Source organism: Trachypithecus francoisi, unplaced genomic scaffold, assembly GCF_009764315.1.
Source record: "Trachypithecus francoisi isolate TF-2019V2 unplaced genomic scaffold, Tfra_2.0 Contig01579, whole genome shotgun sequence".
NCBI classification, from domain to species: Eukaryota; Metazoa; Chordata; class Mammalia; order Primates; family Cercopithecidae; genus Trachypithecus; species Trachypithecus francoisi.
Window position 1 is genome coordinate 7,128,765 of NW_022681442.1, and position 144,179 is coordinate 7,272,943.

A 144,179-nucleotide genomic window follows, 5' to 3' on the forward strand; every position below is an offset into this window, starting at 1 on the left:
CTGCCAGAAGGTGACGCCAGCCCAGAGGTAAGTGTGACTGAGGGAAGTGTGGGAGGTGGCGTGTTTGCAGCCTCCTCGGACCCCAGAGCCCTGACAGTGAAATCATCTCCCCCATTCATCCAAGGTGGGGAAGGCTGCCTGTCACCGGCAGCGGAGACACATCACAGCCTGAGGCTGGGCAAAGGCTGCGGAGCTCTGAGTGCGCATGCCTCCACTCTCAGGCGTGGGTGGGTCCAGAGCAGCCCATCAGGTTGCGGAGCTCTGAGTGCGCATGCCTCCACTATCAGGCGTGGGTGGGTCCAGAGCAGCCCATCAGGTTGCGGAGCTCTGAGTGCGCATGCCTCCACTCTCAGGCGTGGGTGGGTCCAGAGCAGCCCATCAGATCAGGTTCAGGGGAGGGCTGGGTAGCGCCTGCCCAAAGGGGGCTCATGCACACGTGGGTGGAAGCTGGAGGGCCGCAAACCTCCGGAGTGGAACTCATCCAGGGAAAGCGTTAGCATTAATAATATTAAGAAAAACAGCAGCCGCTGAAATCTCTTAAGGAGGCTAGTTCTGTGCCAGCTGCTGTTCTAAAGCCTTTGCAGGTATTAACTTGTTTAATCTTCACAACAGCCTACGGGACAGGGGCTACTATATCCTCAAGTGCAGAGACTGAGGCCCAGAGAGGTTAAGAAACGTGCCCAAGGTGATCAGCTAGCAACAAATAGAGCTGGGATCAAGTCCAGGGGTCTGAGCCGGTCAGACCTGGGTCCCTCCTGGTAAGTAACCCCCATGCTGTCCTGCCTCTCCAAAGGATACTGAGCGAAGGCTTCCCCTTTTTGGCAGAGGAGACGCTCCCTCTGCTGCTCCCACAGTGAACCCAGGTTCCGGGTTGTCCTTTCCTGTCTCTTTGGTTGACTGACGGCTTGATTCCTGGCTGGGCGGAGCTGCACCCTCTTGGGACTGGTTGTTTTCCACTTGTTTGACCTCGAGAGAAGGCCCTCAATACACCACATGCCATTTGGATCTCTAGTTTGTATCAGAAAGCTCAACTCAGACTGGCTTCAGCAAAACATGATATTTTATTGGCACCTGAAACTCAACTATCATGAATGATTTGCTCCAGGGTTCAAATAATGTAACTATTTGAGCCCTTGAGACTTTTTTTGAGACTTGGCTCCTTTCTCTTCTTTTCTTGGCTCTGTTTCCTTGGTATTGGCATGTTTTCATCCAGACGCTCTCCTCATGGACACAGAATGGCTGCCAAAGTTCCTGGTGCTACATTGTTTTCCATTTGTGTCCAGCGGGAAAGGCTGAGTGTCTTTGAATTGCTTTCTTTTGGAAGGGGCCTTGTTGATTTTGATTGGCTTGGGTCCCCATTCCAAAACCAATCACTGAAGCCTGGTAAAATGGAAAATGCTGATTGGCTTAGAAAATGAGATCCGCCTCTGGAGCTAGGCGAGCCGGTCATTTCCTTGAAATGTGAAATGGCGAATGGAGAAGAGAACGCATTCGACACAGAGGAACGCTGGTCCTTCTGGGGGAAGAGCAGACCACGGATTCTGGGGAGGCAGCCAGTAGGTGAGGCCGTGCCCTGTCCTGGCTGCCATCGGACATGTTTCTCCCTGATTACTGAAGTAACACATGTTCATGATGGAAAATTGGAAAATGCAGGGAAAGACAAAGAATAAATTGCAAACCATTCCTTATTCCACAGTTCAGCGATAACTACCACTAGCATTTGTGCCTGTCCTTATGTTTCTGCTGTATTTCTTTGTATTTCTCTACATATATTTTGTTTTTTTTTTTTAATTTATTTTGACTTTCATGGGTACATAGTAGGTGTATATATCTACGGGGTGCGTGAGATGTTTTGATACAGTATTTTATGCATAATAATCACATTATGGAGAATGGGGTATCCATCTCTTCAAGCATTTATCCTTCGTGTCATAAACAATCCAATTACACTCTTTTAGTTATTTTAAAATGTTCAATTAAGTTATTGACTATAGTCACCCTGTTGTGCTATCAAATAGTAGGTCTTATTCATTCACTCATTTTTTTTTTTTTTTATTTGAGATGGAGTCTCCTTCTGTTGCCCAGGCTGGAGTGCAGTGGCACAATCTCGGCTCACTGCAGCCTCCACCTCCCTGGTTCAAGTGATTCTCATACCTCAGCCTCCCGAGTACCTGGGATTGTAGGTGCCCACTACCACACCCAGCTAATTTTTGTATTTTCAGTAAAGATGGGGTTTTACCATGTTGGTCAGGCTGGTCTTGAACTGCTGACCTCAGGCAATCCAACCACCTTGGCTTCCCAAAGTGCTGGGATTACAGACGTGAGCCACCGCACCTGGCCTCATTCTTTCTATTTGTTTGTACTCATTAAGTGTCCCCATCTCCCTGCCCCCAACCCCCACTATCCTTCCCAGCCTCTGGAAACCATCCTTCTACTTTCTATGTCCGTGAATTCAATTGTTTTGATTTTTAGATCCCACAAATAAGTGAGAATGCGCAACGTTTGTCTTTCTGTGCCTGGCTTATTTATGTACCTATGTTGAAAATAAAGCTTGGATCTAACTATTTTTTTAAATTTGCTTTTCACTTTAAAAATAGAAGTGGAAGACTTTATCGTTGTCATTAAATATTCTCCCAATCATTAAGTTTAGGACTGTATCATATTCTGTCTTATTAATGGGTCACCATAGGCCAATCATTTTAATTTTCTTGGAGAAAAAGCAAGTTTTGGTTGCATCAGTTCATTCATTCATTCAGCCTGTGTTTATTGAACACTCCCAGCATGCGCAGTGCTGGCTGCTACCCTGGGTCCTGCCTTCCCCGTGCCTGGCCGGAGGAGGACGGGGTCCTGGGTTCTGAAGGCCAGCCTCCGCAGCCTGTGGAGAATGTTGCAACACCATCTGTAGCCTTTTGAATTCCACTCCAGTCATTGCCGATAACGAGAGCGATAAGCCTCATTCTTCTATGTGTTTTTAGAAAATTATAAAACATCACCATAAAAAAATTAAGAAGCACTGTGATGATTCAACCACCAGCAGAGTTTACACTTCCGACTCTCATCCCACAGCTGCCTCCCCCGAGGAAATCAAATGTGCTTCTCATTAGCGGAGATTTGAAGAGAAAGCTGAGCTCTGGGCTTTTTGAGATAAGGGAAAAGAGGGAGATGAGGCTGTTCAATGTGCGGAATGAGTGGGTGGTCGGGTCTGTGGGAAGCAGGAGGCCTGTGAGGGGAGGGGATGGGGCGATAGGAAGCATAAAACGTGGTCCACCCTCTGACTACCTTCGCGTCAGTCCCAGGGACTCAATAAGCCAGTTTCTGGTCATCGTATTAACTTCATGGAATGGTTGAAAATGTCCCAGTTCTAGAGAACTTGCCATTTCCCCCAGCTCTGCCTAGAAGCATCTGGGACCTGGGCTCTGGTCAGTGACCTGGGTTTGAATCCCAGCTTCACCTGTCCTTGATGGGGAACGTGGGGTGTGTCTGAGCCTCAGTGGCTGCAGCTGAGATATGGGAATAATATCACCTACCCTAAAGGACCATAGAGAGACTCAAACGACACGGAGGTCCCTCCATCCTGTCTCCTCTATCATGGACCACTTTTTTGAATGAGTCCTTCCTTTGCCAACCTCTCAGTCTTTGCCCTCTAGGTTTGGTTTCCTCACTCCTAAAAGCAGACCCTGAGACCAGCATTGGAGGGAGGGGTGTGTATTTGAGAGGTGATTCTGGAAGCACCTGGCGTGGAGAGGTGAGCCTGGGAAATGTGACTATCAGGGCAGCTGACCCCTCTTCCCCGGGGGTCTCGGGAAGCAGAAGCCTGGGGCATCCCACCGGAGGGGTGAGGTTGCTGGGGGCTTTCACCGCTACCTGCTCAGCTCGCAGGTTGAGTGCCTCCCCCAGGGCTGTATTTCCCAGTACTCTGGGCCTGCAGATGTCCTTGGCGCCCTGCCTTGCCTGGGAATTCCCTTGATGGGCGCAGGGCTGGTTCAAATCCTTGCTCATTTAGTGAGCACAGCTAAGGAAGAAGCTGGGACAAAGGCAGGGACCCAGGAGGGAGATGGGAGGCCACTCACGGGATGGCGGCCTGCGCTCTCGGTAAGTGGCAAGATTAGATTTCCTTCTACCATCCTCAGCACTTCTTCGAGAATGTGCTTGTCTCAGCCGTGCTCAGAGGAAAAACGATTTTCTTTTCCTTCCTGGGGCTGGGAGTGTTGGTGGCGTGTGTGAGAGCTGAGCGGGGCAGTGCTGGCCTGGATCTCCGGGCCATGGAACCTGCGAGGGCTTGAGACCACAGCTGTCCTGCGGTAGGGAGTGGGGGGGACTCCTGCTGAGAGGACACTGGTGATGCTGAGTCTCACCCAGGGTGGGCTGTGGCTTCCTCTGCTGCCCCAGCCTGTGCCTTAGTGGTCTCTGGCTGCAGCATGGAGCTTTAGAGTGGGCATATGCTTTGGAGCCAGGAGAAACTATCCCCTGTGGTCTGGAGTGTTGGGAAGACCTCCTTCCTGCACCCCTTGGCCAGTACTCTCTGCACCAATGGGGCTCAGGCTCAGAGGACTTCCCATGGGGGCCAAGGGACAGGTGGCCATGCCTGGACTCTTAAGGGTGGGATCTCTAGCAGCTGCCTGACCCGAGGAGGAGCCAGATGAAAGGAGGACAGCAAGGGGCCGGGGGAGGGAGCTGAGGGTAGGGGAACACGCTGAGGACACCTTCCCTGGACTGTGACTGCCCTGGAGATGGGTTCCTGGCACACGAGGCAGCCTTGTGAGAGAAGAAGGAGGTCTGCAGGGCTGGATGTTCCCAGGAACCTCCCCATGGGGAGTCAGGGGAAGCCCTGAGGAATCAGGTCCTTGCCCAGAACAGGCACCCCAGGCCTTGGGCCAACAGGGCCAGTGATTGTGGTCTTCTCTCAGGTCCGGGGACCCTTCTCCACCCGCTTGTGCTTACCCAAGGGTTATCTTGGCTGTGCAGTTGCTTTGTTTTTTTTTTTTTTTAGATGGAGTCTCGCACTGTTACAAGGACTGGAGTACAGTGGCATGATCTCGGTTCACTGCAACCTCCACCTCCTGGGTTCAAGCGATTCTCCTGCCTCAGCCTCCCAAGTACCTGGGATTACAGGGGCCTGCCATCATGCCCAGCTAATTTTTTGTATTTTTAGTAGACACAGGGTTTCACCATGTTGGCCACGCTGGTCTTGAACTCCTGGCCTCATGATTCTCCTGCCTTGGCCTCCCAAAGTGCTGGGATTACAGGCATGAACCACCGCACCTGGCCCTTCAATTGCATTTTAATAATCTCTTGATCTCTCTGATTTAGTTGGGGAGGACACCCTGGGCTCTCGACAATGATGCTAATATTTATTTATTTATTATTTATTTATTTTTGAGACGGAGTCTCGCTCTGTGGCCCAGGCTGGAGTGCAGTGGCCGGATCTCAGCTCACTGCAAGCTCCACCTTCCGGGTGTACGCCATTGTCCTGCCTCAGCCTCTCGAGTAGCTGGGACTACAGGCGCCCGCCACCTCGCCCGGCTAGTATTTTTTTGTATTTTTTTAGTAGAGACGGGGTTTCACGGTGTTAGACAGGATGGTCTCGGTCTCCTGACCTCGTGATCCGCCCATCTCGGCCTCCCAAAGTGCTGGGATTACAGGCTTGAGCCACCGCGCCCGGCGATAAAGCTAATATTAAGAAGACTGAAATAATTAACACATAATGATGATGATAAGTCTCTTATTATATGGCCTTTAACTGCAGAATTCTTTCTCATGAATTCTCATTTAATCTTCATAAAACTCCAGGCAGCTGGTATTTTTCTCCATTTTTTTTTTTTTTTTTGAGATGGGGTTTTGTTCTGTCGCCCAGGCTGGAATGCAGTGGTGCGATCTAGGCTCACTGCAACCTCTGCCCTGTGGATTCAAGCGATTCTTCTGCCTCAGCCTCCCAGGTAGCTGGGATTATAGGCACCTACCACCATGCCTGGCTAATTTTTGTGTTTTTAGTAGAGATGAGGTTTCACTACGTTGGCCAGGCTGGTCGCAAACCCCTGACCTCAGGTGATCCACCTGCCTCGGCCTCCCAAAGTGCTGGGATTACAGGCTTGAACCATTGTGCCTTGCCTTTGTCTCCATTTTTATATTGCAGAAACTGAGGCTCAGAGAGGTTGAGTAACTCGCTCAAGGTCACACAGCATGAAGATGGCATAACTGGTGCTGTCTCATTGGCATGTTGGTGCCCCGCCTTGGGGGGTGTGTGTGTGTGTGCATGTATCTATGTGAGCATGTGTGTGTGATCACTGCAGCTCCCTGCTGCAGTCCATCCTGGGTCCTGAAGATCAACAGGGGTCTCTTTCAGCTGGGTCCCCATGTTCCCTGGACACTTGTCGGTTAGAGAGGCATGAGGCAAGAGAGGGGCACTTCCAGAGGAGGGCACCAAGAACCCACTGTCTGGCCTGGCAGTTTGCCTGGGCAGGGCCTGCCAAAGGACACCTTCAGCCACAAGAAGGAAATGAATGTGTCTGTCCAGAAAATGTGAGCAGATGGGTGTCCAAGAGTGCACTGATTACTTTGCATGAAGCAAATCTCTTCCCTTTGCTGAGTCTCTATTTGCTCATTTGTAAAACGGACACCCATATCTGGCAGGGAGGTTGTAAGGATTCACTGGGGTAACAAATACGACTGTACAGTTGACCCATAAACAACACAGGGGTTAGGGGCGCTGACCTCCCACATAGTCCACAATCCATGTATAACTTTTAAGTTCCCCCAGGTTTAACTACTCATAGCCTACTCTTGACCAGTAGCCTTACTGATAACATAAGCAGTCAATGAACACATATTTTGTATGTTACATGTATTATATACTTTATTCATACAATAAAGTAGAGAAAAGAAAATTATTAAGAAAATCGTAAGAAAGAGAAAATACATTTACTATTGATTAAGTGGAAGTGGCTCATCATAAAGGTCTTCATTCTCATAGTCTTCTCCTTAAGTAGGCTGAGGAGGAGGAGGAAGAAGAGGGGTTGGTCTTATTGTCTTGGGGTGGCTGAGGCAGAAGAAGTGGAGGAGGTAGAGGGGAGGCGCACTCATTGTAACTTCTATTGAAAACAAATTTGTGTATAAGAAGGGGTGACTGAGTTGGCCCAGGGAGAGGGCAGGCTCAGAAGAGGGTTCGGGACAGACCTTGAGGAATCCCAACATTGAATGGATGGAACCGACCAGGGAACCTGCAGGGGAGGCTAGGGAGGGAGAAGGGAGTTGGAGGAGGAGACATGGGAGGGAGCAGAGCCCTGGGGGCCTAGGAAGAACAATTTCCAGAAGTCAGGGTGGGGCGTGGGGGCGTTTTACTAACTGGAACCCAGGCTACTTTTTAAAAAATTTACTTTTAAGTTCTGGGATACATGTGCAGAATGTGCAGGTTTGTTACATAGGTATACATATGCCATGGTGGTTTGCTGCACCTGTCAACCCATCATCCAGGTTTTAAGCCCCACATGCATTAGGTACTTGTCCTAACGCTCTCCCTCCCCTTGCCCCCCACCCCGCGACAGGCCCTGGTGTGTGATGTGGAACTCAGGTGATTTTGACCCCTGTCCAGAGGTCCTTAGGACTCACTGGTGATCTCTAATTTCGTCTCTAGGGCTCTGCAGTGACCCAGAACCTTTGCGTTTCTGCCCAGGCTGGAGAGGCACAAAGATCCTCACCTCTGGCTGGGTGCGGCGGCTCACGCCTGTAATGCCAGCACTTTGGGAGGCCAAAGTGGGTGGATCACTTGAGGTCAGGACTTTGAGACCAGCCTGGCCAACACGGCAAAATCCCGTCTCTACTACAAAAATTAGCCGGGTGTGGTGGCACGTGCCTCTGATTCCAGCTACTGGGGAGGCTGATGCTGGAAAATTGCTTGAACTGGGAGGCAGAGGTTTCAGTGAGCCAAGATCGCACCACTGCACTCCAGCCTGGACGACAGATCGAGACTGTGTCTCAGAAAAAAAAAAAAAAGATTGTTGTCACCTCCTTGGCTCGAAGCTGCGGTGGGGAGGTCTCCCCTTCCCTCCAGCCCTGCATTGTCCCGAGGCAGGCAGGACTCCTGAGGCATCAGGAAGGACAGGGCCATCTGACATATTTGTCTCACATGCATGCTCCACCTGCAGGGCACCCCATGCTGGCTTTCTAGGAATTTTGCAGGAACAAAGTCAGGAGGAAGGTAGAAAAGTGGCCGTCCTCAGAGCCCAGAGTCAGGCTAGGCTGGGGGCTGGGTGAGGCTGTGTCCTATTTTGAGGCCAGTAACATCAGAGGAGAAGGAGCTGGGGGGAAGGAGCTGTTGGGGTGCAGGCCTGTGCCACAGGCCAGCTAACAGCCATTCTAGCACCGTGCTGGCCACAGGCTGACAAGCCCAGGAACACGGGGTCAGCTGTAAACCGGGCCTGGTTTCTTTTCTTGCTGAGGCTGGTGGTTTCTGCACGGGGGTTCCCTGTCATTACCTGGGGTCTCCGTCCTGCCCTGGAGCTTTGAAGTTAAGGGACATCCGACCAAGGCCTGGTTACATGTGTCTGCTGTGGTGTCCCCTGTGGCTCCTGGTGCTGCCCGAGGCTGTGTGTGTGTGTGTGTGTGTGCCTACATGAGACAGAGAGAGACAGAGGAGAACCAGCCTGGCTGTGCAAGCGGGGAGCTGGTCCCCTTCAGAAGCAGGACAGGGGAGAGCTTACGAGTTTGTTCCAGGTCACTCTGCTAAGCCACAAGCCTGGTTGGTGGCCAGCTCTCCTCCACTTCTCAGGGGCACACTGATACGAATGTGCAGTGTGTCCCTGCCAGAGACCAGAAAGCCCTGCATGGCCAGTGGGGACCAAGGCAGAGAGTGTTTGCCTTTCCCTCCAAAGACAAAGAGATTTCCCAGGGCAGGTTGCCAAGGTGCGGGAAGCCTTCCCATTGCAGGGCGATTCTGCAGCTATTTTCATGTGATCTTCGTTTATCATCCCCACTTTACAGATGAGGGAAGTGAGGCAGAGAGTGGCTTAACCTTACCTTGGATCAAGCTTGAACTTGAGGGTGTGGGAGGCCTGTCTACTCAGGATGGATTTGGCCCCATCCCGAGCCAGACGGCCATGTTGTGTGGCGGGAAGCACACAGTATCCAAGTTTCTCTCCAATCCAATCAATGACCCAATCTCAGGAGCACTCTTTGGGAGCCACTGGACCTCGTCCTCAGATTCCAGAGTTCTGGGTCTGCTCCAAGCTGCCCAGGCAATGATGAGATCACGAGCAGGCAGGGCCACTCCCAAGCTGGGAGCATCCTCGGAGGGAGATTGGGCCTGGGCACCACCTGGGTACCGACTGGGCACCGCCTAGGTACCGCCTGGGTAGCTGGATGCTGTTTCACCACTTCCAGCTGTAGGATCTTGGGTGAGTCACTTCATTGCTGTGTGCCTTGGTTTCCCTATCTGTAAAGTATGATATCGTACCTCCCTCATAGACTTGCAGGGAGAAAGACATTACCTGCAAAGGGCTGGGGGTGTCTGGGGGAGGTAGGAACTCACTGAATCTGAGCTGTTAGCCCACCTTGAGCCTTGGCACTGCGGTTCTGCTGTTGGAATGGCTTTGGTGCTGCTCTCAATCAGGCGGCCCTGGAATGTATAGCATCTTTTCAGAGTGGCCCTCCCCAACCCCCCCTCCATCTCAAGCAGAGCCTCCTCTGTGATTTCCTTGCTCAGCACACTCTTTCCACTTCCTTCTGTGCGCTTATCAGAGCTAGTAACTGTTTTGTCTGTTAGTTTACCTGCATTTTGTCTATAAATTCTGGAGGGCAGGGGTCTCGTTGGTCTCTTTCACAGCGAAGTACCAGGAGTCTATCCAAAATGAACCTTTGTTGAGTGAATGAGTCTGGGGAGGCCTTGCCCTGGGCCTGGGTTAGCAACCTGCCTGGATGCTATGATAAAAGCTGCCATTAGGGGCTGGGCGTGGTGGCTTACCCGTGTAACCCCAGCTTCTTCAGGTCTCGGGGGCTGAAGGACATTTTGAAGGACATGGTGCTCACTCCCAGCCTGGGACCTGCCTGGGGTTCCTCAGGCGGAGAGGGTTTGGGGCTTGTGCAAAGGAGTTGGCTTTGAAGACCTGGGGAGCGAAGGCCAGCTTTGTCCCGTGCACACTGCTGCCAGTAACTGTCATGCACGTGTAGAGGGGCGTGAGGACTCAGCGGTGCCAGCTCTGCTCTTCCCAACAGCTGCCCTGGGCAGATGGCTCTTCCTTTTCAGGCCTCTGTTTCCTCCGTGGTACAAGCCAAGTAGTGCGTGACATGCCCTGTGCACTCCACAGGGATCCAAGCCTGTTGGAAAAGGGCGTCCAGGCAGAGGCAGCGAGGGAGAGCGCACAGGCCTGGGCGTGGGAGGGTGTGAGTTTCCACACCGCCACTGCCAGACACCAGCTGGAGATCCTGAGCGCCTTATCGGATGCCTTCAGCCTCAGCTTTCTTAGGTTTACATCAGCTGCTGTCTTGTGGGCTCGTGTGGATAAAGGAAATAATGGGCTTGGCCCGCAGTAGGTGCCCACCCATGACCCTTGAGTCTTAGTTTTCTCTTGCACACAGGGGTTGGAGCTGGAGACAGGGAGAGAGAGGAGACCAGGAGGCAGAGAGAAGGGCCAGCCAAGGGGCGATGGTGCCTGGACGCTGCTCTGGGTGCGGGCATGGCCTGCTCCTGCGGTTTGGAGTGTTGTCCTTTCTGCTGTTTCTCTGTCACAAGGGTGTTTTCAGAACAGGTACCTGTGCAACTGTCAGCACCTTTTCCTAGGTTAAGGGCAGCCAAAGAAAGCAGGGTTTGGCCAGGCACAGTGGCTCACTCCTGTATTCCCAGTACTTTGGGGGTCCGAGGTGGGAGGATCACCTGAGCCTGGGACATGGAGACTGCAGTGAACGATGCTTGTGCCACTGCACTCCAGCCTGGGTGGCAGAGCGAGATCCTGTCTCCAAAAACAAAAACAGGGTTGGCTGGACGTGGTGGCTCATGCCTGTAATCCCAGCACTTTGGGAGGCCGAGGCAGGTGGATCACTTGAGGCCAGGAGTTGGAGACCAGTGTGGCCAACATGGTAAAACCCCATTCCTACTAAAAATACAAAATTAGCTGGGCATGGTGGCTCATGCTTGTAATCTCAGTTTCTCGGGAGGCTGAGGCAGGAGAATCATTTGAACCTGTGAAGCAAAGGTTGCAGCGAACCGAGATTGTGCCACTGCACTCCAGCCTGGGTGACAGGGAGACTATCTCAACAAAACGATACAAAACAAACCAGGGTTTACCCATGTTTGTGGGCAATATACTGAGGCCTGAGTGTGCTGGAGGGAGAGTGGGAAGGAGGGAAGGCCAGTCAGAGTGGCAGGGACCCAAGAGGTGGCCACTGCACATCACCAGTGCCCTAATGTGACAGTACCATTCTCTCCCAGGTGTTTCTGGTATAACAGGAAAGAACCTTCCCATGGGGCTCAAGAGCAAGAATTATATATATATATATACACACATATATAAAATTTTTTTCAAGACGGAGTCTTGCTCTATTGCCCAGGCTGGAATGTAGTGGCAGGATCTCAGCTCACTGCAACCTCTGCCACCATGCCCAGCTAATTTTTTTTTTTTTTTTTTTTTGAGATGGAGCCTTGCTCTGTCACCCAGGCTGGAGTGCAGTGGGATGATCTTGGCTCACTGCAACCTCCACCTCCCGGGTTCAAGCGATTCTCCTGCCTCAGCCTCCCGAGTAGCTGGGATTACAGACGTCCACCGCTGCACCTGGGTAAGTTTTGTATTTTTAGTAGAGATGGGGTTTCACCATGTTGGCCAGGCTGGTCTCCAACTCATGACCTCAGGTGATTCAACTTTGTTGGCCTCCCAAAGTGCAGGGATTACAGGTGTGAGCCACCACGCCCAGCTATATATATTATATACATTTAAATCTAGCAAAGAAGTTAAATGAAATTTGGCTGTGAGCCCAGTTGGTGACAGGTTTGGCTCAGTCATTGTGGGAACCCTTCCCCCACTGCATTGGGCCCCCTAAGAGACCTGGGCCATATGTGATCCTGGAAACAGAGTGAGGCTCTGTCACTTTGACTGCCCTGTGGGGTATGCCAGTGCATGTGGGGTCCTGGGCTGGCCACTGGTCTGTGCTCCAGAGACTGAGGGGATTGCCCTCTTGGGGCCTCTCCACAGACCTCCTGCTTGGCTGAAGAGCCCCTGTGCCCTTCAGTATCCAACCTCCACAGGCCCTGTGAGGCTGGGCCCTGGGCATGAGGCCCACTGGGTTCCAGGCACACATTCACTCCTCACCCAGGTACTGTGCAGTCTCTTCCCCATCTCAGGTGAGCAGGATAATGTGCCTCCCTGACCCCACCACCCAAGAAGCCTCATCCTAATTCCCTGAACCTGTGAATATCTTACCTTGTATTGCAAAGGGGAATTAAGAATGCTAATTAGTTGCCTTAAGAGAGGGAGATTATCCTGCGTTATTGCAACAGTGACAGAAATCTGACCTAAGTGACTCTATCTTGCATCTAACCTCACAAGCTAACTGTCCTTGTTCATTTCTGCACTGAGCCAAGCTAACTACAGGAGGAATTTCGTCTACAGTTTAAAGCAAGGATAATCATAATCCCTTCCCAAAACGAATCCCAGCAGGATGAGGAGGGTGTACACACAGGTCACAATGTTGTGTTGAAGATTTATACAAGCACTGTGACCTGACCAAGGACAAAGAAATTTTGCAAACTCTTTGGACCCCTGCTGATGTCCAGATGTGTGTGGTCACTAGTTACCTCCTGACCTCAACCCTCTGCTGGTTCCCCTTTCCTATTATAAAAGGAAGCTTGGGATTCCTGCCTTCTGAGATGGTTCTTTAGGACAAGAGGTCCTAACCCCAGGGCCACAGACTGGTCCTGGTAGGTGGGCCTGTAGGAACAGGGATGCACAGTAGGAGGTAAGCGGCAGGTGAGTGAGAAAAGCTTCATCTGTATTTACAGTCGCTCTCCATCACTCGCATGACCGCCTGAGCTCCGCCTCCCATCAGATCTGTGGTGGCGTTAGACTCTCATAGGAGCATGAGCCCTATTGTGAACGGCGCATGCCAGGGGTCTAGGCTGCTTGCTCCTTATGAGACTCTAATGCCTGATGATCTCCCACTGTCTCCCATCACCCCAGATGGGACCATCTAGCTGCACATTATGGTGAATTGTATAATCATTTATTATATATTACAATGTGATAATAATTGAAATAAAATGCACAATAAATACAATGTGCTTGCATCATTAGACCCTGTCCACGGAAAAATTGTCTTCCACAAACTAACCTCTGGTACCTAAAAGGTTGGGTACTGCTGCTTTAGGACACGAATCTGCCATCTTCTCAGTTTGCTGTTCTCTGAAAGTCTCTTTCCTTGCTTCACCTCCTTGTCTCTTGACTTACTGGGTGTTGTGCAGCCGGCAGAATGAGTTTCGACTCGGTTACATTATCTGGTTATCTGGGTGGGCTCAATGTCATCACAAGGGTCCTCGGGGTAGAAGTGGAGGCAGGGGAGGGGACAGGGATGCACTGTGAGAAGAACCTCACTCAACGTTACTGGCTGTGAAGCTGGAGGAAGGGTCAGGAACACCGAGGCCTTGAAAAGTTGGAGGCGGGTAAATGGGTGCTCCTCTCGGGCCACCTGGAGGAACACAGCCCTGCTGGCCCCTCGATCTTGGCCCAGTGAGATGGTGTTGGTCTTCTGACCTATGGAACTGGAATGTAATGAATGTGTGTTGTTCCAAGCCAGTACGTTTGTGGAAATTTGTGACAACAGCACTAGGAGAATGAACACAGCCTCCATAGGTCATCCACCTCCTTCCCAGGTCTCCTAACAAAGCCTGGATTCAGGGCCTGAAGCACTAACAGTGGCTTCTGGGCCAGGAAACCCGGACTCGGGAGCAGAAAGGCCAGCTTCCTTCCAGAGGGGTAAATTCCCTTTCCTGATTTGCTGAGGGAACCACAGCTACTGTGGGCTCGGCTTGCTGCAAGGGCTTTGCTGCTGGAGAGGGGTGAGTCCCTCATGCTCCATCCAAACCAGCGAAGGGCTTCGCCTCCCCCAGGAGCCAGACGGGGTGAAGGGACAGCTGCCTGGAGGTAGCTCCTGGACTTTCATGTTCCCAGTTCAGAAATATCTCTGATGAATGAATTTGCATTTTGTTTATCCCCAAATGACTGAGACAAACACAATTTTAGAAGCAAAACACTTGGCTGTATGAAACATGTTGGGGGTGGAGCTTTGTGGTTCCACCATCTCTGAGCTGGGCGTGGGTCTGGGGGTCCGAAAGAGGCCCAGCCCTGTATGTTGGTCTGCTGATATCGACAGCAGGGCCCTCGGGGTGGGGACCAGGGAGCTGTGCAAGACCTGGTGGCTTTGGGAGGGAGTCAGTGTAGCTCTGGCATGGCCCTGGGGCCAGTGTTCACGCAGGGACTCAATGCTGACCAAGTGTGGGGCCGTGGGAAGTCACAGGATTTATCGGAGCCCTAGTTTCTCACCTGGAAAATGGGGCTAAACTAGACCAACCCTCCCTAATAAGGTGTTGGGGGAAGAAAATGAAATATTTCACCAAAGACCTTGGAAGAGTGCCTGATAGTGAATCTAGAAAACCGTCGTGTGGGTCCTCCTGATCTCAGGTGAGGAAACAGGTTCCGAGACAGAATGAGGTGGTGCCTGTGGTCAGGTTTGCATCTCTAGTGGGCGTTCCCAATGGATGGCAGTGTGGCAAGTGACCGAAAGTGAGGCGGGAGGGGCTGAGGGGAGGGATGAGCTTCTGGACTGCAGGTCAGAAAGAGGCAGACATCAAGGCCAGGGGGCTACTGCAAGAGAAGAGATGACTGGCACACTTGCTGCGTGAGGCATCGTGCTCGGCCCACGGTGAAGACTCCACGAATGTGTGTTGTTACGATGATGCTGTGTGTCTCTGTGGATCTCCCTCAACAGCCTGACCACCCCTGGACAAGGTCATTTGCAGTCACCTGGTGGGTGGGCAGGCACTGGGGAACAAGCTGAAGTGGACCCTGTAAATGAGCTTATGTCTGTCGACTATAAAGTCCTGGCTTTTGGAGCCCAGGACCAGTCCCTTCTCTGGGGCATTTGCCTTCGTGAAATCAGTCTCTTCTGCTGGTCGCAGGTGAGTGACGCCTGGGCTGAGTGGCCTGAAGCAGGGCAGCCAGGGGAGTTGATGCCCTAGACAGTGGGTGATGCTGGCCATCTGCCTGAGGCCATCTGCTTCTGCTGGTGGCTGGTCATGAGGGAAGTGGCCCTGGGTCGAGGGGACTGGTGGCCTTGTTGGCTGTAGGTCTGAGAGGAAGTGACCTCTGGGAGCAAAGGTCCGTGAGCATGGACACATTTGTCCAATTGGGAGGCGTCCGCAGGCCACCTGCTCCTGGACTGGACAGGCCACGCATCCAGAGATTGAGGCCAAAAGTCGATCCACACAAAGTCCTGGGCACAGCGAAGGGAGTCACACAAAGCTTTCAAACTGACAGCCCTCGGGGATCTGCAGCCAGTGTAGACAGCCCCACCCTGAGGGGCTGGAGATCTCTGTCTCTGCCAGCAGCAGAGCTTCAGGTAGGTCACTGGACATGAGTGGCTTTTCCTGAAAATATTTTCTCAGTGGCTATCAGCAGGACCTGGAAAATTCTTGAGAAGAATAAATGGTGACGTGGGGTGTGGTGACAGGGCGACAGGGTGAGTGACATGTGTGTGAGGTGATGACATTGACTCAATGACAGGGAGACGGGGATGGTGTGACATGATGTGACATGGTGGCACTGTGATGTGATGACAGAGTGATGATGCGACACTGTGACTGCAATACAGTGACAGGGCAATGTGGACACAGTGACAAGGTGGCACTGTGGTGTGCTGATGCTGTCGTGGTTAGGCTGTGACATGGTGACTCAGTGGCACTGTGAAGGGTGATGCGGTGAAATGGCTGTGACTTCCCTGAGTCAGCCCACATGGTCTGGGGGGGCCTGTGGGTCGGAGCCAGAAGAAACCCTCCTGCTAGCCATTCTGGTATTGTGGGTGGCTCCTATCAGTCCCCAACGTGGCCAAGAAACACTCATCCTGGGGTGCCCCGGTGTCCTCGCCCTCTGGCCTCTCTCTTCCTCTGCCCCCATGTCCTAACTCTCTGCACTACCCCTTGGGCTGCCCAGGGCCTAGGGGCAGTAGGAGGGCAGTACTTGGGCTAGGAGGCTGACCTGTCTCTCAAAGGTGTCGTAGCACAACGTGGATGCATTACTTTCACCAACGTCCGGAGACCCCAGCTCTCTGGGGTGATTGGGGCTGGGTGGGGGGTGTGCAGTGGAAAATGAGGATGTGAGGGCAGCCTTTGTGCAGCCCAGGGGTGTGGCCCCATTGCCTCCACAGTGTAGCCTCTGCTCCGAGCTCCTGTCTTGGGAGTCCAGGCTTTGCAGCTGGTGAGCATTTTAGCTTTCATATTGCCCTCAGTGCAGGGTGAGCTCGTTGTCTTCCTGGGGCCGCACCCTGGGGATTTCTGATTACCCTGAGGGGATGCTGCACCACTGAATGGGCTTCACAATAGTCCCCGCCTCTTAGAGTTCTCAGGAAATGAAGCAAGATAAAGAGCATGGAGCGTCTAGTGTGACGGATGTGCTGATTGAGGGCAGCTGCTCTGGAAGGGGCCCTGGCCCCAGCTTGCAGGAATACGCTTTAACTACTGTGATCTGCAGGCAGCTCACAGCCATGGAGGCCTGGCTTAGGAGCGGTGCTGGCACTGAGATTTGGTTGCCTCTGTCTCTGGTGCGTGCCCCGCAAGGGAAGAGGACACTCCTCCTGCTGGACTCCAGCTCGATGCTAAGGCACTGAATGCACATCACATAGTATTAACTAAATTAATTCAGCGGCTGGTGCAGGAGGTCAGTGACTCCTGCCTGGCCCCCCATCTCCAATGTTGACGGCAACACTAGCTAGCATGCCAGGGGCTCTAACCACTGCCCTGCACCTTGCAGAGTTTCACACTCAGGATGGAATCCAATCCTTGAGGCAGGGCTGCTGACGCCTTCTATCATTCATATTATTATCTGCAGTTGACAGCGGAGGACATTGAGGTTCAGACTTTGAGTGACTTGCTAAGGTCTCCTGGCACCTGCTCCTGGCCTCCTCTCTGTGTTGCCTTTTCAGAAGGGCTTGTCACCTGGACACACATAGCCCCTTCCTTGGACTTTGCTGCCTAGAAGTGCCTTTCTGGGTCTTGGAGCCCCCAGACAGCAGGTGGGGGCTTCCCTTCCTGCTTCTCTGGGTCTGTCCCAGGCCACTTGGCTACAGTTGCCTTGGCAAAGAGCTGGACCATCTGTGCCGGGAAAGGAGGTAGAGATACTGGTGTCACTCTGGGGTGGTCTCAGACCACACTCAGCAAAGTAATGCTGAGCAGGGAGATTGTGGTTACTCTGGGGCCTGCATGGATGCATTCACAAGGGTTTTGAGCAGCCTGGTGCCCCATGATACAGTCACAGGGCAGTGTCAGGGTCAGTGCTCTAGGCTCACTGCTGTGGTCTCAGCCTCCACCAGGCTGGCGTGGCTCAAGAACGGGATGCTCAGCTGTGGCCTGCAGCTGGCTTCTTGCTGGAGGCCTGTCAGCCCCAGAGGGTGTTTGCAAGAGCGTGCCTAGAGAAACACAAATGTTTTGAAAGTAAACAAGTTGACGCAGCAAGCACACTGGGTCACATCATGGGAAAATGGCAAGTCATGGCACAAAAATGTCTGTGTATGGAAACTGTACAGGGTCAGGGTGAGATTAAACACAGCTTTACAGAGCCAGCCTCAACCCCAAGCTCCTGTGAAAATCTGTCAGCCATGTGGTCACCGTGGAGCGAAGATTCATGATGGGGAAATGGGACAGGACCTTCGAAGAGGGTGCGTTTCATGCAGCACCCACTCTCCAGGGTGGAAACTGCCTCAGATCCCAACGGTGGAGCCAAAACAGAAGCTCCTTAGTGTCTGGACTCAGACCTGCGGTCATACCTCAATTGAGCCATTGGGCAAGTGACTTCCCATCTCCGAGCCTCAGTTTTCTAGTCCGAAAAAGGGGTGACAGTTGTGCCATATCGGGTATAATTGGCCCAAACCTAGAAGTGAAGTTGCATGTGAATTGTGTTCACGGTGCTGGCCCCGAGGTCCCTGCATGGTGGCTGTCACTGTCACTGTTTACATCAGTTGTGAGATTGCTGCCACCTGGCACCAGGTGTGTATGTCAGGGGGACCCTGGGGCCCATTATTCCACTGAGAGGCTGCTGACAAGCCTTGTGCTGGCAAGCATTGGGGTACCCGGGGTGTCTGTAACACCTGATAGCATCTGAGGCGGGGTTGGTGGACCCTCAGGGACAGGAAGGGGCTGGCCAACTCTCCTCTCCTTCCTGCAGCAGCCTGCCTGGCTTGTGGTGTGAGTGCTCAAGAACTACGGGCTGGAGAGATGCATATCTGAGGTGGTGGAGGCACAGCAAGCCCGTATGTGTGGATCGAGCCTTCCCATGCCCCACCTAGTGCTGTGGGCGATCCTAGCTCCCCATCTCTTATCCAGCTCCAGCCCACTTGGGGCAGCTCTGTGGTGGGAAGCTGTTGGCTCACAGCCGTGCTAGCTCCCCACTTTCTGCTCACCTTGCATGGCTGGGGAGCATCAGGGAGCTCCCTGGTCCCATTTAATGAGGAAGGGGTGTATAAGCCCCACCTGAGTTAAAAATGAGTCAGGATGGGGTGGGCATGGTGGCTTGCATCTATAATCGCAGCACTTTGGGAGGCTGATGCAGGTGAATTACTTGAGGTCAGGAGTTTGAGACCAGCCTGGCCAACATGGTGAAACCTTGTCTCTACTCAAAGTACAAAAATTAGCTGGGCATGGTGGCGCATACCTGTAATTCCAGGTACTCAGGAGGCTGAGGCAGGAGAATCACTTGAACCCGGGAGGCAGAGGTTGCAGTGAGCCAAGATCATGCCACTGCACTCCAGCCTGGGCAACAGAGAAAGACTCCATCTCAAAAAAAAAAAGGCAGGCCAGCCTCAGTGGATGGAAGAACTCAACTATGGCTGGCAGCCCAGTGTGTGAAGGAGAGGTGCCATGGCTTCTGCACAGGGGTGGCACACTCACAGTGACTGCTACAGACTGGATTGTGCCCTCCCCCCAACTCATACAGCAAAGTCCTAACCCCCAGTGTAATGGTATTTGGAGATGGGGCCTTTGGGAGGTAATTAGGTTTAGACAAGGTCATGAAGGTGGGGCCTTCATGGTGGAAGAGCTTGCTCTTTCTCTCTCTCTGCCACGTGAGGACACAGCAAGAAGGCGGCCACCTGCAAGCCAGGAAGAGGGTCACACTAGACAGCAACCCTGCTGACACCTGGACCTTGGACTTCCAAGCTTCAGAATCGTGAGAAAATAAATGTCTATTATTTAAGCCCCACTCTATGGCATTTTGTTATAGCAGCCTGAGCTGAGTGAGACACAGACCCTCCAATAATAAAAGGGAAGGACTTCTGCTCGGGTGCCAAAAGTGTGCAGAGCCGCTCTGCCCAGGACCTGTGTCATCCTTTTTCCATCTCTTCTACACATGCTGGTTCCCTCTACCAGACTCTGGGCTGTGCTGTCTGCAGGGTGAGTGCTGGGTGCTGCCAGGTATCCGATTGGTTTGTGAGGGGCTGTATTAGTCCATTCTCATAGTGTTATAAAGAACTACCCAAGGCTGTGTAATTTATGAAGAAAAGAGGTTTAATTGACTCATAGTTCCTCGGGCTGTACAGGAAGCATGGCTGGGAGGCCTCAGGAAACTTACAACCCTTGCAGAAGGTGAAGGGGAAACAAGTATGTCTTTACCATGGCAACAGGAGAGAGAGAGAGAGAGCCAAGGGGAAAAGTGCTACACACTTTCAAACAACCAAATCTCATGAGAACTCACTCACTATCGTGAGAACAGCAAGGGGGACATCTGCCCCCATGATTCAATCACCTCTCACCAGGCTCCTCCTCCAACACATGGGGATTACAATTCGACATGATTACAAATCCAAACCATATCAGGGGCTCTTGGTGACCCTGCCCCTTGAGCAGGGAGTCCCCCGTCAGGGCTAAGCAGGGCAGAAACCATGGTGAGGGGTGAACTGTCCCAACACCATTACTGAAAGGATTAGCCTGTATCCATTAACTTGCTTTTGCACCTTTGCCAAAACTCTATTGGCCATATTTGTATGGGTCTATGTCTAGGTGCTCTATTATGTTCCATTGATCTATGTATCCATCCCTCCACAATACCACACTGTCTTGATTAAAGCAGTTTTTATTTTTATTTTTTTGAGACAGAGTCTTGCTCTGTCACCCAGGATGGAGTGCAGTGGTATGACCTCAGCTCACTGCAACCTCCATCTCCCGGGTTCAAGTGATTCTCCTGCCTCAGCCTCCTGAGTAGCTGGGATTACAAGTGCCCACCACCATGTCTGGCTAATTTTTTGTATTTTTAGTAGAGACAGGGTTTCGCTATGTTAGCCAGACTGGTCTCAAACTCCTGACCTCAGGTGATCCACCTGCCTCGGCCTCCCAACGTGCCGAGATTGCAGTCGTGAACCACTGTGCTTGGCTGATTAATGTAGTTTTTAGTAAGTTCAAAAATCAGGTAATGTGATTTTCCCAACTTTATTTTCCTTTTCAAAATTGCTTTGGGTATTCTAGTTTCTTTACCTTTCTATTAAAATTTTAGAATCTGCTTGCTTATATATATATGAAGATCCTTGGCCTGGCACGGTGGCTCACACCTGTAACCTCAGCAATTTGGGAGGCTGAGGCAGGCGGATCAAAAGGTCAGGAGTTTGAGACCATCCTGGCTAACATGGTGAAACCTCATCTCTATTAAAAATACAAAAAATTAGCCAGGCATGGTGGCACGTGCCTGTAGTCCCAGCTACTTGGGAGGCTGAGGCAGGAGAACCTCTTGAATCCAGGAGGCAGAGGGAGGCTGAGGCAGGAGAACCGCTTGAATCCAGGAGGCAGAGGTTGCAGTGAACCAAGATCGCACCCCTGCACTCCAGCTTGGGCGACAGAGTGAGACTCTGCCTCACAAAAAAGAAAAAGAAGATAAAGATCCTTGTAGGATTTTTGATTAGAATTGTGTTAAATCTACAGGTCTGAGAATTGACTTCTTACTTTTGTGAGTCTTCCCATTCATGACCATGGTATACCTCTTGATTTATAGGGAGGTACCAGCTCTCTTGGTAATTAATAGAGTGAGAACTTACTTATTGCCACTCCCGTGTACCCCCCATTCCCACAGGGATGTCATTAATCTGTTCATGAGGGATCTGCCCCCATGACCCAGACACCTCCCATTAGGCCTCACTTCTAACATTGAGGATCAAATTTCAACAGGAGGTTGGCTTCTTAGATTTGTTCCATCAGCTTTTGTAGTTTCCAGCATGCAGATTCTCTACATATTTTATTTCATTTATGCTTAGTATTTTTTTTTTGAGATTTAGTAAAATGTATTTGTTTTTTGAATTTTGGTTTATAATTGTTCAATACTGGTATACACATGCATATGTGATTGATTTTTGTGTTGATCTTTTCTCTTTCAACCTTGCTAAAATCACTAGTTTTATTAGTCTTCATTTTTAGATTACTTGGGATTTTCTATGTAGATAATTATGTCATCTGTAAATGGGCAGTTTCATTTCTTCCTTTCCAATATGTATGCCTTTTAATTATTTTTCTTTCCTTATTGCACTGGCTAGGACTTCCTGTATGATGTTGGATAGGAGTGGTGAGAGTGGACATCTTTGTCTTGCTATTTATTTGGGGGGAAGCATTGATGATTAAGTAGGATGTTAGGAATAGTTTTTTTGTATTTGCCTTTCATTGAGTTAAGGAGTTTCCTTCTATTTCTAGTTTGCTAAGAGTTTTTTATTAAGACATCATAAATGGATTTGAATTTTGGCAAATGCTTTTCCTGCACTAATATATATTGTATGAATTTGCTAGGGCTGCCATAACAAAGTACCACAGATTAGATGACTTAAACAACAGAAACTTATTTTCTCACAATCCTGAAGCCTAGAAGTCTGAGATCAAGTTCAACAGGGCTGTTTCCTCTGAAGCCTGGCCCCTCAGTTTGCTGATGGCCATGCTCTCCCTCTATCTCCATGTGGTCTTTCCTCTTTGTGTATCTGTGTTTCTTATGGTCTGAGTTTGCGTCCTCCAAAAGTTCTGTGTTGAAATCCTAACCTCCAAAGTGATGATGTTAGGAGGTTTGGTCTTTGGAGCCCTCATGAATGGGATTAGTGTTCTTATAAGAAGAGGCAAAGGCTGGTTGTGGTGGCTCATGTCTGTAATCCCAGCACTTTGGGAGGCCGAGGTGGGAGGATGTCTTGAGCTGAGGAGTTTGAGACTAGCCTGGGCAGCATAGCAAGACCCCGTCTCTAAAAAAAAAAAAAAATTAGCTGGTGTTGTGGTGCATGCCTGTGGTACCAGCTACTTGGAAGGCTGAAGTGGGAGGATGGCTTCAGCCTGACAGGTCGAGGATCCAGTCAGCTATGATCATACCACTGCCTTCCAGCCTGGGCGACAGAGTGAAACCCTGTTTCTGAAAAAAAAAAAAAAAAAGAAAAAAGAAAAAAAAAGAGGCCAAAGCTAGCTTGTCCTGTTTCTACCATATGAGGTTACAGGGAGAGGTCAGCTGTCTGTAGCCTGGAACAGGGCCTTCACCAGAACCCAACCGTGCTGGCATCCTGATCTCTGACTTCCAGCCTTCAGAACTGAGCTATGAACCTTTATCATTTAGGCTACCCAGTCTATGGTTATTTGTTATAGTGGCCTGAACTAAGACAGTCCAAATTTCTTCTTCCTTTTGATATGGTTTGGCTGTGTCCCCACCCAAATCTCATTTTGAATTGTAGTCCCCATAATCCCCACTTGTGGTGAGAGGGATCCAGTGGGAGGTAATTGAATCATAGGGGTGGTTTGCCCCATTCTATTCTCATGATAGTAAGTTCTCATGAGATATGATAGTTTTATAAGGAGTTTTCCCCTTCACTCGGCTATCGTTCTTCTCTCTCCTGCCGCCATGTGAAGAAGGACGTGTTTGCTTCCCGTTCTGCCATCGTTGTGAATTTCCTGAGGCCTCCCCAGCCATGCTGAACTGTGAGTCAATTAAACTTCTTTCCTTTATAAAGTAGCCAGTCTTGGGTATGTCTTTATTAGCAGCATGAGAATGGATAAGTATACTTTCCAGTAGGACACCAGTCATATTAGAGTAGGGCCCACCCTAATGATGTCATTTAACTTACTTACCTCTTTAAAGACCCTGTCTCCTAACACATTCATATCTTGAGGTGCTGGGGGTTGAGACTTAAACATCAGATTTTTGGGGGGTAAATAATTCAGCCCCATAATAGAAATGATCATGTAATTTTTCTTGTTTAAACCATTAATATGGTGGATTGCACTGATTTGTTTCCAAATATTGAAGCAGGCTTGCATTCCCAGGATAAATTGCACTTTTACTTATGACATATAATTCTTTTTATATATTGCTAGATTTGATGTGATGATATTTTCTTGAGGACTTTTGCATCTCTCTTTACGAGGGATTTTGGTTTGTAGTTTTCTTTTCTTGTATTGTCTGGTTTTGATTGCATAGTAATGCTGGCAACGTAAGATGAGATGGGAAATGTTCTCTCTGCTTTTATGTCCTGGAAGCGATTGTGTAGAATTGGGGTTATTTTTTAAATGCTTTGTAGAACTCACCAGTGAAACCCTTTATGCTTGGAAATTTCTTTTTTGGAAGGTTTTTAAAAAATTATACATTCAATTTCTTAAATCGTTATAGGACTATTCAGATTACAATTTCATCTCGGATGAGTTTTAGTAGTTCCTTTTCTTAGGAATTGCTACATTTCATCATTGTCAATTTTATGTCCATAGAGTTGTTCAGAGCATTCTTTTATATTATCCTTTCAATGCCTGCAGCGTTCGCAATGATATCCCTTGTTTCATTCCTGATATGGGTAATTTGTGTCTTTTCTCTTTTTTAATTTATCAGTCTTGCTAGAGGTTTATCAATTTTATTGATCATTTCAAAGAACAACTTTCGGTTTCACTGAGTTTTCTTTCTTGCTTTCATGCTTACAGTTTTACTGATTTCTGCTATCTCTTATGATTTTTGCCTTCTGCTTGCGTTGAGTTTGTCATTTTTTTCTACTTCATAAAATGGAGGTTTAAGTTATTGATTTGATACCTTTCTAATAAATGATTTAATGTCTCTTTCTGCTCCATCTTCCATTATTTGTGGGTCTGTTCCATCATATGATATTTCTTTTGATCTAGGAGCACATTTTCCTGCTTCTTTGTATATGTAATAATTTTTTTGTTGGATAAAGGACTTTGCAATTTCATACTGAGTGCTGGATTCTGGTGTATTTTTTTAACCTTTAACTGCCCTTTTTCGGAAGGGCAGTTAAGTTACTTGTTAAGTTAAATTTGATTCTTTGGGGTTTGTTTTTAGGATTTGTAGGTGGGTATCAAATGTCCTTTATCCTAAGGCTAATTCAGCCTCTGCTTTGAAGGCATGGTGCTTCTGCATTCTCTTCCAAATGCACTCTGCAGATCTAGCTCCCTGCAGACAGAGTCCAGAGACTCTGTGTGCTGAATAAGTCTCAGCACTCTGTTTGCAGTGAGCATGATCAATTCCTGGTCCTCTGTGAGCTTTTGAAATTTGTTCATCTCACAGTTCTCCAGTAATGGCCCTTTCCCTGGAAGCTGTTCTTGTTGGCCTTGTGTATCACTCTATTCATGCCTAGATTGGTATTCAGCCCAAGACTCAAGGGGACCCCTATTCAAATTCCTACTTTGTTTCTCTCTAATGCCCCCTTCTTTTGAGTACCCTCCCCATGAATCCCAGTTACTCTGGCTTTCCTGAACACCAATCTCTGTCTCTTCTACTCCATGAGATTGTAGGTCTCTGGGTTCTTCTTGCACCACAGACCAGAAATGATCTCTAAGCATAAAGCCTGAGTAACAGTGAGGTTTGCCTTATTCACTTCCCCTTTTCTCAGGGATCGTAGTCCTATGATGCCTGTTTTCCAAAGTCTGAAAAGTTTCCTATGTTTTGTCCAGTTTCTAGGTCAAACTGGTGGGATGGGAATTCCAGACACTCTTACTTCCTCATGGTTAGCTTGAAAAATATCTTTATTTTGTCTTTATCATTGAATAATGCCTTAGTTATGCATACTATGCTAGTGAAAACATATTTGCCCTCAGTACTTTAAAAATGTTGTTCCACTGGCTTCTTATTTCTGTTGTTGTCATTGAGGAGTTTATTGTCCGTCTAATTATAGGTAATCTGTCTTTTTCTCTAAATGCTTTTAAGACATCTTCTTGGCTTGGATGTGGCTTTCTTTGACTTTTTCCTTCTAAAGATTTGTTACATTTCCTGAATATATGTATTCTTGTCTCAAATAAGTTCTGGAAAAATCTTTTTTTCTAATATGGCCTTTCTTTCATTTTCTCTATTCTCTTTGTCTTCTAGGACTCTAATAAAAAGTTTGTTCAACTTTTCTTCGTATTCTTAACCTTTCTTTCTTTGCTGTATTCTGGGTACTTTCTTTATGTCTATCTTCCAGGTCACTAATTACTTCTTCAGCTCAGTCTAATATCACACACACACACACACACACACACACCCCTCTATATTTTATTTGTTCTTTTCCAAATTCAAATCCTCCTTGTATCTTTTAAGAGTGTCTTATTCCTCATGTTTCTAATTTTATCTTTTATTTATTTGAATATCTTAAACATCCTTATTTTGCACATGGTATTCATTCTTCTGGGTGTCATTTCTCTTGTTCTTGCCTGTTGTGTTTTTGCGTGTGTGTTGTAATTTTAGATTGTGAGCTCATGTTGGTGTGGGATGAGGTGTTGTGTGTACTCAAGGTATTTGTATTTTCTTCTTCCAGTTCCCCCAAGTGTTACTGTCTAGATGTCACGTTATAATTGTTTCTTGGCTTGCGGTTTCCTGCAATGTACATATAATAGAAATTTAAATCCCAAACCCATTTGAAGGTATGCTTGCTCCCTCCTTTACCACTTCAATTTTAGGCCAAGAGACAAGCTTCTTGTCATCTCTCTTTGATAATGGGCAGGCTCTTTTTCCAATCCACTACTTCACTAAAGATATGGACTTTTGAGGGTCCTGGCCATACGTGGAGGCTTAGGGGGACCTCAGTGTAAGACCAAAGCCTCATGTCTATCCCTATATGGTTCTTCAGACTTCAGCTCCTTGATGAATAAGACTCACAATGTCCCTAAGGTAGTTGTGGCATCATTGCCATCATTCTGGTTTTTATATACCCATTTATATTTGACTGTTAATTTATTGTGAGCTCATTCAGGTAGGGATGCTCTTTTATTTTAATTAGCATTTCTATGTATTTTATAAAGAAGATGTATTAGTTTCTTGGGGCTGCCATAACAAATTGCCACAAACTGGGTTGCTTAAAACAATAGGAATTCATTCTCTCCCAATTCTAGAGGCTGTAAGTCTGAAATCAAGATGTTTTTAGGGCTCTGCTCTCTTTGAAGGCTCTAGGAGAGCATCCTTCCCTACTTCTTCCTAGTTTCTGGCAGTTTCTGACCATCTTTGACATTTTTTGGTTTGTAGATGCCTCATTCCAGTCTCTACCTCCATTTTCATATGACCTTCTCTTGGGTGTGTCTGTGCTGGAATCTTTTTTTCCTTTTGAAGACACCAGTCGTTGAATTTAGGGCCCACCCTAATTTAGTATGGTCTTATCTTAACTTGATTATATCCGAAAATACCTTATTTCCAAATAAGGTCACATTTGTAACTTCCAGGTGGATAAGAATTTTGGAGGGACACGATTCTGCGTGCACAGAAGGTTTTCAAGCTGCCTAGCCTGCCACAATTTTAGAAGTTCAAATCGTATGTGGGAAACTGGGACTAGCAGGCAGCTGGATATGTAGGAAGATCCTGGGCTGGAAGGCACAGGTTGGGCTCTGGTGAGAAGGGAGGCAGCATGGCTGTTCCCTGAAGCTCAGGGAGGGTGGCTTGCCAACCTTAGGGCAGAGATGGTGGCTACCTTCCATCAGCACAGTGGGGGCCTCAGTTGCTGGCAGGCTTCTGGAAAAACCCAGGGTCTGGGGAGCAAAGTTCCAAACCAAAGACAGGACTAGGCTTTGTGGGTGGGGTTGGATGGGAGAGGGAATTTGGAGCACAGAACATTCTAGAGAACAGAAGACGTAGAGTGCAAAGTGCAACTAGTTGTCTTTGGTTCTTGAGGAAGAGCACAAACACAGAGCTCTCTCGAGAGATGAAAGGGATGAGGTTTGAAAGCGTTGGTATGTTCATCATTTTCCTTGGACTTCCTTTGGCTCATTTCACTTTCCTTGGTGGTGCATATGGGGCAGGCGCTGTTCACTAGCATGTAGACATCACAGGTGCCTGGGGCTTTCCTTTGAGTCCTGACAGAGATGGGCTTTTCTCTTTCCCTGGTCGCTTTCCAGACACGTGGAGAGCTGGCCTTTCAAGGGTTAGGCAAACAGAAGGGAGTCCTTGGGAGGGCAGAGCAGAGACAAGACTTGTGACATCCCAGAGTTAAGGGCAGTCGGTTTGAGCAGGGCCAGGTGATACTCCTCCCTGAGACTGGACCTGGACAGGACCCCATCTTCCATCCTTCAGGACCCTAACTTACTTTTTAGTGCTTCTCCCATTCCGATCATATGGATGGGGCAAACTCAGTGCGACTGTAAGTTTGACTAGGACCAGGGATGGGGAAGAAGAATGGATTGTAGGGGGATGGCAGAGGTGTTAGAGAAGGATGGGATGATGGTGGGGAAGAGGAAGAGAGAGGAGTCTCTTCTGCCCATTCAAGATAAGCTCACCTGGCCCAGTGGGAAAATGAAAGGACTTCAACCTCTGGACTTAGTGTGTGTTCAGTGGTCTAATAGGAAGATTTTGGGGGCACAGTCTCTCTTGCTTAGCAAAGGGTCCTGCACTCACTCCCCAGCATAATAGCAGGGGTTCTTTGTGCCCAACTGTAAGCCCAGCTCCGCAAGGTACTGGAACATGAGATAAGTGTGACTTCATTCTCGTCCTCAAGGAGCTCAGATATGCAACACTGTGTCAGACCCTAATTTTACAAGCTCTCAGCATGACTGGTTTTTGGAACATTTCTGTGGTTGGCTGAATTCCCCCTCTCTTAGCCCCCTAAGGGATACCTCAAACATGGGAGGGAACTGGCACTTCTATTGCCCCATCTCATTAATAAGTTTAATTAACCCAAGGCAACATTTACCAATGTTATTTCCAGATTGGGAGCATGAAGTGAAGCATGCTGGCAAGTTTCAGCCTCATGAGACTCCTCCAGCTTGCTCTCAACAGCCAAAAATGGATAAAACCTATACCCTTGGGTTTTGCAACTGGTGACACACACCTGTCCATTGTTGCTCACATGGGCTCACTGATTTGCAGGAGACAATGCTGCTTAAATGTATCCTTTCAGGGTTGTCACTGTGCCCTTCTGCAGAAGCATTCGCACCTCTCTGCTGTGACCCTCCATGTTGCAAGCAGGGGCCCGGATGCAGACCTGCACCAGTGTTCCCAGCTGAAATCCCAGGCAGAGGCAGTGTCCTGCCTTCCTGTGACTAAAGTGAGTCACTGTGGGGACAGACAGGCCTGTTTAGCAAGGCTCTGCCTGTGTTTCTCCTGGCCACTCAGCCCAGCTCCGTGTGCAAGGAAGGATGGAAACAGTGCCCATGGCAACCCCTGAATGTTGGCTACTGCTCCATCTCACATTGAACCATTTCCAATAGACTTTTAGCAGACTCAACCTAGCAGTTTTGGAAACTCATCTGTGAATTCCATCTGGGCAAAGTCATGGAGTCCACCAAGGGAACTTGGGTCTGTAGAGATGCCTTTGCCAGTAGACCTGGGCCACTCTCTTTGGCTGTGGGGAGGCAGAAAAGTGATGGACTGTACCCATGACTGGTAAACAAAGCCTTACATGGGCAGAGGGGAGAGGTCAATGTCAAATGCGTGATGTGGGCCAGGGAAGGGCTATCCCACTGCTCCCTGAGAGGCGAGTCCGGCTGTGAGTGATGAGAAAGGAAGAACTACACTGGGGCCAACCAAGGCCATGCAGGCTGCAGACCACCCCCTGCCCAGCTCAGAGACTCCCTGGTCTCCCTGCCTTCTCTAAGCCTCGTCTGAGAAGAGACTGAGCTCCCACCCTATGAGTTGTGTTTGGGATTTAGACCAACATGAGAAAGGGCCCAGAGCTGGAAAGTAAATCAGCATGAACAGTGAAAGGCTGGCTCAGTTAACAATTCATTTAAGTACCAGAAAACCCAGCTCAAACTGGTTTAAGCAATAAGTGTTTGAGTGAATGAAGAAATAAATAAAGAAGGCATATATTGACTTATGTCACTGGAACATCCAGGAATTGATGGATTCATTGTCGTCAGGGCTTGATTTCTCTTTTTCACCTCTTTTCTCCTGCACGTTGGCTTCTTTCTCAGGCTCTGTTTGTTGGCAAAGTGGCTGCCAGCAGCTCCAGGCTCGAAAGCATCCCTGGTTCAAGTACAGCAGAAAGGAGAGAAGGCCTCTGGGTAGAATTTTCTCAAACACACACAGGGTTACCATCAGATTCAGCATCCCACAAACAGGTACGTGTGCAAGAGAACTGAAGACATAGATCCACACAAAAACTTGTACACAATATTCACAGCAGTAGAATTCGTAACAGCCAAAAAGTAGAAACAACTCAGACATCTATTAACTGACGAATGAATAAGCAAAATGTGGTCGCTGCATAGAACGTACTGTTATTATTTGTCAAGAAAAAGGAATGAAATACCTCTCTACAGAGATCCCATGGTAAGGGTAAGGAAAGAAGAAATAATTTTATTGTATTTATTTTATTTTTAAAATGATTATTTTTTGAGACAGGGTCTCGCTCTGTTACCCAGGCTGGAGTGCAGTGGCGTGATCTTGGCTCAGTGCAGGCTCGACCTCCTGGGCTCAAGTGATCCTCCCACCTCAGCCTCCCAGGTACCTGGGCCTACAGGTGTGTGCCACCATGCCTGGTTAATTTTTTGTAGAAATGGACTTTTGCCACACTGCCCAGGCTGGTCTTGAACTCCTGAGCTCAAATGATCGGCCCACCTTGGCCTTCCAAAGTGATGGGATTACAGGTATGAGCCACTGCACCCAGCTGGGAAGAAGGAATTTGTAAACAAATAATCTTGTCCTGGGAGCAGTGGGCATGTATCCCATCTGGATGGCCCACTCTTCCCTCCCTGATAAGCAGAGATCTAGGGTCTGAGATGGGGCAGAAGTTCTGAAGGCAGAGACTGGCCTGGGAGTGGAGGTCTGTGGAGTATAGAATGGGGAGGAGACCATGACCAGAGAGGCAGGATCCAAGAGTCAAACTGAAATCCAAAAAGGTGAAGACAGCCCAGTGGTCACTGACCTGTTGAGCTGAGCAGAGGTAAACCTGGTGCCCCAATATCAGATGAGTCAGAGATGCCAGGCCTAGGTGGAAAGGTCAAAGTCAGAGGTTGGGGTCAGAGCTGAGTCGTCCAGTGCCACTGGCTGAGTGGGGGTGAAGGGGATGCAGATAGGACACCAGATGTGGGGTCTCCCTGGAAGATCTTAACTCATTCCTTAGGAGGCAAGGAACAGAGGGACAATACCCCATGGGAAGTGCTGGATGAGTAAATGGAGTCAAGGCAAAGGAGAAGCTCACTGTGGTCAGGACGATCAGGAGATGGTTGAGGAGGAAGAAGACTGAAGCAGCCCCTGGAAGGATATGTAGACATTCACTCTTGGAAAGGTGGTGGGAGGCCTTCCTGGCCAGGAAAACAGCTTGAAGAAGGTGGAGTGTTGGGAGGGCACCGGAAGGGGAATGGGTGGAAGTCTTCACACCAGATGGAGGGAGCATAGATGTCTTCACACCCAAAGAGGAGACCGTAGACGTCTTCACACCAGACAGGGAGAGTGTAGAAGTCTTCCCACTGGAAAAGGAAAGCATGAATGTTTTCACACCCAAAGGGAGAGCGTGGAGGTCTTCATACCAGACAGGGAACATGTGGGAGTCTTCACACCAGACAGAGAGAGCGTGGAGGTTTTCACACCCAAGGTAGAGAGCGTGGAGGTTTCCACACCCAAAGCAGAGACTGTGGAGGTCTTCACACTAGATGGGCAGAGTGTGGAAGTATTTTCACTGGGATTTAGTGTGCAGTGAGAAGCAGTGTAGCCTGATGAGGGAACTGTGGATCCTAGGATCTGAGAAATGGGGCCCAAGTTTGAGTGAGCTGATTTCTGAGACAGCATCCAGGCTGGAGGGGCTGGCCTGAGATGTAGCTGGTGGGTGGGACATGGAAGCCGAGTTCACATCATCACTCTCCATACAGGTGGAGCTAGGATCTTGAGGTGGGGTCTAGGGTCCTCTTGGAGGGGGACATGGTGGTGGGAAGCCACGTGTGCCCAGTGGGGTGAATGTGGAAAGTGGTCAGCTCTTCCTGTACCCCTGGGAGCAGCGGGACCTGTCTGCCTGGGCTGCCAGGCATGCAGCCAGCTCCTACTGCAGGAGGGCCTGGCCTGAGTAGCGGCCAGCCAGTTGTGGGAGGCTCCAGTTCTGGGGCTGGGCTCTGTTCGGCACTGGCCTGGAAGGTTTGGAAGCTCAAGAGCCAGCCTGAGGGGGGTCCCTCCCACTAGCCAGGGAAACTGGGGGGCAGGACAGAGCTTTTGGGCAACACAGGTCCTTGGGAAGGACTAATGGACCCACTGTCCATTCATTCACTCATTTAGTTTATTCTTTTAATCTTTTCTTACCTGAATTTTTGGATTCAGGCAGCAGATATTTATGAGGTGCTGTGTCAGGGTCTGTGGCAAGCAGAGGTCCCTGTCTCTTCCTGCGGTAGCCACAGCCTGGAGAGGGAGACAGACAAGCCAGCAGGCTCTTCCCTCCCAGAGTGACGGGAGCAGTGTGGGGTATTCAGAGAGAGAGGGAAGGGCACCTATCCCTGAGTGGGCATAGTCAGAGAGGGCCGCCTGGAGGAAGTGACACCCAGGCTGAGACTTGAAAGGCCAGTGAGAAGTGAGAAACGTGAAGTGGGTTGTGGGGAAGTCTGAAGTGCAGGGCACAGGCTCGAAGCCAGGAGAGGGTAGTCCAGGGCCTGGGGGAGCGAGGAGCCCAGCGCTGTGCTGTGCTGCAGGGCCCTGGCCTGGGAGCAGGTTGAATTTTCATCCCTTCTCTCCCCATGGTCATGGCTATTGCTAATTCCTCCATTGGTGCTGATGGCCTCAGGCTTGGGGGTGGCTCTGGGGTGGGGTCTGGGGTGTCAATTCTGACTCCTGATGGGGCTAACTCTGGGACTGAAAGCCCTGTTGTGTCCTGGGGACCACTGGGGCCAGAGCATCTGCAGCCCCTGGACAGATCCCAGCTCTGAGGAACCTGAAAAAACATGGCATGCCTAGAAGGATGAGCGTGGCTGGGACTTACATTTGAGAACCCGAAGATGACAAATATTGCTGTCTGATTCCAGGATGGTGGAGGGAGGAGGCCAGGGTGGGAGGATCTGAGCTGGGTGCACAAGTGGGTGCGTGCTGGGGAGGTGACCTCCTCCGTGGGTGGGCCACACCTGCCAGCAGCTGCGGGTGCCGATGAAGGCCGATGAGGTCTATTTCCCTGAGACTTAACTTGCCTCACTCTCCTGAGCACCCTGGTGCAGATGAAAGAGGACGAAGCGTCACAATCTCACTGGCTGAGGATCAAACACAGTGCAGATGTGGTGTGGCGAGCACCAGCTGTGGGCAGGGACCTTCTCTGTGTACAACCCCAAGCATGGAAGCATGCTCAGCTGTGCCAGAAACTGACCAACTGACCACAAATCAATACATCAATGTGATCAGCTGCCTCCTGCCAGGGAGGTAAGAATGTTCCATGAGAGCAGGTCCTCTTCCAAGCAGGAAGGAGCAGTTTTTCCATTTTCAGCCTCCTTGGCATCCCTGAGGCTTATGGCCTGCTGTGTACCTGGTGGAGGGGAAACGGTCTCTCTGGACCACCCATAGCATTTAGGGAGCCTCTGGCAGGAAAGGCCAGGACTTGATGCTGGCTCTGCACATGCACCGCTGAGCTTTATACTGGGTCAGTTTTGAAAGTCCTGCTCCCCATTGACCATGCAGCCCCATGCCTCTTCCACCATGGAGGCGGACAGAGGGGCCCCAGGGAATCTCCAGGGCCAGGCATGTGGCTGGCTGTTGGCAATGTGGGCTCAGATTTGCTTTTTTTTTTTTTTTTGCCATGGAGTGTCTGAGAGTTTTTCAGTGGGCTTAGCTGCTGCACAAGCCTGAAGAGGGAGGCTTTGAAAGAGGGGGTGGGAAGCTTGTGTCTGCAGGCTTGGCTCTGGAAGATGATGCATGAGGAGGGGGACCCTGGGCCTGTACATCTTGGACAGGGTCAACTGCAGAAGGTGGGCACTCAGTTGGCAGGCAGGGATAGTCTGGGTGGAGAAGACAAACCGATCCGGTTCCAGGCTCTGCAGGGTTTTTACTGAGAACTATTAGACGCATTTCCTTTAAGAGGGTGCAGGCGGAGCTGGCAGCATCTGGTGGATACCACAGGGCTTTGCAGGCGAGAGGTCAGACCAGGGAGGCCACAGGGTCCAGGAGGGGCCCCTGGTTCCCTCAAATTTGTTAGAGCCCAAGCCTGGGATGTCAGAGGGACGTCTTGGTGACATGCTGGGGAGCTGGATGCAGTCTCGTGAGAGTGTAGATTTGGGGTGCATTCCAGCCCTGCTGTGTAACTGGGCAAGTGGCCCAGACCCCTTGAGATTGGACTTCCCTGTTGTGGGATTATGTAAAGTTCCTAACAGTACTTCTGCTCCTGAGTACCTGCTGCGTGCCAGGCCCCTTGCATCTCTCATAGGATCGTGTCACATCTTGGAGGTGGGCATGGCCTCATTTCATGGAGGAGTTTGATGAGGCTTTGGGAAGGTCGTTAACTTGCCCACACCTGGAGACCTAGAACTGCACCTGGTCTGTCTGGCTTCAAGTCTGGGCTCTTTTCCCACCCTGTGTGGCTTTAACATGTGGGACTGTGTGTAGCTTTGTGCTGGGCACATAGTGGGTGCTCAGTGAACATTAGTAAGGTCCCTTCCTCTCCTTTCCTCCTCAGAGCCTCTTTTTCCTCCACCCTGTGGCTATGCTCAGCTCCATACACATTTATTGGGGGCCTTATAGGTGCAGGCAGCTGAGCCCAGGAAAAGACCTGTGCCTCACTTCTGCAGGGCAGAGGCTGCAGGGAAGGGGCTCCCCACCCCACAGCCCTGCTTTCCACCCCCAGGGTGTGGCCGTGTGGCGAGTTCTTGTAAACAGAATGTGAGTGGAAGGGTGACGTCATTAAATGACATCATCAGAGGTGACTTCATTAAAAACTGGGTGTGCCATCCCCACAGAGAGGATTCCAAGGGCAAGGGGAGGGTGGGGCTATAGGATGGATGGAGCCTGGATCCTAAATGAGCCCAGGGAAGGCTGCCTGGCCAGGAGCATCGACACTGGATGTGACCTGAGACCTCAGCTGTTACTGTGTTAAGTCACTGAGACAGCAGCTAGCATCACCTTAACTAACCAGGGGGTCCACAGAGATGGTGACAGAAGACCGCCTTTCCCTCTGGGAGTTCACCAGTGTAGGAGGAGATAAGGCAAACATAAGACAGCTGTAACTAAAAGTGCATGTCGGAAAAGGACATGGGGGAGCTGGAGGCGGGAGAGTTCTCGTGGGGGATCAGGGAAGAATTCAACACAAGTGGCCAGGAAGAGGCCATTTCAAAGCTGCTACAGGAGAGGAAGGGAGCCCCATCTGAGAGCTAAGCCCAGGTGATATGTCTGAGGACCCCAGGGAGTAGTGGGGCCAGTTGGTGCAAGACTGAAGAGGATGGGCTTGATTTTGTAGGCAGTGGGAGCCATAGAAGGTTAACAAGAGAGAGCATGCCAGAGACCCTGTGCTTTAGGCAAGTCTTTCTATTTGCTGTTCAGTGGCTGTCTGGAGCAGGAGATTTGGGCATGGGAGACCAGCAGGGTGCGGGAGGAGAGGAGCTCTGAGAGAGTGGACTCTCAGGACCTGGAGACAGAAGAGGGGCAGTGAATGAGGGCAGGCAGCCATGTGAAAGGTCTCTCTCCTCTCCTCCAGGCTGTGTCCCTGGTGTGGGGGTGGCACCCTTTGTAGAGATAGGGAACCAAGGGAAGGAACAGCAGGATGCTGAGGGGGACTGTGCCGGAGCCTGTTGACCCCAAGGTGGATGAATGCCCCTTCCTGTGGTCTGAGGCCAGGTCTTGGGAACCAGCCTCAGGGTTCTGCCCTTCTCTTTGGTGTGGTCTGGAGCTTGTTACTGCCAGGGGCAGGTGCCTCAGGGTGCATTAGGTAGTCGAGGGTCCCCAGAATGCCTGCGCAGCCCAGCCCATCCCTCCTGCCTCACAGGTGCCCCGTGCATACTTTCTGGAGTGGATGATGGTTTGGAGAGGGAGTCGCTCTGCAGAGCCTGAACATGCAGGACCGCGAGGTAGAGAAAAGTGATGCCGCAAGCACAAACATACCAAGAACTCATCATTTTTGTGTTGCCTTAAAAAATCTATAGACTTTGCTTTTTGCATTTATGAGAAATCTGCCTTGCAAACAGATTTCAAAAATAATCCCTCTTGCATATCTGTGTTGTGCTCACCATCTTCAGGGATAGGGTGTGGATGTGTGTGCATGGCCTGCGGGTCTAAGCCTGGGATAGAACAGGACAGGACAGGCTTAGGTCATGTCAGGAGGGACGGGGTAAGGCTTGGAGAGCTCTGCGGTTGGCTGTGAGAAGCAGTGAGTCATGGGGCCGCCGCACCGGCCATGGTTGGGGGCTGGAGGGGATGCTGTGCATGGTCAAAGCCTGAAGTCAACCTGCTGATGTCAACCTGGAAGTGTCCGCCGAGTCCATTCCATCCTCTGCTTTCCTGGACTCATGGCCCAGCTTAGGCCCCAGCAGCTCTTGCCTGGCTATGGAAATCTCTGAACTGGTCACCTGTGTCCAGTATCTTCCACCACACTGTCCCCAGGCAGATGGTCCTGAAAACCCATCTGCACCCCTGGCCACCACACCGATGATGCTTAAAAACTTCCCTCCATCCCTTAATGTCTACAGGATGAATTTTAATATTCTGGAAAGGTGGCACCCTGCATCCTTCGGGCCTCACCTTATTCACAGAGCTTAGAACCTTTGCAGTATCCCAGGCCTGTGTGCTGCTGCCTGTGTTCCGATGTGCTACTCTTTCTGCAACAGATATCTTCACTTCTCTCCCATCTCTTTGTCTGGGTGGGGGTAAACCAGCAAGGCCCAACAGTAACTAGAATAGCAGTCCTCAGAGGAGATGGGCATCTTTGCACTCGAATGACATGATGGCGTGCCACCGGGTGGAGTTGGTGGGCGCATGCATGCATGTGCATTGTGTGATGGGTGCACCTTGCGTGCACAGCCTGGCTCCGGGGAAGGTCCCGTGGCAGAAACAGCTTATACCAGAGCCTTGCTTTGGGCTGCAGCCCCTGCAAAGTGTGCCATTTTTCCTTGGCTGTCCTGACTGTGCCTGCTGCTGGACATCTAATCACATCAGCCAACACCCCAAGCAGGAGACTCAAGAATTACTGCACATCCACAAGCACAGCCCCATGGACCTGCGGGTGTAGGAATTGGAGCAGTTATAATTTGCATAGGCCGACCCTCAGACGAGCAGGGAGCTGGAGATTTCTTGGTAAGCAGCTGCACTGGTCTTTTGTAGCATAACAATGGGGTTCAGAGAGCAAGCATCTGAGTAGGCCTTGGCTGGGGAGTTTTTGCAGCTGGTTCTGTCTTTGCCAGCCACCGTCACTCAGCAGGCACACAGGAGACCTCAGCTGGCCTCCCATGGCCTGTTTACAGCCAACCTGTGGCTCTTCCCGCCAGGCACATGGCTGTGTCTCATTCTCACCCCAGCACTAAGCTGCTTTTATCCCCTATGGCAGATGGGGACCTTAGGGGCTGAGCAAGAGGCCTCACAGGGATTGATGGCAAAGCTGGAATTAAACTTGGGCATCTCTGACTTCCAAACACTGTTCTCTTCTGCTATACTTGCTGTCCTGGAGGAGTCAGAGAAGAATGGGCTTCACCCCCAGCCCCTTGCCTATCTCTTTTACCCTCAGCCCCAGCCACTCCTCTCAGACCTTCTCTTCTAGGTACAGTAAGCTTAAGTCCAAAGAGGTGACCAGCTGACAGTGTCCAGCAATGCGTGCTCTGTGGTCATTATGTCCATCATGTGGGCAGCCAGCATTTGCTGGAGGCACAGTCCATGCCAGAATGTGGTTGTCAATAAAAATGCCTTAGACTCTTCCCCAGGCCCACTCCTCCTTGCCATGTGCTTTGGGAGCCCTCTCATTCTGACCCTGGACTTGGCCCTGTGGCTTGCTTTGGCCAATGGCATGTGAGCAAATATGTTGTGAGTTAGAGGCCTGAGAATGCTTTTGCACAGTGGGACTGGCCCTTTGCTGCTGCTCCTGGAACTCTGCTCCTATGCGAAGATGCCCTGCAAACCTCCTGGGTGATGAGAGACCCGTGACCCAGTTGCATCTGTTGCCCAGTTGCCAGCTTGCCAACTGCCAGGCACGTGAGCAAGGCCATTCTGGATCAACCAGCCACCAGCACACCCACCAGTGGACCACAGATGCAAAAGGGAGCCGAGAGGAGATCCGCTGAGTCAGCCCTAAGCACTGTCCAGCTGACTCACAGAATGGAGAGCTAAATAAATGCATGTTGTTTTACTGGGTATATACCCAAAGGATTATAAATCATTCTACTATAAAGACAGATGCACACATATGTTTATTGTGGCATTATTCACAATAGCAAAGACTTGGAACCAACCCAAATGCCCATCAATGATGGACTGGATAAAGAAAATGTGGCACATATACACCATGGAATACTATGCAGCCATGAAAAAGGATGAGTTTACATCATTTACAGGGAAATAGATGAAGCTGGAAACCATCATTCTTAGCAAACTAACACAAGAACAGAAAACGAAACACTGCATGTTCTCACTCATAAGTGGGAGCTGAACAATGAGAACACATGGTCATAGGGAGGGGAACATCACACACCAGGGCCTGTTGTGGGGTGGGGGGCTAGGAGGGGGATAGCATTAGGAGAAATACCTAATGTAGATGATGGGTTGATGGGTGCAGCAAACCACCACGTCATGTGTATACCTATGTAACAAACCTGCACGTTCTACACATGTATCCCAGAACTTAAAGTATAATTTTTTAAAAATTCAAAAAAAATGCATGTGGTTGTAAGCCACTAAATTCTGATGTGGCTTGTTACACAGCCAAACCTAACTGATGCTATTGCCATGTAGCAATCCACCCCACACTTAAGTGCTTAAGGCAACCATTTGATCTTGCTCATGGATGTGGGTTGGGGATTTGGACAGGGCACAGTGGGAGCGACATGTCTCTGCTCCATGATGTCTAGGGCTTCACTGGGAAGATTCAAGGCTGATGACTTGGGGTATTGGCAGCTGAGGACTGGAGTCACATGGAGGCATCTTCATTCATGGCCTCTTACTGACGTTGTCTGTCACCTGGCATCTCGGCAGGGGCTGTCAGTTGGAGCCCTACGTGTGGCCTCTCCACGTGGCCTGAGCTTCTTCACAGCATGGTGGCTTCCAGGTACCTGGACTTTAATGGATGCCCAGGCTCCAAAGGCGAGGATACCAGCTAACAAGGTAGAAGGCAGATGCCTTTTATACCCTAGCCTTGGAAGTCATGCTGCGTCAGTCCTGCTGTCTTCTGTCCATCCCAGGCCAGTGACAAGCCCTCTGCTCCCCGGAGATTCAAGGGAAGGGAATTAGACTCCACTTGGTGGGAGAGTGGTGAGGTTCCCCATGAGCACGTGTGGGGAAAGTGCACTGTGGTCGCCCTTGGAAAATACAATCCACTACCCACTGTCTCACCTGGTCCCCGCAATAACCCAGGGTTGATACTGTTGTTATCCCCAGTTTGCAGATGAGAAAACTGAAGCCCAGCTAATTGGTCATGGGTGCAAGGCAGCATAGTGAGTGGATGTTGGAGCTGAGTCTGGCTCTAAAGCCTGTGCTTTACTCAGGCCCCTCTGCTGCCTTCTACAGAATGCCTTTTTGTACTTGTTTGCTGGCTCAGTGGACTTCCAACTCCTCCGTTTCAGCTTCCTGCTCTGTCTGCACTGTAGCGAGTCACTGTCCAAGAAGCATCTGCATTTCTCAGTGTCTCTCCTGGCTCTGTCAGGGGTCCCTGTCAGTTCTGGGAGTGGCTGATGCTCAGGCTGCTTCCTGCCCAATGAAGGCACCTGTAAAACGTGGGCATGTGGGCATGGCCCAGAGAATGGGAGGTGGGCAGAGCCCCGACTTCGAGCCCAGGTGGGGTTTGGAGGCCGTGCGAGAGATGGAAGCAGCAGCTCAATGTAGGCTTCCAAGGCCATGCAGGGTCTCCGTGCTAAAAGCAGGATTAGGTTGCGTTCCCTAATCCTGAAGTAACAGAAGTGAAAACGTGTGGACAAGTAGGGTGTGGTGGCTCATGCTTGTAATCCCAGCACCTTGGGTGGCCGAGGCGGGCAGATTACCTGAGGTCAGGAGTTTGAGACCAGCCTGGCCAACATGGTGAAACCCTGTCACTACTAAAAATACAAAACTTAGCCAGGTGTGGTGGCACACACCTGTAATCCCAGCTATTCAGGAGGCTGAGACAGGAGAATCACTTGAGCCTGGGAGGTGGAGGTTACAGTGAGACGAAATCACCCCACTGCACTCCAACCTGGGCAACAGAGCAAGACTCTGTCTCTCTCTCTCTCTCTATATATATGTGTATATATATACACTCTCTATATGTATATATATACACACATATATATGAAAGTGTAACTGACCACTGCCCTCTCTCCTACAAACACAGATCAAGTTTGAAGGTACCTAGCTGGTAGACAACTGAAATCCCGAGAAGATGGAGATGGGGGTCAGATCTCTGTACTTCAAAAGACCTTTGTTTTCTGTGTTACAAAAAGAATTATTATATGAGTATTTGCAGCCCTGTTTCCACCTCTGACCCTCCTCCCAGCCCACTCAAAATTCTTCCTTTGCCCACTGGCATTATCCTCCTGTTAAAGGACCTGGGCTGGGAGCACGGTTCTGTGAGAGGTTTTTGGATTTTTATTGACATATGAAATACACTTGTGATATGTGTTGATGGACAAAATACCCACTAACAGGAGAATGGAGGACGGGTGTCACACAAACTACAGGACGCTCCATGAAATGTGAACTTCAGATACACAAAGAATACTTCCCAGGGTGAGTATGTCCCACAATTGTAAAAGCTCATGTGTCCTAAGTGTACAACTTGACAAATTTTCACAAAGTGTGACCAGCCCCCAGATCAAGAGACAGAACATTCCAGGCTCCCAAAATGCCCCTCATGTCTCTTTTCAGTGACTACCCACCCCACCCATTAGCTTGACTTCTTACAGCATGGATGAGCTTTGCCTGTTTTTGGAAGATCACAGACATGGCACCACCCACTTTGTATAATTTTGTGTCTGGCTTCTTCTGCTCTTCCTTACGTCTGTGAGAATCACCCGGGTTGTACACAGCAGTCGCTCATTTTGGGTGATATTGCTGTATGGGACCTGCTTGTACTACAAAAATTATTGTCGCCTTCCTGAAATTCCCATTTAATGGGGCATCCTGTATTTTATCTGGCAATTGTATTCCATTCTCCTGTTGGTGGACGTTTCGTAGTTTTCAGTTTGGGGCTATTTTTAACAAAGCTGTTATGAATATTCTAGTACATATCTTTTGGGGAGCATATGGACTCACTTCTTTTGTGCATTTACCTAGAAGTAGAGTTTCTGGGTCATCAGGAACACATATGTTCAGCTCAGTATATCCTGCCAGACACTGTTCTAAATGGGACCAATTTATACTCCACCAGCAGCCTGTGAAAAGTCCAGTTGCTCTACATCCTTGCTGATCTTGGCATTTTTCTGTCTTTTTCATTTTAGCTGTTCTGCTGGGGGTGTTCTGTTTTAACTTCATTGCTGTTTATCACTGATGATTCGCGAAGCTGAGCACCTTGTCCCATGCTTAGTGGCCCTTTGGGTCTCCTCTCTCAGGAGGGGCCTATTCCAGTATGGTACCCATTGTTTGCTGGGTGTTGTTATTATTTTCTTGTGACCAGGTCTTGCTACATTGCCCAAGCTGGATGCAAACTCCTGGGCTCAAGTGATCCTCCTTTTCAGCCTGCCTAGTAGCTGGGATTGTAGGCCACTGGGTCCAGCTGGCCCATGGTTTTCTAGGAATGTCTGCCTTTTAAGAAATTACTTTGTAGGCATTTCTTAAATGGTCTGGATACAAGTTGTTTGTCAGCTATATGTCAAATATCTTCTCTAGGGGAGAATTTTGGAGAAGAGCTGAGAGAGAACTTCTGGTTAGTTGTAGGCCTTGCAGGTAACTTAGAGGAGGAATTGGGTGGGAAGAGGAGTAGTAAGAAGTGCTGCGGGAAATGAATTGCATGTCATCTAATGGCCTTTGAGAGGCACAAGTGAAGACCACAGTGTATTTCCTTTGGCTGCCTTCTTCATTCTGAGAATGAATCACTTGGGACCCTGTGGTATATTTAGATGTGACATGAGGGCATGGATGGATTTCCCTGTATTGAGCTTATCAGGCATCTTAAGCTGGGCAGCACTTCCTAAAAATGTGTATGTCTCCACACAGATGGTACTGCATATTTCCGTACTCTGAGGGCAGAGGTCACCCTTAAGGGAATGGAGATCCCTATTTTTCATACAGGTATAAACATCTAAGAACAGACATTAGATAAGAGTAAGTTGTTTAGTATTTGAACACCAGTGGACTAAAAGTTACACTTAATTCATAAATCAAGACTGCACAGCAGATGATATTTATGGCAATTCTTGCTGGAGGAAATATTAAAATTTGTAAGAATTTTAAATGCTGTAACATAAAATGCTACCATCTCTGGTCGTAATTGATGACTTCCTCTTGTATGTATTGAATAAATTAATTTCATTGCTCTATAGATGACATTAATATGCTTTTATAATTAATTTAGTTCTGAGAGCTGCTTTGGGTGCCAGGATTTTATTGGAGGGAGAAAATGGCTCAAGGAAGAAGGTGAGATGTGAAGAATAATTTTGAAATCAAATAAAGAATAACATTCTAATAGGAAGTAGCATGCTTGGCATGACCCTGTTGTAAAAGAAAATACACCAGGAAATTGCTCAGAGGCAGATATTAAGGTCATGAATGTGTGCATGTTTATGATATTGCTGCATTTTCATTGGGATTCTGTATTAGTTTGTTCTCATGCTGCAATAAAGACATAGGTGAGACTGGCTAATTTATAAAGGAAAGAAGTTTAATTGAATCACAGTTCAGCATCGCTGGGGAGACCTCAGGAAACTTGCAATCATGGCAGAAGGGGAAGTAAACACATCCTTCTTCACATGGTGGCAGGAGACAGAATGAGAACCAAGTGAAGGGGGAAGCCCCTTAAAACCATGGGGTCTCGTGAGAACTCACTCACTATCACGAGAACAGGATGGGGAAAACTGCCCCCATCATTCAATTATCTCTACCTGGTCCCCCCCGCAACACGTGGGGATTATGGGAACTATGATTCCAGATGAGATTTGGGTGGGGACGCAGTCAAACCATATCAGATCTTCATGTCCTAGTCTGTGGGGTAAGAATGGAGTATTATGGAAAGCCTCCCTCTCTGGTGGGGATCATGGAGCTATCTCAGAACTCGAACCTTCCGTCTCTTCCAAAGCTGCTCTCAATAGCAGGATTCTGAGGGCCCCAGGACGGAGCACTAAATTATCAGGATGCCAGCTTCTTAGAAAACAGGCTCTTTCGGCCGGGCACGGTGGCTCAAGCCTGTAATCCCAGCACTTTGGGAGGCCGAGACGGGCGGATCACGAGGTCAGGAGAGCCAGACCATCCTGGCTAACACGGTGAAACCCCGTCTCTACTAAGAAAAAATACAAAAAACTAGCCGGGTGTGGTGGCGGGCGCCTGTAGTCCCAGCTACTCAGGTGGCTGAGGCAGGAGAATGGCGACAACCCGGGAGGCGGAGCTTGCAGTGAGCTGAGATCCAGCCGCTGCACTCCAGCCTGGGCGACAGAGCGAGACTCCGTCTCAAAAAAAAAAAAAAAAAAAAAAAAGAAAACAGGCTCTTTCCCAGTAGGTTTCTTACAGTCAAAACAACCAAAATATAACATAGAGCTCATTTGACCTTGCCAGGCACCGTGCTAAATTCTTTGTATTTATTTTATTAATAATAATTATTTCTTTAATCTTAAAAAAACCTTTAACTTATTAAGAATGTATGCTTATTAGATATTCTTTAGAGAATATAGTTCGACAAATTCAGGCATAATTTCACCCCCAGAAAGTGTCATTCCCAATGCTCTGGTTTAGGAGGGCTTTGGAAGCTGGAGCCCTGTACACTGGTGGATATTAGGCCAGGCTTTTTTTTTTTTTTTCCCAAAAGTTTCCCTTTCCCAAATGTGAAGGTCTAGTGGTTTGCTTGGAGAGAATCTTTTCTGTTTTCTTCTCTCGCTAGTGCTTGAGTATAAGACCTAGATATTGCTTGATTTGAAACACTGTATTTCATTAAAAAGCCCTCAAGACACGGTCAGTTCAGATGCAATTGTGGGAAAGGAAAATGATATTTTTCTATTTCTGAGAAGCACGAATTGAGGGCTCAACACACAGTGAATGCCCAGGAGCCGACGTTAAACAACTGAAAAGATTAATTGGAAAGAGGGATCCCTAAACACAATTTCCCCTGACTTAATATTTCACTAATGAAGTCAACCCTGACAGAGCACAGGCTACATGCGGGCACAGGGAGGGTGCTGGAGGCTGCTGTGTGGTATCTACCTGTGTGTGTATGTGTTGGGCATACATGTGAGTGCATGTGCAGTGGTGTGTGATGTGTGCATCTGAGTGTGTGTGCAAGTGTGACTTGTGTGTACTCACGTGTGTGCGAATGTGTGTTCATGTGGTTGTATGTATGTGTGTGTGCAACTGTGTGAGGTTGTGACTGTATGAGTGTGTTTTCATGCATGTGAGTGTGTGTGACTGTGAGTGGGTATGCGTGCGTGTGTGCAGGAGGAGAGGAGCAGATGCAAAGGGAAATAAATGCTACTGTGGGAGCCCAGGGGGCTTGCCAGGGAGAGTGCATGAGACCTGCACACAGCACTCTCTTCCTTTGATTTGCAAATCCCTCCTGGAGCTCCCTTCCCACCTCCTTTCCTCCTCTATTGCTCTAAACTCTGAAACCAGAATTGCTTGGGGTTCCTCATACAACTTCTCAACAACCCTACCCTTCCAAAGGAGGATAAACTGACTTTCAAAGCCAAGTATCCTATCCCCAATCTCAAGTCCTGGTCCCTCAACTGGACATGGGGCAAAATGTTTAGAGAGCATGGTAGGCAGCCTTCAAGATGGCTGCCTCCTGAAATTCAGGCTTTTGTGAGATCCCCTCCCCTTGAGGATGAGCTGGACCTGTTGATTCTCTTCTCTTCATATTCATAGAAGATGGCAGAAAAGACAGAATATGACTTCCAAGATTAAATTACGAAAGGACTTCCATCTTAGTGATCTCTCTCTGTCTCAAATTGTAAGCTGCCATGTTGTGAAGACACTCAGGTGGAAAGGCCTTGTTGTCATGTGAGACACTAACTCTGAGTACCTCGGAATGTGACTATAATTGGTGATAGGATTTTTAATGAAATAATTAATTAAAATGAGGTCATTAGGGTTGGCCCTAATCTATTATGACTGGTATCCTTATATGCAGAGATTAGGAACAGATAGGAACAGAGGGAAGACCCTATGAAGACATGGGGAGAAAATGGCTGCCTAGAGGCCAAGGAGAGAGGCCTCAGAAGAAACCAACCCAGCAACACCTTGAACTTGGACTTCTAGCCTCCAGAATTGTGAGAAAATAAACATCTGTTGTCTAAGCCATCCAGTGTGTGGGATTTGTTACGGAAGCCCTAGCAAACGAATACAGGCCCAATACCATGTCAGTGAGCTTGGAAGCAGATCTTCTGAGGTCCAATAGTCACATGAGTGAGCTTGGAGTGGGATCTCCCAGCCCCTGTCACGCCTTGAGGTAATCACAGCCCTGGCTAATGACGCTCCTGCTGCCTGTGAAAGACCCTGAGTGGGAGGTGTCAGTGAAGGCACATCTGGACTCTCGATCCACACAGTGCCTTGGCTCTCCTGTGAGATAGTGAATGTTGGTTGTTTTAAGCTGTTAAGTTTTAGGGTAATTTGCTTTACAGCAAAGGAAAATGAATATGCCTCCTCATCCTTCAGGGCTAGCATGACATGTATTTCATTGATGAAACCAAGGCACTTTTGAGGGTGAAAAGAAATTCTAAAATAATGAGAAATTTATATATTTTGGAAATATTTATTTCTTGATTGACAAGTTGTTTTTTATTATTTTGGTTCTATAAATGGTTCTACAACAAACTATTTTCAACAATAAAATTCTTTCTAAAACAAAAAGTAACCGCTGGGCATGGTGGCTTACGCCTATAATCTCAGCACTTTGGAAGGCCAGGGCTGGAGGATCACCTGAGCTCAGGAGTTCGAGAGCAGTCTGTGCAACATAGCAAGACTCCATCTCTACAAAAAATAAAAAATAAAAAAAATTAGTTGGGCATAGCAGTGCTTGCCTGTAGTCCCAGCCACTAGGGAGGCCAAGGTGGGAGGATTGCTTGAGGCCAGGAGTTCGAGAAACACATCATGGTTAATGAATTTGAAATTATTGACATCTGTACTCCACTCTTAACTATAGATCATAATATTTTGAATTGGGAAAATATTCTCTCTACAGATGTTGAGGCCCTAGTCAGCTCAAGGGAAATGAAGGATATTTTCAATGCTAAGTTTTTGACATTAAAATGTGAAACTTTTTTTTTTTTTTTTTTGAGACGGAGCCTTGCTCTGTCGCCCAGGCTGGAGTGCAGCGGCCGGATCTCAGCTCACTGCAAGCTCCGCCTCCCGGGTTTACGCCATTCTCCTGCCTCAGCCTCCGGAGTAGCTGGGACTACAGGCGCCCGCCACCTCGCCCGGCTAGTTTTTGTATTTTTAGTAGAGATGGGGTTTCACCGTGTTAGCCAGGATGGTCTTGATCTCCTGACCTCGTGATCCGCCCGTCTCGGCCTCCCAAAGTGCTGGGATTACAGGCTTGAGCCACCGCGCCCGGCCTTAAAATGTGAAACTTTTTCAGCCTAAATATTTTACCATATCCTGTCTTTTTGCCTCCTTTCAGAGTAACTTTCTTCAGCAAATATTTTTACAAGACAAAATTCATCAACTAAGTCATATTTATTTGTGATTCTTTCAAATGCTTCGTTAAATTTGGAAGCTGCAAAGTTGTATGCCTTCTCAATTTCATGCCCTCCTGGAACAACATATTTCTTTCTAATTAAAATAGAAGCTCCATCAAAAGCGTCTTGTCACAAGTCAAGATATTCTGAAATATCACTATAGAATTTCCACGTTGAGGTCTAATTGTTTAATGTGCTGAGTTCTCCTTTTTTTTTTTTTTTTAAGGGATAATTCCAACGTCTTTTCATTTGTAGGCTTTGTTTTCAATTAGTGCAATTCTTTCAAAGCTTCAAAAACTGAAAGATCATGTGTTGAATAATCTGATCAAGCATCTCCAATTTTTTGAAAAGCCTGTATCCAAAATTTAGAGGACTTATTTACAAAAAAGTTTAATATTGTCACAGGATACTCAGATTGACTTCAAACGCTCAAACTTTTCTAAAATCTGATATGTGGCAGACAGCAAAGAGAGAAAGCATACAACTCATGCTGTAGCATGGTTTTTTTCATCTTTTATCAGCTTTGTCACAAAATTTTTGTTTTATAGCATATATATATATATATATAATTTGTAAATGTTGGCAACTACAGCTTTTACTTAAATTGTTAGGATATCACAGTCTATTTGGAACCAATTATAAATTATATGTGAACCATCACCAATTCCAAGTAAATTTCCACTTCATAGGTTTTTAAATTTAGTAAGAATACTGTTTTTACCATGACATTGTGCTTTACCAAAAGCTGTATTTTTATTTTCATTGCAAAACAAGTACTATTTAGCCTCAATGTCAACCTTTAAATGCAATTTACAATATTATAGCATAGAACTTTATTTTTCTTCCTGGAATTTTTAATTGTTTTTCTTTTCTTTCTTTTTTAAGAGATGGGATCTTGCTCTGTTGCTCAGGCTGGAATGCAATGGCACTATTATAGCTCACTGCAGCCTCTGTCTCCTGGTTTCAAGTAATCCTCCTTCCTCAGCCTCCCCATTAGCTGGGACAACAGGTGCCTATCACCATGTCTGGCTAATTTAAAACCTTTTTTAAAGATGGGATCTTGCTATGTTTTTTTCTTTTTGACAAGAGAACTACAGTATATACTTCTATTATGTCTTTAAATTATCTAGTCTCCAACCCTACCTTTTGTTAAAGAAAATGAGAAAATGTTCTCTTCTTGAAGGTTCCTCACCCCACTGCTGCCCCTAGTCCACCACCCCCAGGGTTCTCTTACCCCTTGTTAGGATCTGGACAGATTTTTTTTTTTTCTAGTTCTGTTATCTAGAAGTTTTTCTTTGGACGCCTGGGGTAAGTCTACCCTGTTTTTAGAATTCCCATATCTTTTTTCTCACTTAGATACCTTCTTCATTTTGCTGGAGAATATCCTGAGAGTATTTTTCAAAAAGAATATTCGGGATGTAGATTTTTAAGTATTATCATGCCTGAAAATGTTATTTTGCCCTATACTTATTTAATAGTTTTTATTCAGAAACAGAATTGTAAGTTTAGAGTTTTATTTCTTTAATGAGAACTTGGGATCATTCCTCTAGTCTGGTTTTCAACGTTGCTGATAAGAAGTCACACTCCAACACGATTGTAATTTCTTTGCCAATAATCTGTTTTTCCCATCTGGAAGCTTTTCAAATCTCCTTGTCCTTGGAGTTCCAGTTTTCATGACAGTTTATCTGGAGGCAGGTCTTTCTTCATTTATTCTGCTTGGTATCTAGAATGTCCTGTCAACCAGAAGATGTGTAGATTCCTGCAGCACTTGGGAGATGCTATACTCTCATTTGTATAACGTATACATTTTCTCCATTTTATTTTTTCTGTAATTCATAGTAAATGAATATAGAACTTCATAGATTGAACTTATATATCTCAGGTGTTTTCTCTTGCATTTTTCTCTTTGTTTTGTTGATATATATTCTGAGAAATTTCTTCAACTGTATATCTTTTTCCATGAACTTTTTCTTTTAGCAATTGTACTTCTGAGAATTCTTTCTTGCTTTCTAATTACTCCATTTTAAGCAGAGCCTGTTTTCTTTTTAGGGACACAATACCTTCTTGACTTTCTCTAAAAGCACTAACTTTTTAAAAGTTCCTTCCTGTTCTTTGCATTTTGTTTGTTTATTCTTACCCTCTGCATGGTTGGTGTCCTTCATTATCTGGTTTGGTTGTCGTATGTATGGAGAGTGAAGCGGGGAGTGATGAACATTTGGAGTTGATAGGGGTTTCTTCGTCTTTAGGGCAGATGCAGTTTGGTATCTGGGAGGCCTTAACAACCTGAACATTTGTCGATTTCTTTGGCACCTGGGAATGCTATTCTATTGTTTATGTACTTTACACATTTTCTCCATTCCCCCCGCCTAGAATTCCTACTAAATTCTAGTGTTTCCCCCAGAGCCTTCTGCTCAGAGTGGGAGTCCTGAGAGCTCTCTGATGTGGGCAGGGCCTGTTGTCTGGTTGGTTTTATACTGGTGTGAACAGGCAAGGAACAGGCAGGCCAGTGGGGCCCCACCTGCCAGGCACTCACACACACGTACACACACATGCATGCACGCACGCATGCACACATGCACACACACACACCACACCACACCCTCTGCTGCAGGGAGCCCCATCATCATGAGATGGGGGTCTGGGGCTCAGAGCTGGGGGCATAAAACCTGTGCGGAATTAGGACCCTGGTGATTCTGCAGCCAGGCCGTGGCATTGTGAGGAAAAGGGGCAGAAGGGTTTAAGGGAGGCTGGGTGGGAGAATGGAGAAAACTTGTGGGCTGAAGGGAGAGGAAGGGGGAAAGCTGGTGAAGGGCCATCACAGATATAGAATGTACGTGTGTGTGTGTGTATGTGTGCGTTTGGAGGGGTAGGGGAGAACTGGGCAGGTTGGAGGGAAAAATGCCTCTCCAACTCTGGGCCAGGCTCCAAGGGGCTCTGGAGGCAGATAGGCTGTAATTCCTCCCCTAGTGCCACCCCCTTTCTCCCCTGACAGTGGCCCAGGAGATGCCCTCTGTGTTTAGGCAAGCGGTACCACCCACACTGTGCTCCAGTGAAGGTCATGATGCCTTGTCACACACATGAGCTTATTTCTTCCTAGCTCTTGTGCCTTGAGTCGGAGCATGGACCTAGGTGTTACCCAGACTTGGGTGTGGCCCTTGGCCCTGCTGGTGACCTCAGGCAAACTGCTTAACCTCTCAAAGCTTCAATTTTGTCATGTACCGCTGGGACAATCATAATTTTTGTCACTTAACTTTGCAAAGCCTCAGGTGCAGCGATGTTAAGTGGGGCTGTGATGCCCACATGTTAGGTGGATGTGAGCGTGAGAACAGTCATGGGCAGAAAGCCTTTGTGGTGTCCTTGTGACACTCTTGCTTCCACTTTAGAGTTGAGGAGGCTCACCCGGGGCTCAGGGGCTCCCTCAGCATCACCAATGGACCTGGGTTCCATGGCTGTGGGTAGAGAGTCAGATCTCTGGATCTTGGGGGCTTCCCCTTCTGTTTTGCCTGTTGAGCTGGACAGAGCCTCAGAACAGCCCAGAATTCCCATGTTGCAGAATCGCTTTCCAAATGGGGAAGGTGTGACGATTCCTGACACCTTCCCCAGACACGGGCAAGGCTTTACAAGGGGATCTCACACCTCTGCTGAGCCCTGGCAGGAGGGAGCTGGCCTTGACCTGCCCAGCACGACAGAGCTTTACTGCAAACAGCGATCGTCTGTCTTACGGCCCAATGGCTGCTCGGAGAAACATGTTGTGATGCTGAGCTTGCTGGCTTCCTGCACACAGTTCAGAATTTGCAAGTAAAATGGATTTTGTGTCATTCACACTCATCTGGAATTCGAATCAGCTCACCGCTGCCCAGCTTCCCATTGGTGTTGGCTGCGGCTGGAGCCCACTGTGCCTGGTGTGGCATGCTTGCTCTGCAGGCTCGGGGGAGTGTGGCAGCTGAATATTGGTCCAGTTATGGTTACAGTCACAGTTACTGTTTGCAGAGTGTTTCTACCGCTGGCTTGTGTATAGGCCTCCCATAACCCTGTGAGATGGACAAGCTGGAAACTGTGCCCATTTTCCAGGAGAGCCAGGGCCAGCCTCATGGGCCTGAGGCCTGTGCAATCGCAAAGGGCCCTGAGATCAGGCCCTGAGCTTCTTGGGTTAATGCTCTTCTGCCATCATCTTGAAATTGTAATAATTTTATCTTTGAACTGGTGTTTTGCAGGTGAAGTCTAATGGGACCATGGAGTGGGCACATGAGCTGGAGATTCATGCAGTAGACACACCTGCTGTTCCTTGCTGCCTCATAAGCATGTGTATTCTTGATGCCCTGTGAGCAGAGTGTTCCAGGGAACCCATGATGCATGGAAGTGTGACTCAAAGTGAGTACAAGGGATGCGTGTTGTATGCACAGCTGAGTGAGCAAGGGCATAGACAGCCCTGACAGGCCACGCTTTCCATTCAAACCAGAACTTGCTTAGAATGCAGAAAAAGGGCAGCGATGTTGGAAGAAACACAAACGACCAAGGAAACCTGTCATGCCTTTTCTTACTCATGTCTCTTCGCTGTGTTAGCCGAGCACTGACACCGAAAGTGATGACACAGAAGGAAAGGGGAAGACGGAGCAGCCACAGTTCCTTTTTGCTTCAGTTCTTCCTTACCCATCAGTAAGGCAAAGGCAGAGAGTGTTGGTAGAATGTGATTCTATCCAGGAGTGAAGTAAAAACAGAAAACAGTAGAGTTTTTTTTTTTTGTGCAGAATTCTACTGTTCTAGCAACGACAAAAATATACTTGTACGTACAAAATATCAAATACAAATTATAATTTTGATGATTTCACATATGAGTTAAGTGTTCTTATATTTGTATCTGAAACTGGTATTGTGCAATGTAATGATGAATGGTAAAATTCATGTTAGTAATTAAAAATTTTAATTTTTCTTTACTTAGAATGGCATCAAGGCATCAAATAACAAATAAAAAGTATCACGACAAGATGAGAGAGAGAGACTGGAAGAAAGAAGACAGCTCTATATTTTAGTAACTTCAAGGACACTTTTCTCCCGCTTTTTGAAGAAGAGGTCCCACATTTTCACTTTGAACAAGGAGCCCCACAATTGTGAGAAAAGCCTGACAGAGGGCATAGAGACTGAGGATATGAGGCCCACTCAGATCCCAGAGTTATTAAGAGGTGAGTTGGGGTAGAATGCTGGACTCTGGACTTTGATGGAGTCTAGGAGCAGGATCAATGATGGAGAAGATGATGGTGGTGGCAATGATAATGATGATGATGAGGATGATGGTGTTGAAGAAGATGATGGTAGTGGTAATGATGATGGTGGCGGTGATGATGATTATGATGTTGGTGGTGGTGGTGGTGATAATGATGCTGATAATGAAGATGGTGGTGGTGATGATGGTGGTGGCAATGATGATAAATGATGGTGATGAAGATCATGATGATGGTAGTGGTAATGATGATGGTGGTGGTGATGATGGTGGTGCTGGTGATGATGGTGATGATGATTGTGATGGTGATGATGATTATGATGATAGTGGTGATGATGGTGGTGGCAACGATGATGAATGATGGTGTTGAAGATGATGTTGGTAGTGGTAATGATGGTGGTGGTGGTGATAATGGTGATGATGATGAAGACGTTAATGGTGATGACGATGATGATTATAAAGTAACATTGCTGAGCTAAGCATGATGTATGACACATGCAGTAGCTCATTCATATTCTTGGCAATCTTGGGAGATAGATATAACTACCTTCTACTTTTCAGAGGAAGAAACCAGTGCTTTGAAAGGTTGAACAACCTGCCCACATCACTTGACTGGCAAGCAGCACAATCACCATGGACCCACAGCCTCAGCCACCAACTTCTCTCTGTCCTGCCTGCTGGAGTAATACAACTAATTCTTTTCTTCTTGGATGTCAGGCTCCTCCTGGTAAGAAACAGGGCCATTCATTTTATTTATTTTTCTTTTAAAATCATGGATCATGAGATTCCTCTTCTTGGCATCCTTTAACTGATAACACTTCCTGTCTTGCCCTCCAACATTCTCCACACAGCAAGAAGATAGAGTTATCCACTAAAAATGTAAATCTGATCATGTTGCTCCCTGCTTAAAAGCCTTTGATGGTTCCCAGCACCGTCAAATGAAACACAAACTCCCTGAACACTACCTTCCTTAACTTTCCATGTGATCTGCCTCAAGGCTTCTCTCCACTCTCCTCTCTGTCTCTGCTCCTTGAGTCACTGTGCTCTAGCCACACTGGCCTATTTTTGTTCTTCCAATCTGCTAAGCTCTTTCCCACCCAGGACCAGCTGATATTCCTCCTTCTGCCTGTGACACTGTTCACTTCCATTGCTCTTTGCCTGGCCAACTGCAGCTCATTGTTTAATTTACATCATAACTGTAAATACAAGATTCCACATTTGCTTTGGTCACCTGGCACATAACTAATGCTTGGTAAATAACAAATTACTTTGTTTTCTGTTATTTAGCCAGAACTAGCCAAAAAAAGGGGGGAAAAAAAGAATAATGAGAATAATACATGATGAGTAATAAAACGTCCCAACTGTTCAGTTTTTCGAAGTGGTGATAAAGTCTCCTTTGCTTCCCTGCAGCCCTCCTTGGCCCCTCCCTGTTGGGTGTACATCCTTCCAGACCGTTTTCCATGCACTTCAGAGACAGGATAATTATCAAGATGCCATTTTCTTTGCATCCTTGTATTTTCCTTCCCTCAGACGTACGAGGTAGCCAAGCCTTTATGAGTGCAGCATGAGTTTGCTGACAGCTTTTAGAGGTCAGACCACACTCTACATATAACAATCCACTGTGTAACTTAGCCGGGAATTATTTATCAACCCCCTTTCTTTGGAGAAGATGTGGGACACAGAGAACACAGACCTTACCCAGGCATTTGCTTCAAAAGCCAGGTAGCCAGGAGCTGTCGGGCTTGCTTATCTCATAGTGGCAGGCCTCTAAGCAGGGATGTGAACTAACATGAAGGAGGCATGTGGGCTGGGCTGGCAAGGGTCAGGGTTTTGTGGTTCTAGAAGGGGCAGGAATCTGGGCCCTACTCACACACATCCCCTGGAGGGGCCATGGTGAGGGAAGGGTTTTGGAAGGACATGGATGTCAGGGACACACAGAGAGAGGGATTGCAGGTGCCCAGGCTCCTGGTTCACTAGAATATCTGTTCCCAAGCTTGGCACAAAGATAGCAGAGCCATCCACCTTCATAGGATCACCTGGGTTGGATCATCTGGGTAGGATCATCTGGGTTGGATCCAAGGGCTGAACTCCCAGAGCTGTTGGCAAGCCCTTAGAGAGGACTGCTGGGGCTTGATGATGCAAGACCCCATCCTTGAATCTCCTGGAGGTCTTTGACACCGGAGGGATCACCCAACACAAAGGCATTGTGTTACTTAACCATCTTGTTGAATGGGGGCTCCTAGACAGGTTTACGTTGATTTAGGGTGAGCTAAGAAATGTGATATCTTAACACCTAAGTAACATAATACTACTGGACTGGATGACATTGAGGTCCCTGCCAGCTGTGGCCCCCTGGCAGGCCACATCTGGAATCAACTCCTGCTTTTGGGGGTGGTGGAAGGGGATGACAAAGTTGCTTCCTTCTCAGGGCCCCATATTTGTGGCATGGGCTCCCTGCTGAGTGGCTCCCTACCCCAGTGGGAGGTGGGGTTCCACGAGAGGAGGCAGAGACCAGGCTGCAGCCTATAGGGGAGGGCCGTGACGCTCCCCTTGCCGTGGTAGAGACTGCCTTTGATAGCAGGTAGGCTGCCCACAGCTCTCTGAGGTGCTCACCTGGTGATGGCTACTAGGGTTCAAACCAGGGAGCTGGTAATTTCCTGAAAGCTCCTCCCAGACAGAGACATGAATGGCCAAGCCAAGGCCTCAAGCTAGAATCTGAACCCAGGACTATCTGGCTCCCAAACCTAAGCTCTTGAAGGAGGAGGCACTGTACAGGCAGGGAGGGCACTCTTGCCCTCTTGGACTTTTCCTGGCCACCCCGAAGGGTACCTTGGCCATGTTGTGGTAGACTATCCCTGCTCTTACTGGGACACATCTTAGTCTTGGGCATGGAGAGTAGGATGTAAGGATGTGGAGCCCTCCTGAACCTGAGGCCTGCCTCCTCTTTCCAGTAACCTCACAGATCAGCCCATGAGGGGCTCTCAGTCAGGCTGGGACTTAGGCTTAATGGGATCACCAGGGGATGGCCAGATGCGGCACAGTTCTGGGTGGCCTCAGTTTTCTGTCCTGGACAATGGGCTTGATCATCTCCCGGGCCCTGTACCAGGATGAGCCTGGCAAAGCTGTTTTCAAGGCTGGGCCAAGAGGCTGAAGTTTCCAGGTTCCTCTGGGTCAGAAACTGTTTAGAACGTTTTGCCAAAATGCCAGCTGGCTCTGTTCAGGATGGGACAATGGGGATCACCTGCCAGAGACAGCTCCCGACTCCTCACGAGACTGGGTTGTATGGGAGGGGAGCCCAGTGAACCCTGGGAGGTGGGCAGGTCCCAGGATCACGATTTCTCATGTCCAGGAATGGCCTTAGCTGTGAGTGCAGAGGGGCCTCCGGTCCTAGTGGGCCCAGTGTCTGAGAGGGTGGCCCTCATGTCATTGCAAGAAGCCTTGGCTCTGATGATAAAAGACACACATGCTTACAGAAAATTTGGAAAATACAGACAAGTATGAAGAAGACAATTCAAATGACTAATCTCACCACCGAGGGGTTACTGCATTTGGAGTTTTGGTGTATTTTATTTTAGGATTTTAAAGCGTATATTTGGATAGATTTATGAAACCAGGATGTACAACTTCAGGTCACACTCTGTGTATAACAGTCCACTGTGTCACTTAGCCAGAAATTATTTATCAACCCCCTTTCTTTCACATTTAAATTCTTTGTTCTTTGCTATTATAAACAACGAGGTGACACTGACATTTATAGGTGTTTCCTTGGGATGACAGCTCTTTGGATATCTATATATTATTGTGGAAAATGTTCTGCCCATTCTAAAAGTTTTTGAGATATGGTCTCAAATTGTTTTCTAGAAAGGTCATATGCCACCAGCAGGATACCACAGGTATCAGAACAGCCACACAATGCAGGAACAGGGTATTTGGGGGGTTCCCTAGTGTGGGTCCAACAGCCCTGGCCTTGATGGGTTCCGGGGTGCACCTCTCATCTCTGGGCAGTGGCCATATCCATGATGAGCCTGAGTTATCAAGGGAGCACCATCCATGGAGGTGCTGGATCGAGGCTGAGTGGGTAATAGGACTTAGAAAGCTTCCCTCCCACAGTTAGAGTGTGCTTCTGTTTCAGCCCAAGGTGAACTCTGCTATGAGGAAAGACTCAAGCTCTAGGCCTCCCAGAGGGTTGAGGATTGTAGGAGCAGTCAGGCCTGGACCAATGTGACTGAAGCTAGCTCTGACTGGAAGGTTCTGTTTGTGCCCAGACCTTTGCAGCCTGACAATATCCCCACTCCAGGAGCACAGGGCATCTTTTCACTTTGTGCTCCGGGGCCCCAGGGAGCCCACTTTGCCAGGTGCCAGCCCAGTCTGGGAGTGTGGGTGAGCTCATCCCCCGGGAATCTGCCAGCACTGACTGCAGGAGCTGGCTCTGACTCGCATTGGATGGAGTGGGGCAATCTCAGGGGTGTTCTGTATGTCCCTTCCAGAGGAACCAGGTCCCCGTGACCCACAGCGGCAGCTTCACCGAAGCCTTTGGGTATTGGCTTTCCTCTTTCCTTTTCTTACTCTTTCACTCCCTCCCTCCTGCTTCCTGGGCTCACCTTCCCCTCACCCCAAATCACCTGCACCAAGTCCTTGTCTGAGGCTCTGCTTCTGGGGGAACCCAAATGTAGACAAGGATTTACTGGATGATCTCGGCTACACAGAGACCAGCCAGGTCCTATAATAATGGGGCTCACGTTGGCCATTTGAACCCTTCCTGGAAGGAACTGTGAGGGTCTCCATAGCCATCATGCCGCTCAAACTGCAGTGAGAGCTGGTGTCTGGGACAGCCACCAAGTGTGCATGTCACAACTTGCTGGGGCCTCACTGACCAGATGCATCAGTGATGGTAGCTAATTTACAATATCCTCTTAGTAAGAAAATAAATGAATGGATTATGAGTGAAACATAAAGCCTGTATGAGCTTTGAAGATCAAACAAGAGATGCTGCAGAAATTTCAGATTTTCAGAGGGCTGCTTTGAGTTCCTGCTCCTGAGGGCCCCAGGGGGTTCAAGTTTACCGTCCTCTGCCAGGGGCTCTCCTGGGACCAGAGGGAGGGCTCTGAATGGTCACTAATCCTGACGAGGACTTGGATTTGCAGAGCGTGTGCACATTTTTGTCTCGCAGCACCTTGCAGTACCTTGCAGTGAGGTCAGTGAACAGCATCGGTTACTTATCTTCATCTCAGGCAGAGAGAGGTTCAACGTTGTCTGAAGACTCAGCCAGCCAGGGCTCACCTAGGTGGCTCCCAGGTCTTCAGACAAGGTCTGTTACTGAAACACCAGGGGTTTGGTCTAGGTTCTGCCGCTCATCACACAGGAAGCCAATCACAGAGACAATGATTAAGGCCAAGGAAGAAGGCTTTAATCGGGTGCTGCACCTGAGGAGATGGGAGATCAGTCTCAAATCCATCTCCCTAACCGACTAAAATAAGGGGTTTATATAGCAGGGAAGAAATGTAACTATGTATGGGAGACAGGAACTCAGGAGGGCTAAGCAGGGAATCATGATGAAGGAGGGGCTTGGTGTCTCATTGTCTGGATCTGGTGAGTTTCAAGCTTTAAGCCCAGAAAAGTCCATTTCTATTTATTTAAAAAACAACAACAACTGTCTGTGGGCCTATTGGGTCAGTTTCCCCCCTTTCAGAATGCCACACGGCTGCCTGGGGGTGGGGGGAGTTTGGGCTTGACCAAGACTGACCAGTTGGCTATGTCAGGAAGTTTGTGATTTGCTGGAGAGCTACGCATCCACAGTCCTGACCCGGGATGAGAGCTGATCTTGTCTGTACTGGGAGATGGCCGCTCTCAGATATTTGTTCAAGGGCAGCACCACCTGAGTGCCAAGGAGTTGGTTGTGAATGCCACTACGGCACTTTTTGCCAGAGGAATGTTCTGTCTTCCTTTTTCTCATCTGGACCAGGACTTGTGTGTGCAGTGGGGAAGGAATCTTGTGTCCAGCCAGGGCTGGAGCTGGCCCAGCCTGTGTCACCCTGGCCTAGCACCTTGTTCTTTGGCTCAAATACCCTGGGCCCACAGATTGCTTCAGGGTCCTGGGAAGAGAGGGAGGAAGCAGCAGAGGTGGTGGCTGGGATGGTTCTAGAAGCAGACTCATTTGTTTTGGAAGGCTACACACCGACTTGCTCCCCTCTGGGGTTTCGGGAAATGAGGCGAATTTCAAGCTTTTGGACCAGAAAAGTCTTAATCCATTGCTCACCTAGAAATCCATGGCTGAGAAATCAGTTGCTGAGTTGGTTCAGGCTATGTGGGGAGGGGGCCATCATCCCACATGGGGACCTGAATTTGTTCCTCCCTCTGGCCTTGGTGGGTGGCAGGAGGCTGGCGCCTTGGTTATGCCTGGGCGGATGCAGGCCTGGGATATGCCTGCTCCCTCTCTGCCCTGCCTCCCTTGGACCGTGCACATTTCCATTGATTAGAAAAACAGTTGCAGCAGGTTCTGGTGGGGCCGGTGCTGGTGGGAGGAGAACTGTTTCCAAGTCTCTGGAATGTTGTCAGCACATGAACCATGACCGCACACTTGCTGGGAGAAGAGTCAGCTTCTGGGGATTATATTAATAATAAAAGGCAGCCATTATCAACCCTGATCCTGCAAAGGCAATAGTAACAGCCACAGTGAACACCATGACTGGTCCTTCTCAGCACTGACTCATCACCGTGATCTTATGATGGGCGCTGTTATTGGTTCTGTTCCACAGATGCAAAAACCCGGCCTAACAAGGTAAGTGACTTGCTCCAGGTGGCACAGTCACTAAGTGGCAGCCCAGGGTCCTGAGGCTTGATCTCTGCGCCATCACCTGCCACATCCTGAGCCCTTTTTCTGTGCCAGGCCTGGTATTAGGACTCCACAGGCATCATTTCATTCTCATCTCATAATGACTTTCAGGGAAGAAACTGCTGTTAACATCATCTTAATTGGGGCTCAGAGAGGTGCAGTGATTTGCCCTAGTCACACAGCTCATGGTGTACCAGGCTCTAGACTCCTGGCCTGTCTGACCCCAGAGCCTTTGTTCGTTATCACTGAGCTGCAGCTCTTGCAACCAAGAGGCCAAAGCAGCTGAGATCACAAGATAGGGGTGATGCATAGGCCATGGTTCCACCTTCCACTCTCCACTGGTCACTGGGCAGAGGCCATGTGCCCTGTGAGGGCTGCTTAGGCAAGGCTGAGGCCTGCTTCTTGGGTGCCAGTGCACAGAGCAGCACTGGGTACCTGGCATGCCAGTCCATGTATGGCTGGGAGCTAGCCATGAGCTTCTGGGTTGATGTTCAGTTGAAAAGCCTCCAAAAGAAGCACAGTAACCTGGGCAAGCTGACTAATAAGGATCTTTTCTATAATTAAATCATAACATCATCATCCTTCCAACAATGGATGGATTCATTCGTTACGTACTAGCATTTTTCTGTTCAACTAGAAACCCATTGTGCACCTAGAAAATACAGAGATAGCCATGAGCCTTCAGGGTCATTTGCTTTGCACATCAAGGCATTGCTTCATTCATCAAATGTCCTTTGCAGGGGAGCTGGGGTCCCCATACCTGCCCTCAGGGAACTCATAGTTACTGGGGGAGATGCAGAAGTATGTTGGGTAGCTGTAGCCAATCAATCGATTGGCTGATTAACTGAGTTAATGAATATTTATTGAGCATCTACTATGTGCATGAAATTGATATTTAAATTATTAATCTTTTGCATTCACTTATTAGTTTTAGAATTGGAAAGTGGCTTGCGATATGTGTTCTATAAAAACCCAACAGATTTGTGACCTTGTTCACTTCTGGGATAAAGATTATCTTTCATAAACTAGAAATTAGATGAAGGCTTTGAGTCATGCTCCATAATATCATATAAAAATATGAGAGCTTGACTCCACCCCTGCGTTTCTCCCCCCGACTGCACAGTAGGATCATCTGGGTAGACTTCATAAAGGGGCCATGCCATTGTCTTGGCCTCACGCCTGCAGACTCTGATTTAACAAGTTTGAAGTGGGGCTCTGGGGAAAAGAGGTGCTTTGAAACATCCCCACGTGGTTTTCTGTGCTGGGCTCTGTGAATCATTGGTCTGTACCAGCTTTTTGTTTGTTTTGTTTGTTTTGTTTTGTTTTTTGAGACAGTCTTGCTCTGTTACCCAGGTGAAGTGTAGTGGCACAGTCTCGGCTCACTGCAAATTCCGCCTCCCAAGTTCTCGTGCCTCAGCCTCCCAAGTACCTGGGATTACAGGCGTAGCCATGACGCCCTGCTAACTTTTGTATTTTTAGTAGAGACAGGGTTTCATCATATTGTCCAGGCTGGGCGCGAACTCCTGACCTCAAGCGATCTGTCTGCTTTGGCCTCCCAAAGTGCTGGGATTACAGGCGTGAGCCACCACACCCAGCTGATACTAGCAGTTCTTAGAGTTTAATTTCTCATGCTTAGGCTGTATGCAGTCCACTAAAAGAGGCAGGGGTCAGGATAAATGAATGCTGCAAGTCAGACAGCTTGGCTGCTTCCTACTTCTATGGTGAAAGGCTGGAAGTGTCCAAGTAGGAAGCTACTAGACCTGTTTGTGTCATGGACATCTCTGTTGGTGATGGGTGGCTCTGAAGTACAGGGCTGGAGGTAGGGAGACCAACAGGGGGCTTGTTCAAAGGCCCAGATGGGAGATAGGGAGGCCCTGAACCAAGCCAGAGGTCAGGAGGCAAAGGGAGAGCGTGCACGTGGGAGACACCCCTGAGAGGGTGACTGATTTCCAAACACGTCTGCAAATTCTTTGACACTCCTCCCATGGAGAGGTGGTGTTCATGTCTCCTCCTCTTCGATTTGGGCTGAATTTCTAGGTGACAGAGGCAGTGGAAGTGATGGCACATAACTTCTGAGGCTAGGCCCTGGTTCTCGTGGGACTTTCACCCTTGGAGCCTGAACATCCATCTAAAGAAATCTGACTGCCCTGAGGCTGCCATGCTGGGAGGAAGCCCTGGCCACACAAAAGGGCCTGTGTATGTGCTGTGTTCTGACAGTCCCCACTGAGGTCCCAGCTGACAGTATCTTCTGTCAGACAGGTCAGGGAAGACGCCTCCAATGATTCTAAACCCTGGTCCTTGAGTCCTCTCAGCTAAGAGCCCAGATACTGTGGAGCAGACACAGGCTGTCTCTGTGGGGCCCTGCCTGGATTCCCGGCTTACAGAATCCAACCCGAGAACACAACAAAATAGCTGTTTTATGCTGTGAAGTTTCGGGGTATCTTTTGTACAGGAATAGTTACCCAAACAGATGAGCCCTGGGACTTGGTGGCCGGCTAGATGCAGGGGTAAGGCAGAGGGGGGTGCTCCCCATGTTTCTAGCTGTCTTTGCACCTGTTGGAGTGGAGAGGCCCATGGAATGCTGGCTAGAGGTTTCCAGGGAGGGGGTAGAGGAGCTCAGTGGTGACCAAGGTCCACGTCCTTCCCCAAACCATTTAGACAGATGGAGGCACTCCGGGTCCCTCTTCAAAGTCCCTTACAGCTTGCAGCCGTCGCCCATTAAAATGTGGCCCGCAGCCCAGCCAGCTCAGCATCACCTGGGCCTCATTAGAAATGTAGCCCTCATGCCGGGCGCGGTGGCTCAAGCCTGTAATCCCAGCACTTTGGGAGGCCGAGACGGGCGGATCATGAGGTCAGGAGATCGAGACCCTCCTGGCTAATACAGTGAAACCCCGTCTCTACTAAAAATACAAAAACTAGCCGGGAGAGGTGGCGGGCGCCTGTAGTCCCAGCTACTCGGGAGGCTGAGGCAGGAGAATGGCGTAAACCCGGGAGGCGGAGCTTGCAGTGAGCTGAGATCCGGCCACTGCACTCCAGCCTGGGCGACAGAGCGAGACTCCGCCTCAAAAAAAAAAAAAAAAAAAAAAAAAAAAAAGAAATGCAAATCAGAAATGTAGCCCTCAGGCCCCACCTGGTGTTAAGAGCGACCTGGGAGCTTGTTAAACCTCCATGTGCCAGGGCCTTGCCCCCCTGTGCCCACTGACTGAGAGCCCTGGGCAGGCCTTGGAAGCTGCGTGTCCGATTTACAGGGAGGTGCTGGGGCCACAGGCCACAGGGGCTGACTGGGAACTGGCATGGGATGCCTTGCATGGGATACCCAGCGGCAGCTTTACAGAGTGGAGCCCACTATGGGGACTCAGGGCTGTCACCTCAGGGAGTCGAAGAGCAGCGTCTGCTCCTGTGGCCTTTCCATGGTTCCTAGTGGTGGGGACCTTATCAGCTCCAGGGCAGGAGAGGCCTCTGGTTGCTGGTTGTGTGTAAGGGCCAGCCTGGGGGCCTTTGGGAACTTTTCCAGGTGAAGAGACAGCCCGGGGGCTGTTTCCCAATCCAGGAGCAGACACTTAGCATTGCAGGGCCTGTTTCCCTGCAGCCATTTGACCCAGGGATGTTTTGAAGAGGCCTGAAACCTAAACGGTTAGACGCTCAGCTTTGTTCTATGATCAAGTGTTGTGAAAGGTGAAAGGTGAAATCCTCCCCTGATCCCTGCAGCTCAATGTGGGGTGGTGACTGGGACAGAACAAGAGTCCACATGAACTGTCGATGGTGGAGCTGGATGCACCTGCTCGGTGGCCACATCCAAGCAGCAAGCAGCCTGCTCTGCCCGCGGGGCATGGGAGTCTGTGTGTGTCTGTGACTCAGTGGATGTCAGCGTGTGTCTGTGTGTGCGCGTGCATGTGTGTGTGTGCATGCATACGTGTGTAGCTTCTCTGAGCTCCTGAGGCTGCCCCGATCGCTGGTCAGAAGCCCTTCCTGTTTGCTGCATTGGGCTTGCAGTTGTCAGGCTGTGCTGCCCACCCTACATGAGGGTAGATGATACATGGAGAAAGAGCGTCCTGGAAACAGCCTTAGGTGGGCCGCCTCTCCTATCTCCACTACACAGGTGAGGAAGTGGAGCTCCAGGGGCTCAGAACTCACCTGCATCTCCTGATTAGCAAGTGGCTCCATAGCAGGTGGATTTTGGAGATGAATGCTTGGCCATGCCCTTGAGACCCAGCAGTGCTCCTGGGCCCCAGGAAGTGCCCCTGGGCAACTGTTGTAGGTCAAAGGGCAGGATCTATTGCCCAAATTCCAGTCCCGGACTCCTGTCTGCCTCCCAAAGCCTCTCTGTCACTCATTAATGTCCAACAGGACACTCCCTGTAGATTCACAAATAGGACACTCAGAACCACCTTGGACGCCTGCATGATCCACAGGTGAACAGGGTGGGGCAGATCCATGGAGGTGAGATTGACTGCCCCGCCGAGCCAGGGATCTAAGTGCTTGGCAGTGGATATTCTCTGTACTTGCAGAGGCATGACTGCCAGGCACCGGGCCAGCCTTAGTGTCCCTGCGCTGTGGGCCCACCTGTGCCAGCCAAGCAGGGTGGAGAGGACCGCTGCTTCCAAGATGTCACTTTGCCACTGAAATGTGCTGATTTAAAAAAATCAAAGAGAGGGGTTTATTTATTGCTGAAGTCATTTCAAATGGAATTAGACACCTAAATCAAATTTACTGCGGGATCTCTCTCTTTTTTTAAGCACCTCCAGAGCAGTGTTGGCATTAACTCTGTGTACACACAGAAAACCAGGCTTGCTGAGAACGCCAGAAGGCCTCAGAGTCATGCAATGAATTCAACCTCTTCCTTTATTATTATTAAAATTATATTCACAAATTAAAATTTGGTAGGACGTGGGAGCACTTTACTTTTAATAGAGCACGTCTATGCGTAACGTGGGAGTTGGTCCTCCTGGCAGTTCTTTCCGGGGGAAGGTAGGGGGTGGTTTATTATTATTGCCCAAGTTGTAGGAAAAGAAACACACCCAGATATTGAGGGATTTATAAACAATGGGGGATGGAGGAGCCACCATGTGCCCAGGTCAGTGGGCTCCACATCTGGGCCATGTCCTCCAATCTGATGACATCGTGAACAAAGCCACCTTTGATCCCTGCTGGGCTCCTTCTGTGGGTTTAGATTCTGTCATTAGGACCTAGTATGGGAAGAGGGGTGGGTCCGGACACCAGATCCTTCCCTGAACTCCCAACAGCGCTCCGGGAGCAGTGGGGGCGCAGGGGTGGGGTTGCCAGATAAAATGGAGACTGCCTGGCCACATGCGCATTTCAGGCAAACTTTGAATGCTTTGTTGGTATAAGTATATTCCAACTATTGCATGTAACATACTTATATTAAAGTGGATTTGCTTCTCTGAAATGCAGATGTAACTGGGCACCCTGTATTTGTGTCTGCTAACTCGGGCACACTAAGGTGGCGGGGCAGGGGTGCTTCTCTTGCTAATCATTCCCTCTCAACCCTAGAACTTCTCACTGCCAGGACAGCAGGACCCATTTTCCTGGCCTGCCCAGTCTTCCCTCCATGCCCTCGAGGGAGGCTGTGAGCCTGCTCTTATCTCCCTAGACAGACTATGGATCACAGATGGGAGGGGCAGGCGCCAGATGCCTCTCACGACGCTCTGCAGATGGACATGGACTTGGCCCTTCTGGCTTGTCCACGACTTGGCCAAACCCCCCTTTGCTGTCATTCAGTAGCCGGGCCCCTTTGGAGAGAAGGGTTAGGGTGGGTCCCACCTTAGCCTTGGGCAAGTCACTTCACTCCTCTATGCCTCAGTTTCCTCACCAGCAAAAGAGGGTGGGCATGGGGCCTGCACCCCCAGGGTTGTCTTGGGAGCAGACGCATTACTATTGAAAAGCTCTTGGCACAGAGTCCTGCACTCACGAAGCACTGCTGAAGAATTTGTTAAACATGATAAATCCCGCGGGACCAGCCGGATGCCCTGAGCAGGGAGCCGAGAGGATGCAAACCCCAACTCCCAGTGGCCTGCGGGAGGCAGGAAAGATGGTGCAGGATTTCTGGGCATGGATAAGTGTCTTTTCTCAGAAAACATTTCAATGTATTTTCAAAGAAACACGATACCTCCTGTTTATCTGCTGCTTAGAATTCCAGGTTTGGAGGGATTTCTTAGGCCTGGATGGCACTCTCTTGGCAGAGAAAGCATTGATGTTTTAAATGCGTGGCCTTAAATTAAAGCCCTCTGAGATACCGGACGTGATTCCAGCCCTGGGCAGGCTTAGTAGCCCCCTGGCTGGGCCCTGGCCTGGACCCTGGGGCCCTTCTTGGGCCTCATCACAGGCCCTGGAGCTGAGCAGGGATGACTGGTTCCAATACCCTGTGCCCACCAGGCTGTGAGCTGCCTGCGGCAAGAACCTGGTCAAAGCCATTGCTGTATCCCACCTGGGGCCTGGCCTTGTGTGAACTCCCCACTGTTTGCTGAAAGAATGGAGGACAGGTAGCCTGTCTCAGTGGGGTCCCTGTGCTCCCTCCATGGAGCTCCCACTCCCTCGGGTCCATGACATTTTCTCTGACACCTTGAGATGTTACACGACAAATCTCCTTTTGCCTAGGCATTATTGGACCCTCAGCTATATAAGCATATTTTTTCTTTTTGTTTTTTGAGACAGGGTCTCACTTCATCGCCCAGGCTGGAGTGCAGTGGTAATACCACAGCTTACTGTGGCCTCCATCTCCTGAGTTCGAGTAGTCCTCCTGCCTCAGCCTCCCAAGTAGCTAGGACCATAGGTGCACACCACCACGCCCGGCTAATTTTTGTATTTTTTGTAGAGACGGGAGTCTCACCATGTCGCCCAGGCTGGTCTCAAATTCCTGGACTCAAGTGATTGGCCTGCGTCAGCCTGCCAAAGTGTTGGGATTACAGGCGTGAGCCACTGCACCCAGCCCATTTTTTTTTCTTTAAACAAAGGAGGTTTCAGGAGGGGTGACAGCAGGTGAGATGGCGCAGTGGCCTGTATGATAGCAGACTATGTGCCCACACAAAAAAGGGCACTTTCAGTGCATTTTATGTAAGATCAATCTCTTAATCCTCAAAACAACTCTCTGATGTGGGTTTCATAATTATTCCCCCCCTTTTTTTTTATGAGATAGGGTCTGGCTCTGTCACCTAGGCTGGTGTACAGTGGCACACTCTCGGCTCACTGCAACCTCTACCTCCTGGGCTCAAGCCATTCTCCCACCTCAGCCCCCCGAGTAGCTAGGACTACAGCTATGTGCCATCAGCTTGGCTAATTTTGTATTTTTTGTAGAGACGGGGTTTTACCACGTTGCCCAGGCTAGTCTCAGACTCCTGAGCTCGAGTGATCCGCCCGCCTCATTCTCCCAAAGTGCTGGGATTACAGGCGCGAACCACCGTGGCTGGCCATTATTCGCATTTGACAGATGAAGCAGCTGAGGCTCAGAGGTTAAGTGCCTTCCTCAAGGTCCACAGCCAGTGTGCATGCAGCTAGAACTTGAACCCAGGCCATCCTGCTCTGAAGTGTGTGCTCTTAAACACCTCACCATGGAGTCTACCTCTAAGCCCACCAAAATCTTTACTGTCTGACTTTGCACCAGAGGCCTCTGAGGGCAGATCCTTCTTAGCACACAGCAGTGATCATTCTACTCAGCAGCCTTCTCTGAGCACCTTCTCCATGCCAGCTTCTGAGATGTGTGTAGGAAAGGGAGATTGTCGACACAGTTATAGCCCTGTAAGTTCTTGTAGGCTAGGTAGGGCCAGAGCCATGAGTGGTGGTCACCAAGGGGAGGTGGCAGCCAGGTCACAAATGCTGACACCCCAGCTAGATTAGCAAAGGGATGCCTCCTATGGCCTCCCACCTCTGCCTTGTGTTCCTCCCCTCCTGCCCAAGGCCTCTCCCATGCCCTGAAGGATGGGGCCTCAGCTGACTGGCTCATCCCTGTTTCACAGTCACCTTCCTGTTCCCACCCCTGCAGCTGGACTGAACGGCCCTGCACAGTGGGGGCAGCTTCAGGGCCCTGACAACACGTAACCTTTTGCTTTCTGCAACCCAAATCACCCACAAGCCCATCGTTCAGGGACATGGACCTCCACTGTGTGGCATGTGCCTTTCATTCTTCTTACTCTGTCTTTTCTATCTGTCGGTCTCTCAACATACGTAGTTAGATCATCTTGAATAAGATGTTTAATCCCTGGCCAGGAAACCCACACCCAGAGTAGCGGAACCATCAATAATCACAAGATTTATTGCATCAGTTCCTGGGTCAGTGGAAAGAATGATGGCCTCGTGGGGAAGTCTGGGCAGCTGGTAACCTAGGCCAGCTCCCTCAGCCGGGATGAAGGACACGGCTTTCCCCATTGTGGCAGCTTCCCTGGGGCTGGGGGAGCTGGCAGGGGTTGGCTGCTGTCTTTGAACATCCTGGGCGCTCCTCTCATTCTTACTGTCAGAATTGGACATGTTCCATCTTGAAGCTAAACTCTACAAGAATATAAACTCTTTGAAACCAGACACAGTGGGTAATTTGGGGGAACACATTTCAATATCAAGATGGATTATAATCATGGAAATACTTGGAGCACTTCATTTTGTCTTACTACATGGATTAAACAGACACTGGTTACCATGGAGAAGGTTCCAGTCATTGACAAATGGCCATTCAACCGTTCTCCATTGACAGTTACTAGCTGAATGCCTAATGTGTGCCAGGCTCTGCACCCAGCAGTGAGGACTGAGACACACTGACTCTGCTGCCTGCCCTGGTGGCCCCCACCTGGCTGAGGACCATCCCAACCAGGGTCAGCTGGGTCCTTCCCCACGCTCCAATGCAACGTGCGGTGGGGGTCATCTGGAGGAAATGACTCAGCAACTGCATTAAAGCACAGCTGGCAGCGCATGGGTCGGGTATCTTCTTTCTGCCCCGCCAGGAAGAGGGTTAGAGAGAGTGTTTAAGAGCCTGGATTTGAACCCCTGGCCCTGCCACTTCCTGGCTGGGTGGCCTTGGGCAAATTACTTAACCTCTCCGCACCTCAGCTTCTTTAGAAACATAGGGCTTTCATATCTACCTCACAAGGATAAAAGGCAACTGCACATAAAGCACTTTGCATGCAGCTGTCACACTGTGTGCACACAACAGCTGGCAATGACTGTTGTTTGCATTGTACCCTCTGCCGCTGAAGAATGCGGTTTCCCGCGGTCTCCCGGTTCTGATCATGCTGCTGCCCATCTTGGAGGTGCCAGCAGGCTCGCTGCAGGGGGACTCCTCTCCTGCCATGCAGGGCCCTTTGCTGCCACCTGGCCCCAAACAGGCCACCCACCTGAGGCTCTCCTAACAGGCAGACATGGAAAAGGAAATACCCCTGGAATATGCTCTGGGCTTTCCTGTTCCCTGCCCTGGGGCACGCTGTTCCTACTCTGAAATGCCTTCCTGCCCTTGCACTCTCCCTTGTTAACACCCTCTATCCAGGCATGTCTCTGGAGCCACACTCTCCAGGAAGCTCTCCTGGGTTTCCCCTCTTTCATAGCACTTTGCCTGTCCCTCCATGGTTCCTCTCAGTTGGGCTGAGAAGCCCTCTAGGGCAGAGACTGGGTCTTCCTGAGCCTGTGCGTGATGCAGGGGCTCCTGCGGTGCTGACCCTGCCTGGGCTGGGACGGGGATGGCCGGACACTGGCAGCGGTCACAGCAGGGTGTGGAGGGAGGCAAGGAGGTACCAGGACAGCCGGAGGCCTAAGGCCAGAGGAAGAAGCAGTTGCTTCCACTTGCTGGGCTGGTCCTTGGCCAGCTCAGTGCCTCAGGGCTGAGACCCTGGTTGGGTGAACAGTGTTGAGTGAAGACAGCTTGTGTCTGGGTTTGTGTCCCCATTTGTTTCTTGAAAGGAGCAATGACTTACGTGGTCAGCGTGCTGTTGGTGAACGTTGCCAGTTTTGTGAGCATCCCCTGGCAGGAGGACTGACCCTGAGGGCTAAGCTTCCTCTGAGGGGACACTGCTTCTCGTCAGTCTCCAAGCAGTTGGCCTGTGCCCTTCTGCCACGGGCTGCGTTTTCCTTCTGCCTTCAGTGAGTGGGGCCAAAGTTGGAGGCACCCTGGAGCTCATGGTTGGGAGAAGCGGGATGGAAGTGCAGGTCAGGAATCTGAGAGCCTCCTCCGCATCACCTGGGCTGGAGGGACTCCTCAAGAGCCTCCCTTTACTCCAAGCCCGTTCCATGGCGCCCTGCTCAGATCACAGTAGGGCCTGTGTGGCCAGCGCTCTGCGTATGCCAGGGCTTTGTGAGATGCCCTGGGGAAGAGAGTGCTTGTCATCCAAGGAGTTTGGGAAAATCCCTTTTGCGGAGATTCATATTCCCCAATAAATAGCACTTCAAAGGCTCCTGAGAAGTCCTGCAGAGAAGAAGCTTATTGGGCTTTATTTAAACCAGTGTCGACAAACTTTCCTGTAAAGGCCCACCTAGTACATATTTGAGGCTCTATCACAACTGCTCAGCTTGTCCGTTGTGATGTCAAAGGCAGCCTTGGACGCACCTACACCGAAGTCCCCATCAGGCTGTATTGACGTACACAGGAGCAGGGCTGCCTTTGGCCTGTGAGCTGCAGTTTGCTGGCCCTGATGAGAACCATCGTCTTTCTCCCTTTCCTCCCTCCGCTCCTCTTCCCTCCTGCAATGTTTTCTGGAGGCCAGTGATGTGCTAAGAGCACATTTGCATTCAGCCACTTGTTCTCAAGTCGGGGTGCTTATGTTTCACGCACAGGATCCATTCTTTAAGTTACTGTGTCATTCACAACTTGAATAATTCAAGACCTATTTCCCGCAGCACAAAGGACAGGGTGTGATTATTCACCAGCTTCGTGCTGCTGACACAGGGGAACAGCAAGCTCTGATCAGAGCTCATTCAGCCAGCAGGTTGGCAATTACACGATTCTTGATATGTTTTGAACGTTTTAAGAGGGGAGATTTGCATTATTTAGTATTTTGTGCACAGGGAGGCTTCCTTGACATTTTTATTTTTAAATTTTAAATTTTTGTTTATTTTTATTTTCAGACAGGGTTTTGCTCTGATACCCAGACTGGAGTGCAGCGGTGTCATAGCTCACTGCAACCTTGACCTCCTGGACTCAAGCGATCCTCCTGCCTCCGCCTCCCAAGTAGCTGGGATCATAGGCATGCACCACCAGACTCAGCTGATTTTTAAATTTTTTTCTGTAGAGACAGGGTCTCCTTATGTTGTCCATGCTTGTCTGGAACTCCTGGGCTCGAGCGATCCTCCTGCCTCAGCCTCCCAAAATGTTGGGATTACAGGTGTGAGCCACTGCGCCCAGCCTCTTGACATTTTTAAGCCACGCTTTCTCAAGAATTTAAATCACTTGGAGTGTACCACACACCTGTTAGCATCCCGAGGGCTGTGGGTCCCATGACACCCACTTTGGGAACCATCGGTGTGGCCTTTCACAGTGCCAGAGTGCTTGAGCAGGGCAGCCGCTGCTAAATCAGACCCCTGCACCAGGAATCTCCCAGTCGAGCAAGGCCCGAGTGCTGGGCCCAGAGCTGGGTAAGCCCTCGCAGTGGTGGCTGCAGTGGGGAATGGCTTCCTCTTCCCTGCCCTTCTCTAGCCTTCAGCCCATGCATCCCAGGAGGCCTCAGTGGGGCCCTGCAGCAGCAGGGTGCTTCCAGGCCTGGGACCTTCGAGCTGATCTTTGACATCGAGGGGTTTGGTGGGACTGATTCTCCTCGCGTTTTTATCACTGCTGAGTCAAGTACCTTAGCAAAGGTTAAAGAAAGTTCCACCATTGGCTTTTACTTAATTTCCTTTTGTCCACATCTGCCAACAACTAAAGCAAAGAGGAATGGCCTCCTTGAAGGTGCTCTGGTCCTCAGTTCAGATGCCCACAGAGCTGTCCAGGAGTGCGGGCACCTGGTGACAGGAGACCTCTTAAAACACGTTGTTGGAGCCCTAATGTGTACAGGGACCGGGCCAGGCCCCCCACACCTTCCTCTTTCAGTCTTTATTGAAATTCACTAGCAAGGCTTTGTTGTTCTATTTCTCAGATAAGGATACTGGTGCCGAGTCCAGTAGCTTACTTTCCCAAGGCCACATGGCCAGTGAGTACCAGAATCAGGGAGGAATTTAGACCTCATGGCTATAAAGCCACACTCCTTCCTGGTTCCTTCTGAGACCAAGGCATGTTAGTGGCATCCTGCCAACTTCTCTGTAAATTTAGGTCTCTCAAAGCCTCCTTGTAGTAATAATAATTGTTCCATCTGGCCCTGCCTGGCAGGATTCTAAGCACTTCCATTTCAGAGGAAACACTGGTGTTTCTGCCTGCCCAAGTTGCTATCATCCATTCTTTGGGAATGGCCCCTTCATATCCCCTTGAAGAAACCACCCTCTTTTCCTCTGAGTGGGGCTGTGTGGTTGACTCCATCTCCTCTGCCTCCCTCAAATCATACAGATTGGTTCAGGAATAGGGACGTGGCCCAGCCCAACCAGTGAGACTCAGTCTTGGAAGTTATGCTGGAAAGAGTCGCTGTTGCTTTGTGGGGGCTGCCAGGCTGGTAGAAACTAAGCCTAGAGTGCTGGGGACCATGTTTTCCACCTGCTGGAGGATGTCTTCTTGAGAATAGAGCTGACCTGGGGGAAAGCAGAGTGAGGTGGAGGGAGGTGAGCTCTGCCCGTCACTGGAACACCTGGGTCCAGTTGAGGCTGAAGTAGAATCATGGACTTTTCAGCTTCATGAAACAACGTATTTTCTTTTATGCTTGAGGCTGCTGGTTTGGGTTTCTCTCTCTTCTGTCCAGTCATTCAGTCTCCATGGAGAGGCCCCATAGCATGGTGGTTAGGGAATATCTCAGAACCATGGCCAACTCTGCTACTTAATACCTGTGTGACATTGGGCAAGTTATTCCATCTCTCTGTGCCACAGTTTTGCAGATTTCATGCTCATATCTGTGAGGGGCCACCCCAGGGGCTCCTCCTTCCTCTCTGTTCATGCTCCTGTCCCTGACCAGAGTCCTTTCCTTTCACATGCAGTTCCAGGCTCCAGTGAGGCCTGGAGTAGTTTCTCACTCAGACCCAGTCCCCTCATCCCTCCCATGCCCACCTCTAAAGCCCCTAGTGAAAAGAGCTCCCCTTCCCTTCCTGCAGGGCAGGGGCCAGGGCACAGCCACCCCACAGTCACTGCTAACCTGTTGGGGTTGGCGATGACTTTCTGTCCCAGAGACAGCAGTTGCATTTAAAAAAATGAAAACTCATTTTTAGCACCAAAGTAGTGCATAGACATAGCTTTTTGTTTTGAAAAGTTCAAACAGCATAAGAGGATGTAAAAATAGAAAATACAAGTTTCTCACCTCCTGGCCACCCCAGTCTTATTCCCCAGAGATAACCACAGCGTGCAGTTTCCTGGGTATTTTTGCTGCGCCTCAGCAAGACCATGCGGCTCTATGTTAGCTTCTTCCAGCTGAAAATAGCCTTTGGAGAGTCTTCATCCGGGCACTTCCGGCTCTGCTGCATGGCTCGCTTTTGTATGTGTGTTTTCCTTTAAAAATTGTGGTAAAATATGCCTAACAAAAAAATGTATCATCGTAACCCTTTTTACCTGTACTGTTCAGTAGTGCTAAGTACATTCACATCCTTATGCAACCAATTTCCAGAACGATTTCATCTTGCAAAACTGAAACTTTATAACCACGAAACAACAGTTCTCCTTCCCACCTCCTCCCAGCCCTGACAGCCGTCATTCTACTTTCTGTCTCTCTGAATTTGACTACCCTGGAGAACTCATATATGTGAAACCATACAGTATTTGTCTTTTTGTGGTTGTCTTATTTCACTCAGTAGAGTGTCTTCAAGGTTCATTCGTGTTGTAGCACGTGTCAGAGCTTTCTTCCTTTTTTTTTTACGCCCAACCTCAGGTGATCCTCCCACCTCAGCCTCCTCAAGTGCTGCGATTACAGGCGTGAGCCACGGCGCCAGGCGCTTTCTTCTTATTTAAGGCAGAATATTATTGTATTGTCTGGATATGCCACCTTTTGTTTATCTGTTCATCTGCAGATGAACATGTGGGTCGCTCCCTGCTTTTGGCTATTGTGAATAGTGCTGCTATGAATATGGGTGGACAAATAGCTCTTCTAGACCCTGCTTTCAATTCTGTGTACCCAGAAATGGAATTGCTGGATCATGTGGTAGTTCTATTTTTAATTTTTGGAGGAACTGCCGTACTGTTTTCCATAGTGGCCACACTGCTTTACATTCCCACCAGCAGTGGACAAGGGTTCTAATTCCTCCACATCCTTGTCAACACTTGTTATTTTCTGGTTTTTGCTAGTAGCTATTATGATGGGTGTGAAGTGGTTATCTCATGTGGTTTTGGTTTGCATTTCCTAAATGGTTAGTCTTGTTTCGTGTGGGGTTTAAAAGATATAATTATGAATATTTTCAATACACTCAAAAGTAGAGATAGAGCCGCCACCCAGATTCAACAGTTAGTAAGATTTTTTGCCCTATTTGCTTTCCCTGTCTCCTGAATGATTTCACAGCAAGCCCTAGACACAAGGTCTCTTCGCCACAGAATCCAATGGGCATTTCTAAAACCCTGGATATCTCCTTACATGCCTGCATCACTATCAGCCTAAGTCTTACCTTGGTATCACCAAATATCTAGTCCATAATCAAATCTCCCTGATTGTTTTAAAAATGCATTGGTTCAGTTTTCATAGGGGCCTTCTAGAAGATCCATGTCTGAGCCCAGAGACTCTTTTTTTTTCTCATACTTTAAGTTCTAGGGTACATGTGTACAATGTGCAGGTTTGTTACATATGTACACATGTGCCATGTTGGTGTGCTGCACCCATTAACTTGTCATTTACATTAGGTATATCTCCTAATGCTATCCCTCCCCCATCCCCCCTCCCCACAATAGGCCCCAGTGTGTGATGTTCCCCTTCCCGTGTCCAAGTGATCTCATTGTTCCATTCCCACCTATGAGTGAGAACATGCAGTATTTGGTTTTCTGTTCTTGCAATAGTTTGCTGAGAAAGATGGTTTCCAGCTGCATCCATGTCCCTACAAAGGACACGAACTCATCCTTTTTTATGGCTGTATAGTATTCCACGGTATATATGTGCCACATTTTCTTAATCCCATCTGTCACTGATGGACATTTGGGTTGATTCCAAGTCTTTGCTATTGTGAATAGTGCCGCAATAAACATACGTGTGCATGTGTCTTTATAGCAGCATGACTTATAATCCTCTGGGTATATACCCAGTAATGGGATGGCTGGGTCAAATGGTGTTTCTAGTTCTAGATCCTTGAGGAATCGCCACACTGTTTTCCACAATGGTTGAACTAGTTTACAGTCCCACCAACAGTGTAAAATTGTTCCTATTTCTCCACATCCTCTCCAGCACCTGTTGTTTCCTGATTTTTTAACGACTGCCATTCTAACTGGTGTGAGATGGTATCTCATTGTGGTTTTGATTTGCATTTCTCTGATGGCGAGTGATGATGAGCAACTTTTCTTGTGTCTGTTGGCTGTATGAATGTCTTCTTTTGAGAAGTGTCTGTTCATATCCTTTGCCCACTTTTTGATGGAGTTGTTTTTTTTTTCTTATAAATTTCATTGAGTTCTTTATAGGTTCTGGATATTAGCCCTTTGTCAGATGAGTAGATTGCAAAAATTTTCTCCTATTCTGTAGGTTGCCTGTTCATTCTGATGGTAGTTTCTTTTGCTGTGCAGAAGCTCTTTAGTTTAATTAGATCCCATTTGTCAATTTTGGCTTTTGTTGCCATTGCTTTTGGTGTTTTAGACGTGAAGTCCTTGCCCATGCCTATGTCCTGAATAGTATTACCTAGGTTTTCTTCTAGGGTTTTTATGGTTTTAGGTCTAACATTTAAGTCTTTAATCCATCTTGAATTAATTTTCGTATAAGGAGTAAGGAAAGGATCCAGTTTCAGCTTTCTACTTATGGCTAGACAATTTTCCCAGCACCATTTATTAAATAGGGAATCCTTTCCCCATTTCTTGTTTTTGTCAGGTTTGTCAAAGATCAGATGGCTGTAGATGTGTGGTATTACTTTTAAGGGCTCTGTTCTGTTCCATTGGTCTAGATCTCTGTTTTGGTACCAGTACCATGCTGTTTTGGTTGCCGTAGCCTTGTAGTATAGTTTGAAGTCAGGTAGCATGATGCTGCTAGTTTTGTTCTTTTGGCTTAGGATTGTCTTGGCAATGCGGGGTCTTTTTTGGTTCCATATGAACTTTAAAGCAGTTTTTTTCCAATTCTGTGAAGAAAGTCATTGGTAGCTTGATGGGGATGGCATTGAATCTATAAATTACCTTGGGCAGTGTGGCCATTTTCACAATATTGATTCTTCCTATCCATGAGCATGGAATGTTCTTCCATTTGTTTGTGTCCTCTTTGATTTCACTGAGCAGCAGTTTGTAGTTCTCCTTGAAGAGGTCCTTCACATCCCTTGTAAGTTGGATTCCTACGTATTTTATTCTCTTTGAAGCTATTGTGAATGGGAGTTCATTCATGATTTGGCTCTCTGTTTGTCTGTTACTGGTGTATAAGAATGCTTGTGATTTTTGCACATTGATTTTGTGTCCTGAGACTTTGCTGAAGTTGCTTATCAGCTTAAGGAGATTTTGGGCTGAGACATTGGGGTTTTCTAAATATACAATCATGTCATCTGCAAACAGGGACAATTTGACTTCTTCTTTTCCTAACTGAATACCCTTTATTTCTTTCTGCTGCCTGATTGCCCTAGCCAGAACTTCCAACACTATGTTGAATAGGAGTGGTGAGAGAGGGCATCCCTGTCTTGTGCCAGTTTTCAAAAGGGAATGCTTCCAGTTTTTGCCCATTCGGTATGATATTGGCTGTGGGTTTGTCATAAATAGCTCTTATTATTTTGAGATACGTTCCATCAATACCAAATTTATTGAGAGTTTTTGTCGTGAAGGGCTGTTGAATTTTGTCAAAGGCCTTTTCTGCATCTATTGAGATAATCAATTGGTTTTTGTCTTTGGTTCTGTTTATATGCGGGATTACGTTTATTGATTTGCGTATGTTGAACCAGCCTTGCATCCCAGGGATGAAGCCCACTTGATCATGGTGGATAAGCTTTTTGATGTGCTACTGGATTTGGTTTGCCAGTATTTTATTGAGGATTTTTGCATCGATGTTCATCAGGGATATTGGTCTAAAATTCTCTTTTTTTGTTGTGTCTCTGTCAGGTTTTGGTGTCAGAATGATGTTGGCCTCGTAAAATGAGTTAGGGAGGATTCCCTCTTTTTCTATTGATTGGAATAGTTTCAGAAGGAATGGTACCAACTCCTCCTTGTACCTCTGGTAGAATTCGGCTGTGAATCCATCTGGTCCTGGACTTTTTTTGGTTGGTAGGCTATTGATTATTGCCTCAATCTCAGAGCCTGCTATTGGTCTATTGAGGGATTCAACTTCTTCCTGATTTAGTCTTGGGAGAATGTAAGTGTCCAGGAAATTATCCATTTCTTCTAGGTTTTCTAGTTTATTTGCATAAAGGTGTGTATAGTATTCTCTGATGGTAGTTCATGTTTCTGTGGGGTTGGTGGTGATATCCCCTTTATCATTTTTTATTGTATCTGTTTGATTCTTCTTTCTTGCCTTCATTAATCTTGCTAGCGGTCTATCAATTTTGTTGATCTTTTCGAAAAACCAGCTCCTGGATTCATTGATTTTTTGGAGGGTTTTTTGTGTCTCTAACTCCTTCAGTTCTGCTCTGATCTTAGTTATTTCTTGCCTTCTGCTAGCTTTTGAATGTGTTTGCTCTTGCTTCTCTAGTTATTTTAATTGTGATGCTAGGGTGTCAATTTTAGATCTTTCCTGCTTTCTCTTGTGGGCATTTAGTACTATAAATTTCCCTCTACACACTGCTTTAAATGTGTCCCAGAGATTCTGGTATGTTGTATCTTTGTTCTCATTGGTTTCAAAGAACATCTTTATTTCTGTCTTCATTTCATTATGTACCCAGTAGTCATTCAGGAGCAGGTTGTTCAGTTTCCATGTAGTTGAGCAGTTTTGAGTGAGTTTCTTAGTCCTGAGTTCTAGTTTGATTGCACTGTGGTCTGAGAGACAGTTTTTTATAATTTCTATTCTTTTACATTTGCTGAGGAGTGCTTTACTTCCAACTATGTGGTCAATTTAAAAATAAGTGCAGTGTGGTGCTGAGAAGAATGTATATTCTGTTGATTTGGGGTGGAGAGTTCTGTAGATGTCTATTAGGTCCGCTTGGTGCAGAGTTGAGTTCAATTCCTGGATATCCTTGTTAACTTTCTGTCTCGTTGATCTGTCTAATGTTGACAGTGGGGTGTTGAAGTCTCCCATTATTATTGTATGGGAGTCTAAGTCTCTTTGTAAGTCTCTAAGGACTTGCTTTATGAATCTGGGTGCTCCTGTATTGGGTGCATATATATTTAGGATAGTTAGCTCTTCCTGATGAATTGATCCCTTTACCATTATGTAATGGCCTTCTTTGTCTCTTTTGATCTTTGATGGTTTAAAGTCTGTTTTATCAGAGACTAGGATTGCAACTCCTGCTTTTTTTTTGTTTTCCATTTGCTTGGTAGATCTTCCTCCATCCTTTTATTTTGAGCCTATGTGTGTCTCTGCATGTGAGATGGGTCTCCTGAATACAGCACACTGATGGGTCTTGACTCTTTATCCAATTTGCCAGTCTGTGTCTTTTAATTGGACCATTTAGTCCATTTACATTTAAGGTTAATATTGTCCAGAGACTCTTAACCCCATCAGTCTTTCGCGAGACAGGTGGCGGTGAGGTTGGGAGCACAGGGTACAGTGTCAGATCAGATTTAAATCCCAGTTCTGTTGTTGATTGGCTGCTAGGTGGCCTTGGCAAGATACTTATCCTTTTGAGCCTCAGTTTGTTAATCTGTGCAATGGAGATAGCCACAGCATCCACAGCCTAGAGATTAAATGAGATAGCATGTGACATGCTTGGCACTGCCTTGGGCACATAGTGAGTGTGCAAGAATTGGGAACTGCTTCTGTCGTTACTATGACTTCAATGTAACTTTCACAAAGTCTCACTCCCACAGAGAGTTTTCAGGCATCATGAAGTCCTGCAGGAAGGAGAGCAGGAGGGGCTTCTATGCCTGTGCCCCCATCACAGCGAGTAGAGGGTGCTCCATTGTCCTGAGGTCGACCTGTGTCTGGGCCCTGTTATTCTCTCTCAAAGACAGAAGCAAGATGCTGTCCATATGCTCGGCTGCACTGGGCTTAAGTAAAAAATGATAAACTCTGTGGCGGGAAGGGGATGGAGTCTTATTTGCAGATCAAATACATTCTGTTAAGATTGGTTTCTGCCATTTCCTCCGCTCTTGATCTGATGGCCTCTTGGTAATTCAGTAATTGGTTACTCTGGAGGCTGACAGGCAAATGGGAGCGGGTTGGGGAGAGCAGAGCCCAAGGGAGATGGGTACTGTCTGAAACTGATTTATCCTAATTGGGTCCAGAGCCAGCAACCTTTTAGACTGAAAGGGAATCGTGGATGCTGAGGCTGAAGGTTGCAATAATATTTAGTTTAACCTGAATAATTGTACAAATGGAAAAATGAAGGGTGGGGAGGAGAGAGGGGTGCCCTGAGGCCCTGTAACCATTTGAAGGTTGAGCAGGGACCAGAGCCCTGGGCAGTCAGACAAGCTCATCCACCTCAGGCCCTGCCTCAGCCGTCCTTATTAGGTGACAGGAGAGAGTGGGCCGTGTCCTAACCAGCTGTGTGGCATTGGATGCTCTGGGGCTCAGCTTCCCCATCTGTGCAAAGACGAGATGGAGCAAGGAGGAGTCCAGGCAACTTGTCACATCCTCTGCCTCCCTGCAGGTTAGCCCTTGCTGGTAGGACCTTGCCCCTGCAAACTGCCACTTTACACATGAGCCAAGGTGTACTAGTTGAGAGTTTACCTGGCGCCTTTTGCACTTTCAGCTTCCTCTGATGGGACTGTAAGGAGGATTCATAAATGGGACACTAGGTTCTTTGCTAGGTCTGTGTTGCTGATGCCCTTGTACCCCTCATTTTTCCCTTGTACCCCCCAGATCTTCATCTAGAAGGGAATGCAGGTCCCAGGCCCAGCGAGGTCACTGGCTAGTTGGGAGAAGTCAGGCAGCCTATCTCTTTCTGAGCCTCCTTGGCTCAGCTCTAAGGACACCAGAAGTACCAGAGTCCAGGGGTTAAGTTCACAGGCTCTGACTGCTGGGGACACAATCCTGGCTTGCTGAGTTCCTTGGGCAAGTACTTGGCCCCTCTCTATGACTCAGCTTCCTCATCTATAAAATGGAAATAATCATTAGTACCCACCTCATAGGATCATTGCAGGATGTCCAGCAACACTACATGCAGAGAGCCCAGTAGCTGCTTCCAGGTGAGCTCCGTTAGGCAGCCACTGTTTTCCTGGAGAGCAGAGAACTGGGCTTTGCTATGACTTTGGGGGCCGGGTACTGAGCTCTGAGTGTCGCCGTAGCACTCCTCGGAGCTCGCTAAGAGAGGAGGCCATGGAAGCGTGATCCACGGAAGGGCATTGCATTCCTTTAAAGAGTCAGAGTTCACCACATAAGGGTCATGTGGCTTTAGCTCCTCTTATCAAATCCTCAGAGATACAGCAGCCAACAGGCTCTTAGAAAATGAACTTGCAGTTGCCTTTCAAAACCTAGAGGTGTGGGAGAACACAGGGGGCCTGAGGGAATGGCTGTGCCCGGCGTGTGAAAGCGCTGGCCGCTGAGGGGCTGCGGCACTGGGGGATCCTGCGAGGGCTTGGGCCTCCCTGGAGCAGCACGGCACTGCTGTGGCGAACCCCGGCCTCCTCTCTTCAGCTGGAAGATGGACCTAGTGAATGATATAGTTTGGATGCTTGTTCCCTCCAAGTCTTCCGTTGAAATATGATCCCCAGTGTTGGAGGTGGGGCCTGATGGGAGGTGTTTGGATTGGGGAGTGGATCCCTCATGAATGGCTTGGGCCATCCCCTTGATGATGAGTGAGTTCTCACTGAGTTCACCTGCAATGTGGGCATTTCAAGATGTGTGGCACGTCCCCCCCCAACTCTCTCTGTCTTGCTCCCATTCTTGCTATTGAAGTGCCTGCTCCTCCTTTGCCTTCCACCATGATTAGAAGCTCCCTGAGGCCTCTCCAGAAGCAGATACTGCTATGCTTCCTGTACAGCCTGCAGAACCATGAGCCAGTGACATCTCTTTTCTTCTAAATTACCCAGTCTCGGGTATTTCTTTATAGCAATGCAAGAACAGCCTAATACAGTGATCCTTGGCTGGAAGCTGTTGCCCATGCCTTTGCCTGCACCTGGCACCCGTAAGCCGAGTCCTCTGGAGGGGTGGCTACTGTGGATTTTTCTGGGGTCAGTGACCCGGCATGGGCCCCACACCAGGAAATAGCTGAGAAGCAAGGTCTGTGGGGGCACTGGGATGGGTGAGTGAAGCCTGAGCAGCATCTTTCAAGGGCAGGCTCAGCATATTTCACATTTGAAGATCATCCCTGAGGGAATTTGGAAATCTTTGTTCAGAATGGAGCGATGGGCTTGCTGGGAAAGGAGCATCCCCTCAGGGTCCTGTATTTAGGCCCAGTTCCCACTGGCCATGCAGTCTTGGAAAGGCTTTGTCCTGCCTCAGGGTCACAGTTTCCTCTTCTAGAAAATGGGGAAAACAGGAATGCCCACTGTCCAGGGTTGCGAGAAGGTCAATGGGATAATGTGGGCAAAAACACCTGACATGGTCTGTACTTTACAATTCACCTCTCCTCCCTTCCTCCCCACTTCCCTGTCCTCCCTCAGGGCACCCAGGCTGCGTCCATAGCCACTTCCTGGCCCACTGCATGCTGGGAGGCCAAGATGGCAGTGCCATTTGAGAGATCATCTCTAAGGCTGTACGAAGGGTACCTGACTTCCTCTTGCCATGCTAGGTCACCAGACATTTTTCATTGACTCAAACATTGAAATGGCAGGGGCTCCCTTTCTCTCGGAGCCCCTGCCGGTGCCTGCAGGGAGGGACACTGCCTCTCTGCCTCGGCCAGGTCATGGGCACCTCAGCTGCTGGGTCTGCATCCCAGGAGGTTTGGCAGCTCTTCCTGTGGATGGGGCAAGGCTGGAGTGGCCAGGGGAGTGGTCCAGCCGTACCAAGGCTGCCATGTGTTCCAAAAACCATACCCTATATTGGGGTGACCTTTCCTGCCTTGTTAACCTAAGAGTCCAGGTTGCCCAGCGTGGAGCCATAGAGCGTTCTTTGCCAGCAACTCCTTGCTGGTGATGGCAGTACAGTCTCAGGTCCCCATATCCTGGTGGTCAGGTTAGTGTCCTCAGTTCTCCCAGTCCCTGGAAACACAAGCCAGCTGGGATTTTCAATCCACTTGAGTTTGCTTTTGAATTATTACATGTCATTCACAAGTGAAATAAAACAGGTGTTTTTTGTTTTTTTTTTTGAGACGGAGTCTCACACTGTCGCCCAGGCCAGAGTGCAGTGGCGTGATCTCGGCTCACTGCAAGCTCTGCCACCCGGGTTCACGCCATTCTCCTGTCTCAGCCTCTGAGTAGCTGGGACTACAGGCACCCGCCATCATGCCCGGCTAATTTTTTGTATTTTTGGTAGAGACGGGGTTTCACCATGTTAGTCAGGATGGTCTCAATCTCCCGACCTCGTGATTCACCCACCTCAGTCTCCCAAAGTGCTAGGATTACAGGCGTGAGCCACCGTGCCTGGCCAACATGTGGGTTTTCTAACACATAGCTATGTTTCTATTTTTCCTTTTCTTCCTGTGGAACAAATATGATGAGGTATCGTAGACTAGTCAGATGAGATTCAATTCCCATCCCAGCCCTGCCCTTCCTGACTGTGTGGCCTCAGAAAATTCATTGTTTTTCCTGAGGCTCAGGTTTCTCCTTGACAAATTAGGGCTAATAATGCCCGCTGAGGATGACCCTGAAATAACAAGTGTGAGAAGCTCACATTGCACCTGGCACAGAGGTGCACATAGACACGTGGGACATGTCAGACAGTGAATGGCTGAGCAGCCTGCCCAATTGCAACTTGTCCTCTGCACGGAGGAAGCAAGAAATAGGAGAGGAAGTGTGGGTCCGACCCAGAGTCAGCGAAGCCCTGCAGACAGAGCCGGGCACGTGCTTGGGTGGTGAGGGGCAGGACGTGCAAGTGAGGATTGTCTTCTGAGGTCAGACACAAGTGTGAGTCCAGCTCAGAGTGCAGAGCGCCCTGGAGCACGACTTAGAGACGAGTTTGCAAGCTCTGACCCTTTACTTCCTTGCTTTTTGGCCTGAGGTCAGCCACTTAATGGGTGTGTCCTTTTCTATGAATGAGGCCATTTCTAATGGCTGCCTACGGGGCAGGAGTGGGGACCGTGAGCCACGGGGAGATGATGTGTGAGCTCCTCATGCCTGGAACTCAAGTTTTGCCCACTTGGCTCACACTCAGGGTCTGAGGCCCATCTAGGTGGGGGTCTCTCGAGGTAGGTAAGGACTGGTAAGGCAAAAACAAAGGCCCCGGCTGAGGAGGTGAATGGGGCTGAAGTCTGGCCCCTGCTGTGCTGGCTGGCAGTGCATCCTGGATTGGGGCTGTGTCTGTCTAGAGATGGGCCACCATATTCTAGATTAACACAGGCCGAGTCTGTTTGCCAAGCTGTGTGCTCGTGGTGTCTTTACAGGGGTGAAGGACTGTGTCTTCTCGGTGCATAGTAGGCAAGATAGGGACCATCAGTGGCCTGAGGCCTGATCTTCTCTCCCTCAGTCTCCAGGGGCACTGTTTAGCTGCCCTGTACACATAGGGCCCTGGCTTATGCTCCATCTTTCACCCTATTCTGCCACTTAGGTGTGGGGAGGAAGCTTAATACCATCACCATTCAGGGAATGTAAATCTTCCCAAAAGAGTCTCTTTTCTGATTGTAAAAGTAATACATACTTGTTGTAGAAAATTATGAAAACACAAAGAAGTATAAACAAGGAAATGAAAATCATGCATAGTCCCACTACTTAGAGACACTCTGAAATGTTGAAAAGTAGTTGTTGTTGCTTGTATTATTTTCTCTCCATATTTGAGTATCAGAATCATATTGCATATGGTTTTGCGTTCTGCTTTTTAAACTTAATATTATATTACAAGTGTTTTCTCATGTTCTAAATGTTCTTCTATGCCATGGTTTTGTAACTGCCTGATATTTTGTCACATGGATGTGTTATAATCGAATCAGCCAGCCCAGATGGGTTTCAACTGTACACAGTCTTAAACACCAGTGTTCATTGTACATCTTTGCACTTGTGTGGTTATTTCTTTTAGGATACATTCCAATAAGTGGGTTCAGGGGCTGTAGGGTATGGAGGCAGCCACGAATTGGGCCCCAGTAACCCCCACCTGCTGTTATACACATTCCTGCTGTGATCCCTTCCCCTTGAGTGTGGGCTGAGATCTAGTGACTTGCTTCTAATGAACAGAATTAGGCAAAAGTGATGGAATATCACTTTCAAGATTAGCATACAAAAAATGGACTTGCATCTTGCTCGTACTCTCTTGCTTGTTTGACTTGGGGAGAGCTGACTGCCATGTTGTGAGCTGCCTTATGGTAAGGTCCACATGGCAAGGAACTGAAGGAGGTCTGGCCAATAGCCTGGGGAAACGGAGGCCCTGGGTCCAAGGTCGCATAGGAAATGAATCCTTCCAGCAACGATGTGAGTGAGCTTGGAGGAGGATTCTCCCACAGTAGTGCCTTCAGGTGAGACTGCAGCCCTGCTGAGGTCTTGTGAGGGACTTTGAGTGGGAAGTACTCCTCCAAGCTGCACATGGATTTAGGGCCTAAAGAAGCTGTGAGATGATGTTTGTTGTTTTAATTCTGTAAGTTTTTGGGGTGATTTGTTACACAGCAATAGACTAACTACACAAAGGATATGCACGTTCTTTTAAATGTATATTATGCATTCCTGAAAGTTAAGTCCAATTCCCACCCATTTCTCCAGCAGAGAGGAGTGTTAATGGATGAATTTTCAGGAAGGGATACTGTTGACAGCCAGGGCCACTGCTTGGACCTCTTGTTCTGAACAGCCTAGCCTCTGTCTCCAGTGAAGTCTGTCTAGGGAGTGTGGACATTTCCCCAATGCCCAGGCCTGTTTCCAGTGAACGATCTTGGAGCTTGTGTCCTGCCATCTTCGCTGAGGTTTTGGTTGGCTTGTTAAGGGTGAGGAGGTCAGGCCGGGTGCCTTTTCTCTCTAATGGATTCCCAGGGCATCTGAGCACATCCCAGAGAGCCATTTATGAGTCTCCATGGTCTACAGCCTTTATTTTAACTATAAGAGAACACAGTTTGGTTCTTCAGGTTGGATTAATGTGTCTGCATTGTAAATTCCTTTTAGAGCCCAGGGTACTTTCTTGCAGTCTTGATAATTTTGGAATTCAATAGAAATGAAGACAATTCCATGGCCTTCCAGAAACACACTGTCCCCTTTGGTGATGAGCAGAGCAACAAGAGATGGGAGGCCAGCTGTGAACCTCTTTCCCACTCTGTTCCCCATTTCACTGCTCTGATATCTACAGAGGAACACTCGGTATGGTTCCCCTGACCCCACTCCACTCCTCCGGGAAGGTGAGACCCTGCACCAAGTGGGCTGAAGGGAATGAATGACCATCTTCAGGCTCAGGCCCTTCCACAGGAGAGCTCCACGCCTGCCCTTGGTGTCCTCTCACTGGCCAGGCTGTGGTGAGGATGAATGGCCCTCTGGAAGGCTCTGATGGATCCATAATCAGTTTGCTTCATTAGGGCCTGCTGCTTGGGGAGGCTAATCGTGCACTTGGAGACATGGCACATGAAGCTCTGCTGTGGGACTCTGAGATGAGGAGACTCTTGTGTAGACACCAAGTCTGTCCTGAGAGTCTGATCCTGGCTCAATTCCTTACAAGCCGGAAACTTGGCTATGGGAAGCAAATTAATAATGTTTATATTCTTCATTCATCAGCACATCTGAAGGCCCTAACGATGCAATTCTTAACTTTTTCTGAACCCCACTGAAAACATAAAAACTGCACACATCCAGATAGCCACACAGATCTTATACATTGTTTTGGGGGTGATTGGGTGTGGGTGTGGCAGTCTTCCTGGGCCTATTCACGCCCCCCTTGGAAAGTTCATGGATTCTCCCACCCCTACTGATGGGACATCTTGGAGGTGATCCTTCTGTTAATTTACTCATTTTTCTGTTCCCCAGTTTATTTAACAAATATTTATTGAACACCTACTATGTGCCAGGGAGTGAACATTTTTATCCTCTTAAATTGTCATGCATTTGGCCATGTGACAGGAGCCATTGGCTCCTGTCAATGGGACATGAGTTCATTCTGAGGCCAAGAGATGACACAGAGTATTTTAAGTATCTCCTTTCTATATGAAACAATACATACTTATTTCAACCTAAAAGTCTCCAAGTCCCACCAACCCACAAGAATGTTAGAGTGGTCCCCAGCGTGCCAGGCAGGAAGGGGCCCCTGCCTTTTGCAGCTGGACCAAAGGATTAAAAGAGGAGGCCGGGCGCGGTGGCTCACGCCTGTAATCCCAGCGCTTTGGGAGGCCGAGGTGGGTGGATCACAAGGTCAGGAGTTTGAGACCAGCCCAGCCAAAATGGTGAAACCCCGTCTCTACTAAAAATACAAAAAATTAGCCGGGCATGGTGGCAAGTGCCTGTAATCCCAGCTACTTGGGAGGCTGAGGCAGGAGAATGGCTTGAACCTGGGAGGTGGAGGTTGTGGTGAGCCAAAATTCCACCATTGTACTCCAGCCTGGGCGACAGAGCAAGACTCTCTCTCAAAAAAAAAAAAAAAAAAACCAACAACAAAAAACAAAAGAGTGGGTGCTTGTGATGCCCCTTTCAACGTCCAGCTTTTCAAAACAGAGTCCTGAGTGCTTGGAAACTTTCTGTCTTTAGAGGTTGGGTCTGTCATGTCTCTTGGGCTGCCCACCACCATTGCATATCCTCCATGTGGAGCCCCAACTTGTAGGACTTGAGTGAGACTGGGGGCTGTGAGCTGGAGGTGAAAAAGTCTGTGCCAAGAGAGCTAGAATAGCAAATGCATGGGGGCATCCACTTCTCGCCCAGATAAAAGAACCCATACCAATAATCACAGCAAATAAACCCCACCAAGTGTTTAAGGACAACAGGAAACCAGTTCTACACAAACTCTTCCAGAAAACTGAAGAGAAGGGCAGAGACTTCCCAGCTCATTGTATGAGGCCGGTATTGCCCTCATGTCATAACCCAACAAAGATATCGTAAGAAAAGAAAACTACGGACCAGCATTCCTAAAATATGCAAAAATTGTCAACAATTAAATGATCCCAACAATATATTGAAAAGGCACAGGATCACAAGGTTTTTCTAGGAAGTGGGTTTTTTTTTGTTGTTGTTGTTTGTTTTGTTTTTTGTTGTTGTTGTTTTTGAGACAAAGTTTTGCTCTGTCACCCAGGCTGGAGTGCAGTGGTGCAATCACAGCTCATTGCAGCCTCAACTTCCCAGGCTCGGGTGATTCTCCCACCTCAACCTCCCATGTGGCTGGGCAAGGTTTTTTAAAATTGAAAACCTATAATTGTAGTTTACTCTGTTCATAGGTTAAATACAACATATGACCATCTTAATGGATTAATAAAAAGCATAATTCAAGATTCTGTATCTATTCTTGATTACAACCCTCAGATACTTAGGAAAACAAGAGAGTTCCTTCAACCTGATAGGGTCATCTATAGAACAACTGCAGCCAACATTATTCCTACCAGTAGTGAGAAACGGGCTGCTTTCCTCCTAAATTCAACGATAAGGTGAGGATGTCTACTTTCACCGCGTCCATTTGATGTTAGATTCAGGTAAATAGTTCTAGCCAGTGCAATAAGGCAAGACAAAGAATAAAAGGCATCCTGTTCAGAAAGGAAGAAGTTAAACTGTGTTTACTCCTAAACAACATGCTTGTGTCTGTAGAAAATCTTACGGCATTTACAAAAAAGCTATTAGAACTCACAGTTGAGCTTAGCAAGGTTACAGGATAAAAGATCAATATACGGTAATCAATTTTATTTCCATATACTAGAAATGAACAAATGAACATTGAGGTTAAAAATATTTCCATTTACAATAGGGTAAAAATGAACTGATATTTCAATAATATTGAGTTTTTCAATCCACTGGCATGATATAGCTCTTCATTTATTTAGATGATTTAGAATTTCTCTTAGCAATGATTTACAGTTTTGAGTATACAGATCTTTCATATCTTTTGTAAGATTTACTCCTGTGCCCGCAAACATGTGTAGAGCTTAATTATCAGAATCTGTAAATATGTTACATCACATAAGAAAATGGCCCTGGAAGATATGATTAAGGATATTGCAATGGGGAGGTTATCCTGGATTATCCATGTGGGTCCAATATCATTGCAAGGGATCAGATAAGTGGGAGGCAGGGGGTCAGATTCAGAGAGATGGAGATGTGACTTTGGAAGCAGGGATCACAGTGATGCCAGGCCATGAGCCAGGTTGTAGGCATCTTTGGGGGCATATTCTTCCTATCACAGGAGCACATTTTACAAAATATATGAAAGACCAGTATGCTGAAATCTGTAAATCATTGCTGAGAGAAATTCTAAATGTCCTGAATAAATGGAGAGGTATATCATTCTGGTGGATTAAAAAAATTCAATATTGTTGAAATGTCAGTTCTCTCCAAATTGATCTCTAGATTGAACTCCATCTCAATCAAAATTGCAGTGACATTTCCATAGAAATCAATAGGTTGACTCTTATTTAGAAATCATGTGGAAATGCAAAATATCTAGAATAGCTAAAACAATTTTGAAAAAAAGGAAAAAATTTGGAGAACGATGGTGTCAGATTTTAAATTTTATCATAAAGCAATAGAAATCTGAAATATGGGTTACTGGAATAAAATAGACATAAATGTCAAGGGCAAAGAATAGAGGGCTCAGAAATTGGCCCATACATATATTGCCAATTGACTTTCAATAAAGATGAAAGGGCAATTCAGTGTAGAAAAGACAGTCTTTTCAACAAAGGGTGATGGAACAACTGGATATCCATATGGAAAAAAAGGGAAACATTTCTTATACTATATAGAGCATTAAAGTGGATCATGGACCCAAGTGAAAAACCTGTAATTATGAAACTTCTAAACAAACATAGGAGGACATTTTTGCAATTTTGGATTAGGGAAAGATTTCTTACATATGACACCAAAATCACAATCCATAAAACTAAAACATCGGTAATTTAAAGTTCAAATAGAAGAACTTTTGCTCTTCAAAAGACACTGTTAAGAGAATGAGAAGGCAAGCCATGGATTGGAGAAGAGCATTTTTGATCATGTATTTGATAAAGGACTTATATTTAGGATATATGAATAATTCTAAAAGCTCAATAATAAAAAAATCTCATTTAAAAATGAAAAAGGTTTTTTAATAGACACTTTACCAAAGAATATATCTGGATGGCAAATAAGCACATGAAAAGATGCTCAACATCATTAGCTATTAGTGAAATGTAAACCAAGACAAGAATAAGATACCACTCCCCAGATTCACTGTATGAAATGTTGGTGAGAATTGAAAGAACCAGAACTCTTATACACTGCTGATGAAATGTAAAATGGCCCAACTGCTTTGGAAAACAGTGTGGCAGTTTCTTAAAAAGTTAAACACAGCTACATTATGACTCAGCTATTCCATTTCTAGGTACATACCCATGATAAATGAAAGCATATGTCCATAAGAGACTTGTGTGAAATATTTGAAGTGATAGTCAATAACTGCATACAACCCAAATTTCCATTAACAGGTGAGTGGGTAAGCAAATTATTGTATATTCATACAATGGAATACTGCTTAGTTATAAAAATGAATGAACTGTTGATATGTGCAACCACGTGGGTGAATCTTAAAGTGATTATGATAAGTGTGAGAAGCCAGACAAAAAAAGAGTACATAATGTAGGATTCCACTTCCATAAAATTTTAGAAAATGTGCATTCATCTATGTGACAGAAGTTCTTCTGATTCTCTTTGAGAAACTGGCCTAAAATGATTGTGATCCCTCTCCAGGGAGATGGGTCACAACGTGGCAGAGTGTTCCAGGGGTGACAGAAACAGGCCTCAGTGAGGGATGGAGCGAGGAGAGAGGGAGAGGAGAGGGGGGAGAGAGAGGGAGAGAAAGAGAGAGAGAGGGAGGGAGAGGGGGAGAGGGAGAGAGAGGGAGAGAGAGAGAGAGAAAGCGAGCAGTGGAAATTCTTGCCTGGTGTCTTTCCCAGAAAGCGACCTGTGTGGAATTTCTCTGTGGAATGAACCCATTAGCTGAGCTTGGCAAAGCGGATTGGGGCTGTGGCCATTTCTGGGGCAGCCCCGATTCGGCAGGTTTTTGTAATTATCTGTTAGTAATTATCTGCGAAGACTTTGGTAAACAGCAGCCTGTTTAGCCATCCTTGAAGAATTAAATCATTACATTTATTGCTCTATCCACTCGCTATTAACCTCCTAAGAGGCTTTTCCACCTCAGGACTAGGGTTTTCATTGGATGAACTCTAAGGAGAACATTTGAGTCGGGAGGCATCAGGGGTGAGGAGCAGCTCTCCCTGGGTGAGTCCGTGCCAGGCATCTGCTTGTGGCCAGCATCCCTGACAATGGCAAATGCATTTCAGGAAAGCAGGTCTCTCACAGAAGCAGATCTGAGGAAGCCAAGAGCCTGGCTTGGAACTGTCTGCAGGATTCTGGAGAGACACAGGCAGGCAGGCCAGCCGGGCCCTTCCTGGGGTGGGTGGATGAGTGTGGCTGTCATGGTCTGGAGTCGTGGGCTTTAGGGCTAGGAGGAATGATCAAGGTCCTTGTCTTTCTTGAGGGTGCAGTGAGCGCGGCTGCTTGAAAGAAGGTCAGATGAAGACCAAGGACATAGATTCATTTAGGGTCTGCCCTGTTTTTCGCTTTGGGCTACGGTTGCTCTTTTACCTCCGGATGTTTCAGAGATAGCCCATGACCCACAAAGATGGGCCCGTTGCAGGATATGAGGGCCCCAATCCATGGAACAGGCAGGCGAGGCCTCTGAGCCAGACACTGCTAGTGAGGATGGATGGATCCTCCCAGGACTAAGCCTGAGAAACCGAACGGGTTCACACACCTTTGGTGACCCAATATTTGCTGCCCAGTGTCCTGCTGGGTGGCATCTGCCAGCTGGGGGCTTTGGAGGTGATGATGGTGGGGGTGTTCTGTGCTCTGAGCTGCTTCACGGGGCATGGTGGGATTTCGCTCCCAGGTGTGCTTCTCTCTGAGGGCCTCCTGCATTGGCAGGAATGAGGCATTGCCCTGCCACACAGCAAGTGGGCAGCGGGCATCCAGAAGGCCCTGGGCAGGGTTCCAAAGGGCCTTAGTGCTGCGTGCCTACTGTGTCCAGGCACTGTGCTCAGCAGGGGGTGCACATTGCTAAGGAAACCCAGGCTTGGCCCTTGCTCGCACGTGGGGTTTTGCTTAGAGGGAAAGACCGTAATAAATCTTGAGATGTGACCAGGACCAGCAAGGCATTGTTGAGCCTCCAGACTCAGGCCACGGGAGCTAATAAAGGATTGGATCTTCAGGCCTAATTCTCGAGCTTGTTCCTTAGACTCTGAAAGCCATTATGCAGGAAGGGAGTTAGAGGCAATAAATGAATCGGATCAGTGCAAATTCATTTGGAAGAGGCCATAAGAATGCTTCATTTAGGAAATTCTTCTGTCGAGGCCCTTCTCTATCTTCTTTTCAACAATCAAGGGTACAGTAATGGAACTCTGCAAAATTCCAAACTGGCGGATAAGACTGGTCAACAGATTTCTAAAATACAGAAATGAATTTACTTGCAAGGACTTAATAGGTGGAAAACAGAATGATTCACAGTTTAGTACAAATTACCTTCATTCCTAAGCTCTAGGAAATAGGGATTGTGTCAGAAAATTGGGGCTGGATAATTGCTTTACCGTCAATGTAAGGACTTTTAAAGCTGGGCTGCATCAGAATGACTGCAGGGAGATTAAAACAAAAATGCCAGTCCCACAGATGTATTGAACTCCGGACTTCTGGGGCTTGGGAGCTGCTATGGTTTGGTTGTCTGTCTCCACCCAAATCTCACCTTGATTTGTAATAATTCCCAGGTGGCAAAGGCAGGACCAGGTGGAGGTAACTGGATCATGGGGGCAGTTTCCTCTGTGCTGTTCTCATGCTAGTGAGTGAGTTCTCATGAGATCTGATGGTTTTATGAGGGTCTTCCCTCTGCATTCGGCACTCACTCTCTCTCCTGCTGCCCTGTGAAGAGGTGCCTTCCACCATGATTGTAAGTTTCCTGAGGCTTCCCCAGCCATGCGGAACTGTGAGTCAATTAAACCCCTTTCCTTTCTAGATCACCCAGTCTTGGTCAGTTCTTTGTAGTAGTGTGAAAACAAACTAATACAGGGACCTCAAGTCACATCATATGTGGTATGTCCTGATATGTACCGAAAAGATGTGGAAGGGTATGTGGAAAGAGACCAGTGCCAAAGCTGCCCTTGATGGAAAACACGCCAGAGCCCAAGTACTGCTTGCCAATGCCAGTGGCCACTGGGTAGCCTTTGGAGGCCCCTCAAGTCCAGCCCCTTGCCCTCTTTCTCCCTCTCTAGCTCCTCCTCCTTCCATGTTCTGGCTCTATCTTGCCCTGGCCCCCTTGGGCTATTCTTGTCCTGCCTACGGGCGCCTTTGTGTCCCAGCCCTATCACCTTTTGTTCTTAGGACAGGAGCAGCTTTGAGACAAGCCATTGTCCCATTGCGAATGGGAGTGGGCCCCCCAGACTCGCTTTGCCATGGTATAGGGCTAAAAGGCCCCACTCCATTAGAGTGAAGGGCTAATGAGGCAGGGCTGAAGGAGTCCTGGTGACAGTGCTGCTCAGGTAACTGATGCACACTGAGGTAACTGATGCACCCTTTAGAACACCTGTGCATGGGAGAGGCCACGCCCTCCCCGGAGCAGTGAGACACTCTTTGGCAGTGGAAACTCCTTCAGTGTGAGAGATGCCCAGCAATCCCATTCAGCCCCATTCTGGGCACTTCGCCTCTCCCTGCTTGCACCTGTGAGGACCTTCCATGGGTCAGAGCCCACAATAAGCTTTAGAGGAGCGTTGGGGGAACTGTCTACATGGGCCCAGCTGCAGGGAGGGAGCCAGGCAGGAATCTGGGGACATGTACTGAATCTGCGGATGAAGAGCAGATGGAGACGTTCACCTCTTGGCATCTCAGGGGTGTCCCCAGCCAGGACTGAGGCTCCTTCCTGGTGTCATGTGTGAGGCCCACTGGCTAAGGCCTGATGGGGGACTCTGGGAAGGCACTCACTCCAGATGTGTGTTTAAAGTGCCCCCAGATGTGTGTTTAAAGTTCCCACTGCAACTGCAGGAAAGGGCGCAGGAAGCTGGGGCCTTCACTGTGGTCTCAGCCCAGCCCTGAAACTCACTGAGACTGACTTGGCTCAATCTTACAGTGACCATGCACCTGCCATGTGCAGACCCTCGTCAGGTGCTCACGTGACACAGGCAGCTCCAGGTCCCTGGCCATGTGGAGCCTCAGACACATGGGGTAAGCAGATAGATTCTGAGATAAGGCTGATAATAAGGGCATGTGAAAAGCTACACAGGGGCCTGTGGAGGGAGACATCCATGTTGGGTGGGGTGAGGGGATAGGGTGAGGACTAGAGGAGGTAACATTTGAATTGGACTTTGGAGGTTGAATAGGAGCCCACTGCAGGAGAAGAGCCTGCCAAACAGAGGTAACGTCGCAAAGACAAGGGCCCCAGATGGCTATCACACTCTGGGAACTGCAGAGAGTGTGGTGTGCATGGATGGGCTTCGGGTCCAGTATCCTCTTGGCTTGACTCCAGCACCCTGTGATTCCATCCCGTGGTGGGATGGCTTAGTTGGTGTGGGAATTGATCTCCAAGATGGCTTCCATGATTCTACCTCCAGTATTCATGCCCTTGTGGTGTCTCCTTCCACACTGAACAGGGCTGGCCTATGTAACCAGTAGAAAACTCTGACGGCCGGGCGCGGTGGCTCAAGCCTGTAATCCCAGCACTTTGGGAGGCCGAGACGGGCAGATCACAAGGTCAGGAGATCGAGACCATCCTGGCTAACACGGTGAAACCCCGTCTCTACTAAAAATATACAAAAAACTAGCTGGGCGTGGTGGCGGGCGCCTGTAGTCCCAGCTACTCTGGAGGCTGAGGCAGGAGAATGGCATGAACCCGGGAGGTGGAGCTTGCAGTGAGCTGAGATCCGGCCACTGCACTCCAGCCTGGGCGACAGAGCGAGACTCCGTCTCAAAAAAAAAAAAAAAGAAAACTGTGGAAGTGATGGGGCAGGACCAGTAGAATACTACGGAAGTGATGGGGTGGGACGACTTCCAAGGCTGCATCACAGAAGGCACTGCAGCTTCTGCCGTGGTCTCCTGGACTGCACACTGGACAAACCAGACACCATACTGTGAGGAGGCTCAAGCAGCCTGAGGAGAGGTGCACGTGGAGAGGAGCTGAGGGCTCCTGCCAACAGCCACGTGAGTGCACCACCCAGAAGTGGGTCCTCCAGCCTCAGACAGGCTTTCAGAGGATGGGACCCCTCACTGACCTCTGACTGCAGTCCCGTGAGAGACCCTAAGAATTCAAGACCCACTCATGCTGCTCTTGAATTCCTGACCACAGAAACTGTGAGAGATGTGAAGTGCTTATTGTGGGAAGCTTTCTTACATAACGCTAGATTACGAGTGCAGTTGCTGCCCATGGCTGCCACCTGCTGGTGTTCCTGCCCCTCCCCTTGAGTGTGCGCTGTGATGGGATGTCACTCTGAGACTGCACAGCAAAGCCTCTGGCTTCTGCCTTTCTCACTCTCTTGCTCTCTTGTCTCCCTTGCTCTGAGGGAAACTGGCTGCCATGTTGTAAGCTGCTCTATGGAGAGGCCCATGTGGCTAAGAATTGAGGGAGACCTCCTGTTAATGGCCAGTGAGGACCTAAGGACCTCAGTCCCACAATTGGTGCAGAGTTGCACTGGCCAACAACCATGTGGCTGAGCTTGGAAGTGGATCCTCTCCCAACTGAACCTTGAAATGACAGATGCCCCAGAAGGTACCATGGTACCAGCCTTGTAAGAGACCCTGAGCCAGAACACACAGCTGAGATGCATCTGGATTCCTGACCCATAGAAACTATGTGGCAATAAACATTTGTTGTTTTAAAGCTGCTAAGTTTGGGGGCCATTTGTTACACAGCAGCAGATAACAAATACAGTTCTGATTAATGGCACCAGCCTCACCTGTCCTGTCCCTAGATATGCTTAGCTTAGCTTTGGTCTAGACTTGGGTCTCCACGTACAGCTATAACCTTGGTCATCTGGGGCTCAGACTAGGAGGGGGTGCACTGAGGGAATGAGATATGAGGAGGCACACCCAATATCTGCTGCTTTCTGGAAAACTCAGCCTCCGAAACTAAGCCAGCAACCAGAGGAGATGGCCGTTGCATAGTGGTTAAGCATAGGGGAATAACACAGGTTCAGGGCCAGCTTCTACCACCTCTTTCCTTTAACAGAGTTACAGGTCCTCCCTGAGCTCCCATTTCTCAGGGGACCTCCTGAAGCAGAGAAGGAAGCCACAACATGGGCAGTTTAACTGGCACCAGCCACAGAGTTGACACAAAGATGAAAGGAGAGGTTCTTTGTAAGGAACTTAGCCCTGGAAGGCGGCAGGTGATTGATGTGAACTTGGCCTTGTAGTTATCAGGGCACTTGGCCTCATAGGCATCACCCCAGCCACTGTTGGCATGAAGACCTTGCAATGCCATCCTGGTTCCTGGACCCGGGCACATTAACGATGATGCCTACATCTCAAGGACAAGAAGGTCTCAGTCGTGCAATCACAGAGGATTCACTTGGAGCTTCCTGAGGAATATTCTTTTGGGCCGAGTCACCCCCTTGCTCTGGTGAGGCTGAGCTTGAGCTTTGAATCCTGCCTGGAATATGAAGGCCCCATGAAACACCACCGTGCTCACCAGCTCCCCTCCACGGCATGCGCCAAGGGTCTCCCTCGCTGGGGTGTTTATTTCTTGCTGTATGAAGCGATGATTTAATTCTTGCCTGGGATATCATTCAGCCCAAGTTCGTGCTGAAGTGAGGCATATTTCAGCATTCACCAATTTCCATATAGATAAAAAAGAAAAAAAGAGAGAGAAAGAAAACAGCCTCAACCAGCCTCTTCAAGAGCTGTGCATTGGAAACCTGTTTCTTAAAGATGGATTGCCCGTTGGGCTGCTAAGAGGTTTTTCTTGACTTGTCAACATTTTATCCCCCAACAAGCATTCTTGGCTATAAATTATTCATTGCCCAGTTAGTGGTTAAAAAAAAAAAAAAAGAAAGAAAAAAAGCTGCCTGGAGCTGAGATACTTTCTTAATTCCCCCTCTGCTTTTCAGATCCAAGTTGTTTTTTTCCCTCCTGCTGCTGGAAGAGTAGAAATAACTGGAAGTCTCTGGACTCAGAGGTGCGTGGCTGTGGCCGGATGAGAAAATAGAGTTGAGCACAGCATGAGCTTGGCTGGGGTTGGGGATGGGGGCAATTACAGTTTTGAGGTCAAGCCTGGACACTGGGGTCAAATGTAATTAACATATATTTGTTGTGTTACAGTTGACACATATTTGTTATAATATATGCTAATTATATTTGACCCCAGTGTCCTGACCCCAAAACTGTACTTGCTCAAATATGTGATAATATATGCAGTCTTTACCTCCATTGTAATGGAGAAATGGGAACTAGGTGTGTTTGGGGCTCTTTTCCCTCCTTTCTGTTGGCAGAGACTTCAAGGTTTTCAAGAAAAGTCTAGAGGAGGCTTGATTCTGTTCTAGTCTCAGCCATTTCAGAGTCCACAGCTGGAGAAGATGTCAGCCTTTTTCTGCTCACCTGATTCCACCCTCCCTGAGCCCCTCCCCAGGTCAGGGGCCTGCCAGGAGACAGTGCTCACCTTGTCCTTCCTTGTGTCCACCCACTTCTGTCTGGCACACACCAGGCCTTGCTCTGCCTCTGCAATTTCTGATGGTAACTCCCCAGGGCAACTGACCCCTCCTCCAGGTGGATTCTCAGGCCTACCATTCTCTGCCCCCACGGGGCGTGGAGAAAGGTCTGGGATGGAATCAGGCTTTAGGGCTTCGGTCCTGAATTCCAATGGCAGCTGCAACAAAGCACCATAAACTGGGTGGCTGAAACAACAGAAACCCATTCCCGCATGCCTGGGTCTTCAGAACCGTGGGCCTCTGAGACCCTGGGTAGAACCGCTCCTTGCTTCTCTCCAGCGCCCCAAGGTGACTGATGCTCCCGGCCCACAGGTCCAATCTCTACCTCCACGGTCGCATGGAGTTCTCCCTGTCTCTGTGTCCAGGGCCCCCTTCTTATAAGGACAACAGTTGTATTCGATTTGGATCCACCCTACTCTGGTACGACCTCATCTTCACTTCACTAATTACATCTGCAGTGACCCCATTCCAAACAAGGTACTAAGGGTTACGACTTCAGCGTATCTTTTTGGAGGACACAATTCTGCCCATCACAGGGTCAGAGAAGGGAGAAGCCCCCAGTGATCAGGTCCCAGAGTAGAGCATCAGAAGCCAAAGGGGTCACGCCCTGCAGAGCCCCCAGCTTCCCCAGCAACACGTTTGTACTTTATTATTCTGAATGACTGTTGTCCCCAGGCTTTGAAACAGGACCTTGCTGGGCATGTGCCAGGCTCTGGTGTGTGCCTGGAAACCTGTTTTTACAGAGAAGTAAAGGAATGTGAAAAAAATTGGGCTATGGGACTCACCCACGTTAAATGGGGACAGGACCTTCCCCAGGAGACCAGCTGCTTTCCATTTCATCCCAGCAGCCAGGTGTGAGGGCAGCGCTGTCCACTTGCCATTGGTAGCAGATGTAGCCTCTTGGTGGTTCCTGAGTTCTTTCTGTGACTCCATCTTGACTCCTAATTCTTCTCCCCTCTCCCCTCATTCTTCTCAAGCATTAGCGCTTTACTTGGGTTGCATTTCTGGGTGAGCTCTAGGAAGTCCTCTGAGCTCTGCTGGTCAGTCTCTGACCTGGAGAACTGGCCAGCGCTGGCTAAGCATCCACCGTGCCAGTGCCCTGCTTCACAAGGCCATTTCCCGTGGGGAGTGATGCATGGGGCTGTTTGCTGGGTCTGATGTGGACATGGTATTATTTACCCCCAACCCTACCCCCTAAACTTGGCAAAAAGGATTAATGATTTTATTTCCAAATATTTGTGTTGGAAATTAATGCTGAGGGAGAGAAGGGCCGAATTTGGCTCTCAGAGAAGGCTCCTAGCTGTTGGGTTTGTAAACACCAGTGGATGTCTGCATTTTGTCAAGGCCGGTCCTCCTTCTGGTTTCCATCACCCTCCATTAGCCCAGCTATGGCCATAGTGTGTTGGATTCCATTACCCAGACAGCAGACCAAAGAGGCAGAGTCCCAATAATCCCTGTCCCTTCCCATTGGATGGGGTTGTTATTTTCTGGGTCATTTACCTTTGGTTCAATTTAAGTTTACTTTAACACAGATTAAGCAGCCTTTGAATGGAGACCCTGGGGTTCCTCCAAGCCTAGGCTGCCTCTAAGCGTGGGAGCAGGTCAGTTTGGAAGAAAAGCAGCTGAGGATGAGGACAGGAGGTTGGGATAAACCTCTGACATATGACAGTTGAGGAAGAAAGGAGATAAGCGCCAAGCACTCTGTATTAATCTGTTTTCACTGCTGCTGATAAAGACACACCAGAGACCAGGTGATTTATAAAGAAAAAGAAGTTTAATGGACTCAGAGTTTCACGTGGCTGAGGAGGCCTCACAATCATGGTGGAAGGTGAAAGGTAAATCTTACATGGTGGCAAGCAAGAGACAGCAAGAGCCAAGTGAAAGGGAAGCGTCTTATATAAAACCATCAGATCTCGTGAGACTTATTCACGACCACGGGAACAGTATGGGGAAGACCGCCCCCATGATTTACCTCCCACTGGGTCCCTCCCACAACACATGGGAATTATGGGAGCTACAATTCAAGATGAGACTGGGGTGGGGACACAGCCAAACCATATCACACTCTCATTTACAATATTTTACTTAATCCCCACAATAGCTATCTGTATGTCCACTGCACAGATGAGGAGGCTGAAGCCCAAAAAGGCCAAGTGATCTGCCCAGGTTACCTAGCTAGTAAGTGGCAGAGCTGAACAGGTCCAAGGTTCCTGAATAGAGCATTTCTCCTTCAGGCAGGCGGTTTCCACAGCCCTCTGATTACTCCGTGGTGAGTAGTGGCCTAGTCCAATAATGAGCTTTCTTCCTCAGGCTCGGGATCTGAGCAGAAACCTTTGCAGCTGAGTGCTGCCTTCTCACTGGCTGGCTGGGAGCTACATGTGCAACACATCTGAGTATGGGCTGCAAAACCCAGAAGGGACACTCTCCTGGCAACATCTGGTGAAAATTCTTTTTCCATTCAAAGGCTGAAGAGTCTAATAGAGACCGTTTTTGGAAATGAGAGGGCTTGAAAGCACTTTGCAGAAATGTGGACTGTTGCAAACAGAAACAGGAGTAGTGAGACCTCCAAAAATCAATTTATTAGTTCATCCCATTGTATTTGCTGCTGTCAAGGTTAGTTTTATTTTTATTGTCATTATTTCTTTTCTTAAGACTGATTTATTTTTTGTTTTTGAGTTGGAGTTTCACTCGTTTCACCCAGGCTAGAGTGCAGTGGCACGATCTTAGCTCATTGCAACCTCTGCCTGCTGGGTTCAAGTGATTCTCCTGCCTCAAGCTCTGGAGTAGCTGGGATTACAGGTGGTTGCCACCATGCCCAGCTGATTTTTGTATTTTTGGTAGAGTCAGAGTTTCACCATGTTGGTCAGCCTTGTCTCGAACTCCTGACCTCAGGTGATCCACCCGCCTCGGCCTCCCAAAGTGCTGGGATTACAGGCGTGAGCCATCTCGCCTGGTCAAGACTCAATTTTTTAAAATGAATATTGAGATGAATAGGTAGGCCCTTTGTTTTCTGAATTATTACTTTTGTTAACAGTTTTGTTGAGGTGTAATTCGCAGGTCCAATTCATTCATTCAAAGGGAATAATTCAATGGTTTTTGCTCTTTTCACAGAGTTGTGCATTCCTTACCACGATTGCTTTTAGAGTATTTTCTTTTTTTTTTTTTTTTTTTTTTTTGAGATGGAGTCTCACTCTGTCACCCAGGCTGGAGTGCAGTGGCCGGATCTCAGCTCACTGCAAGCTCCGCCTCCCGGGTTTACGCCATTCTCCTGCCTCAGCCTCCTGAGTAGCTGGGACTACAGGCGCCCGCCACCTCGCCCAGCTAGTTTTTTGTATTTTTTAGTAGAGACGGGGTTTCACTGTGTTAGCCAGGATGGTCTCGATCTCCTGACCTCGTGATCCGCCCGTCTCCGCCTCCCAAAGTGCTGGGATTACAGGCTTGAGCCACCGCGCCCGGCCTAGAATATTTTCATCATCTTCAGAGGGTGCAGCCTGGGGTGTGTGCACGGTCACCCCGGGATGGCTGGCTTCAGCAGGGCTCTCTTGTACTGTCTCTTTTCCTGATCTCTCCTTAGGGTGCCTGCTTCATTTGAGAATATATCCAGCCCATTAGATCCCACTAATTACTTGATGATTGCTCTATCTCTATTGTTTTTTTTTTCTTTTTTTCTTTGCTTTTCTTTTTTTTTTTGAGACAGAGTCTTGCTCTGTCGCCCAGGCTGGAGTGCAGTGGCATGATTTCGGCTCACTGCAGCCTCCGTCTCCTCAGTTCAAGCGATTCTCTCTGCCTCAGCTTCCTGAGTAGCTGGGACTACAGGTGCATGCCACCGCGCCTGGCTAATTTTTATGTTTTTAGTAGAGACAGGGTTTCACTGTGTTGCCTGGGCTGGTCTCGAATTCCTGGCCTCAAGTGATCTGCCTGCCTTGGCCTCCCAAAGTGCTGGGATTACAGGTGTGAGCCACTGTGCCCAGCCACTCTATTGTCTTTGAAAATGTCCCGGGGTATAAATTGCTCCGGAGTCTGATTCAAGTAAATCCAGGCAGAAGCAGATTTTGAGGCCAGTCTTTGAGGTTTGTTAGGACCTCAGGAGGGCTATTCTTGGCTGTCTGTTTCCCTTGTTCTTTCTGGTGAATTAGCTGGTCTTTGGTTTAGCTTGCTCTTAATTAAAAGGAGATGTTGTTTTCAAGAGTGCCCTTAGGCTTGAACTTTACCACAGCCTTTTTCAAATAAAGTCAGTTCCTTTGGGAAAAGCTTCAGAGCTCCCTTTTTTTCTTGTGGATTACCTTTTCCTCTGGGTAAACTCTGGGCACTGAGGGATGGTGGCCTCTGATAATATAATCAAGTTAAATTAACAGATCGATGTTCCACGAGCAGAGAATATATCTTTTTTTAAAATTTTTTATTTTATTTATTTATTTTTTGACGGAGTCTCACTCTGTCGCCCAGGCTGGAGTGCAGTGGCTTGATCTCTGCTCACTGCAAGCTCCGCCCCCTGGGTTCACGCCATTCTCCTGCCTCAGCCTCCTGAGTAGCTGGGATTACAGGCGTGAGCCACCGCGCCCGGCCAGAGTATATCTTTTTCTCAAATTATTGATGTAGCATTTGTAAAAATTTACCAAATACTTATCCAAAAAGGTAACTTCTTTAAATTACAAAAAGCAGAAATTGTGCAAGATTTTCTCAGCTTGCTTCTACCTCATAACCTCTGTCCATGAGCAAACTGGAATGAAGGTAGTTGGGATCTCAGTATTCTTGGCCTGCCACGCCTTTGTTCTATGGATAGTGTCTGGGAGAAAGGTAGCTCCAATTTTCCAGCTACCCTCACTTGGAACTTAGCCTTTGGAACTTCGAGTTGGAGGGGATGAGAGATGATGGTGGCCTGGCTCTCCTAGTGAGATATGCTGAAATTTAATTGGGAGATGAGGGCCAGGTAGGTAGCTCCCACCTGTAATCCCCGTACTTTGGGAGGCCAAGGTGGGTGGATCACTTGAGGTCAGGAGTTTGAGACCAGCCTGGCCAACATGAAGAAACCCCATCTTTACTAAAAATACGAAAATTAGCTGGGCGTAGTGGCGCACGTCTGTAATCTCAGCTACTCAGAAGGCTGAGGCACAAGAATTGCTTGAACCTGGGAGCGGGAGGTTGCAGCAAGCCGAGATGGCACCATTGCACTCCAGCCTAGGCAACAAAGCGAGATTCTGTTTCAAAACAAAACAAAACAAAAATTGGGAGATGAGGGGAGAGGGAACCCTGATTTCTTGGCCACACTCACCTGGAATTAAGCTTTTGTCAAACAGAAGTGGAGAGAGTGGGTTACAGCCGAGATACGGCGGATTCTCACTGTTCTTACCAAGTTTTAGTAGCTGTTCTTGAATAAGTGTTTTTTTATTCATTGTATGCCCTTAGTTTCCAGTCTCCAGAGATTTTTAAATGGCTGGCTGTTTTTTTAAAGGTAGTTTTTAAAGGTAGTTTCTGCCAGCCTTGTTTGTTTCACTGGAAAGTGGTCCGTGGAGGTACTCAGGCTGTCATCCTGGAAGTGAAAACTGTATTGTTTTATTTTAACAATGAAGGCATCTTAATATTATAAATGTGCCTCCTAATACAGCTTTGTAGTAGTATGCAGTAAGCTTTGACAAGTCATATTCTAATTTTCTGTTGTGTTTTTTATTTATTTTCTGAAGCCGATATAAAGGATATTTTAGTTTCCAAATGAATTGTCTATTTTAGGTTCTTCAGACCTTCAGCATTTTAGCCTAACTTTGTTGGATTTTGTGGTTTGGAGAATGGCTTGCACAATTTCTGCTTTTTGTAATTTAAAGAAGTTATTTTTTGTATAAGTATTTGGTGTTTTGCAAATCTCCACTGATAATTTGAGAAAAAGGCATATTCTCTGCTTGTAGGCACAAAATTCAGAATCTACCTGTTATTTTAACTTGATTGTATTGTTATGATTCTCTAGGTCTGTGGTAAACAATACTCCAATAGATAGAAACAGGTAGAAGGAGCAAAGCAAATTTGCAAGGCAAATTTGCAAAGCAATTTCAGAGAGCTCATGGTGATTTCATGGGAAACGCTACCTAGTACATTTTCCTCAGAAGCTTATCTAGGTAGCAGGGCGTACAGATTAATAAAACTTTTGGCCTTGGAGGGACCTTGGAGGTTTTCCTGTTCCACTTCCTTGTTTTACAAATGAGAAAATGAGGCCGGGCGCGGTGGCTCAAGCCTGTAATCCCAGCACTTTGGGAGGCCGAGGCGGGCAGATCACAAGGTCAGGAGATTGAGACCATCCTGGCTAACACGGTGAAACCCCGTCTCTACTGAAAAATAGAAAAAATTAGCTGGGCATGGTGGCGGGCGCCTGTAGTCCCAGCTACTCGGGAGGCTGAGGCAGGAGAATGGCGTGAACCCGGGAGGCGGAGCTTGTATTGAGCCGAGATCGCACCACTGCACTCCAGCCTGGGCGAACAGAGCGAGACTCCGTCTCAAAAAAAAAAAAAAAAAAAGAGAGAAAATGACTTGTCCAAGGTGGCACAGCTGTCAAGCTCTGAGTCTGGAAGCTGAATCCGGGTCTCCAAGAGTCTGGTGAGGGCATGAAGTCTGTGTTTTTGCCCTGCTTTTGGTGTTATATTTTATTTTAGTGTTCAGTGTTGTCTCTGAGACAGCTGGTGCCTTAGGACTGGGTAGAGAGATGTTTCCTCTGAAAACAATGGCCTTATATATTTAGTTGTAGGTACTTTATAATTTGCAAAGTACCTTACAGTCTGCGAAACACTCATATGTCTCATCTAATCTGATCATCACAGCCAAGTGCTATTAAAGGCAGTGCTGTGAAGGAGGAAACCAAGGCTGAGAGATAGGCAGTGCTGGGTCTTCTGTCCCCAGAGGCCAGGTGCCTCCGTCCCACCTTGGCCCGGAGTCAATGTTCAGATTCTTTTACTTCCTGAGTGATTCTTTTGGGGTAAAATTATAACATCCTGCAGAACTTTTTCTTCCTCCATTGGAACAATGCCCTGGACAGCTGGCTGGGTTTTGCAAACACAGTGAGAGCTCTGGGGAATTCTTATTTTTAAATGCTATTCTACCTTGCACCTGCTAGAATGAAGTGTAATCGGCTGGGTGTGCACTCACAGCACGCCTCTGCTTGTCTTCTGGGACCGTCTTGGCCTGTTTCCTGCCTTTGCTTTCCTTCCTGGGCAGTTCAGTGGCCCTGGCTCAGCTGCGCTCTGCACCTGGTGCTGCTGCTCAGCCAGCCTTCTCATGGAGGGTTTGATCCCCTGCAATTGGCCATGGAGTGATCAGAGGCCCCTCACTCCCTATCCTCACATGATCATTGTTATGTAGGGCTGCACTAGTTATCTGTTACTGGTAACAAATTACCCCATATTTAGTGCCTTAAAGCAAGAATATACACTTGCTAACACACACAGTTTCTGCAGTCGGGAATTTGGGAGTGGTAAGTGGTCTAGCTTGAGGTCTCTCATGAGGCTGTAGTCTAGTATTGATGGGGCTGCCATTGTTGAAGGTTGGCCTGGGGTTAGAGACTCTCCTCCCCAGGTGACTCCACATATGGCTGGCATGTATGTGCGGCTGTGGGCAGGAGGCCTCAGTTCCTTGCCATGTGCACCTCTCCAGAGGGCTTCTTGAGTGTCTTCACAACATGGTTATTGGTGTCCTGCAGACACCAAGGATGATGATAGCAATGATCCCACAGCACTTGCCTTAGGTGGTGCTATTTACAATTTATATACCTTAGCTGATATGGAGGAACACGAAAGAGCAGATCTCATACTAATAAAATATCTACACTTTTGGGACCTGAGTGGGTCACTATTGTGAAACTGGCAAGCAAAAATAACGGTAGTACTGATGGGCTCACAGCACAGGGTGCTGGGTTCGCGAGTCCTCTGAGCTGTCCCTGTGTCCTTGTCTCTGGGAGCTCTGGGAAGGTTTACTAAGCTGTCATAGAGGGCAGGCTGGCTTCTGACCAGATACCAGCTGTCCTGGCTGGGTTTGCATTTCCAAGGCTGAAGACAGGGAGGAGGATTTTTCAGGTGGTCTCACCTCTGTCCTGCTGGAATTGCTGGCGCCTACTCTTCCCCACAAGCAAGGTCTACACCACTGCAGCTCTCCAGGCCTCTCCAGCAGGTCAGCGATGTGTCTGCTGTATCCATCACAAGGCGAGCCAAGTTCAGATTCATAAACATGTTCCATCAAGACTTTTCAGTTCTCTTCCTTTTTTTTCTCTTTAAAATGGAAGAAAACCATGGTAAGCCTGCTGTAAAAAACAAAACCAGACAAACAAACCACCAGCCAACCCTGTGAAGGGTATAGGAAGTTGTATGAAATAATTTCAGGGCTCAAGAAGTTCTCAGGAACTTGGAGTTCCTAAGACCACCTCAGTTAATATCTGACAACAATGTCAACGACAGGTGGAAACCACCTGTGCCTGGGAGGTTAATTGGGACAGGGCTGGATGGCAGGAAATGACTGAGGCTGACTATGGCTGGATGACCCCTGGCCAGCATTCTGCCCAAAGCCTCAGGGGACTCGCCACCCCATCTCTGCACCTGTGACCCCAGGTCACACGCTGCTGCATAAACTCTGCCAAGCCCCCGGGTACTCTGAGCCAGCTGTCCACTCTGATCAGGGTGGAGGTCATGGCTGTCATTTCCACCAAACCCTCACTTAAAATCAGTGGGGGAAAATCAACTACCAGTGAAGCATGTTAGAGTCACAGCGCACGGAAAACATGGGCGAGAGGGACATGGATACTTCAGGATGCTCCTGGCAGAGTTTCTGAACCAGGGCTTTTCGGGTGACATGGTGTTTTATCAGGTGCCAAAATCTGGGTGTTATGACATCTCAGCCCTTGATGAGGCTTGGGGGGGTGGCAGCCAACACCCCCAGGCCAGGAGCTTCCAGCGTAAGCAGCCTCAGTGTACCTGAGTGTGCTGTAGCAACGGCCATTTTCTACGTAAGCTGTTGCATTATTTTCCCAGGGCTGTGGCAACAAATCACCATAAAGTTGGTGGCTGAAAATAGCAGGAATCCATTCTCTCACAGTTCCGGAGGCCGGAAGTTCAAACTTCAGGTGTCGGTGGGGTCACGCCCCCTGGAGGCTGCAGGGAGAACCCCTTCTTGCCTCTTCAGCTTGGGGTGGCTGCGGGCCGCCACCCTTCCTTGCTTGTGGCCACCTCACTCCTGTCTCTGCCTCTGTCTTCCCCGGCCCTCCCCTCTGTGTGTCTTCTGTGCCTCATAAGGACGTGTGTCACTGGATTTAGGGTCCATCCTAACGCAGGATGATCTCATCTCAAGGTCCTTAAACTACATTCGCAAAGACCTTCTTTCCCAATAAGGTCACAATCACAGGTTCTGCTGGCACATGGGCGTGTCTTTTTGGGGATCACCCTTCAACCTGCTCCAGTGCTTCTGTGAAAGGCTGAGGGATGTCCAGGTAGCCGGGTGACCCTGGTCAGCATCTAGTGTCAGGGGCCCACGTGGCCATGGAGGGATTCCTAGCTGTACCACGTGCATGACCTTGAACAAGCTGCTCAGCCTCCGTCCACATCACTCTCCCTGTCTGCGAAAGGGCAAGTCCTGGGGGTGCTGTGGGATGACCTGAGGCTGTGTGTCAAAGAGCGTGGCACTGGAGCCCTTCCTCTGGCCACGTCACACACAGGGAGAGGACTTGCCCAGCGTCCCTGGGGAGTAGGTCTTGGATGTGGATATGAGGACCCAGTCCCTGGTCCAGCACTCATGCCAGGAAGCTGTGCTGCACCTGAGCTGAAGGCCTGGCGTGTCTATGGAAGAATCCAGTCTGTGGTCCCACCACCTGTCCATCCGTCCATCTGTCGGTTTGCCCACTCACTCCTCTCTCTCTCACCCACTCGGTGCCTGCCCAGGGCATGGAGAGCTGTCCTTCCTTACCAGAAGGAGCCCACACTTGGAGTGACAGACACATCCAGCAAGAAAGCTGTCTCCTTTCTACCCCTCTGGGCCCTGCCCTGGGGACTCTCACTGACCGTGGGGGTGGCGGGGCATGCTGGCTTGGGCGGGAGGCTGGGTATGTGCTGGTGTGATCTTTGAAATCATTGTCACCTCCTCTGGGGCAGATGTAAGAACTGGGCCCACGCTCGAGCTGGCCAGCCTGTGGACTCCGGGTGGAGCACACCAAGCAGCCTCCCGGAGCCAGAGGGGAAGTATGCAAGATGGTGGCCTGCTGGGTGGCGGCTGCTGTGTATGTTCTTTGACTAAACAATGACTGAGGTCCTGCTGAGTGACAGGCTCTGTGCTTGGCCTGGATGACCAAGGCCCTGTCCCTACCCTTCAGGAGTTCAAGGCCTCATGGTGGGAGCAGGCTTGTCTTGTAAACTGAAATGACGAAACAGTGGGAGAACTGATCACAGGATAAGCGCAAGTACAGAGTACTTTGAAAGGCTTAATGGAGGAGGGGGCATTTCACCTGGATCTTGACCAATGAGTAGGAGTTCGCTGATGTGTGTTAGGTATCCATAGCTGCATACCAAATTACCCCCAAACTTAGGTGCACATTTATGTATCATTTCACAGTTTCTGCGGGTCAGGAATCTGGGGCAGCTTACCGAAGAAGTTCAGATTTAGGGTTTCTTACAAGGATTTAGTCAAGGGGTTGCCAGTGCTTCAGCCATCTCAAGGTTTGGTTGGGGAGGTCACTCACATGGGCGTCCCCACAGGGCTGGCTCCTGACATGGCAGATGGCTTCCCCCAACATGGGCCATCCAAGAGAGGGCAAGGCGGAAGCTGCAGTCTTTTTATAACCTAATCCCCAAGTGATGTTCTGGTACTTCTGCTGGGTCCTACTCACGAGAAGAGTGTACTAAGACGAGTCCACTTTCAAGGACATGAATGCCAGGAGGTGGGGATCACGGGGGGCACTGGCTGCTGGCCCCCACGGTGGAGGACTGTGTGGTGGAGCTGGCACAGTGACCACAGTGACTTGTCTCCTTTCGTCTCCTGCCGCAGGGGCCAGCATAAGGGTGAGTGTGAAGAGGAATGAGAAGTTTCCAGTTTGGGAACTAAGGAGTTAATAATGAAGATAATCATCATAATGGAAGTATCTAGGTTTATTTTTTCTGTTTTTTGTTTGTTTGTTTGTTTGTTTTTTGAGGTGGAGTCTTACTCTGTCACCCAGGCTGAAGTGCAGTGGTGCGATCTCAGCTAACTGCAACCTCTGCCTCCCAGGCTCAAGTGATTCTCCTCCCTCAGCCTCTCGAGTAGCTGGAATTACAGGTGCATGCCGCCACACCCAGCTAATATTTTGTACTTTAAGTAGAGATGGGGTTTCCCTATCTTGGTCAGGCTGGTCTCCAACTCCTGACCTCAAGTGATCTGCCTGCCTCGGCCTCCCAAGGTGTTGGGATTACAGGCGTGAGCCATGCCTGGTCTACGTTTTTTTTTTTTTAGTATGTGTACTATGCCAGTCACTGTTCTAATTATTAACATAAAAGACTCTTATTCAATCCTCCCATGGTTCTCTATGAGGAAGGTCCTATTCAGAGCTCCGCTTTACAGATGAGGAAACTGAGGCATGAGAGTGTTAGGCAGGTGATAGAGTGGGCTCTCAGCCTCCAAGATCCGGTCCCTCAGCCTCGGGCTGCACTTGGCACTGGACTCAGAGGGGGTGCTCCCTGAGGTCTGGCAGCAGGGTCAGAGGACTTGGGGACAGCCCCGCTCAGTGCATCTGCAGGCACAGCACGGCTGAATGCAGACCTCTCCAAGGTCACTCCAGGTTGCACAACAGCTGGATTTATCTGCTGTTTTGCTGTTGTGACGAGTCAGTGATATTCCCAACAGTGAGGGGTGCATATCCTGCATCAGCAAACACAGGGAGCCATCCTGTTTGGCCTGAGGACGTGCTCTTCAGCCTGGAAACATCCTCTGGTCCTGGTTCTGCAGCTGAGGTGCCTTCCTGGGCAGTGACTGTCAGGCACACATCCCCTGGCTTGGCCGAGAGGAGGAAGTTTGTCTGGGAAGGCTCTTGGCGCTGCCATTGGTACAGCCTGGAGCTCAGCCTGTGCTTCCTGCAAAAGCCCCTGCGCCCCCCAGCATCCTCCTGCAGCCCCTGCATCTGTCCATCCTCTGGCTCTGAGAGCAGCCAATGGCAGAGGGAGGAGGCCCCACACTGTTGGCTGTGTCTTTTTTTTTTTTTTGAGATGGAGTTTCGCTCTTGTTGCCAAGGCTGGAGTGCAATGGAGCAGTCTTGACTCACCACAACCTTGGCTCACCGCAACCTCTGCCTCCTGGGTTCAAGCGATTCTCCTGCCTCAGCCTCCAGAGTAGTTGGGATTACAGGCATGCACCACCACTTCCAGCTAATTTTGTATTTTTAGTAGAGATGGTGTTTCTCCATGTTGGTCAGGCGGGTGTCGAACTCCTTACCTCAGGTGATCTGCCCACCTCAGCCTCCCAAAGTGCTGAGATTACAGGCGTGAGCCACTGTGCCCAGCCGTGTCTTTTCCACTTTAGGGAGACAATAGGCAGGGAACCTCCCTGGTCACCTGGGCTGTGGAGCACTGTCCTTCCTTGGTCCCACCGTCTGCCTGCTCTCTCCAGCTCCCAAGCCGATCAGAGAAGTCTTGGTGAGGGAGAGGAGGCCCTTGGCTGGGCAGTGCAGCTTCCTGTTTGTATTCTGGGGTCACCTTCCTCAAAGGCGCAGTGCACTTGGAACCTGAAGACCAGGTTTCTGGCTCCAGCTAGCAACATTCTGCTGGATGACCTTGGCAGGTTCCCCTCTCCGAGCCCCCAGTGGCTCAGGGACCACATGTCCTGATGGGAAGCTGTCCTTCCATCCAGCAACAGAGCTTCTCCAATTCGAGCCTGCCTGGGAGTTGCCGGGGCTCTTCTTGAAGTGCAGACTCTGATTCCGCTGGTCTGGGTGGGGCTGAGATTCCGTGTCTCTGCTAAGCTCTGAGGTGGGGCCTCTGGTCCCATCTTTGGAGTGTTAAGGGATAACAGGATGAGTGCTGGCACCGTGGCGCATGGGGACATCCAAGCCTGACCCCTGCCTCTTCCTTCATTCACCATTTTCAAAGCACTTTCTGTGTGCCTGCTGCTGTACCGAGCTCCAGGGGTCCAGGCAGGGGACCTCCCCGCTGCTGGTGGGGGTCTCTGGTCAACTCCAGGACAGCCTGGGTGGTGAGTGCCGAGATGCAGGGGCCTGTGGGAACTCCATGGGGTCACCTAACTACAGTGGGGAAGGGGGACAAGAGATGGGCGGCGGCTGGCGGGCAGCGAGGCCAAGCATGACAGGGTGAGCATGCACCCGTTAGCATGTTAGCAGAAAGGCAAGCCCTTGCCTAGGGCAGATGTGTGGGTGTGAGCCGGGCATAGAGGGGATCTTTGTAAACCACACTAGATGCTTAGACTCTGTCCTGCAGGAGGCCAGAGCTCTAGGAGTGCTGGAGGCCAGCAAGGACACTCACCTTGCCTTCTAGACAAGCAGTGGAGCTGCCCAGCCCACCCTCCCAGGGCAGAGCTGGACCTGAATCCAGGTCCCCTTCCACCGAGTTCCCAGCAGGTGCTGCTCAGTCATGGTCAAATGCACGATGGCTGCATAATGAGAAAGAACTCAGCCCACCCCAGGAAGGGCCCCCAGGAGGCCAGAGGCGTGTGAAGGCAGTGGAGGACATGGAGGAGACTGTCACTTGGCAGGGCCTGGGAACAAAGAAGCATCGGTTGGGGCTTTGGGTTGTGTCTTGGGTCAACTGGGTGGCAGAGGTGAGTACAATTCCAGGCCAGGTGGTGAGGTGTGAATAGAGCAGAAGAGCTGAAGCTCCTCCCCAGCCTGTCCTCGGAGCAGCTGCCCTACTCTGAGCCACACTGTTTCAGCCCTGCCAGTCACAGTCACAACTTCCCTGCGCTCAGCTGTTCCGAGGATGCGCCTCTGTCCTTCTTTGGCCTGAGGGGTCCTCTAGGGTCAGGGCTTTCCTGGCTTATCACCGGGGTACAGTGCCAGGCCCAGCCCACACTAGGGCTCCCGTAGTTAATCATCATGATAATGCCAGTGCCCTGCGGCAGCTTCCTATCATGTAAGGAACAAATTACCACAAATGTAATGGCTTAAAACAACATGATTTTGTTATCTTGCAATCCTGGAGGCCAGAAGCCCCAAATTAGTCTCAGTAGGCTACAGTCAAGGTGTCAGCAGAGCTGGTTCTTTCTAGGGGCTATAGGGAGGAATCCGATTCCTGGCATTCCCAGCTGCTAGAGGTGGCCCTCCTTGACCCTCCTTGGCTTGTGACCCTGCCTTGCTTGGACCTCTGCTCGTCCTCACTTCTCCTTATCTACTGGGATGCTCCTGCCTCCCTCTTGTAAGGACCCATGGGATACATTGGGCCCCCTGGCTAGTCCAGGATAACCTGCCCCCCGGTCTCTAGATCATTGATTTAGTCAGGTCTCTAAAGTCCCCTTTGCCATGTAAGGGAACATCTTCACAGGATCTGGAATTAGGATGTGGACGTCTTTCGGGTCCAGCATTCTGTCCACCCATGTGCTGTGTCAGGCATGGTCCTAACTAATGCAGTCCTTCTAACAATGCTGTGAGGTCAGTACTCTTAGAATGTTCATTTTACAGATGAAGAAACTGAGGCACAGCAGGGTCATGAGATTTGGCCAGGTGTGGACAGAGCCCCACCACCGGTCACGTATCTCCAGAGCCTCAACACCTACCCTTCGCGTGTTTCCTGACCTGAGACGAAGGGAGGCCGTGAGGATCGGCCTTGAGAACTGCGAGAGCCCCAGCCTCACTGCCCTCCTGGGTCAGCGGGGAGGCCGTGTCTGAGTGCTTCCACCGTCTGGGCTTGAGTTCCAGCTTAACTGCAAAGGGTTGTGGAAAGGCCACCTACCCTCTGTGAACCTCAATTTCTTCATCTGTGAAATGGGTACACCTGTTTCTCCCTCCTCAGAATTATTATGAAGGTTCAGCACGAGGATGCAGGTCAAGTGCTTTAGAACAGAGTGAAGTCGGTAGTCAGTATCAGTAAGTAAAGGCAAGGGGTCACTGCTATGAATGCACTTTCACCGATATGAGGCCTTTGGACTCCCACATGCAGACAAGGAGGCCACTGCTGACCCTGAGTGAGGATGAGGGTGCTGGGCTCTTGGCTCAGCTACGAAAGGAGCTCCTCTGGGTCTCAGCCCCTGCTTGCTGGGTGGCCTTGGGCAAGTCCCTTCCCCCTCTGTTTCGCCTGCGCAAAACGGCATCATTCATCTGCATGAGAGCTTGCGACCTTCCCAGTCCTGCTCTCTATGGGGCTGTGAAGCAGGGAGGCCCCAAAGCGCCCCCTGCCCCCACCCCCTATGGTTTGGCTGCTAAATGATCAGAGAGGGAAGGAAAGTGCTCGCCGTTGGGCACTGGGGGACTTGTTGGCTGCTACTTGGCAACCGGTGGGCTGGGCACTGGAGGCCACAAACAGGGTATTGAAGAATGACCTCCAGCCGCACTGGGGCATCGCAGCCCTGGGCCCTCTACCTTTCAGGAGGACTCCTGAGCCGCTATGAATAAGATGCACCTCCCAGCAAAAGAAACTACCATCAGAGTGAACAGGCAACCTACAGAATGGGAGAAAATTTTGACAATCTACCCATCTGACAAAGGGCTAACATCCAGAATCTACACAGAACTTAAACAAATTTACAAGAGAAAAATCAAACAATCCCATAAAAAAGTGGGTGAAGGATATGAACAGACACTTCTCAAAAGAAGACATTTATACAGCCAACAGACACATGAAAAAATGCTCATCATCACTGGCCATCAGAGAAATGCAAATCAAAACCACAATGAGATATCATCTCACACCAGTTAGAATGGCGATCATTAAAAAGTCAGGAAGCAACAGGTGCTGGAGAGGATGTGGAGAAATAGGAACACTTTGACACCATTGGTGGGATTGTAAACTAGTTCAACCGTTGTGGAAGACAGTGTGGTGATTCCTCAGGGATCGAGAACTAGAAATACCATCTGACCTAGCCATCCCATTACTGGGTGTATACCCAAAGGTTTTTAAATCATGCTGCTATAAAGACACATGCACACTTACGTTTGTTGTGGCACTATTCACAATAGCAAAGACTTGGAACCAACTCAAATGTCCATCAATGATAGACTGGATTAAGAAACGTGGAACATATACACCATGGAATACTATGCAGCCATAAAAAAGGATGAGTTCATGTCCTTTGTGGGGACATGGATGAAGCTGGAAACCATCATTCTGAGCAAACTATTGCAAGGACAGAAAACCAAACACCGCATGTTCTCACTCATAGGTGGGAATTGAACAATGAGAACACTGGGACACAGGGTGGGGAGCACGTTGTGCACATGTACCCTAGAACTTAAAGTATATCTATAAAAAAAGTTCAGTTTGAACAAATAGTGACCAAAAAAAAAAAAAGCGTACCTCCCAAGCCCATTCCAGGTTCTAACCAGCTGCCCAACAGGGCTCTGAGGGTCAGGCCAGGCCTCTTTGCTCTTCATCTCCTTCTCCATGTCTCTCTCTCTGTAAGGCAATTTTGGGACAGACATTGTCCTTAAGTAAACCTTCTATTATTCTTTTAAAAATGCAGTTGTTTACCGACAGGAACATTGCCCCCAGCTTCTCCTACTGAGGGACACAAAAAGAGACTCACCACGGGGCGCCTCTCTTCATCCCTCCCTGAAACGGATCAGGAATTAAACATCCTTTAGAAGTCCTGGGGCCTGCAGACCCCTGGCTCCCACCTGAGTCCCCATCTGCTGTTCGGCCTACAGGCGGCCCCGGGGCAGCTGCTGTCCTCTCATCCATTCTGCTGGGACTGCACATTTTCCTTCCAAGTTCAGCCTCCGTGGTAAACAGGAGACACCAGATTTCTTTCCGTCCTTGGTCCCCAGCCGTGTCAACTCACCCGGCAGATGTTTCCCACTTGTCTTTCCTCCCACCAGGCCAGAAGGGTTTTGAATCAGAGGAGGGAAAATGTAATTGCAGAGAGAAGTCAAACATCTTTAACCTTTAAAGGAGACATGTTCATTTATTCGGTGAGCAGTTTCTGTGTGCTGCGTTGGGATTTGATGAAGCCTGAGGAACCTGCCCTCAAGGCACTCACAGTCTGCTGGAAAGGATAAGAAGAACATGGATGGTGGGCCCTGTTGAGTGGCCTCCTGGCCAAAGTTGGGGGGTGGGCACTGAGGTAAAGGAGGATAGGAGCTAAGGAGAAGAACTCCCAGGAGGGGTCTGGGAGGGGAATCACACGTTCCCTAGCAACAGAAGGAGAGTGGGGAGGGGAAGGGTTTCCACGCGGGGGACACGTGTCCCAAGCCACAGAAGAGCAAGGAAGTGGGTCACGCGGGAAAAAGAGAGGAGCTGGACTCGATGCACAGGGCAAAGGAGGCCAGGTGGAGCTGGGGCTGGAGGCCGGCCTTGAGTGCAGGCTACCGTGGCACCTGAGGACTTTCTTTTTTATTTTTTGAGATACAGTCTCACTCAGTCACCCAGGCTGGAGTGCAGTGGCGTGATCTCGGCTCACTGCAGCCTCCACCTCCCACGTTCAAGTGATTCTCCTGCCTCAGCCTCCTGAGTAGCTGGGGCTACAGGCGTGCACTACCGTACCTGGTGAATTCCTTCCTTCCTTCCTTCCTTCCTCCCTTCCCTTCCCTTCCCTTCCCTTCCCTTCCTTCCCTTCCCTTCCTTCCCTTCCCTTCCCTTCCCTTCCCTTCCCTTCCCTTCCTTCCCTTCCTTCCCTTCCTTCCCTTCCTTCCCTTCCTTCCCTTCCTTCCCTTCCTCCCTCCCTCATTCTCTCCCTGCCTCTCTCCCTTTATTTCACTCTAATAAGCACCAATGAGTGTTCTGACAGTGACTGAGCACGTGGTCCTCCCCCACCCAAGAGAACAGACTCCTCTTGATGCTTTCCTTGATCTCCATTTGATCGCATCACAATGCAGGTCTGAAAAAGACTTTTAATTTTCATCATTTTTAACTTTGAAAAAAGGTATTATGCCATAAAGTTTTAAAAAATAAGTTTTTAAAAGAACAATATTAGGTTTACAGAAAAATTGAGAAGATAGTACAGAGCTTGTATAATCTTTTGGACTTTTTTCTCTCTAAATTTTATTGCTATTTTGGAAAACAGTTTGGCATGGATTACAAAGTTGTGCCTTCACAAGCCTTGTTGGGAGGAAACCCAGCAATTCCTGTCCTAGGTGTGTATGAGCCTGTTCCTAGCAGAGTTGTTCCTAGAATCAAAACATTGAAAATAGCTCAAATCTCGTCAACAGAAATAAATAGATGAATACATTGTGATATGTTTATACATTGGGATATTGTAGAGCGGTAAAACTGAATAACAGCAGACAACAAAGATAGAGATGAATCTTACCAATTTAATTTTGAATGAAAATGAAGGGATGGCTGAGATCTTTTCCCTCTTCAGTATATAGGGACTTGGAAAAGCTGTCCTGGAATTTGGAGCAGATTCAGCTAAAGGCCATCACATTTTGGGAACAGAATGACGAATGTCAGCAGAACACAGCAAGTCTCTGCAGGAAAACCACCCGAAGGGGTGGCTCTGAGCTGGAGGAAGGGCCAAGCCTGACTAATGAGTCAAGGTGGCCAGAGCTGACTACCTGTAGAAAGGCAAAGTATGTCTCAGCTGAGGCCAGACGGGCCTGTGTGGCAGGAGCCTTGGCCAGGGAAACTGGCTCCCCTGGGATAGGCTGGTGAGAGAAAGAACCTGAAGTTGGCTGCACAAGGATTGCGGTCACCAGAGAGTAGGTCCAGAGCAGGGCAGGGAAGGTTCTCCAGATGCCGCCCCAGCTGAACAAACTGTCCCTCGACCCATCCAATTTCCACGGTCACCTAGCAACACTCATATTTTCCAAAAATAATTTTTATTACAAAGCAGTACATGCTTATAAAAGAAAAAATAAAAAATGCATAAAGTAGAAAAAAGGAATAAAAATCATCCATGCCTTCACCACTCATGGTTACATTTGGGAGTATTTTATTTCAGTCTTTTTCAAATACTAATAATCAGATTGTACCCATTACTTTAACTGATGTCTTTTATCCAAGCACATTTTCCCATTATAAACCCTTTGCAATTGCCGTGTTTTTGGAATGTATAACAGTCATTGAGTAAAGTCCATCCATCCGCCCATCCATCCATCCATCTATTATCCATCCATCTGTGTCACTTCCCCTTCATAGACTATATTCTATACAGAAAATAAAAATATGTCAATGGCTGTCCTCCAAGGGTTGGCTATTTTGGCTGTTTCTAGGCTTTCACTATTATAAATAATCTTGCCAGGAATAACTCGATACATAAAGCTTTTTCAATATTCAAATTATTTCCTTAGAAGACATTCTTAGAAATGACATTATTAGATCAAAGGGTTTGCATATATTTAAGGCTCATAATATGGCCAGGATGCTTTCCAAACATATGGCAATGATTTACCCTACTGCAGGCAGCCTGTGATCAAGCCCATTTCACTGCACCCTTACAAGCATTGAGTAGTCTAATTTTTAAATAGCTCTGCTAATTTCTGATGATCAGTTGAAGGCAATCAGTGTATCTTAAACAGGAAAGGAGCCATCCTGGGATATTAGGTCCTGGGAAAGCTCTATCCTTCAGTGTGAGTGGTTATGCTGCGATCTCATTGATTACTAGCCTGTTATCATTTTACTGTGTGTTAGCCAGGCCCCTGGGCAGGAGGATGACATGCAGTTCTAGGGTCAGCTGCGCTGAGGCCCAGACTCAGACATTTAAAGGCCGAAGAATCCAGCCAGGCATCACTTTGATTTCTCGTAATTGCGATCCTTTCTGGAGAAACAGATTTGGTAGAAGGAAGGAAGAATATGAAGGTTCCAGCCACTGGGGAAGGCCATTGTCAACCACACAGCATCTATTCTACTCCTGTCTTCTTCCCACTAGGAGAGCTGCAGTTTGTTTAGGCAGTTGTGTGGATTCACTGATCTCACGGAAGGAGAGCCCCAACCCCAGCCCTACGGGATGAATCATGATTGGACTAAAGCAAACATAATAATATAATCCCCACTGGCCATTCATTGGTGACTGCAGTCTTGGCCAAAGCAATGTCAGAAAAAATTGGCTGTGTGGGACAGACTCAGCTGGCCTCCTGCCTGGGATGCAAATGGAATGCCAGGGGTATAGCAGCCACCTTGTGACTATGTGTTGATGAATGTTAGGACAAAAGCCAACACACCAAGAACAGCTGAACAGAAAAACAGATAGAGCCTGTGTCCCTGAACAGCTGATTCACTCCTCGACTGCCTCTTCTCAGACTTCTTGTTACATGGAAAAATAAACCTCATATTTGTTTGTGCCACTTTGGTTGGCTTTTTGTTTACTTGCATTTTAATGCATTCCTGGTATTAATCAGGACAGGTAATGCTAGCTTCTATAACAAACGCTTCCCAATCTCAATGGCTAAACACAATAAAGTTCTATTTCTCACATTCATCACAGTCTGAGGAGGGTCCATGCAATGACTCAGGGATCTAGGCACCTTACATCTTACGACTTTATCTTTTTCAACACAGGGTCTCTGGGGTTGCCATGGGCAACCATGCACACGATTTTATGGCCAATCCTGTAAATAGTATGTGTCACTTCTGTTGATATCTCTTTGGCCAAGACCCTGGCATATCGTCTCCAGCTCATTGCAAGGGAGGCTGGAAGAGGTAGTCTTCCTGTGTGCCCAGGAAGAAGAAATGGGATTAGTGAGCTGGTAGCCAGTCTCTACTACACACTCATTGAAAGGGAAAAATCCCAAAGATGAACATGTTTACATGACAATTTGCCAAAGACCCATCTGGGAATGGTGTTCCTGATCTGGCGAGCCAGACTGGCTTAATGTGTAGTGGCTGAGCTGGGCCTGATGCTCGTCAGTCTGTCGTCTGCATCTGAGGTTCACCTTGCCAATTTTTAATCCTGTGAAAAGTGATACTGACATTTCCCAAGAGTGTGTTTTAAAGAATAGTAAGACCTTTTTTTAAAATTTGTACATCTTTAAGAGATGCATTCCCTGTAGCTTGGTTTGAAATGCATAGGCAGGGTTGAAATTGCCTTGGTCAGGTTGTCTTCTCTTAGTTTTTTTTTCATAAACCCACTCATTAACAGCCATGAGCACAGGTTTTGTGCATAACTCTGGGCTGCGCTTGGGACCCAGGCACAGGGTTGTTGGGTTGCTGTCCTCCAGGAACTTGCCAACTGGCCAATATATGTGTCTACACATAAGGGAGAAAGGGCAGAAGGGGGCCAGGAAGGGTGCTGTGGCCGAGAACCCAAGTTGTGTTGAACCACACATGTTTACATGGGAAAGCTTGCTGCTCAGGGCAGTGCTGACCTGAGGGGTGGCCTCTCAGAAATTCTGATGCCATCATCCATTCATTTCATCAGTTGTATGGGCAAAATGCTGAGAATGGTGTCTGGAATATGGCACGTTATTTTCATTGGTCCGTTTGTTCATTCAGCAAACAGGAAAGGGCACCTGTTATGTGCGAGGCCCTGGCTAGCTCTGAGGACAGGGAGAGAGCCCTCTGTACGGCTGTAAAGCTGGCAATCATGTCCAGCCGCAAAGCTGACCAGATTGACAATTACAGCATGGGGGTGAGGATAGTGCTATTGATTATGGAAGCACGCAGGAAGGGAACCTAATGCTTCACTGGAGTTAGGGTGGCCTTCCTGGAGGAGGTGGCTTCTAAGTAGAACCTTAAAGGATGAATAGGAGTTGGCAAGGCAGAAATGGTAGATAATTTGCAGAGCTCAGTGCAAAGCAGGAAAAAAGTGCCTCTGAAGATACTAATATATAAAGCTTTTCCTTTCTTCCAGTCTCTTTCTAGACTTATTGTGGTATTTTAAATTTGCTATTTAATGATGTTCTAAATAAAGAAAATTAAAAATTTAAATTGTTAGCATGAATTTTACCATTCATTCTTTACATTGCATAATGTCAGTTTTGAATAGAAATATAAGAGCATCTAACTCATGCGCAGAATCCCTGAAATGGCACAACTTGCTTTCTGTATTTCTTGCATTCATATGTGTTTCATTCTTACAAGAATAGTGGAGACCCTCAACTGTTTTTATTTTGCTCTTTGATATAATCACATGCTGCCAACACTCACTGCCTTCATCTTACTGATGTGTTAGGAAGAATTGAAGGGAAGAAACTAGGGCTGCCCTGCCTTTCCCTTACCTCTGAGTCGTCATTTTCAGCCCGAGACGTTGGCTAACTCGGGGAAGCAACAGTGTGAAAGGATAAGATAAAGTCTCCTTGGTTATTCGCGTTTCTAAAAACGCCATTGTTTTTCTTCTAAGATGGAAGCCGGTTCTGGTTTGAAGGGAAAGTGTGGCCTCTTAGGTCCGTAAATGTCCTGCTCATGCAGCGTGTCCTTGTGTACCAGGCAAGTCTCACTGAACTCACGTCCCGGGCTCACCAGAATTTGATGCTTACCAAGCGACAAGGAACAGAGGACACAAGTTCAAAGACGAAATTAAGAATTTCAAGATGGTGACAGCAGAATAGTAAACCAAGCCCAGGTCCCTCCTGAGCCTGGGGCTTCATGTGCAAAGTGCATGTGTTGTGGACGCCCTGTGGTGAGCCTGAGACAGCAGAAACCGAGGCCACCACGCATCTCGAACGTGCCTCCTCTGCTCCCACGCGTGCTTGACCCATTTGGACTTCACTTACAAAATGCAAGTTTGAATATGCAATTATTAATAATTGCAAGATGGCAACAGGAGAGTATGAAACCAAAAGCATGGCCCTTCCGAGTGGGGCCCTGTGCGACTGCACAGGTCACCGATGTCAGGTGACAAGATACACCATGGAGAAATTGCATGAAGGCCCAACGCCTGCCCATGTCCTGTGTGTCTCCCCTTGTCATTTGTAGGATGTGGGGATCCCTGTACTCCACTCTTTCCTATCCCCCTCCTCTTGCCCCCATCCACTCTGCCACTGCTCTCCCATAGCTCCAGGTCCCCCAGAGCTAAATGCTTGGCTTTGGAGATGCTGGGCCCCCGCCAATGGACCTGGCAGTGGGCCTGCTCCAGGAGCACTGAAGTAAGCAAGGCCACCTGCCTTGTGGCTGCCACCCACCCAGGACTGCGGAAAGGCCTGGCCGAAAGAGGGCTGGGGGAGCCTGACTGGAGCGGGGGCCTCTCCTATGACCGACACCAAGGCTGTCCAGAGTGCCCGGGAGCCCAGCATGGCCCTGCCACACCCCATGCAGCCTCCGGTTTGGCCCCTGCCTCTTGCCTTCCAGCCCAAACCCCTCCACCCTGCAGCCAGGGAAGTCTTTCAGAAGCACACATTGGGTGGTTTGGGTCATCAGCCTTGGCTGGTGTGACAGGGTGGCAGTGGCCAGCCCCTCTTCACCTCTCCAGTCTCATCGCCAGAGTCTCTTTCCCACTGTCTGACCTGGGCCAGTCCCTCCGGAGGGAGCGTCGTGGTGTGTGCTACCAGGACCGGCAGGTCCCGCGGTGGGATGCTGTAAACAGGGGCTTCAAGGGAGCACAGAATGGCTCAGGTACCAGGCAGCCAGACCCCAACTCTCAGTTCTGCTGAAGCCACGGGATGCCTGGGGTGTTGAAGTAGACCTGGTGCAGAGACACAGAGTGCCAGCATGTCTGGAGGGGAAGCAGGGATGGGAGAGATGTCGGGGACAGAGACTCATTTCTGGCTGAGCACCTGACTCATCTCATCCTCTGCCTTTTGTCTGAGCTGACCGTAATTAGTCCTCTTAGTTCCCTGTGGGTGAGCCAGGCTGTGCAGGGGTTCAGAAGGCCTGAAGCCCATCTTCTCGTCCTGGTCCAAGCTGGACTATTTCTGGCAGTTTAATTGTGGATGCTGTGTTCCTGGCATGAGAAGGAAGGCAGGAAGGACCTGGAGGAAGGTGGAGCAGGAGGGAAACTCTGGCCGCGTGACTTTTCCAACCATGGCCCCTTAGGAAGAGGCTGCTCCTGGAGCTCAGCTATTCTGCTGCCACCTGTTCTAGCTCGTGGCAGGAAGCTGGCTTAGCTGGGAGGGGAAGCTTCTTGTTAGATTCAAGGGACCAAAGTGCATTTGCAGAAGAGCCATCGAGATCTGTGTAACTGTCAAGTTCTGGGTACCCACTGAGTTCTGTGTAAAGAAGGGGTTAGGCTTGGGATCCAACAGACCCAGACCAACAGCGCCTCTGTCCCTCCCAGGGTGGTGTGACAATCCTTGGAAAACATTACACGGCCAGGGCCACCTCGGAGCTGGGCACACAACACACGATCCATCAATGGTGGTGGGCACTGCTGTCTCTTCCTTCCTTAATAGAGACATCTCAGGGTGAAAAGGGGATGGCGCTAGGCAATACTAGGGTGGAGTGGAGGGTCTTTAGGGTGTACAGCCAGTGTGGAAATCCACAGACCTGAGGGTGGGCCAGCAGGAAGGAATGTGGGTGAGGATGGTCTTTAAAAACCCAGCAGAACAGAGTGGTTACTGACGACTCTCTTGATACTTAAGAAGGGAAAAAGAATCAGCTTCAAAACCGAAGACAATGGATTGTAATATCTTTGATGGAATTCAAACTCAGCCCGAATTCTGGGACACATTATGAAACAATTAGTGAAGAAAGCTGAGATCATGAAGAAGTTCAGTGTGTTTGTTATTATTTATTTATTTATTTACAGGGCTGAGCAGAGGGTTGGCGTCTAATCCATGTTCCTGAAAGTGAACTGACGGTAGTTCAAAGTCATACCATTTTTCTTCTGATGGTAGGGTTACTACGGGCATCCTAGGAATATGTCCTGTGCGTAGGCTATTTTAGCATCTGGCAGGGCATCTGAGAGTTCTTGAAATCTTCATGAACTGCAGAGTGAAAATACAAACTGAATGTTGGCCAGTTAAGGTAGGATTGGATTTGGTTGTCTGAGCAGCAGTGAATCTGGTAAACCCATGCAATTGCCAATATTTGGTTGAATCTATAAAAATGGCTATTTCATATGTTCCACCTACTATTTGTTGGACTAGGGAACTACTTCCCTTCCCACACAAGGGTTCTGTGTTGCTGTCAGAGGAATGTGAACTTCAGCTGCCACAGTGCCTAGTGAAACAAGCTCCGATTCTGGGGTCAGAAGGCCCTAAGTTCAAATCCTGACCCTGCCACTCCCAAGATTCAGGAAGGAGCATGCAAAGTGTGGCGCCTGCCCATTGGGGGTTCCCGCCCTCCTCTCTGCTGAGGGTCTTTGGTCTGTAACCGGGTCTCCATTGTACCTGATGTGAAGGGTTGAGTGGGGTTGAGGCTGGAATGTGTAGGGTAAGAGCTGGAGGAGCAGGAAGGGGCAGAGCACTGGGTCTAGGATTCAGGGAGGAGCTGGGGTAGGGTTGGGACAGTGGATAAGGTCACATCATGGAGAGGTGCCAGGCAGGTGCTGTGAGCTGAGCAGTGCTGGAGGCAAAATGGAGACATCAGCTGAGGCTGGACACATAACTCAGGGCACCCACCTGTCTCTTCAATATGCTGCAAACCCAGCCATTCCCCACCTCAGTGGCCTCTAGCTGCAAGTCTTCATCCTCCAGATGGTGGGTCTGCAGGCAAACCACAGTGCTGGGCTGGACAACTGTTTCGGCAGCATGTTGGGCTTGTTCTGGGTCTGGGATGAAGGGTCAGTGGCCAGCTGGGCATGCTTCCCTCAAGGTGGGGGGTCAGAGCTTCCTAAGGTGTGAGTGAAATCAGGCCTTGCCAGTTAAGGGCTAAGCTCAGAATTGGCACCCTATCACTTCTGTCAAAACCCCACTGACCAGAGCAAGTCACATGGCCAAGCCCAATATAAATGGGGCAGGAAAGTGCCTGGGCCTGAGCAGGGGGCGGAGGGACGGGAGTGAATGATCACTGCAGGATAATCCAGGCCACCACCGTGTTCAAGACCCGTGCAGAGTCAGCAGGCACTAGAGCGAGTGTCCAAGCCTGCCGAGAACTTCTCTTTACAAAAGCAGGGACACACTGCCAGGTGGCGCTAAGAGTTTCTAGCGATAAAAATGGCAGCTCCCATTCTACCTTTGCTGTGAGCCACTTGCATTTCAGCCAGGCTTCAAATGAGCCCCAAATGGGTGTTACCACTCCACTTTCCAGCTGAAGATACTGAGTTGTAGAGTGGTTAGTAGCTTATGCTGGCCCACAGGAGTTCCACACAATATTCCACACAGTATTCCACACAGTATTTAACACAATATTTCACGTGGTATTCCACACTATATTCCACATGGTATTCCACACAATATTCCACACGGTATTCCACATGATATTCCACACAGTATTCCACATGGTATTCAACACAATATTCCACGTGGTATTCCACACTATATTCCACACGGTACTCCACACAATATTCCACACAACATTCCACATGGTATTCCACACGATATTCTACACAGTATTCCACACGGTATTCAACACAATATTCCACATGGTATTCCAAACTATATTCCACATGGTATTCCACACAATATTCCACATGGTATTCCACACAACATTCCACATGGTATTCCACACGATATTCCACACAGTATTCCACACGGTATACCACACAACATTCCACATGGTATTCCACACGATATTCCACACAGTATTCCACATGGTATTCAACACAATATTCCACATGGTATTCCACACTATATTCCACACAGTATTCCACACAATATTCCACACGGTATTCCACATGATATTCCACACAGTATTCCACATGGTATTCAACACAATATTCCACGTGGTATTCCACACTATATTCCACACGGTACTCCACACAATATTCCACACAACATTCCACATGGTATTCACACAATATTCCACACAGTATTCCACACGGTATTCAACACAATATTCCACACAGTATTCCACATGGTATTCCACACTATATTCCACATGGTATTCCACACAATATTCCACATGGGATTCCACACAATATTCCACATGGTATTCACACAATATTCCACACGGTATACCACACAACATTCCACATGGTATTCCACACGATATTCCACACAGTATTCCACATGGTATTCAACACAATATTCCACATGGTATTCCACACTATATTCCACACAGTATTCCACACAATATTCCACACGGTATACCACACAACATTCCACATGGTATTCCACGTGATATTCCAAACAGTATTCCAGACAATATTCCACATGGGATTCCACACAATATTCTACACAGTATTCCACATGATATTCCACACAGTATTCCACACAATATTCCACACGGTTTTCCACAAGGTATTCCACACAATATTACATAAGGTATTTCACATGGTATTCAACACAATATTCCACATGGTATTATACACAATATTCCACACATTATTCCATGCAATATTCCTCTACACTCTACAACTACAATTCCAAGTCTGTGTGGAATATTCCACATATCGTGTGGAATATTCCACATATCGTGTGGAATATTGTGTGGAGCACAGTGAGGAATACTGTGTGGAATGCTGTGTGGAATACCCTGTGGAATATTGTGTGGAATACCGAGTGAAATGCTGTGAGGAATACCATGTAGACTACCGTGTGGAATATTGTGTGGAATACCATGTGGAAGGCCATGTGGAATACTGTGTGGAAAACCATGTGGAGTATTGTGTGCAATACCATATGGAATACCATGTGGAATATTATGGGAAATATTGTGTGGAATACCATGTGGAATATTTTGTGGAGTACTGTGTGGAATATTGTGTGGAATACAATGTGGACTGCTGTGCACAATACTGTGTGGGATACTTTGTTGGACACTGTGTAAAATACCATGTGGAATATCATGTGGAATATTGTGTGGAATACCATGTGGAATACGTTGTGGAATATTCTGTGGAATACCATGTATAATATTGTGTGGAATATTGTATGGAATATTATGTGGAATACCATTTGGAACATTGTGTGGAATACCATGTGAAATATTGTGTGGAATATCATGTGGAATATTATGGGAAATATTGTGTGGAATACCATGTGGAATGCTGTGTGGAATACTGCATGGAATATTGTTTAGAATACCATGTGGAATATTGTGTGGAATACCGTGTAAAATATCATGTGGAATATTACGTGGAATATTGTGTGGAATACTTTGTGGAATACTGTGTGGGATACCGTGTGAAATACTGTGTGGAATATTGTGTGGAATACCATATGGGATACTGTGTGGAATATCATGTGGAATATTGTGTGGAATACTGAGTGGAACACCATGTGGAATATCATGTGGAATACCGTGTGGAACACCATGCGGAATATTGTGTGGAATACCATGTGGAATGTTGTGTGGAATACTGTGTGGGATAACATGTGAAATACCATGTGGAATACCGTGTGGAATATTTTGTGGAATATTGTGTGGAATATTCCACACATCTATTCCACATATCATGTGGAATATAGTGTGGAACACAGTGTGGAATACTGTGTGGAACACCGAGTAGAATATGGTATGGAATATTGTGTGGAATAACATGTGAAATACCGTGAGGGATACTGTGTGAAACACTGTATGGAATACTGTGTGGAACACTGTGTGGAATACCATGAGCAATACCATGTGGAATATTGTGTGGAATACCATGTGAAATACTGTGTGGAATAGCATGTGGAATGCCATGTGGAATGCCGTGTGGAATACCGTGTGGAATATTGTGTGGAATACCGTGTGGAACACCGTGTGGAATATCGTGTGGAATACTGTGTGGAATATTGTGTGGAATATTGTGTGGAATACCATGTGGAATACAGTGTGGAATGTTGTGTGGAACATGGTGTGGAATACCATGGGGAATAGCATGTGGAATATTGTATGGAATATTGCGTGGAATACAATGTGGAATAATGTGTGGAATACCATGTACAATACCATGTGGAATGTGGTGGGAAATATTTTGTGGAATGTCGTTTGGAATACCATGTGGAATATTGTGTGGAATACCATGTGGAACACTGTGTGGAATACCATGTAAAATATTGTGTGAAATACAGTGTGGAATACCATGTAGAATATTGTGTGGAATACTGTGCAGAATACTGTGTGGGATACCATGTGAAATGTTGTGTGGAATACTGTGTGGAATATTTTGGGGAATACCGTTTGGAATACGGTGTGGAGTACTGTGTAAAATACCATGTGGAATATTGCATGAAATACCATGTGGAAGATGGTGTGGAATATTGTGTGAAATACTGTGTGGAATACCATGTGAATACTGTGTGGAATGCTTTGTGGAATACCGTGTTGAATATTGTGTGAAATAGGGCATGGAATACCATCTGGAATACCGTTTGGAATATTGTGTGGAATACTGTGTGGAATAACTTGTGGAATATAGTATAGAATACCATGTGGAATACCATGTGGGATATTGTGTGGAATACCATGTGGAATATTTTGTGGGATACTGTGTGGAATACCATGTGAAAGATTTTATGGGATACCACGTGGAATACTGTGTGGAATATTCTGTGGAATACCATGTGGAATATCATGTAGAATATTGTGTGGAATACCATGTGGAATACCGTGTGGAATATTATGTGGAATACCATGTGAAATATCATGTGGAATACAGTGTGGAATATTTTGTGGAATATCGTGTGAAATACCACGTGCAATACTGTGTGAAATGCCATGTAGAATACTGTGTAAAATATTGTGTGAAATACCGTGTGGAATATCGTGTGGAATATTGTGAGAAATATTGTGTGGAATACTGTGTGGAATGTTGTGTGGAATACTGTGTGGAATATAGTGTGGAATATTGTGTGGAATACCGTGTGGAATACCATGTGCAATACCACGTGGAATATCATGTGGAATACTGTGTGGAATGTTGTGTGGAATACTGTGTGGAATATAGTGTGGAATATTGTGTGGAATACCGTGTGGAATACCATGTGCAATACCACGTGGAATATCATGTGGAATACCATGTGAAATATTTTGTGGAATACCGTGTGGAATACCATGTAGAATATTGTCTGAAATACCATATGGAATACAGTGTGAAATATTGTGTGGAATATTGTATGGAATACCTTGTGGAATATTTTGTGGAGTACCGTGTGGAGTATTGTGTGGAATTCGATGTGGACTACTGTGCCCAATACCGTGTGGAATACTTTGTTGGACACTGTGTAAAATACCATGTGGAATACCATGTGGGATATTGTGTGGAATACTGTGTGGAATACATTGTGGAATATTCTGTGGAATACCATGTATAATACGGTGTGGAATATTGTATGGAATATTATGTGGAATACCATTTGGAACATTGTGTGGAATACCGTGTGGAATACCATATGGAATACTAGGTGGAATATTGTTTGGAATACTGCGTGGAATATTGTGTGAAATACCATGTGGAATATTGTGTGGAATACTGTGAGGAATACCATGTGGAATAGTGTTTGGAATGCTCTGTGGAATATCATGTGGAATATTGTGTGGAATAATGTGTGGAACACCACATGCAATATTGTGTGGAAAACACTGTGGAAACCATGTAGAATATTGTGTGAAATACTATGTGGAATATTCTGTGAAATATGGTGTGGAATACCATGTGAATAGTGTGTGGGATATTGTGTGGAATACCATGTAAAATATTCTGTGGAATGCCATATACAATATTGTGTGGGATACCATGTGAAATACCATGCAGAATACTGTGTGGAATATTGTGTGGAATATTTTGTAGAATACCATGTGGAATACCATGTGGAATATTGTGTGGAATACCATGTGAAACACTGTGTGGAATACTGTGTGGTATATTGTGTGGAATCCATGGGAATATCGTTTGGAATATTGTGTGGAATATTGTGTGGAATACAGTGTGGAATATTGTTTGCAATACCATGTGGAATATTGTGTGGAATACTGTGCGGAATGCTGTGTGGAATATTGTGTGGAATATCATCTGCAATAATGTGTGGAATACCGTGTGGAATATTGTGGGAAACACCCTGTGGAATACTGTGTGGAATATTGTGTGGAATACTGTGTGCAATACTGGGTGGAATTTTGTGTGGAATACCATGTGGAATACTGTGTGAAATAAGGTGTGGAATATTGTTTGGAATACAATTTGAAATATTGTGTGGAATACCGTGTGAAATACAGTATGGAATACAGTGTGGAATACTGTGTGGAAAACTGTGTGGAGTACTGTGTGGAATACCATGTGTAATACCGTGGTGAATACCATGTGCAATATTGTGTGAAATATTGTGAGGAATATTATGTGGAATACTGTGTGGAATATTGTGTAGAATCCTGTGTGGAATACTGTGTGGATTATTGTACATAATATTACCACATTCCACATAATAATACCACACGGTATTCCACAGGGTATTCCACATGGTATTGAAAACAATATTCCACATGGTATTCCACACAACATTCCCTATGGTATTTCACACATTATTTCACACAATATTCCATGCAGTATTCCATACAATATTACACACAATGTTTCACATGGTATTCTACAAGGTATTTCACACAATATTCCACATGGTATTCCACATGGAATTCCACATGGTATTCCACACAATATTCTACACGGTATAGCACACGATATTCCAAATGGTATTTCACATGGTATTCCACACAATATTTTACACGGTATTCCACACCGTATTCCTCATGGTATTCCACACAGTATTCCACACGGTATTCCACACAATATTCCACAAGATATTCCACACAGTATTCCACATGGTATTCCACATAATATTCCACATGGTATTCCAGCCAGTATTCCACACAATGTTCCACACGGTATTCCACACAATACTTCACACGGTATTCCAGATGGCATTCCTCACAATATTCCACATGGTATTCAATGCAGTATTCCACACAGTACTCCACACTATATTCCACACAATATTCCACACCATATTCTAGCCAGTATTCCACACAATATTCCATATGGTATTCCACACAGTATTCCACCTGATATTCCACACAATATTCCACATGACATTCCACATGGTATTCCACACGTTATTCCACACAGCATTTCACATGGCATTCCAGGTAGTATTCCACACAATATTCCACATGGTATTCCACACAATATTACACACAGTATTCCACGTGATATTCCAGACAATATTCCACATGGTATTCAACACAATTTTCTACACAGTATTCCACATGGTATTCCACACAATATTCCACACAGTATTCTACAGAATATTCCACACTGTATTCCACATGGTATTCCACACAATATTCCACATGGTTTTCCACACAATGTTCCACACGTTATTCCACATGGTATCCTGCACAATATTCCCCGCAGTATTCCACACAATATTTCACATGGTATTCCATATGGTACTCCTGATGGTATTCCACACAATATTCCACACAATAATCCACATGGTATTCCACATGATATTCCACACGATATTTCTACAGTACTCTACATGGCATTCCACACTATTCCACACGGTATTCCACACAATATTCCACATTGTATTCGGCACAGTATTCCACATGGTATTTCACATGGTATTCCACATGGTATTCCTGACAATATTACACATGGCATTCCATACGATATTCCACACTGTATTTCACACGGTATTCTACACAATATTCCATGCAGTATTCCACATGGTGTGTCACACGGTATTCCACATGGTATTACACACATTATTCCACATGGTGTTCCACACAGTATTCCACACAATATTCCACACGGTATTCCATGTGGTATTCCACACAATATTCCACATGGTATTCCACATGATATTCCACACAATATTTCACACGGTATTCCACACAATATTCCACATGGTATTCCATACAATATACCATGTGGCCTTCCACATGTTATTTCACATGGTATTCCACAAAATATTTTAACAGTGTTCCACACCGTATTCCACACAATATTCCACATGGTATTCCACACGGTATTCCACAGAATATTCCACCGGTATTCTGTGTGGTGTTCCACACAATATTCTACACATTATTCCACACAGTATCCCACACAATATTCCCACCATATCCCACACAATATTCCACACGGTATTCCACACAATGTCCCACATAGTATTCCACACAATATTCCACATGGTATTCCACACAGTATTCCACACGGTATTCTGCATGGCATTCCACACAGTATTCCACACAATATTCCACATGATATTTCATATGTCATTCCTCACAATATCCCACACAGTATTCCACACAATATTCCACATGGTATTACACATGGTATTCCACACAATATTCCACATGGCATTCCACACAATATTCTACACGATATTCCACACGGTATTCCACACGGTATTCCACATGGTATTCTACTCGGTATTCCACACAATATTCTACATGATATTTCACACAGTATTCCACACGATATTCCACATGGTATTCTACTCGGTATTCCACACAATATTTCATATGGCATTCCACACAATATTCTACACTATATTCCACACGGTATTCCACATGGTATTCCACATGGTATTCTACTCGGTATTCCACACAATATTCCACATGGCATTCCACACAATATTCTACACGATATTCCACACGGTATTCCACACGATATTCCACATGGTATTCTACTTGGTATTCCACACGATATTCCACATGCTATTCCACACAGTATTCCACACAATATTCCACACAGTATTCCGAGTCAGAGCGAGGGCTCCAAAGCAGTCCACTGCATGCCCTGAGCTCTGTGTGCTCTGCCTTGCACTCATCTTGAAGGCCTGTGATCCTAGCTGCAGGAGACCCTCGGCCCCAGCTTCCTATATGCTGCAAAGAGACATTTGGGGTCAGACAGAGCTCCTTGTGTTCCTCCTAATACAAAATACAGTCCTGCACCTACTTGTCTGCCTTTAGGGATTGGCCAGCAGTGAACTAGATGAAAATCATCATTACTGTGCTAAAACGGTGGGCTCCGAGGTCACATGGTAATTTGGGGTTCTTCACAGTGAAATGTGTCATTCTGAGTACATCACACTGGCCCACGGAGAGGCGGGAGGTGATGAAACCATCAGTTTGCCTGGGCTTCTTTCTGCCATGATCACAGCTCTGTTGCTGGCAGCCTCGGCCCTGGAAATATCCTTAATTCCACAGCTTACTACCATGAACACCGCCAGGACCCTGAAATAACGTGGACCTCACCGCCACCTCTGCTGGGACCACTTGCCATTTGCAGCTGTTGATCTTGCTGGGATCGGTGGTCCCAGGCACGGTGCTTCTGCATGCACGTCCCATAGACTCCCGAATCCAAGCTTTGGGTGGTCTACCATGCCAGCCACCCCTTGAAATGACTTTGGAGAATGCTGTCTCAGGGCCTCTGAGCAGGACATTTGTATGCATGAGGAAACTGATGATCCCATCCCTTTGGGGCTATAAAAAGGCCTTCGTGCAAGGCCAATAAAACTCGGGAATCAATATGCTATGAGGGCCCGAGTGTTAGAAAATGAGGCGCTGTTTGTTTCAGGTTTGCCTCCAAAATTAAATAAATTAATGTAATGAATTCTCTAAACTTATTTACATACACTGCCGATTTGATTTTAGGGAGAAATGTTGGAAAAGGCAGCCCTGTGGATGTACGAGACAGGATTTGACCTATTTTTCGAGTTGTTTGTGTCTGCAAAGTTTGCAATCTCTGTAACTGAAGCTACTGGTGCCGTGCTTTTTAGAACAAACCGATTGTCTTCAGCCTGCACATAAATGAGCCAGTGCCCTGAGAAAGGATATGGGTGTCTTGTGAATTTTGGGGACACTCTGTGGTTATGGCAGCATCTGACTCAGCAAGTGATCGCAGGAAGGTGGCTCGACCCTTAGAAATTCTATCCTACTTCACTTCCAAATAGGCATCGTACGTGGGAGGCTGGAGCCCAGGGGCTGACCCGTAGCCTGCGGGGCACGGAGGAAGCTGGTGCCCAGGCTGGGAATGGCCCTGGAAATATGCTTCCCGGGTCTCCAGCCGCACTCACTCAGTTTCCGGCTTCTGTGGAGCAGACTCCAGGGTCTGGGGGATGCAGGCAGAGAGAGGTGACCCCACGCCCCATCCATCTTCATGCTGCATTAAACCCATAGCCTGATCGTGGCCACATAATGCTGGTGCATGAAGCACTTCACGGCTTTGACAGCGTTCCAGACACAGGCTGGGGCTGAGGTGGCCGCCACAGCGTGGAAGGAGCCAGGGCTGTGGCGTGTGCCCTGGACCCACTCCACCCCAGCCCAATTGCTATTCAGCTCCACTCACTGTCATTGACCAGCCCTGGGGGTCCCAGCTCCATGCTGAACTCGAAGCCACATTTCAGTCTTGGAGGAGGTGGTTAAATTCCCCTCACATTGACCAAGGGCCAGGCTGCATCCTTGGGAAACAAGGCTTTCCCACGAAAATCACTCTTTTCACTTGATATATGGAGATAGGGCTCCAGAAGCTGTGTGTGTGTGTCTGTGTGTGTTGTGTGTGTGTGTGTTTGTGTGTGCATGTGTATGTTGATGAGGAATTTAAAGTAAGGGTTGGAAAACAGCAGCAAATGAGGAGGTGGAAGCAATGGGAAACACTCAGAATTCCTCTACTGCCAGAAAGGAGGGGATGAGACTGAAAACCTCCAGCGTCAGTGTTTGACTGCAGCCCCTTCCGTCTCCTGGTGGATCCTTGAGCATCCCTGCCCACTTTAGTTAAACAGACTTCTCAGTGCTTTGTGGGCCTGGCTTACATGTTCCCTTCTCCAGGCCCTGGCTGTCAGAGGTGCACAGGAAGGCCTGGTCATGCCCTTGTCATCGCCAGACCCCAGGAACCTGCCTCTGCACAACCTGCTGCGAATGCATATGACCCTGCCTGCCGATGCTTCCGTGTACAGCAGGGCTGCCTCTTACCTACCGTTGTCCCATTCCAGGCAGGAGATTTAGCCAAACCCCTTGCACTTCCCAAGAGTGTTATCTGCTGGCATTGAACAATGGGATTGTACAGAAATGTGTCATCAGTTTTGCTCACTTCAAAGCCTCCCAGGTCAGGTGTCAAATGTCACTGATGCAGGAAAGTCAACCAGGGAGTTCTTCCCCAAATCTGGGCATCTTTAAAGAGAAGCCTGGGTAAGGGGGTCAGGGTCATGATGTGCCCTGTCATCACTGCCCTCGTGTGGTACATCCCCCTCCTCTCCAGGCTCTTCACCTGTGCAAGGATGCCCAAGTGGCCGGGACAGTGTCCGGACTGCCTGTCACACTGCCTGGGTTGGACTCCTGGCCCAGCCTTGACTGCTTTGTGACTCCAGGCAGGAAACCTAATTGCTTTTGGCTTCGGTTCCCTCCACTGTAAAATGGGGATAAAATGGTTCTCACCTCATAGGATTGAGGGATAAATGTGCTAATGCAGTTACAGGGTTTCGCACGAAACCTGGCACATAATGAGCTTTAATGCATGTTAGGTGCCAGGGATGTTGCTGGCAGCTGCTGTGTCATCAATCTCCCCAAATCCTCTTTCGCCTCAGGGTTTGCTTTTCATTCGAGGCTGGCATGGGAGGGACCTGCTCTGACCAGGAGAGTGGGCTCCCTGAACCCACTGCAAGGCCTGCCTGGGTTATTGATACAGGCTCAGGTAACGGGCTCCCTGGGCTTGAATCCCAGTTCTGTGACTTATTAGCTTGGAACAGTGCTTTGCATAAATGAAGCGCTCAATATGTTTAGGAGTTGCTATTACGAAGCTCTGAAAATGGGCAAATCCTGGCTGCTTGGGGCATTGGGGGGCGGGGCCCTGAACACACTGTTAGAGCTCATGCCTCACAAGATTCTGAGGTCTCCTGACTATGGAGCTCAAGGTGGAGACCTCCAAGGGCCTCCAGCAGTGGGAGGGAGGGCCACCCTGACCCTTTCAAATGGTGTCCTGGGTAATTCCCGCCAACACGCCTTGGGCTCACTGCCCACACTCCCAGACAAGCTAAACTACCCAGAGCTCTTGATGTTTTCTGTCCTGCTGTCTCCTTGTCTGGACACCTGGTGAACTCAGCCGGTCCATTCATGCAAACGCCCTGACCCCATGAGGCTTCCCTTTGGGCCCTACACAGGGTGAATCTGTGAATGCCCCCTTCTCTGGGCCACCTGGCCCTGCGCTCAGGTGTCCGCCAGGGACTGTGAGCAGCCGAGGGCTGCTGGAACTGGGCCAACTCCTCCTCAAGGCTTCAGTGTGGTGCCTAGTGTGCGGGGACCCCGGCAGACACGGCGTAAGAGGCTGCATGAAATATACAAGAGACCGCGGTGCATCGCAGATGCTGATCTGTGTGTCTGTCCTGGGCTGTGAGCCCCGAAAGGGCAGAGACCCACGTCCCTGTATTTTGGAGTCCCCACATCTTCTGACAGAAGGCAGGGGCTAAGAGATGCTGGTGGAAAAGGACTCGCATGGATGACTGGGGCTGTGAGGGTTGCTGGACATGGGGTGTGCCTCGGCGGAGAGGTGGAGGGGACAGCGGCAGTCCTCCTGCCTGCACGGTCGGGTGTATGTTCACTCCCACAGAAACCACATCACCAAGGGGGCTCTGGGGTTGAAATTCCTGAAGGAAACCAGAGATTGTTTTACAAAAATACCCTTTCAAAAATAGCAGCTGTTTTTACTTCGCTTCTGAAAGGCGGCGGAGTGCAGCTTCCTGATTTCGAAAGACAAATGTTTGTGCAGCCTGGGGAGAGAGGGGCTGGGCACCGCGGGGCGGGGGTGGGTGCTCTGGCCAGGGGCCCAGGGGCTCCTTGTGTTTTGTGGGGAGTCCTGGGGGACCATGTAGGAGCTGGACATCCAACTCAATGTGCAGCCCTGGTGGTGTGCGGTAACCAGTGACACGTGGAACACTGAAAAAAAAATCCTTTCTGACCACATCCTCTGACCCTCGCACCTGGAAACTGGAAGAGAAACAGATCCCTTTTTAACTGTTAGGTTTCCCTAGTCAGAAGTGACTCATCTGGTTCTTTCCGGAGACTTGGAAGTTAGAATTTATGGGAGGATGAATGCAGCGCTGCTGACTTTGGGGGCTCCTCGAGGGGGAATGTCATGGTCCCCAGAGACTGACTTGGTTGGTGATAGGGCCATGTGGTTCCTCTCTCCTCAGTGACGGAAGCCTTGGGAACCCCTCTCCTCCCTCCCACTGGATAGCCACGTGGTTAAGAGAGTTCCAGGCTCTCACAAGCTGAGGTGTGAGTCCCAGTCCTATTACTTCCTAGCCGTGAGGTCTTGGTCAGGGATAACTTACTCCCCCGGCCTCATTTCCTTTATCTGTAAAGTGGAAATGACAAGCCCCTGGCCTGATAGGGTGCTTGCCAGGAGGATACAAACACAGGCCCGAAAATTGCTCATTTCACCCCCCAGCAGCCCCGTGGGAGGGTTACTCTGATTTTCCCCATGGGGAGAATGAGGCTGAGACGGTTATGCTGGATAACCACCGTGGGGGGCTCCATCCATCTCCACAGCCCCAAGTCTTCACGGCCCTCCTGAAGCCAGCATGTGGCCCCTACGTCACAGGTGGGAACGGCAGCTCTGAGCAGCCCAGGACACGCTTAGGGCTGCGTAGCCTGGCAAGGAGCTGGAAGGGAGCCCTCTCCTTGGCTGGGCTCTCCCACAGGCATGACTATGACCGCAGGTTCCGGGGCCTGCCTTTCCTTCCAGATGAGCAGGCGGCAGGCTCCATGTGGTCAGCGGCACTCCTCTGTGAGCAGGGGACTGGAATGGATACTTTTCCTTCTCTTTTCTGCATCTTCCAAAGCTTCTGCCTCGGACTATGCTGTATTTGTGGTTAGAAAACAATAAATGTCATTTAGAAAAAATAGCACTTGCTAAGCACTTTGCTTTCTGATTATATTTGGGACTCACAGCGGTCTTGGCATGAGGCTGCTGGGACTTTGGTGGGGGCTTCAGGCCACCACGTGCTAGGTGGGAGCCCCTGGGCTGCAGAAGCTGGGTGCAAGGCTGGCAGGAGGCAGAAGGGGGCCTTCCCCAGCAGGGATAGGATCTGCAGGGATCTGAGCCTGCAGGGACAGAGAGGCACCCATGCCTCAGCAGGCAGTCAGGAAGGAAGCTCAGCATTTGTGTCTGCTCTGTAACACAGCTCCTTCTCTCCACCGTTTGTCTGGAATTATTCCCACTCCCTGCCACTCTGTCTTTAAGGACAGTGCTTTATCTTATCCCCTACTTCTGCTGGGGCTGCTGAGTATAAAACCTCAACTCCTTGGTCAGAGATTGGGACATTTGACCTAACTCTTTCGCTTCTGTGGACATTTTGACCCCAAAGACATTTTGAATGTCAGCATTTTAACCAGAATTACCCAACAGTGATGAGTTTTCATCTAGAAAGTATCAGAATTCCAGCAGGGACCCCATTAAGCCGATGTAATCCCTCTATCAATTTTCTATACAGCGCAGTTAAGGCATTCCCGATGTTTCCTTTTCCATTTTGCTGAAATTATTTTCATAGGGATCAATTTTGTTTTGCATTTAGAATCTTACAGCAGAGATTTGCTTCTTAAATCACTTTTTGTCCATATCAAACTACTGATCGCAGCTTCTACCACTACGAGCAGCCACGGGTTCCATCCAGTACTGTTTTCCTGGGTGAAGTCATAATTGGTGTTTGAGTTAATGCATAAGGAAATAACAATTTCTGTAAGGCAGGAGATGGTGGGGGAGAAAGAATGGAGGAGGGGCAGAGAGAAGGAGCAGGAGTCCCAGAGGGGGACAGGGAGGAGGACAGAAGGGTCCCTTGGCAGAAATGGGGTGGCCACTGACTGGGAGGATGCAGGAGGAGGGAGCAAAGGTCAAAGCGCCCACTTGGCTACAGGATCGTTACGTGGTACCATCCTCGTCAAAGACTGCCCTCCTCCCTCAGTTCCGGTTCGGGGCATACTGGCAGGCACCAATGGGGCGGGATGTTGTGGCTAGGCACGTGGATGGATGATGAGACTAAGGGTCCACAGGCCAGCAACGTCCTGGCACAGGAACAGAGCCTGTCCCCATAGGAGGGTCAAGGAAAAGAGAATGAGGGATCAAGAGACAGAAGAGTGGCTCCGGGCATCAGTCACTTTAGACCCTGGACCCAGCCATGCCTGGGATGCACTCCCTCGGCCACCCTTTATAGTAGCTGATCAAGGGCCCCCCTGATCCAGCCATGCCTGGGATGCACTCCCTCGGCCACCCTTTATAGTAGCTGATCAAGGGTCCCCCTTTTTGGCCGAGGTAACTGATTTGGGATTTTGTCATTTGCAACCAAACACCTCCTCTCGAATATCCCCCAGCTCTATGCTCTCAGGGCTGTGGCACCTGGCTGGCTCACATGTTGCTCTGATGGCCCTGAATGTCTGGGAGGACCCCCTTCTCTTCTCCTTGCTGCCACTTCTGCTCAGGGTAGACACAGCAGGGGTCCACTTGCCATTCCTTCTTCAAATGTCTATGACATGCTCCCTATGTTCAAGACAGCGTGCTGGGGCTGGCTCGGGGGCCGTTCAGGACAGACTTCTGAAATCTCACTAAACCTCAGTTGGCATTTCTGAAAACTGATGCAATCACAACTGACAAATGTGGCTGTTGTGAGGACAGCAGAGCTCACACTGGCACAGCGCATTGCCCCTGATTGCAGTGGACACTGCTAGCTCCTTACCGTTTGATTCTGAACGTTGGTCCTGGGGAAGGAGGCTCAATGTGGCTTGGATGGTCTCATTGCTCTCAGAGATCAGTCAAGGAGGTAGAAATGTGAGATTGGCCACCAGAGGAGGAATCCCCGAGTCAAGGAAGCTCAGAGGGGTCAGAATGCGGGAAGAAACAGGCTGACCATGCAGTCTGCAAGCCCACTGCAGTGGTGGGCGGCGGGTAGGCAGCCCTGTGGGATGGGCCCTTCCTGGCTCCCTGTGGGCCTGGCGTGGTGCTCAGACACCACTCCACATGCTGTGTCTGTGTCTTGGATGCATACTGGAAGCCAAATCCTTGGAAATGGGCTGGCACCCATTTCTTTTGGCGCCTTCAGCCAGCGCATGTCAGACTTTGCTTTTTACGAGTACAGAATGGCGCCTTCTGTGGCACCCTGGGACCTGGTTCTGGCTGAGACATGTATTAGAAATAGCGTGGGCTCCTCAGCAAGGCTGAGCCTGCCCCTGGTCTTCTGGCATTCCAGGCAGCATTGCACAGGTCTGTGGGGGCCGCATCACATTCTGCACCACCTGCTCATGGCAGCACGTTAGCCTCTGGGTGGAGACGTGCAGCTGAAGTGTGTGTTGGGACCTGGGAGTCGGGAGCTGGGACAGGTGCTCCATGAACCAGTCAGTTAATACTGAAACGTGATCTTATTTTTGGAAATCCAATAAAATTCTATTGTGATGAAACAAAAAGAGTAAAACTTGAAAAATTTCCCTGGCTGCAGAGAGGCATAAATGATGGTGCTTTCTCATGGAAAGAGGAGGGTGGCAAAAACACAGCTGGGGTGGGACATGCCACTGTTGAAGGCTGTCACTCCTCACGGCTCCAGTCTGCTTCCCCTGGATCAGCCCTGACCTGATGCAGGTCCGCTGTCTCATTCCATATCCTCAGGCAGCAGAGTTGAAGCCTTGTGTCAGAAGTGTTCCTCTTTACCACAAAGGGCACCTGTTATGTTAGAGAGAACAGGCCGTGGGGATGGCAAGGGTTGCATAACCCACATCTATTTCCCAAGTTGCCAAAACATACCAGGGAGGGGAGGAGGCTTGGGCTTCTAGAGTAGGAACTCAGAGCTTTCCCCTCTCAGGGGCCAATCTCACGTCATTACCTCCTTGTCTATCCTCTGAGTGATGAGGCCATCGAAGCCCTCTTGAGCCGCCTTCACTAAGACCAACCTAGGAGCTCTAGAAGGGACCAGTGTGGGCAGAGAAGTCCACTGTGAGGTTTCCTGGAATACCTGTCCTCTTTCCTTGAGCTTTGGGCTGAGTCCTTAGGACCTGGATGGTCCTCTCAGAGACAGCCAGAAGCCCTGGGCCCTGGTCCTCAACTCTGTCCAAGTGAGTGTGAACAGTGTACCCAAGTCAGAAGACCTGGTCTGAGTCACAGTTGTGTTGTTAGCTGTGTGACCTTGGGCAGCTCAGCCTCTCTGAGTCCCAGCTTCCATCTTTACAAAGTGGGGATGGCGATTTCTCCCTTCCTCCTCTTGTTAACATTAAGAGCGTTCCTGTTTCCTTCCCCTAATAAGATTGGAAGCAGTGCCTATATCTCAGAGATCCTCCACTAAAACCAACACAAATACTAACCCTCTGTTGAGAATGTTTGTGTGCACATCAGCGTTCAAATATATTTACATATGTCCTCTCCATGGGTCCTCCCAACCTGCAGGGACAGGTACTGTTTTGATTCTCATTTCACAGAAGGGGCAACTGAGGCAGAGAGGCAGCGCCATGGGCTGAGGCATCTCAGCTACAAGAGGAAGCGCCAGTGTCTGAACGTGGGCAGCATGGCTGCGAGTGTGCACTGATGAGCGTGGCACCACCTGCTTCCCGGTGAGAGGTCCACAGTCAGTGGTGACGGAGTGCAGTGCCTGGCTGCCCCCTGGGCTGCTCGCTCTTCCACCGTGAGATTGGAAACAGACCCTAGCTGACACTCTGAACCCAGAATCTTGCTGTGGGCGCAGAGCTGGCAGTGTTTTCCTGGCTGCACTTCCCCTTTGGCTTCCCTCAGACCCTTCCCTGCTGGCTTTTCGATCTATTTGTTTTCTAATTCATGGAAAGAAGTTTCCCATTGAGGAAAGTGAGGCAGGAGGCTTCTCGTCTGAGGTCACGTGGCTCATGGCCACCAAGAGGAGCTTGGATCGGATGCTGGCCAGTGCCCTCCCAGCTCCAGGTCGCATAAATGGGTGGCCCTGCAGAGGTAGCTTTTTAAAGATGCAATGGGATAGCATATAAAAGATGCAAAGGAAAGGGGAGGGAAGAGGAGAGAAAGAACAAGAGAAAGGGAAGGGGACTCTGGTTTCTCTGTTTTGGAGTGAAATAAAGACTCTGTAGACTTTGCATCAATGTGTTGTCTGTTCTTGTTGTGGTCCCAACTTTGGACAAGTCAGTCTGGTAAGCAGGCTGGCTCAGGATGAATAAGTGGAGGGCAAGCAAAGTGAGAAGGCCACCTGTCAGCCTCAGGAAAAGAGCCCAACAAGGGACCAAAGATGGTCCAGCCAGTGTCTGCACCCTTCCTGCCTCTGTGCCTCACTGACAGGAGTGTGGGGGCACAGATAGAACCCTGGGCATCCTGGGGAGGGGTGGTGGGGCAGGTGGTTTCACCTGGGACATTCAAAGGGAGCGTGTACCATGAGCTACTGAGATCTGCTCCTGCCCACACTGGCAGTGGTCAGCATGGGGGCCTCGGGGCCAGGCCGCCTGGGTTTGAAACTCGGTTTATTCACTGGCTGTGAGATCTTGGGAAAGTTATCTACCCACTCTGTGCCTCAGTTTCCCCTGGTGAGAAGTAATGACCTCCTACGGTTGATGTCAGGTTAAATGAGATAGGTTAGCTATTATTAGGATTAATATTATCAGTTGCTTTAATTATAGCTGTCAGTTTTATACGTGGATTGTTTGAGCCTTGTCTCTGAGTTAATGCATTCGAGACAGGTGACAATGAAAACACTTGCAAATTGTATGCATGTGATTCCTTGCTGGGGCACTGGGTGATGGCAGGGAGGACCAAGTGACAAGAAATGCACAGTCACAGTGAATCCTAGTCCCACTGCTTGCTCCCAGGTGGCCTTCAGCAGTCACCCCACCAGTTTGACTTTCCGCATCTAGAGAATGGGGATGTATTGGTTAGAAATGCTTTTCACATAGTGGTGGTGGCTCACGCCTGTAATCCCAGCACTTTGGGAGGCCGAGGTGGGTGGATCACTTGAGGCCAGGAGTTTAAGATCAGCCTGGCCAACACGGTGAAACCCTGTCTCTACTAAAAATACAAAAATTATTCGAGTGTGGTGGCGTGTGCCTCAGTCCCAGCTACTTGGGAGGCTGAGGTTGGAGAATCACTTAAGCCCAGAAGGCGGAGATTGCCATAAGCTGGGATCACACCACTGTACTCCACTGGGTGACAGAGAGACTCCATCTCAAAAAACAAACAAACAACAACAACAAAACTCAAAACAAAAACTGCTTTTCACTAGGGATAACAGAGCACTCAGCTGGCATAGGTGTGAAGTTTATTTTAAAACATTCACCTAGCGAGAAATCCAGAGCAGCAGGTCTGGGGTTCTTGCAATGGCCCATCAGGTCTTCCCCACAGGGCTCAGACTCCTTCTGTCTTTCCCCTGTCCCCCAATTTTAGCATATTGGGTCTGTCCTCATGCTGCCTCATGGCCTCAAAATGACTGCTCTACTTCCAGCCTCTCATCTATGTTCCAGTTAGAAAGAAGAATAAGCAACTCTGCTCAGGAAGGAGGGGAGCCTTCCCTAGGGCCTTTGACTTACATCTTCTTGGCCAGAAACATGGTGGATGATCACCCCAATTTCAACAAGCTCTAGACAATGGACCCCTTAGAATCTTTAGCTGAGGAAGGCCAGGGAAGGTGGTTGTGGATTCCTTCCAGGCAGCAAATCCACAGGGTTCGCCATGCGGCCTTGGGGAGGAAATATGTAAAATGCTTACCCTAGGGTCTGACATAGATTAAGTACCCAAGGAAGCGAACACTTTGTCTTTATTAGGGAAGTCAGGTAAGGAATGAATTTTAAAAGGGAAGGATTAATATCTTACAGTGCAAACTGGTCCTTAATAAATGAATTTCCTTCTTGTTCTCTTGGCCTCCATTAGCGTGGTTGGGTTGGCCTCATGTCCCCCCATCTCAGACAAAGCTCCCACTGAAGTCACCAGCACGGGGGCCACTCTGAGAACCCCTACCCCACCCATGGACTCTCTCTGCAGACTGGGGGCTTTGTGCTGTCTGGGGAAACTTGGCTATGCCCACCAGTTACAAAACAACTGGAGAGTGTGTTCAGCTAGAGCAGCGCTGTAGTGCCCTCAATCTCAGCAGTCCTGGTTAACCCTCCTCTTCCTGCTCTGCCCAGACTCAGCTGAGGATTTTGCTGCCGAGGCCCTGGGATGTACAGCTTAGCCTCTGGACTTCTCCAGAAAGATACAGTTCTGTTCTGTGCCGCTTTATTGTTCAGTGTATTTTTAAAAATGTGTTCCTCTGGATAAAATGCAGAATTCATGATACTTTATTAACTAGAAAACTCTGGGTGTTTATTGCAATAACGTGTCCTTTGGGCCTTTGATTATTTACTGGCCATGGGTAGATCATGCAGGCTCAGGAGGTTAAGGAAGAAAAATTCATTAATTTCACAGCCAACCACAGGTCTCATCTCACAGCCAGCAGCTCACCCCCAACTGGCCTCAGCAGCTAATGAGCATGAAGCTCAAACTGGGGTCATTCCTCCCAGACTTTAATGGAGACAGATCTCAAGGTGTTTGGGAACCAGGAGGGGATGGATTGTTAATGAGGAACAGCCTCGAGGACTAATTAAACTTGCCTGCTGCTTCCTGGGTGTGGAGTACCATGGGACAGAGGTGAGGCTGGGTGCAGAGTGCCGGCCGTGGATCTATAGGTCTCCTGGTGAATGGAAGCCAATGATGGCAGTTTTTGATTTACCCTTGGATGGAAGGGAGGAGGGTGAGTTGAATAACAACCCCTTGGAATGTGGGAATTAAACAGATCTTTCTGCCCAGCCTCCTCTGCTTAATGGACCCTCCAGGACCCTTGCCAACAAATCACACAGTCTTGCAGCCGGCTATCAGCCCAGGATGAAATAGACAGGATGTGCTGGATTTTGATGGCTGCCCCGCGTGACGCTTTGACCAAGGGTACTATCAATCTTGAAATTTTTGGAAAATTGTATGAATTTTATGGGGGGAGGAGATTAGCTGTATGTGTGGGTTAGAAAGCCTTATAAATTAAAAGCATGGTTCCTGGTAGTATTTTTGAAGCTCTCTGTGGCATGTTACATCAATCCTTAGGAAATGTCTAACATTTATTTGAGCACTTCCTTACCTCAGGCACCATGTGGAGTCCTTTTCATAGATGAGTCCTATGTATTAATGCTCCCTATAATTCTATGAAAGAGGAACTGCTACCATTCTCACATAGATGATGCAGAAACTGAGGCTCCAAGAAGTTGTCACTCACCTGGGGCTGCATCGTAAGTACTGGATCAGAGACCAGAACTCCTATCATTGTGCATCCACTCTGGAATAAATAACCAGGCAGGTGAGACCAACTGGCGCTGGCCAGGAGCTGAGGACATCTGGGGCCGCGTGTCACCCTCTCCAAACCTCACCTTCTCACCCTGTGAAATGAGGGCTGGCCTTTCAGATCACTGAGACTTTTAGAGGTCGAATGTTCTATGCCTTGAGGACTGTGATTTTTATTATTATTATTATTTATTTTATTTAATTTTTTTTTTTTTTGAGACAGAGTCTCGCCCTGTCTCCCAGGCTGGAGTGCAGTAGTGGGATCTCAGTTCACTGCAAACTTCGTCTCCCAGGTTCAAATGGTTCTCCTGCCTCAGTGTCCTGAATAGCTGGAATTACAGGCATGTGCCACCAGGCCCACCTAGTTTTTGTATTTTTAGTAGAAATGGGGTTTCACCATGTTGGCCAGGCTGGTCTTGAACTCCTACCTTCATGTGATCTTTTAGCCTTGGCCTTCCAAAGTCCTGGTATTACAGGTGTGAGCCACTGTGCCCAGCCTGGGATGGTTAAGTTTATGTGTTAATGTGGCCGGGTTACAGACTGCCCAGGTATTTGGCTAAGCATTATTTCTGGGTGTGTCTGTGGGTGTTTCTGGCTGAGCTTAGCACTGGAATCAGCGGCCTCAGTGAAGTTGACTGCCCTCTCCAGTATGAGTGGGTGTCAGCCGATCTGTTGAAGAACTGAGTAGAACAGAAAGGCAGAGGAAGGGCCGGTCACAGTGGCTCAAGCCTGTAATCCCAGCACTTTCAGAGGCTGGTGGATCACCTGAGATCAGGAGTTCAAGACCAGCCTGGTCAGCATGGCAAAACCCCGTCTCTACTGAAAATACAAAAATTAGCCGGGCGCCTGTAATTCCAGTTACTTGGGAGGCTGAGGCAGGAGAACTGCTTGAGCCCAGCAGGCGGAGGTTGCAGTGAGCCAAGATAGCGCCACTGCATTCCAGCCCGGGTAACAGAGACAGACTGTCTCAAAAAAAAAAAAAAAAAAAAAAAAAAAAAAAAGGGCAGAGGAACAAACTGCGTGTTTGCATACCCCCCACATTCATATGTTGAAGACCTGATCCCAGGGTGATGGTATTAGCGAGTGGGGACTTTGGGATGATTAGGTCATGAGGGTGGAACCCTTGTGCTGGGATTAGTGACCTCACAAAAGAGACGGGAGAGCCCTCTTGCTCTCTCTCTAGCATGTGAGGACACAGAAAGGTGTCATTAGTGAACCAGGAAATGGGCCCTTGCCAGGAACCGAATTGACTGGTACCATGATGTTGGACTCCCTAGCTTCTAGAACGGTGAGAAGTAAATATTTATTATCTTAGCCACCCAGTCTGTGGTATTTTGTTCTGACAGCTGGAGCTGACTAATGCAGGCAGAGCATCCCAGGTGTCTGAGGTTAGCAGCTGTTGACATGTAGAGGTAGAGGTGAATGCCACAGACAAGGGGGGTGGAGGGCAGGGTCAGCAGTGGTTAGTTTCATGTATCAGCTTCACCAGAGAATGGCACTAGTTTATTAAACATGAATCTACGCATTTCTGCAAAGGTATTTGGTAGATGTAGTTAACACGTACAATCAGTTGGCTTTAAATAAAGGAAATTATACTTGATAATGTGGGTGGATCTCGTCCAATCAGCAGAGGGCCTTAAGAGCAAAACCTGAGGTTTTCTGAAGAAGAAATTTTGCCACAAGATTGGAGCATTAACTCCTGCCTGAACTTCCAGTCTGCTGGCCTGCCCTACAGATTTCAGACTCCATACTGCACCAACAGCACGCCTGCCCAATATTCCAGCCTGCTGGCCTATCCTATAAATTTTGTACTTGCCAGCCCCCACAAGCATATGGGCCAATTCCTTAAAATAAATTTCTGTGCCACAGTGAGCAGGTCTATGCAAACCTATCCCCAAAGGTCAAGGGAGCTGAGAGGCTGAAGAAAGAGCTGACAAATCCAATTTCTCAGAAAGAAACATTTAATAGGGCCTTATGAACAGAAGTGATGTCTCAGATGGCTGAGAGACAGTGGATTCCTGCACCCACCCTCCAGAATATATCCCTCCTCTAGCAAGCTTTTAGGGTAAAACATGTGCAGCTGGTCATGCCTCAGACTTCCTTGCAAAACTCTTGTCCACTCGGGAGGTCAGACAGTATCTTTATGAGGGGCTATCTATGCTACAGGCATTGTTTAAAGGCCT

At 48.4% G+C, this 144,179-nt stretch overlaps 1 long non-coding RNA gene across 1 annotated transcript; it reads left to right on the forward strand.

Annotated features, from left to right (window-relative positions):
- The first annotated feature begins 357 nt into the window (after window positions 1–357).
- LOC117064262 lies at window positions 358–52,640 on the forward strand. Its single transcript, XR_004429340.1, has 4 exons — window positions 358–758; window positions 50,731–50,887; window positions 51,456–51,696; window positions 52,296–52,640. It is a non-coding gene; the product is annotated as an uncharacterized LOC117064262 (long non-coding RNA).
- Window positions 52,641–144,179: the final 91,539 nt, after the last annotated feature.